We start from the raw sequence: 120,899 nt of genomic DNA, 5'->3' as shown, positions 1-120,899 counted from the left end.
ATCCCTAAAATAAAATGAGTTAGTCTATATTTATCCCTACCAGTCAGGTTTAGTTTAAAGGGGAAAAAAAGCACATCACAGACATTTTTTTTTTTCACAAAAGTAATTTTATTATTTAAATACACAAGCTATTTAGACCCACCAAAATAAAGCTGGTGTCATGAATAAATAGATGATTTACAAGAAATCACAATCAGAGAGCCTAGAAAGTCTTTCTCATCCTGACATAACTCAGCTGTTCCAATCAACAGAAGAAGAAATAATTCATCATGACAGTATTTCCCAGCTCCCCTCGCTGGAGGGCAGGGGGAAACGGACACCTTTGACCAGGAGTTCAGCGCTGAAACGGACGTGTACTTTGGAAAGGATCGATGCAAATCAAACTCCACCGGTTTGACGTCAGATAATTTACATCATGCATCACCTAAGATTTTTAAAAAAATAAATAAATTACTTTGTCCACGATAATGGATGGAGCTGTATGAAATCATGATGTATGACAAATAAATCCAAAAGAATAACTTGACTTTTAAGTAAATGAACACAAAGATTTTGATTACTTAAGAGCAGAACCACAACTCTAAATTCTGAAGAAATGATGCTTATAAAATGTTCTGCTGCTGTCAGCACTCATTCTGTGTGCGGGCGGACATTTTGTTGGACCAGATCCGGATGCATCAGCACTACTTGAGTTTTTTTTTTTTTTCTTTTCCATTCTTTATGATGCATTTCTGCAGCTAAAAGATCTAAAATGTTAGATGTTAAAGTTAAAATAAGTGCAGTTTAGTGTTCAACCAGCAGTTCCTGTCCCACATCCACCTGTCATTAGCTAAAGATCGAACGTTGTGGGGGGCGAAAAAATTCAGCTCTGAATCATCCGAAGAAATCCTAACTAGAAAAAAAGAAAACATGCAAACTTTACAGGTCAGTTAAACGCTGATTTTTATCAATTAAAAATATATATTCTTCATCTCCCCCCCTCTTTTATTAGTCACCTACCGACACAAAACAGCAAATAGCCCAAGTCATGCACACACTAACCCGAAGCACGAAACTCCCCTGGCTCTATTTGCTGATGGTTAAACTACAACCTGCAGAGGGAGGGTCAAGGCTGCAGATTTAAAACATTCACGTTGAACTAGATTTGCTTTTTTTTTTTTTTTTTACCTCACATTAGCTCCAAACATCTTAAATATGCTGGACTTTTTTTTTTTAATCAGTTATACCAAAAATATCTCTGCAATATCAAAAAATGTATTTCTTTTTCTCCTTCTATACATATATAATTTCTGCACATTTTTTTTTATATATATGGATGAGAAGAAGTCAAACACTGATTTTTATCCTAAACTAGAAAAATAGATGAGCGCACATAGCTACTCTCTGCCATCAGGGTCTTACTGGATGCTTTCCTCTGATTGGTCAGCTTCAGTTGATCTGATTAGGCTCCACCTACTATTCCCTCTCAGCAGATATTGGAAAAAAAAACCTTTAAATTAGATGCATAGTTAATGAGTTATGACAGATCAGCTAAGGATGCATAGATGATTAGTTTCCATTTTGTCACCTGCTTAAAATAATGGCTGGAGTCGTTTTTCTGCCAAAAATGATTTTTTCCCCCTTGTAAATAATCTTGTGGCAAAAAAAATGGACTGCTACCATCATTATTTTAGGAAGGTGGCGATATGACTGGAGGCGAACAGAGACTTTGATGTTGGTCTGAAACGCTAAAGTCGGATCTTTTTCCAAACAGTGAATGCGCCTTACCAAAGCCTAAGTGCTACAGAGTAGCAGCAACACTCTTCAGTGTGGAAGTTGTTCCTGTGGTGCTGTGTCAAGGAGTACAGAGACGTCAAAAACGTTTAGAAATAACACAAAGAAACGCCTGCGGTTGGTACAGGCTGTGAGAAAGGGAATGCTTTGTTTTAGAAAGGTAACAGGAAGGCTGAGCATATGACAGCAAAGATTTATGGTTTTATCATATTCAAAACCATACCGTCTGTTATGAGGAATACTGGGTCTGGAAATGTTGTTAATCTTTTACGACTCTCTTAAAATAAAATCTATATTCTCTAAAGAATACACACAGACCTGCCAGAGCTGGTAATGAAGCCATTTTATCAATTGACTGAATTTTTTGTTTTGGAATCTGGATTTTTTTTTTTTCCACCAATGTTATTTTTTAGATATACTTTCTGTCAATCATGATTTATTAAAGAAAAAACAAAATCAATTAACATTGGAGATCAAATTTGGTATATAAAAAAAAATTATTTCATTTCTTGGACCAGCTGGTTGTTACTGCTAACCAAGCTACTTGCTGATCTAAGACGGAGCAGACCACTTAAAACGCATGCTTTGTCCTTTTTCTCAAATAGTTTTATTCACTCAGCGGTGCCACATCTTCTTGACTAAATCTTCCTTAGAGTCCTGAATGAGAAAGTGGAATCAGCTGAAGTCGACGAAAGCTTTCCAAATCCAAGGGATCTGAAACTGGCTACAAGATACTGATCGGTGCAGGTCTACATGTGATTGGTTGCTATGGGGATGACAGGAGGAGCATTAAACAGATACATTCAAGAGCCTCGGTGTCGACTCAAAGATAAAACATTCACACAGAGTGAAGATGTTGAGAAGACGGTTCCAACAATCTCAGCTACTTGTCGATTAATCAAGTGTTCTGTTTTACAAGATTTCATTTTTCTATATGAGAATATAAAAAAAAGCAATAAAATGGAGAGACGGCATAAACAGCTACAATCAGCTTTCTTCAAATATTCAAGCCAGTGGAAGCGGTTTATACGAGGAATGTTGCAGAGACTCGACACTCCTATTTTAGAAGAATAAAAAGAATAAAAGATGAATATATAAGTTTTACCTGACGTCTCAGGCTACCTGAATCCCATTATTCTCCCATAATATCCAGTCAGGTTGGACTTTTGGTTTGTAAAAAACCAAAAGTCTTAGGGGACATGGGGCCGGTTTTTTTTTATTATTGTTGTTGCGTTCCCTCAGAGTAAATTTGGTCATTTGGTGCAGAAAATTTGCTTCTTGTGTTTGTTTGTGTAATATGTCTCGGTGGAGACGGGACTGCAAACGAAAACAGACATTTATTCAGATTGCCGACATGAAAAAGACGACCAGACAAACTGTCAAATGGCTGATATGACTCTGTGAAAATAACTCAAAAATGCACAAAACCGTTTGGATGGATTTGATCATTTTGTTCTTACAGAAAGTTTTTGTTATATTTATATAAGTAGGGATGCACATAAGTTTGTGGTGCGTCTGTATTCACAAGAAAAAGGTATAAAACCTAAAAAGATGCCTGGAAAAAATTTATTTTGTACCAGAAAACCTTTCAGGATTTTAAATAGCGCATGAGATACATTATGGTGAGGGAACGCAAAGAAAAAATATTCCTCATGTCTCCCAGGGGGCGCTGTAATTTTCCTACCCAACATTCCATGTTTTTACTAAAAAAAAAAAAATACTGTGTTTCCAAACAAATGAATAAACTCCATGGACTAAAATAAAAAAGTCTCCATAAGCAGAACTGAATCTGAGCTGGTAAAATGAGACTTGAGTTAAATTGTAGCGTTTCTTCCCGGTTTTGTTTCTCTGAGTATGTTGCTGTGAAACATGCGGGGTTGTTTTTATTATTTTTTGTCTTGATTTTGGTACAATTTTAATCCAAACTATGTTAATGTATTATTCTCTTTTGCGCGGAGGGGAATAAACAGTGACCCTGAACAAGTGTGCACAGGGGAAATCTGAAATCTGAAAAATAAATACTTTAAAAGAAAAAAAAAAAATGACCCACAAGACAAAAAAAGTCCCAGTGTGGACAGAAAGAAGTTGTGTTTCTGTGTGTTAGCAGATTCTTCATCCTTCCAGAATGCCTTTACAAGAACATCAGCACCTGGTGGCTTCTCTGCTATCAGTTCATTCAGTTAGCCCGTTTTAAATGATGAATACATCCAGATGATTTTTTTTTTCCTTTTTTAAAAGAAGGTGTGTAGTGACATTCACAGAGGAGCTCCAGGAGAGCCAGGAAGGCAGAGCTGATCAGAGCGGTGTTTAGTGTTTGACGTAGCAGCTTTGGTGACGACAGAAATCCATTTTCTATAAAGTTTGCATCCCACTAAAAATACATCCATCCTCTTGAGGGGTCTACATTTTTTTTCTTTGTTTATTTTATTTTTTTTAATACTTTGAGTGGGGGGTGTTTAGTTTTTGTTCACTGGAAAGTGTGTGTGATGTAGAAGACCAACTCCATGTCCATGGCAGTCTGCGGTACGCTGGCACCCCCTCCGTGAATGACGGGAATCAGAGCGCTGTCCATCTCGTTCATGTAGCGCTGGGGGAGGAGCCGGCCTCCGGACCCCGCCTGGTACTCCACCTGGGTGGGCAAACGCACACAGCCACGCAAAAACATTACATCAATCTGAAAAGTGTGGCATGCAAAACAGCTAATGCATTAATCTTTAGTGTTAACTACAGACTAGGGCTTTAGGGAGGCATAGTTTTTATTTGTAAAGAAATTTAAAAGACCGTTTTTGGGGTTTGTTTCCACATCACAACTATGTAAATTTTGTGCTACTAGTGTGGGGGGTGCCTTCCCATAGGGGGCGCCAGAATTCTGCGACACGAGGAGAAAAAAAACTCAAACCAGAAAAAGAAACTGCAAACATTTATTTAATTTCACAAAGTTCCAAAATGGATGGAGTTTTATTACCTAAACCTAATCCAAACCAACAGTACTGGAGTTTGAACCCACAACGCAAAAAACACAAAATCTTAAATAGTATTTTTGGTCTATTTTCTAGTGCAAATATCTTAGAACACTTCAACTAAGACAAAACTAATTTATGAGAAAATTTTCAGAAAGATATAAGAGCTTCTGTTAAGTTAGTAATTTCTTCCTGATGGAAAAAGCATTATAATATATAAAAAGACATTTTCCCCATTTAATAAGTGAAATAGGACTAGTAATTTTTTCAATATTAAAAAATTATTTACTTAATACAAGCTCCTATTTCTGCCTGAAGAGTTACTTGTAAGTTAGTTTGATCTTATTTGAAGTGGACTAAGATATTTTCACTAGAAACTAGACCAAAAATTATTCTTGTTGCAAGGCAACAATGCTACCAACGACCTGTAGCCATTAAAATAACTCCAATGTAAATAAATGTTTTTGATCTTTAGACATTTTTCTCATGTCAAACATTTTAGCTAAGCCCTCCAAACGCTGCGTTTGAGTTTTTACCATGTCGGCCTGAGTGGAGATGCGAAGCCAGAGCGAGTTGATGCCGCCTGCGGTCAGAACTGAGAGGTGAGGAGCCAGAGCGCTGCAGGTCGCCATGGCGATCTCCTTCTGAAACATGCTGCAAGACGACAGCACGGACGCCAGGCTGCAGTCTGGAGCCTTCAGCTGGTAGATGACCTGCAGAGATCCGCTCATGTCAAACATCTTCAGAGTTTCAGCAGCAGAAGAAACATTCTGCTCAGCAAAATAAGTAAAAAAACAAAACAAAACAAAAAACAACCTCACCTCAGTGCATCTAATGGCGCGACTGTCGGACTCGAACTCTGCATCCTGTTGCATTCTGACGCTGGGGATGCCATCCAGAGGCCTCCCATCAACCCCACTGGTTTTACTGGTCAACACAAAATAAATAAAAGCCACTGGCTAAATTTATATCACAGTAATTAAGTCAGATACACAATTATATTTTTAAAATTACCGTATTTTCCGCACTATAAGGCGCACCTAAAAACCTTCAATTTTCTCAAAAGTCGACAGTGCGCCTTATATATGGACCAATATTGAGCCACAACAGGTCTCGCAACTAAGAGCTTCTGTTAAGTTAGTAATTTCTTCCTGATGGAAAAAGCATTATAATATATAAAAAGACATTTTCCCCATTTAATAAGTGAAATAAGACAAGTAATTTTTTCAATATTAAAAAATTATTTACTTAATACAAGCTCCTATTTCTGCCTGAAGAGTTACTTGTAACTCTTCAGGCCGCCGCCGACTTCACTTCCCCGTAGAAGAAGAAGCGCGCGGTGCATGCTGGGTTTTGTGTAAAGACCCCAAAATGGCTCCTATTAAGAGACACGCTTACGACGCAGAGTTTAAGCTCAAGGCGAGTAGAACACAGTAGAACACGGGAACAGAGCAGCAGCCAGAGAATTTAACATGAACGAATCAATGGTTATAGCGGAAGTGGATATATATTGTGATTGCACTAACGTTTGATTTACCGTAACATTATCAGACTGTTTTTTACGTGTTTATTGAATCGAGGAAAACTTCCCCTCCACTATATGTTACACCTTGCTGTTGTTAAAAGATAAACTGTGTCACGAAAATACCACGTCACTGACTTTACCTCAGGGAAAATAATAAAACAGCTGTTTATTCATTTTGGGAATGAATGAAGTTTTCAGAACGCTGGTTTGTAATTTATTAATAAAGTTTGACTGACCTATCTGACTGTTTTGTTGACATTTCCTTTATCGCAGCTTCATCTAATGGATGCATAACGTAACCCCAGCCTCTATTGTAGCTTCTATTCTATGCGCCTTATATATGAAAAAAGTTTTAAAATAGGCCATTCATTGAAGGTGCGCCTTATAATGTGGTGCACCTTATAGTGCGGAAAATACGGTAAGTCAGTTTTGTCAAATTTCATCTAAACCACATATTTAGAATGACATTAATGCATTTGTGGAAGCACAATGCTTCCACAAATCCTAACTTCTGAGGAACAAACCATCAGGTTTAGGGCTGCAACTAATGAATATTTTGAAGATTAATCGATTAATCAGATTTTAAAAAATTGTGCGGCCTACAGATTTTTTATTTGACCGCTTGAACCTTTTTCAAATTCAAAAATACTTAATTGATCCAAAAGGAAAATTAAATAAAACAACTTTTTAAATGTCTTATTAGAAATGCATTAAAAGATACAGACATATAATAAACATTTTATTGGGTAAAACCCAATAATGTAGCATTCCTTTAGCGAATTTGATCAGGAGAAGCTAAAACTGTCACTCTAGGAGCGTTGGAATTTGTTTGTCCGATACAAAGGAACATGTTCCTTTGTCTGGAACATATTTCCAGACAAAGGTGTTTTTATATTATATGCAAAATATATATTTTATACAGTTTTGGCTTAATTACAATTGTAAATATATTGCTTATTCAGCAAATGACCCAGTTAACAATTAATCAACTTAATTAACTCAGTTGATGATCATTTCAAAAATCGATTCATTACAATTAATTGCATTTCCTCCTTCTGGTATAGAGTCAAATAAATTGTCTGGATTGAGATGATTCTGTGGACAAAATTTCCCTTAAAAAAAAATTATCAGATTACAAATTATGGAGCTCATTTTAATTCATCGTGTTATTAATTGATTAATTGCCTGTTGGGACAGGCCTGGTAGTAAAGTTACCCAGAGTTGACGGGAGAGGTCCAGTCGACCCAGCGGACCGTGACGTTCTCTCGGACTTCTCCGCCGTCATTCTTCCCACAGGGGATGTGGAAGTCTGTCTGTTCCCTCAGGGCGGAGCGCAAAGACTCCATGGTCTCCGGTGGGATCTGAACCATCAACCCATCTGAAAAACAAATTTATGTCTTACCTGTTATTCACACGCTGGCATATATACTAGAACTAAAGTCTGACTGTGAGTTACTTTTACCTTCGACGATGCTGGACTTGGCAATAAAACCCGACGAGGCTTTCAGTGCTCCATTAAACACCACAAAGCTGGCTCCAGTCACTGTTGAAGTGAACAGAAACAACCATGGAGTCACCTCATCAGATAAACGTACGGACTTTACAAGCTGCTGCAGCACTGACGGTTTTCCAACAAAGAGTAATGAGTTTGCAGCAGCCGGACCTGTGCGAGTCTTCCCTGGCTTGCTGTTGGCTTGAGTCTGATAGTTTCCCTCTTCGTTCTGGAAACACACCAGGTGAGAGTCGGCCTCCTGGCTGAAGCTCGCTCCGATGCTGATGACGTGCTCATTGGAGGAATTCACCACCTTCTGCATCTGTAGAGCACAGAAAACCATTTCTGTCTGTGGTGAACTGCTGCACACTTTCAGATATGGTTTAGTTTAAGGGCGTTTTCACACATCATCAACATCTTCAAACGAGCCGAACCCTTTGAGAAACCTGTTCCACCCCTCGCCTGTGGTGGCGCTGTACCCAGAACCACTTAAGGAAACAACATGAAAACCACAGTTTTAAGAATACGCCGCAACTTCTTTCTTCACAAAATATAAACAAAAATGGAGTGGGATCAGATTTTAGTGCTGCCAGGATTTTTCGAGTCATTTCTCCCCTAGCGATAGAAATGCACATTTATTTTTGGTTGTGTTTATCTAGAATCCACCTTCGCTGTAGTCTGTTTCCTGATTTTGAAGCAGCCTCCGGTTCACATATGCATTCGAACTGCACCAGAGATCACTTCTAGAAAGACTTAGGTTCATTCACACCAGCCCTGTTTATTCTGCTTTGAACTAGTTTGTTTACCTGGAAAGTCTGGTTTGTTTGGAAAAGTGTGAATGCGCAATTGACCAAAAAAAAAAAAAGGCAAACTCTGGTTTATCTTAATTTTACTTTAAAAAGAAAGCTAAAGACCTTATCACAGTCATACTCATGCAATGAAATCATCCTGGAGTCAGTTGCATGAGTCAACCATTCTGCTAAATGTACTGTCCACAATGTGTACTCAAAGGTTTTGAGTACGCTAGGCTAAGAAAGACCTTAAAAAATTACAAAACAAATCCTGCACATGTGATCACTTAGAAAAGACAGGTAAGGAAAGAGCCTCGACTTTTACAGAACTGGAATTCAAAAGATATCAGACAACTTTGATACCATGCTGTAATCGGAAATGTAAAGCTTACCTCGCTAAAGCTAGCCTTGGGGATCTCAATGTAACTGTGTCCCATCTCCATGTGGATCCTCAGGCCTTCCACCACTGGCAGGCTGTACTGGTAGTTCCTCAGGTCCTGGACGAAGACCATTCGCACGTTATGACAATCTGTTCTTATATACACAGAGCCTGTCGTCATTTTTTGACATATTTTCTAAGTTCTAGATGGAAAACATGCCTGCTAACTGGATTTAATCATAGCAGGTGATGTGTATCTGTGTAATGAGGAATGTGTGGCCTAAGAATGTTAACACCCTATATCTAGGTGTGAATAATTAACAGGCAGCTTCTTTTCTACAGAAACATTTGCCAAAAAATGAGACTTAACAGAATCTAAAAAGTCAAAATTGACCTCTCAGAGGGATGCAGATTCAAAACTTTACATTTGGGTTTCAGAACATCTACAGTTACAAAGTGAAAACTGGTGCATTTTGACTACAGGAAACTTAACTCTCTTTAAAAAAACAAAACAAAAAAATCCTTATAGTTTCTGCTGTAGGAACGGCTCCAGAGCAGAACTCTACCCCAGAAAACAGCCTCATTATTGGTGGCGATTAGAGGGTGCAAAATATTTCAAATTGAATGAAAATTCACAGATTTTTGTATCAGTCATGTCCTAACTTAAACTCACAACACAGCAAAGGTTCAAAGCATATGCAAAATAACCTAAGGTAAAAAATTAAAAAAAATCTGAAAAATAAAGTTTTGTCTTTGTGGGGTAAAAAAACCCCAACAACGTCTGGTTCACAGTCAAAACACTTGAAATTATGCAGTCTGATCTGGGTAAAAAACTAATTATTACACTAAAATGTTAAAGGTTTTTAACTTCTCAGTTGGATTACAAACATCAGCTGGTTGATTTAATATTGACAGCTTTACATGGTGGGAACCACCTGCTGCTGTGGTACTTACAGCCAGTAAATTCATAATGGTGTGTCCTGTCTCTCGATACACAGAGTCCCGAAAACGAACACTTACGAGCATTGTTGGATAAACTGGAAAACACATCAATTTAGGGTTAATGATTATTAATTATCACACTTATTGAACAATAATAGGACAATTTCCCAAATGTAACGTTTGGAAGAAGATCTGAAATAGCACGTCAGTCAGCTGTGTGTGTGTGAACAGTAGAGATATAAACCGATCTGATATAAATATCTGGATTGGTCCAGATATTGAAATAAATTCCAGATTGGGTACTGGCGACAATGTGTCCAATCTAAAAGGGAAGATCTATTTAGCCAAATTCTATGCTTTGTGTTCTGAGAAACGTCATGTTTTATTTATTTGGCATTTTATTTAGAATTCATAAGTGCACTTTCTGAACTATCTGAAAAAACTTTTGTTGCAGAAGGTAAGTTTCTTAATTATTTTACATTGTTCTAACTGCACTGACTGAAAAAACAATGTGTTACTTTTACATGTTTGACCAAGCTTGTGAAGTTATTGGTGTAGTTAGATGTGATGTACTGGTGCAGAGTTACCAAATAAATGTGTAACTCAGTGCATTTACGTAAAATAAGAAATGTTTTAAGCCGATTCAGCACTGCTTTTATGTATCGGCTGATATTAAACATTAGTTATCTGTATGGAAAAAAAAAGGGAATCTGTGCTAGTGAACAGCTGACATGATCCCAGCTGTGTTGTACAAAACAAAAAACAGAAAGAAAGAAAAAAGCAGAAGCAAATCACACACCGTCATATTCGGCTCCAAGCCGTAGCAGCAGTCTGAGTGGGAACACTTTGGCCCAGGGAACCTCCAGCTTCTGGATGAGCAGGCCGAACAGGAACGGCTGTGGAGGCAGCGTGAGGCCGTCCAGAGACTGACAGCTGGGGGAGAAGAACAGCATTCCTGCATGATCTTTGCTGTCCAGGAAGCTGCTTGTGAACGTAATGTTATCCAGTTCCTCCACAAACTTCCCTGTAACAGATAATGAGGTTTGTAGCTTTTTGGAGATGCTGTTTGAACGTTCTAGTAAGGCCCCATGTGAACCGGTTACCTTTCTGGGCATCTTGGTAAACGCTGAGATAAAGTGAGAAGAGGTCTCTTGGAAGCGTTTTTTCTCCTGACAAACACTCCAACAGAAACACCAACTCTTTCTGTCCCAGAGCCTGCAGTCCATTAGAGCCGACGCACCAGCACTGCCTGCCGCCGTCTGTTTGGGAACAAAAGGAGTGAGAAGGCAGGAGGAAGGTGCTCTGTTTCATATTGAGAAACATTCAAGCCGGAAACAAACAATTCTACTCACAGGTAACCAGTTTGACGTTTACAAGGAGGTTGGCATTCAGAACGAAAGTCAGAGGACGCGGACCTCCTTCCTCCAACAGGTGTCGGATCTGACAGGGAGCTGGACTCTCCTCCACCAAAACATCTAAGCATCAAACACAGGGCGGTGTGAGCTAACGGTTCCTGAAGGTCCAGACAGACCTGCCCTGTTTAGACCGATTTAATCAAACTAGTTGTTTGCTTAGAAAATCAAGTTTGTTTGAGGAGGTGTGAATGCGCAATCAAACTGTGATGCAGCATGTGGCAGAGACTCTGCTCCAGCTGGTCATTAGACCTGCTAACTGCTAATCAAAGTTATCCCATAACACCGGGCTTTATACCTCCATGTTATAGAGTCGATACAGTAAACTTTCACAATAAAAGCCATAGCTATGTATAAAGCACTCTAACATCTAAAAGTATCCTGTTCCCTTATGAAAGCTAGCAGGTCAACATTCTAGTAATAGCCCTCATGCTAACATTAGCTTTATAGCAAATATTATATAATAGCTAAGAATAGCATACTGAATGGAGTGAGTCAATGTTAGTCAACATGACAGTGATAGCCCACATCCTAATGACAGAATTTAGCTAAACTTAGCTTGTACTCTGTATTCTGAATGGAGTAAGACAATGTTACTTACCATGCTAATGATGGCTCACATGCTACAACATTATTTTAGCTAATTTCACCACATGTTTGAATACAGTATGGAATATGTTACTGGAGTTCAACATGCTACTGTCAGCTCACATGCCAACAGCTTTTTAGCTAACATTAGCATTTTATCTAATTTTAGCTTTATACACTAATGTTTGCATACTGAATGGAGTAAGTCGATGTTAGTCAACATGTCAGTTATAACCTATATACTAGTAGTGGTTAAGTTGACATTAGCATTGTAGTTAATTTGATATAAAGGTAACCTTAACATGCTGAATGGACTCAGTGAATGTAAGTCAACATACTCATGATACAACAAATGCTACTGACTACATTTTAGCTAATCTTAGTATTGCTAATTTCAGCTTCTACAATAATGTCTGCATACTGAATGGAGTTAGTCAATATGGTAGTGATGGGCCACATGTTATTGACACCATTTTAGCAAAGCTTAGCATTTTAGCTGCTTCTAGCTTATACACTATTTGCAGCACACTGGCTTGCTTAACCTCTGTGATGGGTGATATTACAATAAACAGTCATTGAATTTTTGCTTTTCCATTAATTTAAGACATGTATAAGTCATGATTTTGATTGGATGTGGTCTCCATTAGTCAAACAGACAAGACTAATGTAATTAGCACACTACGTATTCCCAAAGCTGATCATCTCCTGCTGAGAATTCTGTTCTTCCTTTTGCCATTTGTTAGGGGTTAATTTATATTGCTCAGTGTAAATTTAATCTAACAGCAACTTTCACACACCTTCTCCGTCATCTTCTCCGGTGGTGATGAGCAGAGGAGGCAGCTCATCCTGACTGTCTGGCAGCAGACTGGGAACCCTTGTCACTGAAGAACCAATTCCAGAAAGCAATCCGTAATCCCAGGGTCCAGACACCGGAGCTCGTGCCACCGGCTCGACTATAGGGGCTTCAGGGACGGATGGGGCACCACCTCCAGGGTCCAACCCAGCTGAGCCAGACTGAAATAAGAGATGATCATCCCAGGCTACAACAATATGCTTTCTTTTTTTAAAAAAACAACATTTAAACAAGCCAAAGTTCAAAACATTTGGTTAAAAACCAAAATTAAATCAACACAAAAATGTACTATTTTGCCATAGTTTTAAAAACTTTTCTTCTTTTTGTCATCAAATGTTATATAAAGGATTGACCAACACAGATGCAAACAGACGATAGTATAAGTCAAGTGGATATATTTCCCCTAAAGAGAATAAAGTGTTTAATGTTGCTGCATTTTGGACCTTCATGTTTTGTCCTCACTAAATGAAGAGGAAAGCAACTTGACTGCTCAGCTTCCAGAATATTCTAGTTGCCTTAAGCAGCTTGGATTCATAAAAAAAAAAAAAAAACTAAATCATGATTTCAGCAGACAAAAATTTGCAATATTATAATTTTTCCATATCTCCTGCCCTTAGTTAACACTGTTTTGAGTGAATGGGTGGGAAGCTTTGTGGATGTTTGTCTTACGGTTTCGGGGTCTGGACTGAACTCCTGGGAGCTCCTGTGGCTCGTCACCGACAGCCTGGCCGTGTCTGCCACCTCCCCGTTGGGCAAGATACCGTCAGCAAACCAAACGCGCTTCTGCTCACGTGGACAAGCTGATATGACAGACAGAGAAACGGGAATTTCTTCAATGTGAACATTTCAGAGAAACAAGGCAAAAATCAAACTACGGGCTATAAACAGAATCAAAGATTAGCCATCAAGCACGCGTCATCATGCGTACCGTCATTGTTGGGGTGTTTGAGAACAGAGACGGGGACCATGACGGTGGGCGGGGGGGAGTTCAGCGTTCCGGCCGCGCGAGCCTGCTGCAGAGGTGGAATGGTGCTGCAGTACTCAGACGGGACGTTGGGGTTCGGGCTCGGGCCCGTGGGACTCATCATCCGCTCCAGGGCCTGGGCTGAAACACAAATAGAAAAGCATGCATTTTATTAGGGGCGCACCGATAGCAGTTTTCAGGTCGATCGACGATTACAGACTTTTAAAAAGCCTAACCTGCCAATTCCAAATTTGGCCAATACTGATTTTTGTTTTGACTGAAATGTTGCGAAATATAACGAGAAAATGCTGAATTGATAACAGTGGAGTGACTGTTGTTAACTGCAAATGTGCAAACATGACCTGGTGGGCAGGGCTAACAGTCAAACCTCTCTCACGGCAGAACAGAAGAGGACAGTGGCTGATTTTTAGACCTTTGGTGAGGTAGAAAAGATCAGTGGATGAGATTGGTCTCACATGCAAGTATCGGCCGATCACCAATCTCACAAAATTAAGGAAATTATGAGCGCGTCTCTAATAAAGACCTATGTCAAGTTGGGTTTAGAGGAGGTGCTGACAGCCTGCAAACATGTTACAAATATAAAAACAATAAATAAGATTTCAAGAAAAGGAAAAAAAACAAACTATTTTTGTAAGGTGATGACAGACTTCAGGTAAACAAATACTTCCTGCATTTTTTAAGACTAAAACATAATTCATAAAAATGTGTTCATTCTGAGTGGCTAACAATCAAGAGAAAATGTCTGTCTCCTGAAAGTGAAATAAAATCTTGCTGTATTACAGCGGCAGGTAAAGTGAAGGTTAAGGTAAAACCTCAGAGTAGTAATGAATATCTAGGCTGCAGCCATTAACCTTAAACACCATGTAGAACAGGAGCGTTTTCTAGGAAAAACTGACCTCAGAAAGCTTCAACTTCACCTTCTGAGGAAACACTGAATGTGTAACATAAATACTTAAACCTTCCACTCCAGACAATCCTGCGAATTTATCAAACTCACTTCAGATTTAGTCTGCCGCTATGGCTACAAAAGGAAAACATTTGTGATACAATTGCTGGCCATTGATTTGACCACAGGCATTACAACAAACCCCTCTTTTCCTGACTTATCTTTTTCCACATCGTCATAGTTTCTCAGGTTAATCACCATCAGATCAATTAGCGGACAAGCAGGACAGAGAAGAGTCTGCATGATGGATGTGTGATGAATTTAAAGATTTTTTAGTTTGGAAGATCCCGAAACATTAAGCCGTTAGTTTGCAAAATTGGAATTACAAAAACAAACATGGTTAAAAAAAACACGGAAATTTCAAAAAAAGTTCAATAAAACGTTTTGGCGCTAGAAAGAGGTGCTTATTGAAATTTGTGTAATTTGCAAAACTGCAATGGAAGCCATGTTTTTGAATTACACGAGACGCATGATAAACAACAGCATGTTGCTACTGGCGGAAACCATGAAGAATAAGATGACAGGAAGTGGAAGGGCATGTTTTTTAAAGACTTATCGCATTTAACCAAAGCACCACAATAGCAAAATTTTAATTCGTTTTCCGACATTAGAGGATCGTCGTCAAAGTTTTGCGCACATTTGAAATGGAAAATGGCTTTTGAAGCATGCGTTTTACAACTGCTACGACTATTTTACATATAAAATAAATGAAAACACACAAGAAAGAAATACTTCTACTTTGACATGCAGGATAATTAGAACACTAGTTAATAGTCATCAGTGATACAGGGTCCATCCTCACACACACTCCAAAAAGGCTTCTGCATGCACCTAAAGCAAAAAAGCAGACCAAAGTTCTGAGTGATCCACATCTTGCCTCCTCATTGTGTCGTCTGTTACAAATCAATCAGTCCAAATCATCCCGTCTATTCCTCAGGCTGACCTCAGGCACAACCAGCACAGCTTTTCACAAACGTCGATTTCCAGGAGTGTGCTGTTAGCATTAATAGGCTGTTAGCCGCAGGCTGCTGTGATTGTGTGTGTGCGCGCAGCAAGCTTTTACAAGTTGACATAAGAACGGAGGAGAGGAGACCACAACCCACTGCACCACAACAGCAAATACAAAGTCATTCCCTAAATTTAAAACCGAACTTAAAACACACCTTTTTAGATCTGCCTTTTCAATATGATACAATTGGTTTGCTTGATTTTTATATAGATTTTTTACATAGATTTATATATAGATTCCATATAGATACATTGTTGTGTATTTATTCTATCTATTTTTAATTGCTACATTTTATTGTTTCTGTTACTTTTGCTCTTTGTACGGTGTCCTTGAGTGCCAGAAAGGCGCCTTTGAAATAAAATGTATTATTATTATTATTAACAGCAAATACAAGCTGTGAAAGTGGATCAACCTTGTTGTTTTTAAAAAAATTATTATTCTTTTTATTCAGGCAGCGTGTGAGCATCACATGTCTGCTGCGTTAAGCTGGTCCTGGACCAGTCACAAGAACACACACACACACCCATAAAAATGAAGGACAAAAACAGTCGTGCTCTAATTCTCCTCTCTCTTCTCTTCTCCCTCCATCCATCACCTCCCTCCTGTCCCAGCTGCAGACATAAAATATAAAAAGATTCCTTTATACTTCAGCCAAGCATTGACTTCGTTATAGTTTTACACATACAAACAATTCTTTATAGAATTGCTTCAATATTTAGAAGAAAACCTTTGAATCACTTTGTATTATAGATGAAATATTTAATACCTAGAGGTGTACTGACCCCTAGGTATTAAGGGCAGTTTTCTGGCAGATCACAAATCTTTAAAATGCCTGACAAATTTTGGCCGATAACTTTTTGTTTGTTTGAAAAGCCGCTAAATGTAGTGACAATGTCGCAGTAGTGCACATGTTCAAAGGTGACCTGGTGGGAGGGTCTGTCGGTCAGTCCAGGGGACAGTGGCTGGTTTTCAGACCTTTGCAAATAGATAATGTCAGTTTTCTGTTCAGCAGGATTTGTCTGTACTGTGTAAACAGTTCATGTTAATTTGGGTGGCCAATACCATGCTTCTTTTGCACTTTGTCTACTTCTCAGGACGTGATTTGATTTGCCATTTCAAGAAGGCACTATATTTTCTGGACTATAAAAGTCACACTTTTTTTTATATAGTCTGGATGGTTCTGTGTCTTAGATGAATGTCTGGTATGTTTTATTTTCTCTTCCTGACATACTTTGATTTAATGTGTCTTATACTCCAGAGCGACTTATAGTTCGCAAAATACGGTTATTGGAAATGTTATTTGCACTTTAAATATTAACTTTGTTAAAATCCAGTGTTTTTGAGAAGGTTATGTAAAGAAATTTCTGCTTTTTTGCAAGACCATGTTATGCCAAAAATAAAACTAAGAAAAAATCCCTTACTTTAAGAAAAAGGTCATTTTAGGGCATAGAAATCCCCCCAAAATAACCATCGCAACAACCGGAAGGGTTTAGATTGGGTAACAAACTAAGATTAAAATACAAATGTTATATATGATAAAGATCAAGATGCAGACATCACACATACACAGAGAGAAATATGTGGGGCTACATTAAAGTCCTTTAAAACAGTGATGTGTTTGACAATACAAAGTTTGTATCTTGTTCCTGCTGATGTGTGGAAGAGTTTGTGAAGAACTAATGCTAATTTGTTTTCTCTCCATTATTATGCAAGTGACATTTTCTCAGATTTTGCATGGTCAATGCATTTAAGAAAAATGATGGTCAGTATAATTTTCAAGTCATGAACTATTACAGTATAAATCAAATTTTTTATTTTTTTTTATCGCCCCGCAAGGGGTCTTTTTTTTGTGGGCTCTAGTGTCCCTTTTTCAAAGTAGGGTGACAGGAAAGAGGGAAGGAGAGGGGGGAAGACATGCGGTAAACGTTGTCAGGTCCGGGAGTCGAACCCGCGACAGCCGCGTCAAGGCCACGTTGCCTCTGAATGTGGGTCGCGCTAACCCCTCCGCCACCACGGCACGCCCCCCAGTATAAATCAAATTTTACTGAACAAAGCTCCCCATGAGAACAGGATTTCTTTTCCAAAATAAAAAACTCAAAATGAACTGTTCCAAATTATTATGCTCAGCAGATTTTCTAAACATTTTATGGATTATAAAGAACTGCAAACGGTCATTCTGTGAATGTGCAGCATTAAGTGTTCACATGTACTAAAACCAAAAGCTGTTTCAATCAAAAACATCATAACAGACAGAGTTACATGTTAACATAGAACCTTCTTTGATATCACAGCACAATTCTTGATCCATTGAACTTGTGAGTTTGTGGAAAGTTTCTGCTTGAATTTCTCTGCAGGATGTCAGAAAATCTTCCCAGAGCTGCTGGTTTGATATGAACTGCATTCCACCCTCAGATCTTCTGCTTGAGGAAACTCCAAAGGTTCTCAGTAGGGTTGAGGTCAGAGGTCACACCATGAGTTTCTCCCATTTTATGCCCATAGCAGCCAATGACACAGTGATATTCCTTGCAGCCTTCATTGTCATGATGAAGATGATTTTGCTACTGAAGGTTCGGCTCTTTCTTTTGAACCATGAAAGAAAGTGATCAGTCAGAAAGTCCAGATACTTTCCTGCTGTCATTTTCACACCTTCAGGGCTCTGAAGGGTCAACCAATGATTCTCTCCTCATGAATTCAGCCCAAAGCATGACTCCACCACCTCCTTGCTGACGTCTCAGCCGTGTTGGGATGTGGTGGCCGTCCACCACCGATCCACTACTGCATCCATCTGGACCATCCAGGGTTGCACAGCAGTCATCAGTGAACAAGTCTGAAAATGAATCTTCTGGGCCCACTGGACCGTTTCTGGTTGTGAGCTCTGGTTAGGGACCCAATAGTAGGTTGATGCACCACAAGCCTCTGGAGGATCCTCCACCTTGAGGTTCCAGAGGCACCAGCAGCTTCAAATAACTATTTGCTGCTTTGTAAAGGCATTTTAACAGCTGCTCTCTTAATCTGATGAATTTGCCTAACAGAAACCTTCCTCATTCTGCCTTTATCTGTACAAACCCATCTTTGTTCTCAATCAGCCACAAATCTCTTCACAGTACCATAACTCTTCAGATTTTGTTAAATATCTAATGTTTTCATATCTTGTCATACGGCACCAAACTATCTGATGATTTTCGTCAGAAGAGAGATTCTTTCTCTTTTCCATATTGCTTGAAACTTGTGGCCTGCTTAATAATGTGGAACATCCTTCTTAAGTAGATTTCCTTTAATTGAGCTCACCAGACAAACTAATCAACCTACTCTCTGAAATTAATTAGAGTGATTCAAAGAGCCCTGACACACAAAACCATCTAGAAATTTAATAGCACAACAAAAAATTCAATCTCTATGACACTTAAATCCAATTTGCATAATAATTTGGAAGACTGTGTAGGGGACAATACAGGAATTGATTAGATCAATAAATAAAGTGCATTTCCAAAAATAAAGTTGTACCACTCACATTAAAGCAGACAGAGGTTTGGAAATACGTAGAAAAGCTGACTCATCGGAAGCTAGCTAACATTGTCGACTGCCATCACAGATAAAATTTAACCATGTGCATCAACATCACAAAGCTACAAGACAAGGAAAAGAGCAAAGTGACGGAGCGAGGCCGGGATTCTAGGAATATTACATGACTACTTCAGTTTCTGTCTGTTATATGGCGTGTGTTTATGAGCATAAAGGACAAAGCAGAAACCTTTCTGAGAACCGTACACAGATATTTAGCATTGCTGCTCTGGCGTGTAAACTACCCAGAAGACAGTTTTGACAAGTTCTGACTCTCAGAAAATATGTTCACTTACTGCTTACAATAATGTTTTAAATATTGCATTATCTTTGTTCCATGTATTTTTCTGTTTGCTTGAAACCACCAGTACCCCAGCCAAGCAGAACCAGCAAAATGGCCGATTCCTTTTCCACCTGACCAGGCCATACAACTCAAAGGAGAAAGGGTGCCAATATGTCCAAAACACCCAACACGTCTAGTATCACACATAATCTTATCAAAATGAGAATGAGAACCAACTAATCCACTGATTTACTTCACAATATTAAGAAATTATTTTAATACTGTTATTTCTATTACTACTATAATTATCACTATAAATGTTACGATTACAATTATTGTTGTTGCTCCAGTAATTATAATAATGCTGTTAGTATTATATAACTGTTAATAGAATTATATATATTTTTTTACTTTATATGTAATATTTTACTGCTGTTATAATAATAAGAGTGTTATATTATTATAATAACATAATAATTGTTATTATATCATCATACAACAACAACATTATCACACTTAATAATATTACTATTAATTGTACTATAATAACTATAACAAATGCTTAGCATAGAGAGATTAAGACAGATATTATAATTACTAAAATTATAATAACACTTTTATTTTTTACTATAATGTTAATATAATTGTTAATAAAATAATAAATAATATTGTTATTTTCACTATGATAATACTAATAGGACATTGTGATGATAATTATTACCATTATTATTACTGTATTATTGTGATTATTGTTAAAATATTGTTACAAATATGTATAATACTATGAAAATAACAGTTATGATGCTATTAATATTATGGTTATTATAATTACTATCATTACTATGTTAAGATTTTTATAATAATAATAATGTTATTCCTACTACTACTACTTTGAATTGTTTATGGCCGATTATGCACCCAGATCCACTTGCAACTAAAATGTAAACATTTCTCACTAAAAACAAATCCTGAGAATTTAATTTTTGTGCCGCTAGAGTCGATGAAGACCTGACGATCTGTGTGCTAAAGGCTAATCTCGGTGGGGGAAGGGGAGGGTGTTAACAACTGAACAATGAATCATCTATCCTTTGATTTTGTCACTGCAATAACGCCCATGGGCAGAAGAAAAGCGTTCCTCTTACCTTTGTGTATGGTATCAAAGCAGAGGACGCACACTCGAGCCTCCTTGTCGAGGTACTTCAGCTTACACTTTCTGTTGCAGCACCCAGCGCAGTACACCTGCCACAGAAAGAGAACCACAATGAAGGCAACACCGATTCACTCTAGCGGACACAGAGAGAGAAAGGCGGAATGAAAACTATTCAGAGAGCATCCTGACATGTTCGTGCGGCCCCGCGCAGCAGCAACAGCAGCAGCAGCAATAGCAGCAGGAGTAGCAGCGGCAAATCATGTCGTCTGAGCTGTAAACAATGGCATCCTGAGCGCCGGCTTCCAGTCCTGCTTTAATCGCCGCTCCTTGGAGGACTTAGCCGCTGGCTCCAGGATGCAAGGCTCAGCGGAGGTCTAAAGAGGAGCTGGAAAAAGAACCGCTGACTCATGCTCTTTGCCATAGGGCTATTTTTAGCTCCGAGATGTAATCTATCGTTTTAACTATTTCTGGGGCACAGACACCGGAGAACAACAAAAACAAAACAAACGATTCAGCTCACAGAAAATTAGGTTGGTTGAGAGAGCAGGAATATAAAAACAAATGGACAGAAACAAATTGATTCATTAATAAGGTTATTGATCATAATTAAGGAAGATTTAGACACAATTCATACTTTTCATATTTTGTCACTTTACCAGAAGCTTAGGAGTATTTTATTTATTTTCTGTGACAGACCAGTTCAGAGAAGAACGTCGTTGATCTTTTATTGCTTTTTTACTAAATGAAAATCTGAAAAGTGTAGTTCAGATCATATAAGTCAAAACGTCATAGAACAACCTCTTGTTGCCATGACAGCTGCAAGTCTTTTGAGACACCATATATCTTCCAACATGATTATCAGCCTTTCCATCTACATGTTTAAGGCTGGAAGAAGAACCTCTGTGCCAGTCTAAAGCCTTTTGCAACCTCTAACAAGATTTCTTTCCAGGGTTGCCAGGTATTTAGCTCCATCCTCCCATCTGATTAATTTATAATTTGTTGTTGAAAAATGACAAACCTCTGTGTTTACTTAAATGAACCAGCTGATCAATGTTATTTAATGATCATCAATGGGAAATCATAATGTCTGGTAGAACGCGACATGACATAATGTTTATAAACTTTTAGGAGGCAGATGGCAAGCTGCAGTTCAGGGCAATATTAAGGGTGTTTTCACACTTGTTAGTCTGGTAGACTTATTCCTATTTGGGACCAACACTGCAACATTTGCTGTATTTTCAGCTGCTGTGGTTCAATTTCACTGTTTTTCAAACCAAACTGTTTGAAAAACATGTTCACCTCCTTGGCTGTGGGGGCGCTGCATCAAGAACAAGTGAAGGAAACCACACAAAAACATCTAAAGAAGACATGGGCGCAACTTCCTTCTTCACAAAATATAAACAAAAACAGAGTGGGATCAGATTTTAGTGGCTGAATAATTTTTCTTTTGATATAAGACCGTGAGCCAGTTACCCTGCTACAACTAGACTCCCATGTTTGTTTTGATTGTATTTACCGAGAATGCCCTGAATGCATTTGAACCGTATCACAGTTCACTTCAACCGAACCCAGACCGAGGTTTGCAGACGGACAAGAGTTCAATTACACATTCACATCTCCCAAAACGAATTGGACTTTCTGTTCAACCTTATTTGGTTAAATAAGGTGTGAATGAAACCTAAAATGCACCTCCTCTGCACTATGGAGGTTTGGAAATGGGATTAGGAGCCAGCCTCTGGGGACACTATCTTGGTCACATGAACAAAAACCACATAACCAACGGCCTCTAAAGAAGCGCAAACATAAAGAGCAACAAGATGGAAATAAACATCAGTTCATAATCTCAGACGAGTTTTACTTATCAGACTGATAAGTAAAAATGACAGATAAAAGCAGATTCTGATGTTGATGCCAATATATCATGCATCCATATGAAAGACAACTAATAAATCTGTTTCTTTGTGAGAAAAAGAAGACTGTATGAAGGATGATTAACACATCCCACTATGTCACAGGCTTACCTTCCCACAGGCTCGACAGTGATGCCGCCTCTTGGTGAAAGTGAACCTCTGCTTGCACTTCATACAGTTAGGCGCTTCAACGTCTGGCACCCACTCCGGCTGTCTGCTCCCCAGCTCCTCAATGCTGTCCTTCTTCCAGCTTGTTGATCTGGCAACGGCCGCTGGTTCCTCCCCAGGGTAAGGAGGCGGCTCTGAGAGTTCATCAAACCCCACGGAGAAGTCCTGATGGTTCTGAAAGGCATTGCTGGAGTTGGAATCCCTGAATCTGGAGTGCTCCTCTATAGGACTTGGGCTCTCCTCGTCTTCTGATGTTGGAGAGGCATTAAGCTCCACCCCTTCTTCTCCGGCAGGTGGAGGTCTGGTAGTTTGGCTGTGTGGCTGTTTTGGTCTCGCACCTCCATAGGAGTGTTGTTGATCGGAGCTACTTCTGTGCTGGGACAGGGAAGTGTTGCTGGTTAAAGAATAGCTGACTCCAGAGGAGTCTTCCTGGCAAGGTCTATAAGAGTCTTGTAATACTGGTGTAGCAGCAGTTGTTCTGCAACTTTCTGGAGAGGCCAGTTCCTCCAGGTCTTCCCGTCCATCCTGACCGCAGCTTTGTTGACCTTTCTCGATCTGCTGTTCTTCCAGACCTTGGCCCGGCTCTGAGAGACACTTCGGTTCGGTGCAATCTCCGCCACTGCTGCAGAAAGAAACCCCCGCACCCTGCTCCGCTTCGGCATGCGCCTGAAGGAAAGCGTCCAACTCTTCATCCGTGACCAGCAGCTCAGCCTGGTCGCTCTCAGGTAAATACTCAAAACCGAACTCAGGGGGATCGACCGGACTGGACTCCAAACAGTCAGAGGTAGGGAGTTCTGCAGGAACGGTAGATTCTAGGGAGCCATGTTGGCCCTCCGGAGATGGCCTGCGCTCTGGAATCTGCTCTGAATCAGAGGGGTCATCATCCCTAGTGGAGTCTCTGGTGCCATCCTTCAGTTCCAGAGCCAACAGTGACTCCGTCTCTGCGTCCTCAGACGCCGCCGCCTCATCACAAAGCTCTGCCGCTGCCTCCAAATTGTCTTCCGAGGTATTTGACTTCACCAGAGCGCCACACATTGACATGGCTATTGGCAGGCATGATAAGCTGACTGGTTCGCCATTTGATTCATGCATCAACCCTTCGGTAGACTCAGCTACACCTTCATCCAACATCTTATCCAATGAATGCTCTTTGTTTGATAAAGTCGCTTGTTTATTGGATTCTGTAGGATCTGTTTCATGGAGGTTCAAGGAATTCTCCACCGGTTGCTCTGAGGAGAAGCAAGGTTGCTCTTTGCTCTCTTTCTCGTCTTCATCAGCAGACTCTGCGGTTCTCGACTGTGACTCGCCGATGGGTTCTGAGCTTTTCTCTACTGCTGCGGGGAAAATAATGTCCAACAAACTGAGTGAAGCAGAGTAACCGCTGCTCTGCTGATGCAACTCACCGGTCCCTGCAGAAGCTTGCTCCTCCATAATGCTGTTCAAGTTGAGCTCTGACCCCACCTTTGCGACCACGGGAGTGTCGAAGTCCACAAGCAGCGCCTCCTTCTCCTCCTCCATCTGCTGTTCAGCCGCATCCAGCTCCCTGAATGCATCGTGGCTGTTGGTCCGTACCAAGATGGCCGAGCTTGCGTCGTTTACGAGGTCGCACACTGGCTTCAGAGTTCTGTCCGGGCAAGGGGGCGCCGAGCTTTTCGTAGGCCTGCGGTCCACAGAAGACAGAAGGTCAACACCGGTCAGGGGCTGACCTCTGACATCGCTACCGTCGGCGCCCTGGAGGTGGCTGCTGGGGCTGTCGGAACAGCTTCTTGCAGAGCCATAGTGAAGAGAATTGAGGTCTGGGAGGCTTGTTGAGGCACTAGAGACCTCTGAGGAGGAATCCTGAGGGTCCAGTGAGGAGAACGGGTGGACAGGGGGCTTCAGGAAAACAGGCTTGTATTCAAGTTCCTCTACAATCCAAAAAGAATAAACGTTATGAAGGTAATTGTTTCTATACTAAACAGTCTAATACTTTACTGAAAAATAAATGGCAAATCTATTTATAAGACTGTCCCAATACGACTTTGTTCGCTTCTGATACAATATTGATTTCGCAGCTTTGAGTATTGGCCGATACCAATATTGAGCCAGTACAATATAAGCAGGAATCATACACACTTTTATTACTTATTTTGCAGTTTTGAATGTTAGAAAAGGCTTGATTAAGTGATATTACTAAAACAGAGAACAATAGTCAACCACAGTGGGTATGAGAAGAACTGACCAATTTATTATTAACCAATGGGACTGCATGCAAATAGAAGCGCTGCTGGATAAAAATCCTGGGGTGGACTAAATGCTGGAGTGGAGTGCTTCAATCAGCATTCTCATATTGGATTTTTAGATGAAAGCCGTTATAATCTGATACTTGTGTTTTGGCTGATATCTGACCAATTTCTGATATCAACAACAGATCAGTTTATCCAATCATAAAATTACATATTACATGTAAACACAACAAATAAGCTAAATATTTACAGATATTTAGAAATAAAATTGATAAAAAGAAAGATATATAACCAATAAGTAAGTCTAATACATAAGATTATATGTGCCATTCAGAAGCAGCCAATTGATATATTATGATTTTTAATGATGATATATCATTAAAATTATATATTTTTGTTCAGCCCTTAGTTGAATAAAGCTATTATAAACAAGAGCATTTTAAACTAGGTGGTGGCTTTAAAGAAAACCATTCTCTTTGTCTGATTTTAGAAACTTGTTCCATCACTTGAAATATTAACATTTTGCAAAAAAACAAAACAAAAAGTTTCTGGGCCAAAACCATTCAAAGAACTGTACATAAATACAAGTTCTACACTGAAAACTATTTATTACAATCGGCATTATTACAGAAAAATGTTTATTTCAAAATTCCATTCTACTTTATTTCTTTAGGAAGTACAATTTATAGATTTTTCTGGGAAGTCTTTTGTAAAACTGACTACAAAATAACCAATTGAATTGTACTACCTGCAGGTTTCAAGAAATCCTGACACAACACAATGCTGATTCTGGCTTGCGATTTGACAGTGTGAACCAGGACTTTTTAAATTGTTACATTTAAGATTGTATTTACGGCTCATTAAAGAGATCTATTGAACCAACCTGTAAACTTGATCCAACCTTATAGTCTATTAACAGTTCACCTGACAAAAATCTAACAAATATTTCTAAAAACACCATGCTGCTGCTCCTATGAATGATTATAGGAGAAGTTTTAATTTAGACTTTTTAAATCTTGTTATATCATATCATGTTAAAACAAGGGAGAGAGATTCAATTCAGTCAATTAAAGTCAATCTAAATTTGAGTTTGTGTCGTTCTGCCTGCAGCCCAGTCAAACAGGAAAGGCTAGAATGATGTTTACAAGCCTCTTTATGATGTTGGGAAACCTCGTAACACTCCAACATTTAGTTTTATACTTACTAATAGAATCAAATATGGAGAACCAATATTTAGTTTTATCAGAACAAGAGTCCAGAGAAACCCCTACTAGTTTCTAAATTATGAAATACTTATCCTTATTAAACATCTGGAGTTTTATGTAGTTCTATACTTTTACTTTTTTGTCTTTCCTTTGATTTGATGTTTTGTTTGTATTTCCTTCTAATTCACGTAAAGCACTTTGAACTCCCCTGTTGCTGAAAATGTGCTCTATAAATAAAATTACCTTACCTTCTAGCTTTTTTTAAATTCAGATGTTTGCTGACATATCTACATTTTTCTTATTGCACGTAAGCAGGTCATATTGTAACTGATTATGTTCTTACTTTTATTTTTCCTACCGTGCCAGGAATGGTATTGATTTTGAAAAGTCGTATTATGACAGCAGCAGTTAGTGGAGGTGTGGTCTGACCTGAATTGAGCTCGAAGTCATCAAGAACTTTGTCCAGATCACAAACAGCTGCCTTGAAGAAGCTGTCCATTCTGGCCTACAACAGAGGGCCCTGGATCGCTCCAGTTCCTGTTAAAAGAGAGCCAGACTATCATTGTGCAGGAAAAAAAAAAATCTATATATTTAGCTAACCTTCAGAAATTTCTGCAAACATAAAAATTCCTAATATTAAAGACAACGAATCCAACATTTTGTTGCATTGTAAACCTGCAATGCAGCACATTGGTTTGTGTCTTGAGTACTGATTCTAGCTAGCTTTACTCACACAAAATTATGAACAAAAAGCTGTAGATTTAAGCCTGCGTGGACTGACTAATTTTATTTACTTCACCATCACATCCTAATTCAAAAGCACTGAATCTCTGTGTTTAGTTCAGGAGTCCATCCAAATTAAATCCTACTTCCTTAGCAGAACCATTTTCAGGGGACGTTTTGTGCCTGCTTTTGTCTGATTTGTCTCTGGTTCCTGCCATGGAAACGAAGGAAAACTTCCCCAGATACGGTGGCTGGTTCCCGAACAGGTTCCTGTATCTTTAGAGTAAAAGTTTCCAGTCAAAACCGTGAGCTACGTCTTCGCATGGCTGTTGTGATTGGTTGGAAAGGGCTTGTGTTGTTGAAGCAAAGGCCTAATAGCAATGTGACCAGATCTAAATGATTTTTTTCCTTCTCCACATATTTCACAGATGCAGCCATAAATACTCGTGTTCAGCCTGTTGCCAAATCAAAGTAGGCTTCCATGTCTAACATGGAGTTAAAACTGTGTAATAAATTTTTAATTAAAAAGAGAATAAAGCCAAACCAGAAACAAGTAGAGCAGACTTGCTTACCCGTCTTCCCATCCTAACTGTCAATCTCTCCTAAAATGTTTTAGGTTTTTTTTCCCCCTATATATATATATATTATTTAACTTTTACACAAACAACATTTCAGATTTCTTTGTTCATGTTCCAGTTTTTACACATGTTGGCACCTAAACAGCAAAATCACATATTATTTTACATATGAATGTAAAATAAATGAACAATGCAAAAAATGAATGAGCACAATATCAGGAAAGACTCAAACCGGTTCAATTCTGAGGATATATTTTTGGTGTAGCTAAAAATAATGAGTCAGAAAAACAAAAATACCTAAAATATGTTCTAAAAATAGCAAAGCTTGGCAGCTGCAATCTGACAAATCACAACCTGAGGAAGTTAATACAAAACAAAACATTCAAAAACAGTGTTCAAGTAGTTTTTTTAAAAATGTTATATGCTTTCATTGGAAATAAGGTTAGAATTTAGATTTCAAATTAAACACTTTTTTTTTTTAGATTTGTTATGACAGCTACAAAATATATCACCAATAAAAACCACAGCAACACCTAATTATTCCACCTAAGTTTCTGTTCCCTGCTGAGTCACACAGTCACTAGTTACTAGGGCAGGTTAATATTTACCAGAAAAAGTAAGTCATTTTTATTATTAATCGGGTCTTTATGTAGGGGTAAACAGTCATCACATTTTACTCAACAATGTAAAAACAAACAATTATTTTAATCTTTAAAAACAAAAAGACTACAAATTTGAATCAGCTAACAGAAAACAAGGTTTGAAAATACATTTCTCAGATTTCTTGCTATATTTATGGTTTTGTATTTTGTAAAATGACAGTTTTTTTTTCTAAAAATGTAATTTATGTTATTTCATGTTTATTAAAATGCATTTGGGTTTTCTGAGCTTCTGGGTTGCTGATTCTCTGTCAGCAGGCCTGTATGTGCAGCTGAATGGCACCCTGTGTGATGTGGTGAACAACAGACTGTCCTGTCTCTGCTTCTGCTCACTCTGTATACGTCTCTGACTTTGTTTGGACCTCCAAGTCACGCTACATGCTTTAGTTCTTGGAAAACTCAGCAGCTGCGTGGTGCTACAGAGATGGACACAAGTCAGATGATGGGCATCTATTCTAATAGTGATCAAGCCCTGGAAGATGGTTGACTTGACTTAAGGGGCACTTATGTTTGCATACCAGTATAAAATATAAGGTTCATTTTGTCTACACACTTTATTGTTAGTCAAATCACATTTTTAAAGGTCTATTTTTGGTGATATGTATTTAGAATACTATGTGTACTTCAAAAAGATTGTCTGACTTATATTTCTCTATTCTTGTAAGCTTTATTTTTAGATTGAAATAACTCTATAACTGTGTTTTTGTTATATCAATCTGTTTTTTAAATCTGTTTGGAAGGAAGACGGTGTTAAAAAGGAAAGTCGAACAAGGCGAGTCTATTTAAAAAATTAAAGTTAAATAAAGTAAAAGTTCAAAATTGATCATATAAATGTTGCCCTCATAAAATGAAACACATAAACTGTCTAAGACGCGTTTCTTGTTGTGTTTTCCAAAATGTTATCCTGTGGCATTTCTCCGGTTTTCGTTTTGTCGTTTGTGGTTGCTGATGTATGAAGTTGCCACAGAATACAGAATACGTTACAGGTTTAAAAGGCGAGCCACGGCGCAGAATATCACGGGTCACCAAACTCGTCTCAACATCCATGACGGCCAAATTTAACCGGTGTTGCAGTTTCTCGGTTTTTAAGGCTGATAAAAGCTAACAAGTCCGCTTGTTGGTTAGCTTCTATCCAAACTTCGGGGTTCCCTTTAAAAAAAAACACCAGGCATGCTAACAAAACTGTCAAATGTAGAAGCAGTAGACAACTTTAGCATCTACCTGACACACTTCACAGCACTATTAAACGCCTATTTTTACGCAGTCTTCTACTAACTACTTGCTCTAAACAAAGCCAGCAACAACCTACCTACTGTTATCGAAATTACCGTACTTTATGCAGGTGTAGCTAAAGTTAGCTCGTTTATGGTGAAAGGAATTGCTAGCATGCTAATGCTGCTAACTCCCAGTGGGTTAACCTGGTTTGTTGGTGATTTCTCTTACCTGGACGGGTTTACTCCATGACCTCAGCAGTTCCGGTTTAAAACGGGAGCAAGCAAGGACACTGTCGACGTGCCATTTTCTAAACACGGAACTGAACTTGCCAAGACAGCTAACTGTTGGATTAGTTTCAGAGGAGAGGTGTAAATTCTTCACTCAAGACGGCCATCTTGAACAGAGTGTCGACTCTGAGGTCACGAGATCCACTGGGCTTCAGGGAGAGAGCAGCGCAGTCAGCTGGAGAAGTTCACCTGAGAACGAACTGCGAATAAACACTCGGGGTTGATACAGACTGCGTTTGACCGGTTTAATGACGTTGATAATATGTCAAAAGTAAAAGAAAAAACGTGGAGAAAATCCCCCCCACCACCTCCAAATTGAGAAACAGAAAAGCAGCTGCTCCAAAAGCAGGTTGGGATTCCGGGAATGAGTTTCCATGGTGATATAAAGCAAAAACTATCCCTCGGGCTGAATCTTAGTAATTCAGCCATGACCCATTAATTCTTTCCCTCGTATATTAATAAGAGCATCACAACATAGATAAGCTGGCATGTCAATATACATATATATAATTCTCTGGATTTAGGGAACATCAAATGTTAAACCTTTTGATGTCCGTGATTTTTATTTTCTAATGAAATAACAGTTTAGGACCATCGGGTGGCGATCTTGTTCGAAGAATGATGCACTTGGTCCAATATAGATGAAAGTTTGAAACTCAATATTTGAACCTTTTTGCACCTGAAGGTGTTTTTGTTTGTTTTTTTTTTTTGTTGTTGTTGTTTTATTTTTTTTGTTATTCAGGGTCATGAGTTGTTGGGGAACAACGACGACATTTGTATCTGTATACATTATTTTTTTGTGATTTGTGCAGCTTGCGTAATTTGTGAGCAACAAATCACAAACACAAAAAGACGGGGACCAATAGAGAGCTACAACTTCAAATTTTGACACAGTTAATGTTTCAATGTAAGACAAATCAGAAAATAAATGTTCTTAATTAGGCTTTGATGTTTTCGCATTTAATTAAAGAGAAGTTGAAGTTTTTTTTGTCTTTTTTAAAGAATACCAACGTTCTATTCTAGACAGTGTCAGTCCAATTAAAAAGAGATCAGTACCTGATTCAAATTCCACGTCATGGGCAACTGAAAGTATTGTGGAACAACTGTTGAGAAAAATCCATTTAAAGATGCATGTCGTACTTTTGAAAGATCTCTAAGTCTCTTATTACTCAAAGAGGCCAGACTGAGAGCAAAGGGGAAGTTGATATTTAACATTCTTGAGCGACATAATTACTGCTGCTCCATTGAATACATTGTTAATAAAGGCAAATCCTATTCAAATGAACTGTCAACATTTTATTTCTCTTCGTCAGAAATTTTAGTAATCTATCTATCTATCTATCTATCTATCTATCTATCTATCTATCTATCTATCTATCTATCTATCTATCTATCTATCTATCTATCTATCTATCTATCTATCTATGAGTCAATACTTATTATTTATATATTTTTGATTTATTTTCTGTGTTTTATTAAGTTTCTATTTCCACAGCACTATTTTCATGTTTCGTTCTTTCCATGTTTTGCGTCCAGCGTCCTTTCTGGGTCCTCCGCGCCGCCAGGGGGCGGTGCAACACTGATACTCCGCCTTCTCTGCCGCTTCAAACTAAAGTCAAAAGAAGTCGAGGACGGAGTCACGGAAAGAAACAGGAAGAAGACGAACTCGGCAACACAATGACTTCAACCAGGAGACTAGGCAAGGTAAAGCAAAGAAAGGCCTAACCAATCTGTTTTATTTCACTTCTAGAGAGTTTAACACACTCGTTGTGGCTTCGTGCGGGGAGCTAAAGAGTCGGGGGAGATAAGAAAGCGGCCGAGTGTTTGTCTTCGACAAAATGAAAGGAGAATGACGTCCGACGGACAGGGATTGAACGGAGAGAAGAGCGAAAAAGGCTGACGGGTGTGATTCAGCACTCTCGGGCAGCTGTCGGAGAACATGTCGATGCTCTTAGCGTCAGCTGAGTCAAGCTAGCGGGCTGTTGGAGCCGCTGTCACCGTGTAACGACGCTCACAGCCGGGGAGAAAACATGGAGACCGTGGGGCTGGGGCGTGACGTCAGATCTCATCAGAACCTCCAAGCGACTGATAATCAATAGCAGCTATGATCTGGCAATAATCCATACACAGGAAAGGATCTTTCTAGTTGGACCGCGTTGAGGGGGGAAAAAAAAGCTACATCGTTAGCTTTGTAATCCATCCATCAGTAGAAAAACGATAAGTAATTGGTGATTTGATTATACGTTTAAGAAAAATTTCGATCATATATTAAACTAACGTATATATATACTAAAATATATATATATATTATGAATAAAAACCGTCTATTAGCATTACTGCATGAAAAATTGGAAATCTAAATGTAGAGAAATCTAGTGGATTCGTAAGGAATTGGGTGATGGAGCATTGATTTGATATGCTTTTTTATTTTATTTTATTTTTTTACAAAATGTAAGATTGTTGTTAAAACTGTACATAAGAGAGAAGCTGAAAATGCTTTGTTCACACATTGCCACGCTCAATTCAAAAGTGAAACTGAGTCACCAGGCAGGAGGTGATCAAAGAGCAAAACCTATTGAGCAAAAGTGATTCAAAACCAATAATATTTCATTAAACACATTGAAAAATGCCACACGGAACTGCAAAAAAAAAAAAAAAAAAAAAATTATTTGTGGATAGTAAACTGTAAAGTTAGTGACCCACCAGATCAATTAAATGATCCTGAATTTTTTATCTATTTTTTTTCAAACAGCATACACTGATGTGTATGGAAATTGTTCCCATAAGGGTTTTTTAGTCTTCGATTGTTGATTTGTTCATTTAGAATAAACCTGGGTATCTGTTTTCATGAACCTGTCTGACGGGAGGCCTGCCTCTCATACTTTCAGTTTCTTTGGGACTCATTTGGTTTTGGTTTAGAGTACAGAAAGAGTCGGTCTGGCTTTCAGGAATTCCCCCCGACGTCCAAACATCCTCTTCGTCATCTCTACTCCGTAAACTCCCCAAACAATCCGGTTCTCTTGTTCTGATAGAAAAAAAAAAAGAGCAAAGTGGGACAGGCTCAATAAGTAGGTATGTAACACAATCATGAAGTGAGCACAGGATTTATAGAAAGTATAAAAAAAATAAAATGAGAAAGTACAGTGTAACTAAAGCTCATTTTTAAACTTTTATATATTTTTTATATATGTAGATAACTTTACCTTGAATACATCAAAAAATAAAACTTGTTTTACAATGTTTATTTATCCAAAATATGTATTCATGTCTATATTTTCTGCTTCAATACTTGTTTCCAAATGGGGAAAAAAGTTGTTTTTTAGTTTGTTTATTTACTTCTGTTCTGTGAAGCAAATATATTCCTATTTAGTAGTAATATTTAATACTTTTATGACCTTCATATATAGATGATCTGTACTTCAGGCTGCTCTATAGAGGGTTGATGATTTAATAGTAATGTTCTGCCAGGAGCTGATTAGAAGGTTCAGATGAAGACAAACCAAAACTCAGTACTTTTCTGCCATCTGTCTGTGAGACATTTCATACCAACAATTCATCTTTTATTCTCTGGATCCTTTGGGATCAGATTTAAATATCAAAGATTTAAATTAGAGGCCTCTAAGTATATGAGTTGGGAAAGAGGCTAAGAGGAAGGTAGTGGCTGATTTTTCAAATAGTTTTCTTTACTCCCAATAAATGTCATTTACCAGCTGGAAGTTGATTGGAATTATTTTTGAATGTAATATAAAATCCCCAAACTAATATCCAAATCAGTTATTAGCAAAAGTGGAGCACCTTTCTCAATACGTCCCTTCATATTTGGCGACAAATAATTACGAAGAGATTTACAATGTTTATTGTCTGATCAGTATTAAACAGTCCAAGGTCATAATTACACATAATTCCCCCTATTTGGATCCTATGTATTTTGTATAAACATCTGTGCCAAACCTCTGCTCTGTGTGAGATGTGTGTGTTTTGCTGCAGGAGCTGGACGACATCCGCAAATCTGGAATGAAGCATTTCCGGAACATTTCGGTGGATGATGCGAATATTTTGTGCTGGCAGGGACTCATTGTGCCTGTGAGTGTTGACTGTACACTCGCACACACACACACACTCACACTCACACACACTCCCCGCCCCCCACAACAACAAGTAGTGACATATACTGTAGGTCTACTAACAATTATTTTGGTTATTAATTATCTTATTTTTGTAACGATCAGACAAAAACAAATTGGCACTTTTTGCAGACTTCTCACTTAGGTGTTATTATTTTATATTATGTGTTTATAATATATAATAATGCAATATTATAAATGCATTAAAGGATGCAAATAATATATATATACATTTTAACATAAGAAAATAAACGATTTTCTAAAGTGTAATAACGTCATTCGTTTAGGAACGCCTGATGATTTGTGATAGGATGAATCTGCAGCTAAAACAGTTTAACATCAACATGTGCAAAGTGAAAAACCTTTTCCACTTGACTCAGCATCAACACAGCATCTGACTGATCTGCTGATTAAATATTGGATAAATAAACAGATCTACTAAAAATACAAATTTGATGAATTGATGAAAAGAGAAAGCAAACAAGATGTAGAAAGGATTTGTGCAAATCAGTTATTAGTAAATAAATAAATTGATACTAAAGTTGCTTAATAGGAGATTTCTTTTACATTTTTTACAGAATTGGAATCATGTGAAGCTGAAACGTTGCCACTTGAAAAGTTTCTCAGTAGAAGACATTTATTAAGTTAGCTGTTTTTATCATAAGTGCAAACCGTATTTATTTTTTCTACATTTTTTTCTTACTCTGAATATGTTCTTTCAGCAGGTGGCCTTTTCTTTGAGTCTATATATTCTACTTAACGATTAATCCAAGTGAATATTTCAGTAATCGATTAGTTGCGATGAATCATTTTTACCATTGGCTTACGTCCTGAAGATCATCGTTATTAATTAGCTCTTTCTTTTTTCCTTAACAAATCCAGTCCTGTGTGTACTCTCTCTCTAACTTGTCCACTCTGCCTGGTTCCTCCACCTTGTCGCTCTGCGCCGCCCCCCCCCCCCCCCCCCCCTCCCCACCCCCATGCTGCTGTTCTCCGCTCTCCGGGTTCCTTCAACGATAATAATACAGCCAGTATATTTGCATTAGACAGAGAAACCATTTGCGTTCCCAGTCTGGTTTGTTCTTCCTGTAATTCCCGGCAGCTTGTTACACGTCACATGACTGTAACACGGAGACACTCGGCTTGTCTTCCTCACTCTTCCTCCAGAGGAATGCTGCAGCTGCTGCTGCTGCTGCTGCTGCTGCTCATGAGCTCAAGTTACACATTAGTGCAACAGTCGCCGCACCTGTTGCTTCTGAGTTATTCCAGTTGATTCCGTGTCGCGTATTATTTATTTCTTTAAGAGTTGTTTAAGCCATTCAGATCAAGAATCTGATGGTCAAGAGCAGCCGCATCAAACAAAGCAGTTACAAAATATTGCATATAAATAACACACAAAGACTATTTAATAAGCCTTCACATTTACGCTGTCCTTGTTTAACTCTTTTCTTTTTTTTATCTAACTCACCATCATGGCCTTTAAAGGAAATGAGAAAGCAGATGAGTTAGCTGATGAAACTGTGAAATATCAAATACACATTCTTAGAAGTTGAAACCTTTCTTTTAGTTCAGAGTTTAGTTCAGAGAAATAAAAAGGCAATTATTGTTTTCCTTTTTTTATTATTTTTGTGGCATATATTGTGACAATAGTCTCTAAATAGCTGATTTTTGCTGGTGGTATTGTTGGGATTATGATATTTGCTGTTTGAACATTCCCTCCACCCCCCAACGTTTAGGTCTCAAAGTCTCAATATATTAGAAAACTTTCTTTAATTCAGTTATTGTTAGTTGTTTAGTGGTACAGTTACACCGAGGTCACATCTTTATTCATAATTATTTAAATTCCTTTTGCCCCGTCCAGAGCAGAAAACATTCACAGCTTGGTTAGGACCTGAAGGCAAAGTGAAACTAACTGCAGGCTCCCATAGCGTGACAAGTGGTCCGGCAGTTTTGTTTGTTTTGCTTCATAAAAATCATATCGGCTATAAAATGTGTCGCCGCCACTTCCTGCTGAGTGTCAAAGCTCACATAATGAAGCATCAACACTAATCCTGCATTCTGAGTTTTCTGAGTCACTGCGATGTTTTTTGGTTTACTCTGAGTCGGGCCTTTATGTTCTTTCTGGTCAGCGGTGGTTTCATCGATATTCAGTCTCTTTCTTGTCGCAGAATCATAAACTGTGACCTTAACTGAGGCAAGTGGCACCTGCAGTGCTCAGGATATAGTTCTGGTATTTCTGGTACATCGGTCACTCCCAGGAAAATCCACCACTGTTCCAAGTTTTTCATTAGTTTTTTTTCTGAAATGCCAAAGCCTTATAGAATGGCTTTGTAACCTTTTCCATACTGATGGCTGCCAGTGAATTTGTTCTTGTATTTCTGTGCATTGTTCAGATCAATAAGCATGAGCTGTTGGATTTGGAGATCAACTTTATGTTTTCAAAATGGTTAACAAATGAGGTCTTTATTATAATTATGTGAAGTCAAGCAGAAAGGGTGGAGCTTTTCACATGTTGATGTTAGAAGTCATTTTTTTTTAGATGCAAAAATGGCTTGGAAGAAAAATCTGATTGTCAGACTAATCGAACAATCTAATCAATAGCTAAAGTATTTGTTAGTTGCCTGGTGAAATTGAACCTGGTTTTCCAAAAAATGTGATTTGTTTATGATTTAACGCTGTGCCACAAGTTCATGTGTTGACCTTTATTTTTTAGAAACAACCAATTTTACTGATGTGGAAATTAAAATGAGTGAAAAACATTTTTCCTATTAAGCCCCTGGATGAAAACCGTTACAAATGTTTGTCCTTTTTCAATTAGTGGGGAAAAAAAAAATGTTTGGTTTTAGGAAAGTTCTCGTTAAAATCTGCAAACCCTTTTTTCTTTTTCTCCCCAATCCAGGACTGTCCTCCGTATGACAAAGGAGCCTTTCGGATTGAGATCATCTTCCCTGCAGAGTATCCCTTCAAGCCCCCCAAGATCACCTTCAAGACGAAGATCTACCATCCCAACATCGATGAGAAGGGCCAGGTGTGTCTGCCCATCATCAGCGTGGAGAACTGGAAGCCGGCCACGAAAACATGCCAAGGTGAGAAGAGGAGGCGGGACTTTCATACGGAGGCCCTTAAGGGACACAGAGGGAATGTTTTGTTTTTTTTTTCTTTTGAGTTTCTTCGCAATAATTTACTAGTCAGTTCTTGACTACTGGAACTCTTTGTGTTGTAATGTAAGGTTTTTCCAGTGTCTCTTTAGTGAGATGTGTGAAGTTTTATATCTTTGTTTTGTTTTTTCACAAATGCGCCACAAACTTATGTGCAAAAGCAAAACAGGTGAAACCTGCTTTCTGTCGCTCTCCATTCCCTCCGAGACAGAAACAGAAACTTTCTGTTCACGGGTTAAAGTCATCTGACAGTTTTGGTCGTGTCTTTTTCATATCGGTAGTCTGACTTGAGTCCCATCTCAACCTTACATGAACACGCAGTGTATAGATACATTTTCATTCATTTAAGAATGTATAAACACGTTTTCAGTGAGTCTCTTTCAAATTGACATCTATCACTGTTCACAAAGTAAACCAGGTTGTATTTACCATCATCATCATTACTATTAACATTTTCGTTTTGTTGTCGCTGCCTTCCAGTGATTCAGTGTCTGATCGCTCTGGTGAACGCCCCCCAGCCGGAGCACCCGCTGAGGGCCGACCTGGCAGAGGAGTACACTAAGGACCGCGCAAAATTCATGAAGAACGCCGAGGAGTTCACAAAGAAACACAGTGAAAAGCGACCTGTGGACTGATGACACGACGACGACCTGCACCTGTTAGCCTCCTTTCTGTTTTCTGATCGAAGACCCCAGCCTGACTCTCTGTTCTTATCCCCCCTCTGCCCCCCCCCCCCCCCCCCCCGCGTTTCACAAAGATACCCCCCCCCATTCTTGTGTACCTGCAATGTTTAGCACTCTCCAACCAATCTTTAATAGAGGCTTGTGTTTCTGTTTTACTTTGCCAAAAACAAAAAAGAAAAAAAAAACAAAGCAGGACTTTTTGGTGAGTAGGCAGCTTCTGGCCTCTAGGTGTCATCTTTTGGTTGTTTTTGACTTCTTTCTATCAATTTCTTTTTAGAAAAAAACACAATAAATTGTCTGAGGTGGCATCCTGAAGGTTAAATTAATAATAAAAAAGTGCTTTTTCCTAGTGCTTACTGAAATGTTGAATGTTATCTCCGATGACACAGTTCTTATTCCCATCTTTTTAGGCTTCCTTTCCGAATTTAACAGCATCTAAAGCCGTGTTGGTTTTTTTTGTTTATTTTTTTTTCCTTTTTCTTTCTCATCATCCTCCACACAGTTGGAATTAAATCAGAATTTGTTACTGATAAAGCCCAGATGTAAAACGGAGATAATGACCATGCAGCGTTCAGGTGTCATTTAAAATCATTATTTTGTATTTTAAGGAAAATGATTCCTTCGAAATAAAATATTTCCACCTCTTTTGGCCGCCTCAGGAGAAGTGGTAAAACTACAGCATGGAGTTGTCTTGGATTCATGTCTGCTGAAGAGATGGAGAGTTATTGATTTATCATCACCTTCCTAAAATAATAGAATAAGTTTGTTTTTTTTTTTTCTTTGCCTAAATCATCTATTGGCAATAAAGTGTTTTTTTTCCTTTTTTGTCAAAATTGCTTTTGGCATAAAACGAAATAGGCCCTTTTTTTTGTTGTTTGTTTTAGGAAAGTGATGACATCAAAGCTAAAAGGATCCAAACATCTGATGTAATAGAAAGTGAAACTAGTCAACTCGTTTTAAATAGTTTTTTTTATTAAAGTCAGGGTAATCCTTAACTTGAGGTAGACTTTTCTGCAGGTCATGTCGAAGATCTTTTTTTTTTTCTTTTCTTTTTTTACCCTGAAGATGTACAATCTTTGAGACACCAGCCTCTAGTTGTAGTGCCAACGCTCTCACTTCTTGAACATAACCAGCGGAGCGGGCACCTGGATGTCCTGGCCCTTTTCCAGCTTCTTCTCGCACTCGATCAGGTAGTTGACCCCGTCGACCACCAGCTGAACCAGCTCCACCTAAATTGCAAGCGACCCGAAATGTCATTTGACCGGCAGCAACGCATGTAGACCACAGGGAGCCGGGAGGAAGGCTCACCTCGGATTTGCCCAGACGGTCCAGGTTGGAAATGTCGAAGGTGTCTCCGGTGGCCGCCGTGTCCACTCCGCCCGTGCCTCGCTTCTGCAGCCGCAGGTTGTCCAGGATTTTGGAGAAACGCGGGTCCTGCAGAGCAAATGGAGACACAAGTCACGACTTGTTTAAAAATAAATGAACGTAGTTGGTATGTTTTGCTTTCTTAACATAGAGACATTTTAGGCTGTTTAAAAAAAAACTGCAAAGTTAAACATTCTATAATGTTTGAGGCTAAATGACTAAAAGTATAACACACTGGTTTGTTTTGTGTCTACTTTGTTTTGTGAAGGAGATGAAAATTGCGTCTCCTTTTTAATTAGGAATGAATAAATCGATGTTAAATACAGAACATTTCAACTAGAAACATTTTTTTCCCCTACCGTTTTGGCGCCCCCTCTGGCGCAGCGCCCCTATGCGTCCTATTTAATGCATAGCCGCTTCTTGTCCGCTGTTCCTGAACAGTTTATCCCAATATTTCTCAGACATGTGCAGAGAGAAAACTGTTGCACATCATCACTCTGAACACTCTACCTCATGTAGTTTGTAGCATCATGGTAGCTGAGAAAGAACGACGATAGAGATGAATAGAGAGAAAACCTGCTGGAAGCTGCAAAACACTTTAAACAGTCCCTTCATTAAATTGCGATTGTTTTTGTGATTATTTTTCTTTCTTTTTTTATTTTATTTGTGATGCCACTTTAGAAATATTTGTAAAGAATTGTGCGACATTTGCGCTTATGACGGAAAATGTGACTTTTTATCGATCACAGACATGTAAGTTAACAGGTAAGACTGAGGCAAGCAGTGTAGTAGAAGTAAAATGCTGCCACCTGCAGGTGGTTAGCTGTCACATCAGCTTGTTTTAATATTTTTTGCTTGTGGAAAATTAGCAACCAACTGGCAACTATGCATGAAAAATGCGAGGAATTGCAAAAACAAACAAACAAACAAAGGAAATACTGCTTTAGACTTTCCAAAGAAAGCAAGGGAATCATTTAGGCCAAATAATATCCATGTGTTACAATGGCCGAATTCTATCAAGACCTGAAGTTCACTGTATCCAGTCATTCTGAGCGATTTTCAGCTGTTTTGTAGAGAGGAACAGTCAAACATGGTAGAGACCTTGCTGAGGTTTGGCAGGCGGACATGAACCCCGGCCCGGAGGCCCGTGCCCAGGTTGGACGGGCATGTGAGGACGTATCCCAGACGCTCGTTCCACATGAATTCCCAGCCTCTCTCCTGGATCAGATGCTCAACCTGACCCATAAAAAGAAAACATATGAATGGGTTACTTAAAAATAATAATAATAATACAATTAATATGAAAAAAGTTCCAACAAAGAGCAAAACTACCAACTTAAAATGATTTACTCTCACGCACTGAAACTTCACAAAATCTTACCAAATCATTTTGGTCTATTTTATAGTGCAAACATGTAAGTATACTTGAAATAGGACAAAACAAGTAACTTTTCAGAAACATTTAATAACTTGTATTAAGTCAACAATTCCTTAATATTGATATCGATACCTATATCAAGACACTTTTCCCAAAGTTATAAGTGAAAAAATTCTGCCAATGGAGCTAGTATTATTTTTTTCATCAATGTTAAGGAATTATTGACTTCAAACAAAATCATATATTTTTCTGAAGTTACTTTTAAGTTAGTTGTGTCTTATTTCAAGTGTACTAAGGCATTGGCAGTAGAAACTAGACAAAAAAAATACTTGATGAGGTTTATTGTTTTTGCATTGCGGCTCCAGCATGCCTGTTTGAGGCCGCTGCAGAATCTCTCAAACACTCTCTTCATGTTGCCGCCCTTCTCCATGGAGATGACTCTGGTGTGGTCTTCCTCATTGACCCAGATCAGGAAGGTCTTCTCATTGTTGTGCCTGGAGACAAGAAACCGCAGACCCCTTCGTGAAGTACGGCGCTCACCAGGTGCGAACAGGAAAACGATTAGCACAAGAACTGGCGACAGACAGCGAACACAAGCGTCCAGCTGCGTGGACCGTACCAGATCCCCCTGGCGTCTGGCCAGTCTCTGGCCATGAAGGCGCACGTCAGCAGAGGGGAGACGGGCTTGTCAAACAGGAAGTGGTCCTACAGATAAAAAGGTAGAGAGAGGCAGCAGGATGTTTAAAGAACAACTAATATGTATTCATTTAGCTGGCAGAGGGAGGAATGAGCAGGTACAGTCCTGTGAAACGGTCAGATTTCTTCTATTTTGACTTTTTTTGAATGTTGAAAGAAATTTTAATATGTGACAAAGATGACCTGAGTTAAATACAAAAAATATTTTTTCTAATAATTATTGTATAAGGGAAAAGACGCATTCCAAGCCAACCTGGCCCTGTTGGGCATAAGTGATAAAATAATTGCAATAAAACTGCAAAGTTCAGAGATAAACCTCACGAACCATTAGTAACAAACAATGACTTTGTTTTCTACTATTTTTTATTTTTTACACAATGTGTTGCTTTTTGAGATCAGAGAGGTTCTTTTTCTATGATCTATTATATTTGCAGGTCAGGTAATAATAAGGGAAATGTTAGACTTATGAATTAACAAATAGAACATTAAATGAAAACACTTCTGTAAAGTTCCAGATTCTATATCAACGTATCAAACTTCAAGTAACACGGGATATTTACGGGAAAATACTAATACAGGAGCATGATGGGAAGGAGGGTTAAGTCCCAGCCAAAACGGGAGACGTGACAGGTATGGCATACAGTTCTGCAACTTAAATTACCAGTATGAGGTTAGCTTAGCTGCTGGCTCTGTCTTAAATAAGAAAATACCAAAGAATTATTCAAAATATGTACAGTCGGTGAGATTGCCTTCTGCGGTGACTGAGTGGGCGCGCAATTCGACATGCGGTGTACTTGCAAAAGAGCGGCAAAAACGCATTTTAAAATCGACTTTTGAATCGATTCAGAATTCCAAGGGCTTGGAATTTAATTTCTTTATACAATCAATTTTCTATTTCTTAGGAGTTCACTAAACATAGGACTGCCCAGATCCTCTGCAGTCAGGCCAGGGTCAGAACCTGAACTACTTAAGCCGTTTAACGTAGAGACAGGTTGGTCAAACGCTGATGGCTGTGGGCCGGAAGGATCGCCTGTAGCAGTCTGTATTACAGCAAATTTGAAGAGACCTCTGACTGAAGACACTCTGTTTTCCAGTGACAGTTTCATGAAGAGCGTTTCCCTTCAACGTGTTGTTGCCGGACCACCCGGTCTAGATCCAACAAAGTTTTCTCTTGCATTGTATGAATAATCTTATTTTGCTAATTTAACTTTGTCAAAAAAACAACAACAAAAAAACAGATAAGTCCCAACTTGTTATTCCTGACTGTTGATCAGCATCAACTGAATCCTCTTTTCCTCCTCCATATCTAAGGATTCATAGCGTCGATGACTCACATCAATAAGCTGCTGCTGCTCTTTCTCCGTCATGTCGCCCAGGCCATAGTAGCGGCCGGCGAGGTCTCCCTTCAGGCCGGCCAGAGCGGTCACCACCACCCGCTCCACCTCACGCCGCTCGGCCCTGGAACAGGCCGGGGGGAGGCTCAGCCCACGAATGCTGCGGCCCGTCCGGACGCGCGACGACAGAACGTAGTTCTCGTTGAACATCCCGTGTTTTAGCTGGAGGCAGAAGAAGAGACGGCGAAGACGCCAGTGAGTGGTTTTATTAGCGTCGGGCCGGTAAGACAGAACGGGTCAGCTGCGGTTCCACCTTAGAGGCGTCCAGGTCTGTGGGGTGTCTCATGGTTCTGGGGTCGTAGCCGTTGTGTCTGTCTTTGATTATCGGATCAAAGAGTTCAGCAAACACCTGGAGGAAACAGCAAAAGACTTGAGAGGCACTACATTTACCAAATCTCAAACACTAATATATGTAGAGCCTTGTTGTGACTGGAAGAAACACAAACGAAAGACATTCCAGACACAACCTTTAACAACCAATCAGACCTTTCCTGTTTTAGGTTCTTTATAATTACCTAAATTGGGTCGAAGCTGCAGTAACTTTTAATATAGAATAGAATAGAATAGAATAGAATAGAATAGAATAGAATAGAATTACTTTATTCATCCCAGCAGGGAAATTATTTCGCAGTTACAGCAGCATAGAGACATGACACACAACAACCGACAATTATATATATATATATTTTTTTTTTTTTACATATTTGTTACAACTATCACCATGTCATGACAATATAATATTAGATAGATGACCTGTGAAAATATCAAGCTCTTCCACCTCCTCTCAGTGCTACTATGCTACTAAGAAATGAACCACTCCTCGTCAGAAACAACCAATCAGAGCAAAGAGGAGGGCCTTAGTGCTGCCAATCACAGTCCTGGATGCCCTGCTTAATATGCTAATGACGGAGAAGCAACTTACCGTTCCAGGGAAACTTTATATACGCCATCATTGGTGGTCATGCTAACTAGCCTTAGCATTCCTGCCAGGTTCCACTATGTACCAGCATGATTGAAAGCGCTAAGACCCTCCTCCTGGCTCTGATTGGTTGTTTCTAGTTAGCATTGGAAGAAGGCACACATTATCTCTCTAATATCTACTGGTGTGTCAGGGTCATTGTAGATATATAAAAATGGAGGAGTAATTTTCCACAACAAAACATGGACATTTTCAAGTATTTTTTTTTTCTAGAAAATTTCAGAAATTAAAAGTCTAAAAAGTTTTTCTTGGAGAAATGCTTATTCTTCAACCTAGATACAGTATATATATATACAGTATATATTATATATATATTTTTTATTAAAAGGTCACATTTATGGAAGAATCCTTTTTTTGTGTTGATGACGCTGTTGTCAGCTGCGTCTGGGTCAAAGACGTACGGCTGTACCACCGTCCGTCTGCTTGCAGCCGTTTCTACGCGTCTGAGGCGCTAACGTAAACACTGAGTTGGGAGGGCGTGGCCAGCAGCAGCTCATTAGCATAATTGTAATCAAAACAGGTAGAACTACTCAAAAAACATATTTAGAATTGAGAATGGTTTTGAGTAGTAAATGTAATGAACATATTTATCGTCGTCTCCAGCTTGTAGCAGTAGAGGACCTTTAAGTCACGAAACTGGAACGTTCCAGTTTTCCCTGCTCATGTGTGGGACTCTCGCGTTACCTCGTAGCTTTCCTCGTCGCCAGCGACACAGCCCACCGTCTTGATGAAGGGGTGACCCGGGTTGTCCACCCCGGTCTGGATGCACTGGTCGAGGGTCCAGTTGTTGGGAGTCACCTTGTCCCTCAGTTTGGCGTAAACGGCCGGAGTCAGAGCGGTGGCCATGCAGTTGTTGTGTTTCCTCAGGTCAGGGAAGTCTGAGCTGTCAGGAAGTAAGAGGAGGAAAAAGAAATGAACAAGAGAAGAAAAACAGTTTAGAAACAAAGGAAGTTTTTTTCCTTATATTTTAAACGTAAAATATTTATATTATTTATGTTCAGTTTTGGTTTAATTACTGAGTGTGTTTAGGAGATTGGATGTTTAAGTCTGTATACTTTAGTTAACAATTACTTGATTACTAAATTAGTCGACAATTATTTTTAATAATCGATTAATCACTATTAATCTAACTGCTTCTGCCACAATGTGATTCGTTAATGAATCAAACTCTCTTTGGCTTCCTTATGTCATGTCAGTGAAGCGATCCAGGAAGTGACCTGAAGGTCACGATAAACTCGCTTAAAAAACAAAGTCAAATAAATCTGTTCATTCTCAGGGTTTACAGGTTGAAGCTTTCCTTGAATTTGCTTCCCATCCACAGGGCGACTATGAAAGGCAGACATGAGCGGCATCTGAAACCTTAAGAGAAAGTGAGTCAAAGGTAGCATAGATGAAACATGAGAGCGTCCCTGGTCACGAAGGCATTTGCCGCTGCGTCAGTCACGACCCCCAACCAACGCTCACCGTCCGCTGATGGAATCCATCTCTCTGAGCCTCAGAAAGAGGTCATCACACCTGAAATCATGCTTCTGGGAAACGGAAAGGTTTCTGATACTTCTGTACCTGGCCCCTCATCCAGGTCGTCCATCTTACCTGGGAGGGTAGAGCTTCTTCCTGGCCTCGGCAGCCAGGGAGCTGTTCTCGTTCAGCAGGACGCCGGTGGCCACGGTGCCCGCGCCCAGGCTGGCCAGCAGCACGGCCGTGCCGCGGCCCGAGATCAGACGCCTGAAGGAGCCCGACATTTTTCCTCCAGAGAAGTACCTCAAGTAGGAATCAGTAGAAGAAGAGCTAGAAATGCCAAGAAAGACAGAAACTGAAGGAGGAAATGGCAAAACGGCACAAAAGCAATTAGTAAGGTCTGGAAATTATGCAAATTGGCGGAAATAAATAACTGAATAGTTTTGCGAGCGCATGCAGATCACACTGTGACATTATTTAATATGATAAAGTCGTTAATGGAGTGGTGTCCGAACTTTTGTCACAAGAACCGAAACCATCAGTAATTGAGGGCCACAAAATGTAGATCTGCTACCTGCTAACCACATTTGTTTAATTTTCCACTTAAAAAATATATTAATTGAAATCTTTTCTGAGTCCTCCGCTCTTTATTAGAACGACAGTTTGCATATTGTCAGCTTCTTAACATGATGACCTAAATCATTTATCGCCAAGTGTTTTCTTTTTTCTTACGTAATTCGACAAGGTTTTTGACAAGAAAAACAAAAAACAGGTGGTGCTTTTTTTTTTTTTTTCAAAATTACTTTTAACCAAAAATGACTCGTTATTCCCTGTGCATGCATGAGTTTTCTCGGGGTACTCCAGTTTCCTCTCAGTTCAAAAACTGATGTTTTTCTTGGCTAAATGGTGAAAATGACATTTTGATCATTTATTTGCACATTGACCTGTGGATGTTTGCATCACATGTCTGCTTGTTGGCCTCATAAGCTGAAGATTTCTCAAATTTATGGTAATTAGACCATTTAGAACCAGTCGCTGTTGTTCAAACCACATTGATCTCCACAAAGCGTCAGCCCTGATCCCGTTCTGAAATCCTAATTCCAAACTCAGACCAAATGTTCACCACTATGAACTTGCAATAAAAGGTTCACGTTGCCCACATGATGTTTTTTTTTGTTGTTGTTGTGGGTTTTATTGTAATGAACACGACACAGGAAACCAGATAAATTCCAGTTATCTGTTCCCAGATTCACACTTATTTCCAATCAGATTCAGTATATGGAAGGTCAGAGCGCAGCTTGACTTTGACTCGGCGTCTAGGAGACTGTTTCTAAAAATAGAGGCGCGGCGTGAGGACCGGACTGCTTCTGTTAATTCAGGTCAGAGGGGGAGAAAGAAAAAATCTCTAATCGATCCAATATTTTTCAAATGAGCCGATCATGTCAGACCCGACTTTCACCCACAGTGTTTATTTTATCTTGACGTTTGGAGTGCAGACTGGAGGACACATACTGTTTGGGTCAGTGGTGATATTATTATTATTAATAGATCAGTGGAGGGACGTTTGGTGCCAAGACCAAAGCCCCTCCTGGCTGATGGATACAGAGTCATTCTGGACAGAAGTTCATAAGGTCAACACAATGTTAAAGAGAGACGGAAAATGGACACGGAGAGAATCGTGTGACCTGAGAACTTGGCAGGAGATCAAAAGTTTAAGACTCAGCTGTTTAGAGGTGGTTTGTAAAAGTGCAAAAGTTTTTCTTTTTTTTTTTTAAACTAACTAAGCATTCTCTTGTTTGGTAAGAAAAGCGTATTGTGATCACAACCAGCTTCTAATAGATTCTCTCAATTCAAACACAAATATGACACATGCTTAACAATCATGTCCACAGAAAGTCTAGATTTAAAATGTTCTTAAATATATCCGCTAATGGAGGTTCTCTGTCAGAGAAACGAAAGAAGGAAGGTACAGTACCTGGATGAAAGCTGCTGCCTTCTGACTGAAGGTTGCTGGAAACCAGCTTTTGAGTCTCCTCTGCCGTTGGCTCCGCCCCCTCCGCTCCCTCCAAACTCTACTCCACTTGTGGGAATAGAAATTGAGGGCCAATCATAGGTTAAGGCACAGTTATAAACCAATGAAGGTAGAGATCACTTGTAAACAGAGCCATGATTAACTTTGACGGCTCTAATATCACCGTCTGGTTTGACCTTCACATTTACACATGATCTCTTCCTCTCTCCTTCAGTTATCTCAAACTCTGCAGCAGCTTCGGAAATAAAACACGACTTTCACACGACCAGAACTCTGGTACTGAAGGAGATTTGGTGCATTTTTCTAACAACTCAAAACACTTTTATTGCATGATTTAATGATTTAAAAATGACATTCTGTATGGAATTATTGAAGTAGTTTCCATGTTTTTTTTTGTTTTTTTACCTCAAGATGATGTTTGCTGATCTTCTGTGTACGGAAAGCCAACAGTGCAAATACTAAATATTTCCCTTTGGTCATTTATTTTTCTCATTTTGTCATATTGCAACATCAACTTGTATTTAATGAAACTTTATGGTTAAGAAGTAGAAAATAAATGACGGATGTGTTATTTTCTTTAATTATTCTTTACAAAAAAATCCAGGAAGTGTCAGACTTTAGACAGAGCTTACAGGGGACGTTGCCCAGGGCAACAGGTTTTGGGAGGCCCCCCCCAAAGATATTTGGATTTATTTTTGTAAGGAATGCATGTTTTGCTTTATATAAAACTCAAAGGCCCAATTTTCCTTTTTAGAGACCGTGGCCGTCTTTAGGTTTTCACAGAATGTGACGCTTTTTTTTTTTTTTCTTCTTCTTCTTCTTCATCAATGGATCTGCAACAACATTCGTTTGCCTGAAAGTTTTATTTTCAAGCCTTTAGAATGGAAATGTCTGTACAATACACAAATAAATAACAATAAAAAAACAATACACGTTGAATAAAAGTATGCAACAGTGAATGAAAACAAGCTGACTCTAATGCAAACAAATTACAGAAGATTTCAGAAAGGAAAGAGGCAAAAATGAATCTAAATAAACAAGTCAGTTGCATCTACAAAAATAAACAGATAGTAATATATGCTACATTTATGCTACTAATAACGCTAGAACCTTGCAACATTCTTCTTAAAATTAATAGTGCAAACATGTCACTACAGAGGTTCTCTTACAAGTTAAAGGTTTTAAAGATACAATAACATTAACAGGAATTATTATTTACAGTGATGATATCAGACATATATGTGATTACAGTTTTTATGTTTTTCTTTTGGTGGTTGTTAGGAGATGATTCTTAAAAAATATTGATAAAAAAAATGTGTACAAAATTCTTAGCAATTATAAACTAAAAGGAGACGTGTTGTTTGTCAAGTTGGATAAAAGAGCTAAATTTGCTAAAAGCCGCTTCAAAAAAAGAGAAACATGAAAACCCCCCACCCCTCAAAAAAAAAAAAAAAAGCTCAGAACAGTTTGATCAGATAGAGCAAATTTACAAGATTAAAAATGAAATTACAGCTGATGTTTCATGTGACCATGAACTCAACGCCAGGAGTCAGAGATCACAAGGTTCACTGTGTGACAAGCTGTCATATTTAAAGTCCTAGACAGGATTAAGCTCATTCCAGCTCACATTATTATAAGGTTATTGAAACATTCATTAAGGAAATTCATTATTTTTGGGTGAGACCATCACAGAATACTCTTCTAAAAAATTTCTAACCTTTCCATCATGTTATATCGTTATGGAAAACATACCTGGAGTGTTGCTTTGATTCTCTGATGCATATTTGAGAAATCCTTTAATCTCCATGGCAACCATTCAGCTCTGAAAAACGTCTGGGTGGACCTAGCCCCGCCTTTAAAGATGAAGCTCCTCCTCTGAGCTGCAGTTTTCAAGCTTCTAAGCTTCCCCCTCACAGAGCCGCCTCCCCTCCCCCACTCAGCTCCTTCAGACTAGCCAGCAGCAATTAGCAACCACCTGGTGGAACTGCTAATCAGCTGAGTTCATTGTAGGAGCTACTTCTCAGTCCGAAGTTGGTAAAAACATTGCTAAAGGATTACTAGAGAAGCCATGTCGTGATGACTTCCTGAAGGCGGAGTTTCAGAAAGAGCAGGAGTTTTTAAAGAGACAGAGGCCCAATTTCAAACCTTTGTATATTGAATTAAACATTTTTAAAAGTCATATATATCATATACAGCATTTTTATATGAACTGAAGGTAACAGTTCACTTGATTGTGCTATAAAAAGATTTGTGGTTAAAAAATACATAATACTGCCCCTTTAAAATTTCTGAATCCTCGAATCCCACAGAGAAACAATGTTAAAAGGTGCTTAATTAATGCAAAAATGGTTGTTTGATATAATAGAAACAAATAACTGAACTTTGTGTTAAAGACAACAAAGCCGAATCACAGAGTGACAGCAGCAACATTCTAGTGCTGATGGTGTTTCTACACTCAAAGGTTTGAGAATATGGCAAGGAGTTGTTTCTGCGATACAGTACAATAACTAGACAAATATCTCAGATCTCCATAAAACAAGGCACATTTTCCCCTGACTTTCCCCTACTACACCTGCTGACCACCTGTGTGTGATATAAAAGCACCAGCTTTATTTAAAAGGTGGTGCTGTGAGCTGAGAGATGTGAATCTGTGCAGGTTTCTGGTGTAAAATTAACCTGGAGGGACTCGAGGTTCGATCTTCAGTGAGAGCTCATACAGAGTATCTTCATCCATTACTACGGTCTTATCCAGCAGGAACTGAGTTACCTGGATACAAAGTAAAAAAACAACAACAACAAAAACAAAACAAAAACAACGCTGGAGGAAGGAATTATTTTTCTATTTTTTAAATAAACAAATGATTATAAAAAAGGGAAACCTTAGACTGGTGCTCTATTCTGTAAGGAGCCTGCTGGAACTGACGAATTTCCCGGATGATATGAGAGATCTGTAGGGCAGAGAGAGCAACGTAAAGAGAGCTTTTTATACCAATACATTTTCATTCATAAAAAGCCATGTGCCATGATACATTTTTCTAAAAAAATCACACAAAATAAAATTTTCTTAAACAAAAAAATATTAATTGTTAAGAATAGATGCTTATTTATTAACAAGGGGTTTGCATTGGTCTTAATTTTGCAGTAACTAGAACCTCCAGAGCAAATCTTGCATCCATAAATGCCAGATTTGCATTTTTTAAATGTTAAAATATATCATTTACTGATCCATTTTAGCTCATTTAGCAGTTTTTTGTTTATTAGTGAGGAGATAAAATAAAAAAAGGCACAAAAAGTTTGTTTAAAAAAAGTGTTACAATAAGAATATAATGTTTTTGTTGCCCCATGCCAAGTGTTTTCAATTTCATGATTTTGGCCCACATGGCAAAAATGTTCTCAGTAAGTCTAAGACATCATTTGTGTTGATTCGGCAATTTTCATTGTTCTACCATTTTCAGCCACTCGGTGTCTCTGTTGTCCTGCACACCTGCAGTAATTTCCCTGTAATGTAATCTTTGGACGTTGCCTCACTTGTTAAGTTCAGATCAGATTGCTGTGTTTTGAACTTTTTGAAGCAAAAATATCCCCCCAAAAAAACATTCATAGACATCCTACTTTTAATTTTAGAGAATATAAACCTCAGAGATGGTTAATAATATATATTTTTTATCTTCAGAAAATAAGCTGACCCTGCTTGAAATGTATTGATAATAAAAGCCAAACACCAGAGAGTTGTGTGCATTTTGGGCTGTAGAACAGAAAGTGTCACCATTCTCATCTTGGAGAAGTTGACCAGTCCCTCCTCAGTGAAGTTGGGCGTTCCCTCCTCGATGAAGGCCAGGTCAGTCAGGTACATGCCCAGGTATGGCACACACGGAGGGTTGCAGCTGCACACAAGGAGGTAAAAATGGTCTCATAGTGTCAGCATCATGCTGTAGGGCAGAGCGTGATTGTCTGTGACTGTAGCTACTTTTTCAGCGTCTCTCTGAGATTTTTGAACCTCCCCTCTGACGATACAATCTTCTGAAGCCGGTCCATCAGCGCCTTGGTCTGGAAAAAAAACAACAACAAAAAACAAAAGATAAATTGTAACGTTGGAGGTTTTCTGTGTATGTAAGGTAATGTTAGTACTGCGAGCTGATTCTGCTAAACCTGTTTGCAAACTTTAGCCCAGGTTTTCTTCAGCCTGTAGATGGCGCTGCGGTTGAGAGCAGAGGTGATCTCCAGCACGCCGTTGTAGTTGTTGAGGCAGCGACAGATGTCGGCCACGGCCAGCCACTTCTCTATGGAGCTGGCCCGAGAGCCCACGTCGCTGTGGGCCATTATCTGAGACGCCACCAGGTTGCTCATCTGAAGAGATTTCACAAGGATCACAAGACAGAACAATTTTGCTGACAGCAACTAAAACATTGGCTAAAGATAGTTTAGCCAATAGGTAAGGCTCTGATCCGCTAAAAGTGTTATCCACTAACATTTTGATCAATTTTTACCATCACGTTGGTCTGATTCACAAAGCAAGAATCAGTCATGATGTGTACTGATTGTATAATATAAATCCTCCCAGGGTTTTTTATTTCAAATAAATCAAAGCCACATGTGTCAAACTCAAGGCCCGTGGGCTAAATTCTGGACGCTGTAGGTATTTCTTTGGTCCTCTAGTTTTGGAACTTTTCCATGTCATGGTTCCCCCAAAAAGCATTAACCTTTGACCTGGAATCCCTTTTCAAACCTGTAGACAATGTGGCAAAATATATAAAACTCCAACTTGAAGAATGTTTTTTCTCACTCTTATTCACAATTCTATGTGTCGCAAAATGAAATCAATAAAAAAATCATGTGATAAATTAAAACAAGCTCAATAACCATTTGCATGATTTGTCGTTTTGTGTCTTTTCTCTTTTTATCAAAAAGTCTCCAGTTTGGTGTTTTGGTCTCAACCAGAACTTTTCCTGAAGGACAATTTTATTTACAGAGACTTCATAATTCATTTTATTTGTTATTTCTGGTGTTTTGTTTATTGGTTTTGGATATTTCAAATGTCTTAAAGTTCCAGTGTTAAATGTTCATTATAGTTTAAAGTTTGACATGGTAGATTATGGCGAGTTTTCTACGAGGGTTTCTTACATCATTAAAGTGCTGGCTGGTCTTCATGATGTATGGAGTTCTTTCAGTCTTGTCCACCTTCATCCAGCCCTGACCCAAAAACTCCCTGAGTGGACACACAAAGTAAGATGGTCAGTCAATCTGAAAGGTGATCCTTTAATATGGTAGACAGCTGTGTATAAATGTAACACTGAATGAAAGGGATCCATGGTTTAATTTATTTTAAATTTTTTGCAGAACTGCTTCTCATTATAGTCACTGCTGCACATCTTACATGATTTGTCTCTAGCAGCTTTGAACATCAACAAACTGAAATGTTTACATATTTTTCTTCAAAAAATAGCTTCAACTTAGTCAGATTTTAAGGAGAACATCTCTGAATATTTCTTTTTTGCTACAAAATGTATAAAGAAACAACAACTTTCCAAATGTTTCTCCTCACTTTTATTCACTATTTGATAATTGTTGCGTTCAGTTAGCATTTAATGTTGCCTCGTATGTTCTGAATTTAGTTGGCTGTGAGTTCTGTGGTGGAAGATTTTTTTATCAGGTAATATGCTAGGTAATTATGACTTTATTAATTTGATGTTTATGTCATAATATTACATCAACATATTTATGTTATGTGATAAAAAAAATTCCACCACAATCCCATATTTCAATTATTATAAAAATATGTAATAATTATATTTATCAGACATCAAATTTTATTTAATCTCCACAGTTCCTTCAGTCTTTTCTTGACTGAAACTTCCCCTCTTCATGGTTCCTAGCGATGCTAGCTTGCATAGCAAACATTGACAAATTTGACCAGCAGCCAATCAGAAAGATGAGCCTGGCAAATAACATTTCAATAAATTATTTTAACTTATGTTTCATAATAATGATTTTAAAACAGACAATATTTTATTTTCAAAACATTTAATTAAAAATTAATAGCTTATTTTTTTATATTTTTGCATTCCCCCACAGCATCTTCCCTCTAACTTTCTGTAGCCTCTCTAGCTCCCCCTGCTGGCCTCTACAACACACTGCTCTAAAAAAATCTGCCTCAGCAGATTGATATAAGCTAAAATGAAATTAAAGACAGGGAAACTAAACTATTTGCCTAATATAACAGAAAATATTTTAATTATCACAATTATAATCTGTATTGTAGTGATCTGCCATGTAATACTGTATAAAATGCATTGAAGTCTGTTTAGTAATGCCACAAAATGTAAATAAAGGTGATTTGCTGCTATTTTTAGGCAATCTCATAAGATTATCATCACTTACTGTTTTATATGAGTTATTTTACCCATTCCAGCTGCTGTTACTTCTGTAAGGTTTTCCAACATGGAGCTTGGATAGAGTGGGCAGATTTTATCCAAACAAAAACCTCCCGGGACGGATTGACGGTACAGTAGGGGTTTGCCGTGTACTCACTCATAGGGAATGCTCCTGAAAACGATGTGATCCAGCAGCGTGATCTGCTCCGCCATCTCCATGGCCGAGAGGGACTCGAAACACTCGGCTTTAGGACTCTCCGCCTTGTTCACACACAGACACATCAGCTTATTGTGTGGGAAGCGTAGCATAAAGATTGCTAACACTACAGCAAGGACCACTTCCTGGTGGATGTTTAACAGGGAAAGAGAGAGAATTATCCTTACCGCAATGAAATGCAGAAGAGGACAGCTTTTCTGTTTCATTATAAGAAGAGAAGTCATTTCAAACTTTTCTTTTGTTTCATTGAACTCATTCAGTGAAGTGTTTGATATGAACTCACACTGACCATCTGTAGTATGTCTTCTATCCTCAGCTGAGTGTCGTCTGGTTCATCCTGAGAAATGGCACTGCGAAGCAAAGCGCAGCGTCATTTTGAAGATACATCATGGAAAATTATAAATATCTAACTTTTGACCACAAAAGAATTAAAACAATCATGGACAGACTTCCAGAAGATTGTTAAAGAAACCTCTGACATTATGAAGAGGAGGTTTCATAATGTCTGCACCTTAAAATGTTGGTTGCTGCTTTTCTCTCTTGGGGCAGAAGATCTGGGTCTCGCAGCACCTCCTCCAGCAGACTGATCACTCCTGTCTTCAACTCACCGTTCAGGTCAAAGTCCTGACAGAGACACAGAGACACACTGCATCGGAAAGCTTCAGCTAAGATGACGTGAAGAGCAGAAGAGCATCAGAGCAATCGGTGACATAACGACAGCCAGTGTAAGATCCATCAAGAAAAAGGAAACATGTTGAGCAAATCTGTCAGAGAAACTAATGAAAAAGTAGGGAAAAAAAAGAAATTATGATATGTGAGTTGCAACAGAGGCATTTATAACTCACACACACAAACCACTTATTGGAATTACACAAAGTTTTACTTTAATCTTGTTGCAATGACCTGATACTAATGGTACTCAGACTCATGCTGTGCTATGCAGATGCTCTGTCTGTTCTCATGAAGGTTGACTCTCCCCAGAAATGAAATATTTTTGATAAGTTCAGATAATAATTTCACCTTTTGGGGTTGCTCAGGGATGGTGCATGGAGCATCAAACATTTAGTCAAGGACAGTAAGAATAAATTTAGCTAGATCATGGACAAACTTTCAGAAAGTTGCAATACAGCCAAAACACTGAGTTCCTTTAAAAAGCCACAAGTTTAGAGTTGATTTTGAATCAGAATAAATGGAGAATTGACCAATATATTTGTATTGATGATTTTTAACAATCAAAATGACATTACCTTTTACAAAATGTAATGTCTGTTATTGTTTTTCACAACTGTTGTGTTTATGATGTTTTTTTAGGTTTTCACAATGTAAAGCACTTTGAACTGCCCTGTTGCCGAAATGCACTAGATGATTGATTGATATCATGGCAATTGTTGCTTTGTCCTGATTCAGTTGCACACCAAGAGGTGAAAGTACACCTTTCATCTCACTTACACCCTTAGTGCTCAAAATGGTGGGCATCAAAAGTGACACATTGTAAATGTAACAACACTTGATGTTAGTATAACTTTGTTAGTTGCGATTAACCAATTTGGACACCTAAACACTAGAAGAGCTTCACATTTAACTCCATCAATATAGTGTTAGAAACCAAACCGAATTCATATATTTTTCCATTCACTTTAATAATTCGTGACCGTGGAAGGTCAAAAACACCTCGCCTTCCTAAACCAAGAGCTGTTTTTCTCAGCCGACCCAAACAAGTTTACTTTTCCAGGCAACATCCAGCTACAAAAATAGCTCCTTATATAATCTTACACAAAAATGATAGTTCTCTGAAGGTCCCTGAGGATGAGGCTGACCTTTCTGCGTGCGTCCATGGTGGGAAGGACACGCAGTGCAAAGAGCACCTCTGTCACGGAGAGCAATGACGGAACAAGAGACGCAGCGAGAGCAAAAACAACCAGCAGCTTTTTTTAGGCCTGCTCCTCAAAGGGAGGCTGTCTCTTTCGGCTGTGTGTCAAAAGCACTGAGGGACGTGAGGAATAATTGCAGCCATGGTAACCTTACAGGCCCCAACTTTGTTTTGCTACATTAGCAAAGAAAGTGGAATTAAGATGTTTGCAGTTTAATCAAAAGTTTTATCTAACATTTTTAATTCAGCCCATTTTACTTTTTAAATCTTTCCACAACATAATTTGATGAATGAGATGGAAGTGCAAAGTTAATAGCATTTTATTATGGATGTGCCAGCTCTCCTTTAGCCGCTAACAGAGTAGCTAACCGCCTTTCCCCACAAACACTGCAAATACTCCCTTTTACTCAGCCGCTGGTTTTCTTACTGAGGTCACACCACAGCTATGCTTGTTCTGTGGAAACCTTCATAAGACAAGAGTAAGAGGTTGGGTCTGGCAGCTTAGATAAAAAAAATTCAATACTGTTTGATTGTTTGTTTCACTGTGCTAATCCTTCAAACTGCTGCAGTACAAACCAGGTTGTAGGCCTGTGGCATAAACAATGTTTTCTAAGGTTATAAAGAGTCATTTTAATCACACAATGTGATTTTACTGTGTTTTACTGGAATTTTCTTTTACTCTCTTTTCATCAAGCTACACAGAATCATCCCTAAAAACATGCTAAATATTAATTTTCTCAAAAGATAAATGCTAGTTCAGCCAAAGGTAGCCATTATTGATTCACCTGTTTGTAAGCTATAGCTTACAAAATCCCTTCTCCTCATTAACAATTAATGTTGGTATTTATGGTGCTCAAGTTAAAGTACGGCTGCACAGTGGCGCAGTTGGTAGCACTGTTGCCTTGCAGCAAGAAGGTCCTGGGTTCGATTCCCGGCCGGGGTTTTTCTGCATGGAGTTTGCATGTTCTCCCTGTGCATGCGTGGGTTCTCTCCGGGTACTCCGGCTTCCTCCCACAGTCCAAAAACATGACTGTCAGGTCAATTGGTTTCTCTAAATTCTCCCTAGGTGTGAGTGTGTGTGTGCATGGTTGTTTGTCCTGTATGTCTCTGTGTTGCCCTGCGACAGACTGGCGACCTGTCCAGGGTGTACCCCGCCTCTCGCCCGGAACGTAGCTGGAGATGGGCACCAGCAACCCTCCCGACCCCATTAGGGACAAGGGTGAACAGAAAATGGATGGATGGATGGATGAAGTTAAAGTACATGTTGGAATTAAAATGGATTGATTGAAACAGCAAAACACTTGATTCTGTATGTCTGTATAAGTCGCCATCTAAACCCACTCTAAAGCCACCTTGTTGGTATCCCAAAATACTAACTTAGATCCATTATTGTGATAGCTGATAAATAGATTAAGAATCAATTGTCCAAAGGACAATATTGTTTGTATTTGTTTTATTATGTCTGGTGGGCTGGGCACCTGTAAAAGTGTGTGTGACACATAAAAATAAAAACTACTACTACTACTTTATCAAAATAATGTTTTATCTTCACTTCTGCTTTGTACTGTGAACTGGTTGTTCTCCAGTTGGTCTTAAGCTAATCTTAAGACCAAAAGGACCAGATTAGAGCTAATTTGGTGTCCTCTCCTAAACAAGCCTTAGTGTTCAAGCATAGCCTACATATTAATACTGGAGTGTAATATTACTATAGAGCATTCTTTGAGTTATTTCATGTTGCATTACATATTTTAGTGTTACAATATTATGGTTCAAACTAATGTAAATGAGTTGAAAACCAGTGTTTGTGACAGAAAAGACAAATTTTAGTTTCATCCAACTGGGATGAAACTAAAATCATCCTAGTCTCCTAGTACTAACTCAGACAAGTGCAGGCTGGACTAACTCTAATACAAGGAAAATCCCCCAAAACAAACCAGAGGTTATCTTGTTAAGCATTTCTTTTTGCTAGGATGCATACATTACTAAAGTCTGACTGAAAACAGACTGTGAATATGGACAGTGTTTCCTCTTTGACTCACCTGGGAGTGTTTAGAGACCCAGTGCCGCAGCACATTGAGGACTCTGTTGGTAGCAGCTCTGCGGATGATGAATTCCTTATCACATGATTTCTCAGAGTTACTAAAACCTAGAAGAGCATTAAGTAAAACAAATAAATCAATCCAGATTTGGTTAGCAAACACCTTCTTTGCGAATACTGTTCTTTAGTTTTGTGAAAATGACTTTAATCCAGACACACATATTGAAGAAAACTAAAAACAGATTACTACATTTTTCTAAATTTGAGATTTTTGAATTACTATAATAAGGGAAGTAAATTATGTTCCGTTTGTATTTCTTTTTCCATTGGTTCAGGCTTTTAAGCCATCGATTTTAAAAGCAAATGTGCTTTTAAAACAATAAAAGCTCATTAGCTCATTAGAAAACTCCTACACAGACGGCCATTTCCTTCCTGTTATCTTTAAATTACGTTCTGTCGTCCTTTTAGCTGCTCCCCGACACATAATCTAATGGACACCACAAGCGGAGCTCCCTCCCTCTGCTACATCCGCTGTGACCTTAAAGACTGGACGTGCTCACCCTGTGAGCTGCTGTGCCCTGCGGCCGCCGTGGCGATGGCGAACGCCGACGCTGGCGACATGGTGCAGCGAGAGTTCTCCCCGGCTGCCACTACAAGTGACCAGAAACAGTAAAACCTTAATGTTAGATCTGCTCCAACATCTTTTAAAAGTGCAAACACAACTGTTCAGAAGGACAGCAGATCTCATTGTATTGAGCGGTACAAAACTCAATCAACATTATATGTTGTTCTAAACTGCAATGGAAACACTTTTCTTCCACCTCACTAATCACGAGAGCAACAGGCGGATGTTACTACTGGCGGAAATGACGAAGAACATGACAGGAAGTGGTAGGAGGATGATGGCGCAGCATGTCTTTAATTGACTTATTGTGTGAACAAACTTATTCACATGTGATTTTAGTTTTGTTTCCTATTTAATGGAAACACCACAATTGTGAAATTGTGATTTTTTGGCATTAGTGGATTATCAATAAAGTTTTGCGCACATTTGTAATGAAATCATAGCTATAGAATCAGAGCAAATGTCCAACTAAAAAAAGGAGCTTTTGCAAAGTAGAGAAGGCAAAAATGATCATCCCCATTTATGAAACTGTTAGCATCCAGCTAAAAAAGATGAATAGACATAAAATGGTTCTTAGGCAAATTGCAAGTTTTTGCTTCCTTTTTGCAAATTTTGTTGTTTTTCACTCGACTTGTGCAGGACAATGTCACATGTGAAAATGGTTTCACAGTTCTTTATCACAGTCAAACTTCTAGATCTTTGTTAACCGCTGTAAATGTAATACGGCAGTGTGGTGTGCTTGTGTAGTTTTACAACCTCCAGACTGTCTGTAGCGGAGATGTCTGGGTGTGGACGGGGAGCGGCAGGGGGACAGGTCCCCCGGCTCACTGCTGGACGGGGACTCAGGGATGAACTTGTCCAGGGATACTGACTCCAGAACAGCTGTGAGGGAGAAAAGGTCAAACATCCAACATGAGTCCAGGTGACTTCTGACTGATATATGAGTTTGCAAGGATGATTATTTTAACAATGATCTGAAATGTTTATGTGAACTTTCAGGTAATAAGTTGCTATTTGAAATATCAGCCTTTACATGTCATTGCTCTCTTCTCTTACTCTACCAGGTTCCTGTCTTTTCATGTTCTCTCTCTCCTCTCTTTTTTTGATCTGGTACTCTGCTCCTGTTTTACTAGAGATCACAGACACACGTTCATCTACAGGCCCGATTATTCCTCTGAAAGAGAAATGCTGACCCCTTCATGTCTTTGCTAGAACACAATAAAAGACAACGTTAAAGTCTGAATTAATATTGGCTGCAAATGAATTATGCAAAAAGAGAACAAAAAAAAAGGGAGATAGAAACCAGGAGAATCAAATGAGCAAAAAAGGACAAATGGACAAAAAAGAAACCAAATGAAGGAATGAATGAAAGGAGTGAAAAATAATCTGATGAAGGGAAATATTGGAAAACAGAGGGATGGATGGAGTGATTGATGGACATAAATATTAAACCATGGGATATGGAATGAAGGAGAAAACACTCGACTTCTAGGAGATCGGAAGTCTGGACATAAAAAAACTTTTCCCTTCTTTCATTTTCTATTTCTTACACCTTTTTCCACAGGCCTGGTAAAAACTTAGATTGTATTCCAGACTGTTTATAGGAACACACTCTGCCAGCAGCTTAAAGCAGCATCTACAGCAGCAGTCACAAATATTAGATGTGTTTATTGCATGTAAAGCCGCCTTGTTGAAGAGCTGGAGGAGTGTGAGCGCTAACTGTTAGCGTCTTCCTACCTCTGCGGATGCTGCGCCTCAGCTTCCCACAGAAGGCGTCGATGCGCGGCAGCTCTCCGCTGATGTCGTCCCCCGCGGACGGGCTCAGCTCCGGGGAGCTGGGGCCCCTGCTGAGGTCCAGCGGGGCCCTGGTGGAGGCGGGAGGCGGTGAGGACACCCCGGAGGCCTGCGGGAGGCTGGGGGAGCGCGTGGCGGTGGGCGGGGGCGATGAGAAGCCAAACGGCAGCCGGTAGGAGCCGGGTGGAGGAGAGGAGATGGAGGGACTGTGGCTGGAGGTGGGGGAGTTGGCCGCGGACAGCGGCGGGGTGGTGGACAGGTCCAACGCCCCGACCTTCACGCCCACCGGCGAGCTCAGGGACAGCTTGCGGCAGTGCACCGGGGAGGAGGTGCGGGACGGGATGGAGATGGGAGGCGGAGAGGAGAACTTGCGACAGAGTCTGGGGGATTTGTTGTTCAGCGAGTCGGATCCCCAGGCACCCTGGTTGGTGGCGAAGAAAAGCTCCAGAGACCTGAAAGAAACCAGTGTGGTCAGTCCACAGCTCTGACCAGGAGAACCACGAATCATGGTAACACTTCATCTGAAGGAGTGTGCTTTAGACTGACATGATGACTCTGTCATAAACATGACACAACATGACCCGTACTGAACATGAAGGTGTTTGCATAAATGTTTAACACTGTTGTCATGAAATGGATTTCAATAAATAATGACACTTTTAATGCAACGTTGCATTAAAATGTGAATTAAAAGTATCATTATTGACTGAATAATGCAAAGTTGACACTTTTAGTTCAAAGTGGCGTTAAAAGCATTAACTTTGTATTTAAGGTGTCATTATTTACCGTATGCCACTTCATGACAACACTCATAAATACTGATGAAGACTCCTTCATGTTTATGACGGCGTCATCATGCCAGTCTTATGCACACCTCTTCAAATAAACTGTTCTCCCCCAAAGCCTACTGATGGTATTTACTTGGACTGGTCCAAAGCCAGCTGTGTGATCTTGAGACTGTAGTCGGGACAGAGGGACATGATGGACAGACGGTCGTATGAGTGCTGCTCGATCCTGAAGCGGTGGCAGCAGTGTGAGGAAGATGAAGGAGGGGGAAGTGAAGAAGAAAAGATGGAGTGAATGACAGGATGAAGTGTTAGACGTGAGGAGGACAGAGACACAGTGAGGACCGATGAACGGGATGGAGTCTGGGGTCAGTGGGAGGAGCATCCTCTGTGTTTTTAAGTCTTGTATACCTCACAGGAATGGAGGTGAAGGGTTTCTTATAGATGTCGGCCAGTTTGTCGATGACCACGGCGGCCGTGGTGAAGATCCGGTACGTGTGGAGGAAGGTGTTGAGGAAGTCGATGGAGAGGAAGCGCAGGTCGGTGAGGCGCTCCAGCAGCCGCTCCACGCTGGCGTATCTGATCTGAGGGACCTTGCAGGAGTTGAGCGTCTTGCTGAAGCAAATGTCGACGTCGTCTTTATGCAGTCTGGCGTCGGACCTTGGAGGAAAAACAACAAAATTTGACTTAAATCCTTGTGTCTTTTATAGAGGACAAAGTTAGGACAGATTATTTCTTACTGTCCAGTTTGGACGATTCGTCTGTTTTATTATCAGGCACTGATTTAGAATAAGCAGCTCAGAAATCCTAAATTTGTCTTAAAGAGAGAAACTCGTTAAAACTTATGAGAGCCATATATTATTTACTTTAACTTCATGAATATTCAACACTTTATTTTGGTCTATCAAATAAAATCCTAATAAACCAAAATGACAAAATGTGAAAAAGTTGAAGGAATATGTAAAAATGGTCATTTATCAAATCCTTTATCATGATAAATTTTTATCATGACTCTTATCATGATATGAATTTTGATTTTTCATTGACAAATTCCAATTCATAATGTTAAAAAAAACTGTCCATATTGTTAGTTTTCTTCAATATTTGTTCAACAAGAATATCAATAAATATCAATAAACTTGAAAATATGATTAAATGCAGTTACTCTCTGCAGTATAGTGAAACAAATCACATTTTGCATGTGACTGGTGTCCTAAAGAAAAAGTGGGAATGTTTTTCTAGAGCAGGATTTGTGTTTGTGGGGCTATAATTGCTGTGAGACACAGTCAGAAATAATTCTAATAGTCACTTTTATTGTTTTCACAACAGTACCACAAAATATCACGATAAAACTTTAAGTTTATACTGCATCGCCCAGCCCTACGGATATGAATACTTTTCCAAGGCATTATCTGTCCATTGCAAGACGGAAAATCATCCAACTTTCCCACAGTTATGCAACTAAAACATAACAAAACTTTATTGTTTAAAATGTTCTTCTCATTGACTTAATGAATCCACCATGATGTGTTGCTGTGAGCTCTGTAAATCTGTAAATGTAAGACTTTAAGCACAGTTAGAATGAGATAATTTCCTCACTTGATCATGTGGGGCACAGACACTTTAGAGTTCTCCTCAAACACGCTGGTCATCAGGCCGTTACAGCGGATGTTATCGATGCACTGAAGTGGAAAGAAAGCACACACACACACAGAAAAAAACAAGGATAAAAGCTTCTTTTAGAAGAGCAGCTAACGCCTGCCATAGCAGCTCTGAGTTCCTCTGAGTCGGTCTGTACCTGGCTGATGTCGCTGGTCCAGGCAGCCTTCTCCTGGCGGGAAGGAGCTAGGAGAACAACGGAGAAGCTCTGACCATCGGGGGGCTCCACCACAATTTTAAACTCCAGGTGACTGAAGCCTTGACCTGCAGCGTTGTCTGAAAACGCAACAGGAAACCAAAACACTTTCATTCTGCTCAGCTGACCTGAAATTGACCTTGTATTGACCTGTAAGCTGCCTAAATGGCTTTGTTGCATTTAATCAAAACTGTAAAAAAACATATTTTCTATCGTACCTATGAACTTTCTCATTGATATTTGTCGTATTTTCTAGCTGGTGTTTCTTACAGTGCTTCTTCCACCAAACGTTTTTCACTGTTGAATTATGCAAAAGTTTTTTTGTAGAAATCTGACATTCAGTGGTTAGGCAACCACTGAACTTGAGAATTACCTTCGAATGAATTTTAATAATTAGTAAAGATTGCAACAGGATACTCACAATCTTCATCACTGGCATCTAGTTCCTCAATCAGAGTGCACTCAATCAGAGACAGTGTTCCTCCCTGCTGTTAGGAAGAAAAATAACAAATTAAAGCCTTACCAGTGAAAGATATTAGACACAAATCTAAACTCAGCGGAAATACTTTATTTTTAGTCTTATTATGCCAGAACAAATATTTTCTGTCATAATTATGAGGGAATTTTGTAGATATAGTTGTACCTTCAAGGTCAAATACAAATATATTATATATATGACTTATCCCCTAGTGTACAGGGATATATCCTGAACTGTGATGTCAGTAACGCGTTACTAAGTAATGTTGGACCACTTTTTTCAGTAACGAGTAATCTAACGCGTTGCTATTTCAAATCCAGTAGTCAGACTGCAGTTACTTATCGAAATCGCTGTGCGTTACTTTTTTTTGGTAATTTAATTTAATTTTATTTCCTTTCCTTTATTTCCTGTTGTAACCATTAAACTCCCCTTCAGTTCAACCATATAAATGGAGACACACTGTTGATGTTATCATTATAAAATAACTTGCAATTAAGCATTGGCAAAGATCATTGTAATTTTCACAGGTGGCAGAGCGTTGTTTGTTAGCAGCTGCTTAAAGTAACTAAAAAGGTTACTTTTAATGTAACTTAGTTATTTTCCTAATCAAATAATCAGTAATCTAACTAAGTTACTTTTTCAAAGTAACTTTAATCGGATCCTGCCATCACTGATCCTGAACAGATTTAAGCTGACCAAAACTGTATTAAGACAATTTCAGATTAGCAGATTTAATGTCTTAATTTTCAGATTTGTAAAATGCAGAGCAGGATTTGTCCCATTTCCATTACACAGATTTTTGTCTATATTCCGCTAATGTCAAAAAAACACAATTTTTGCAATTGTTTCCATTCAAGTCATTAAAGTCATGGCAGCAGTAAACAGTTACATTAGATATATTCACAATTCAGCCATGACGCTACTGTTCATCATCTATCAGCCAATCAGAGGCAACATCAGTATCTTATTCAGGAGTTTGAGCGACAAGCAACTGCTGAACTTGAACACACTCAGATTGTAGATAGTGAGACATTTTACCTTCAGCAGGTGCAGCTTCCCTCCAGAGGTCCGTGTACAGATGAGGAAGTGCTTGGTGAACAGGAAGCACTGCCTCTCTCCTTCCTTCCTCAGTGAGAGCGAACCCAGACGCACCTTACTGAGCATGCCCCGTTCGCTGCTGGATGGCAGCTGGATGAGAGAACCTGATCATGGAGGAGAGAAGTCGTGAAAGAGTGCAGGAAGGTGGGATGGCTGAAAGAAAGCCGAGAAAGCAGGAAGGCTGCCTTGTCTGACGAAGGTCTGGCTCGTGTCTAACAAAATGTCGCAGCCTTCAACGATCATCCTTTCAATGGCCAGATTTTTCCTGATGTTCTCCGTGTCGCTCACCTCGTCGTGCATCATTCTGAAAACACAAGGAGCAGAGGTCAGTGTGTGCGTGTGTGTGTGTGTGTGTCGCTGTGTACCGGGCTAGTTCAGAGGTCTGGGACCTGTACGACCCAAACGGACGGTTTTACCCTCAGTTCAGTGGAATGAAATTTGTTGGGAGCCACAAATGTTACAGGACCTTCTGAAGAAAAAAAAACTTATCATTTGTACAAAGGTACTCATACCTTAAGTATCATTCTTTTGTGAAAATTCTATGTAATTATTCCATAAGAACGAGTGAAAAAAAATAGAAAAAAAGCCTGCATCTATAAGAGACATAGATTTATTGTATTTCTAAAAAAAAAACATGTAATTCCTCATAACGGTGTAAATTCCTATAAATGATGTTTAAAAAACTTCTAAAAATAACTTTTTATATTTTCTCTGCAGTTTATTACAGCATCAATAAATACGAAAATATGACGATTAAATATTTGTGCAGCTTTCACTGCAGTGCATTCATTGAGTTTCTCACTAAGAACCAACATGCAACTAAATGAATCTGTTCTTGTGCATTTAGTATGTACATACAGAAAAATGATATTCAGTGTCACTGACTTGTCATTTTCATTATTGTTTTTCTTCACAGTCTCATTCTTACTTTGACAACTCTTCCAGTTTGGACTTGGCGAACTCCAGGCTCTTGCGCTCCACATGCTCATGGGGCGTGTGCGCCAGCAGCTCATGGAGGGTGATGATGTATCGAGGAATCTAGCATTTCAAAAAATACATGTCATAAAGAAGACATTGACATATTGAATACTAAAACATGAACGTGTGATTAGAATGTGTGGTGAAAACTGAGACTTTAAACCTGAGTTTTTTAAGGTTTAATATTTAACAATCCGAAATTTGATCAGTTTAAAATCAACAATTGTCTTGAAAGGACATTTTTAAATATGTTAAGAGCAAATTCTTTTGTAATTTGTGACACAATTACTTTAATTTTATCAACACATTCTACCAAGAGCTCATCTGTCTATAAATGATTTATTGGGCTGTAAAGTTCTCCAAGTGTTTTGAAACACAAATCTAAATAACATGTAATGATTTTTTTCAGTCATAGAATATGTAGACGTCTAGATATTCAGACTTCTAGATAAATGGCTGCAGCAGCCCAGCTGCGTTAGTTTGCACAGTCTGAAGCCGAAAGCTGACGCATCATTTGAATCAATTGAAGTTTTTCAAACGTACTCAAAATAAAAGCCTTCTGATTTCCCATTCACCTTCATTACAATCTACATTTGAAGCTGATGAAACGGTACATCGTGATCGCAGTTTCCATATGGCAACTGAAACTAAACCTGGACCTTGAAAACAAAGCAATTTATAGCATAATTAGCACATAAAGTGTTTGGCACCTGGAACATGGGGTAAGTGAGGAAGGTTTCCAGCATGCGGCCCTCACAGCCGGCGTTGGATTCGTACTGTTTGAGCAGCTTGTCAAAGTCTCGGTTCTGCTTGCAGTTGGCCAGCACCTGCAGGCTGTACTGGTGGTTCCGCACGAACTCCTGGTAAATGTTGAGCATGGGCAGCAGGATGTCGAACAGGTCAGCTGGGAGGAAAACGCACAACGACTCACATTAACGTATCCAAAAAGACAGACTGAAACAACAGCTTCTACTTCAGACATTTACAGGTAATAAATGTATGTTTTTGATGTGGTTATGCTACAGTGACTACGTAATAATAATAATAATAATAATAATACATTTTATTTATCACATAGCCTATTTACATTTAGAGAAATTTCAAAGTGCTACAATCAATAAAACAATTAACATAGAACAGCAGCAAAAATCCCAAAATATAGATTTAAACATTAAAAGATTAGAAAAAGACTTGTTAATTAAGAGAAATTTGTAAGAGATTTTTAGAATATTAAGTTTTTTAGGCCTGTTTTGAATGTATGTAACTGTAAATAACTCGTTTGAAATTCAATTATTTGTTTTTAAATTACTTTCCTGGAATGAATTCTTATCTGTTCAGCGACTGAAAGGTGAAACTGCACTGTAAAGACAATAACTTTCATCAAACCCAAAATCCACTCATAAACTGCATCATCATACAGAAGCATGATGATGCAGAAGCATTATTTATACAGATGTAGATTACATTTTTGTTGATGTTTTTCATGTTAGGAGCTGTGATCTGAGAGTTGGTACAGTCTAGAGGTTTAAATGTGACCACTGAATGAATCGGTACCCACCCAGGACCAACGTTGGCCAGTTGGCGATGCGAGCCTTCAGGCCCTGGTGGAAGATCTCGTGCAGAAACATGATGGTCTCACTGCACACAGAGAACCAAGGATGCTTCATTCAGGAGAAAATACAGACACTGTGAGCTGTGACGCATTTTAAGACACGCACTCTACAGAAAACCAGGGCTGCAGATAATTATTTTAGCAATGCCGATTATTCTAACGATTATTTGATCAGTCAGGTAAAAGAATTGGCACATTTTGCAGATTTGTTGCTCTGCCACTTAAACTTATTTTATACAAGATTAGGAATACATAAAACATGCCGATAAACAAATAATTCAATTCTGTTTTTTAAATAGAAAACCAGACACTTTATTGCTTAAATTTCAGTAAAATTCTATGTGAGCTTGATCACTTGTAGGAAAGGATGCATCTGCAGATAATAAGTACATTGTGTGAAAGGTTCAGCCCTTTCTGGTGGACTTAACATCACTACAATGTAGGACTGATCTGTTGACTTTAGTTTGATTAACTGATTAATAATGGGATACCTAAAGATGCTTCATAGATTTTTTTCTTTCTTCTAAATTTGTACCTGGTGAAGGTAAAACTCTGACACGAGCTATGGGGAGAACGTTACAGACTTATAAGATTTATTTTATCTTTAATGCTAAATGAATATATTTTTGGTCAGTTTTGTCTCAATTACAGCTCTGACTGTGTTGTTCTTTCAGTAAATTGACTTTTTAAAAGTCTAAATACTCCAGTTAAGAATTAATCAGTAATTAAACTAATTATTAATCCGATTAATTGGTTCAGCCATGCAAAAGACAATCCGTGTTTTAACATGCATAAATATTCTTATAATCCACAAGTATGACTATTTACATATTTCATTTCTTACAAACCAAATAAAAAGGGGAGAGAAATAGTATTTATGCCTTTACATTGATTTAGAACATTTAATTGAATAATTAGCTGTCTGGAAGAGTATACAAAGGAGTCTAGAAATGCACAGAGAAATCAGATATAGACTACAATCAGCTCACTTTTGGTCCAGTCCACTCATAAACGGTAACAGAAAATGAAAAATGGGATCTTCATTATCAGGAGGCTGTTTGTCCAGGTTTCTATAACAGAGTAACAGAATTTGGCACCTCATTTTGCCGAAACTAAAACTGGCATGTCAAAGCACAGACGTCTTCAAAAGTCTCAGGTACTTTGGAGCAGCTATGAATCATCTGATCACCTCTGTGGGATGAAACAGCAACAATCAAAGCTCTCACACCGCGAGTCAGAAATGATCTGTGGGAAAATTCACTGGGAATTAGAACGAGAAAAGAAGAGGCAGAAACATTTCCTCCCACTTCAGTGTCTGTTACTGACACACCGGCTCAACAGTGAAACACCATCTGATCAGATTCAACTGAAAAAAACGTGAACGCACAGCTTACTGTTGGCAACATGCTAACACATATGTTAGCATGTGTGTTCAGTAGAAGAAGAAATAGACTTTATTGTCCCACAGTGGGAGAGTTCAGGATGGATACTCAGTTTGAAGAACATCCATCAGATGTGAAGCCTATTGGAAATTTTTGATGAGACAAAATCCAAAGTGGGATTAATTTGACTAATTATTTTATCAGTTATCAGTATGTAATTGTTAAATATTACTTTGCATCAAATGTCTTCTTGTCTTTCGTCTCAGGCTTAAAACTGTTAAAAGATTAGCAAGTCGACTTCATCTCTCCTAGAGGCCTAAATGCACTGAGTTTCCAAAATATAACTGCCTGACCGATATTTATGTTAACAATCATTGAACATGTGTACCTATTATAGTGGCCAGTCAGTGTAGGTTTCTGTTTAATCACATGACCACATGGAGCTTAGGTCACCGTATAATATCACTGAATAGACGGGTCAGAATATCATCAAACTGTATTATGTGTTTTCCAGCCTCTCAGAATCATTTTATAGCACAATCAAGTAACTATCTTACCTCAAGTTGCTATAAAGATGAATATATAAAATATGACTTAGAAGACATTTGACGTTGTAGTTTATTGCCTTGAAATTGGGCCTCTGTCTCTTTAAAAACTCCTGCTTTTTCTGAAGCTCCACCTTCAGGAAGTCATCACAACGTGGCTCCTCTATTAACCTTTTAACAACGTTTTTACCAGCGTTGCTCTGAGAAGTAACTCCACTAATGAGCTCAGCAGATGTGCAGTTCCACCAGGTGTTTGCTAATTACTGCTGGCTAGTCTGAAGGAGCTGAATGGGGGATGGGAGAAAGGGGTGTCGTCGAAGGCGGAACTTGATCCCATCAGGCACTTTTGCAGCTAAGTGGTTACCATAGGACATTAAAGATTTTATCAAGCAACCATGAAAGAATCAAAGCAACACTGCAGGAATGCTTTTGGTGATGGGATGACATTATAACATGACTTAAAGGTTAAAAAAATGTCTATTTTACTTAAGACTGTCCCTTTAAGGATACTACATAGCCAAGGAGAGGATGCTGCCGTTTCAGGGCAACCAAGAAGAGGAGGACCCAGACTGCTTTGGATACCGACTGCTTTGGATTTTATTTATAGGTATCACAGTAACTTGTAAAATTTTTAATTTGGAAAAAAAAAAGAGAATGCCTTCCTTTTCTTTAGATTTTTACATTATTTTGTGTTAATGTATCACATAAAATCCCAATAAGTTGGTTGTAGTTGCAATGGGACAAAACATGGAAAAGTTCAGTTGGGGGAGAATACTTTTGTAAGCTTGTATGATGGTCTGTTTGAACACCTAGCATTGCGAGCTTAAATGTTTTGCGTACATTTCCCTCTCACACAGAGCAAGAGGAGGATTTATTACCTGTTGAGGAAGATGCTGCTGACGTCGTCGTGGTTTATGGGAGGCTTCTTGGAGCTGGCGGCCATGCGCAGCGGCCTGAGGAAGCAGTTGACCAGAATGGAGAGCTGGTGAACGTACTCCGTCTCTGCTTCCACCATGTTGAACACGATCTGGTTCCTCTTCCTCATGCTCTCTGCGTGAGGCGAGCAGATGTAGTCCTGGACGATGATTTTCCACTTCCTCCGGCACAACCAGCCACGCATGAAACTTTGCACCTGCAGTGGTCACACAACAACCCCGTCATGGGCTCCCATGCTCTCCGTCCATTGTCGCCGCTTTCACAATGCTTTTACCTTTTTAATCTTTTTGATGTCTGGGTCCTCCTCTTCTTGGTTGCCCTGAAACGGCAGCATCCTCTCCTTGGCTTTGTTCAACACCACAATCTACCACGACAACAGCATCTATGTGAGCGCGCTGGTGCAAAGCATCAAATATTCATGAAACTTTGGACAAAAATAAACATCTAGATAGGTAAGTAATGAGCTCTGGAATCCTTGGAGCCCTGCTGTGCTTTAATTCAACAGAAGTGTCTTCGTCATCATGCCTGGGGGCGCTTGCACGCGTTGATCTAAATGTGCTCCATCTGAGGGTGGCGTCCGAGTGTTCATTTAAGTATGCATGCGCACGCAGATGTGGAGGCGCTCATGCGTACCTCGGCTTTGAGCCGCTCGATCTCCGTGTCCTGGTCCTCCAGCTGAGTGCGCAGCTGATTGGCTGCGATCTTCTCCGTCTCCAGGATCTGGACCAGGTGGATGTACTTCTGCATCAGGATCTCGCGCTCGATCATAATGTCAGAGTAGCTGGAAGGCAGAACGTGGAAAGGGTTGGGCTTTGGATATGTGCTTGTGAACAAACATGGGCGCGCTAACAGGTAAACGGGGGGCGGGGAGATGTTTGAGGTGTTCGCTGCCGTCGTTAAAAAAATAAGAGAGGCATCCGCGGAAAGGAGAGCGCTGAGAGGAAATAGAGGTCGAGTGTGTGATGTAACCAACGAGGTAAAACAGCGCTAGTGTGACCTAAATGTGAACCGCTGCGAGCACTGAGCACCCAGACACGCTCGCTCGCTTGGATGTGGTAGCTGTGTCCAGTGTGTTTCACCAGCACAAAGAAAAGGGAAGCAAAGACGAGTTTGATTTAACGAGAATCTTTAAACTGAACGCTCAATAGTTGGAGACTTTAAATGGTGAGGAAAAGATGCTTGACAAGTTTACTAGTCTGCTCATCTATTTCTCAGCAGATTTGTTAAAATCATAATCTGAAAAGCCTGACCTTTTATCTTTTGCTCCAGTTTAGTGCATGTCTCTTCCAGCTTTGCACACCTGAGCTGAAATTGTTGCCTACTTTTCTCTGCAAAACAGCTCAATATCAAAGCCATTTCACTTCGTTCTGACTGCTTTTGGTTGTATTTGCAGGTAAGGCCAAAATTATACAGGCAGATTTACATATACAAATATTTTTATTCACCCCGGAAGCTAGTTTTCTGATAGGAAATAAAGCAGATATTTTCCAAAAGATAACAAAAAAAGTGAAGCGAGTATCAATTGTTCTGAGTGAAGTTTTATTAATTAGTTTTTTTAAACTATTCTTCCTCTTTTTCAATAATCAGTGGAAACATTATTGAGGACATTAAAGCAAGCAAAATTTATTCTAGTTGCTGACCAACTTACTGCACGTTTCCACTTTTGATCATTTGTTTGATAATTCATCTTTGAGAGCTGATGAAATGTTTAATCATCTCCTTGCCATCACGCCGTGGAGACTGCTGACAGTGGATAAACAGTTTTCGTGGAACATTAAGTTATTTCTCCACCACTAGGGTTTTAGGAGCTGGACACGAGCCTGACTGACAGCGCTAAGACCCTCCTCCTGGCTCTGATTGGTTGTTCTTGACTGGGAGTGCTGCATTTTGTCAGACGGCAATAATAGCTCTGGCAGGAGGTGGGGGAGCTGGATATTTTCAAAGATTATCTGTCTCCTATTGAATTGTCACAACATGGTGACAGTTTTAAAAACATATGTAAAGAACATATTTTTTGTAAAAGTTGCATACAGTAGCTTTAAGAAAGTTATGGATTAATGATGTACGATTGAGTGGCCAGTCGGCAACAGGATTTCCAAGAGTAAATAAGAATCAGAAATCATTTGATAGAGGAAGTCTCAGTAGTTATAAAATGTATTACTAAAACCTGCTGCCTTTCCTCAGTAAACAATAGGATGGGTCCACTGGTATTATTTTAAAAAGAAAGGTACTTGGAGTCTCCTGACAGATTTCATGTGTAGTGCTGACGTCGATGCTGCGCTGCTTCTTTTTTTTTTGGGTCAAAACTAACAGCTGTGAGGGATTGCTGAAGCGAGGCAACGGCGGACAGTTTTCCCCCCGGATCAGGGTCAGAAAATACCGCGTTGTAAGGCAAAACTGACCGCTGATCACTCTGCATTAAAAAGCTCTGCTCAGTCTAGAAAAGGCCCGTCTCTTCTGTGCAACTGTGCACGACAGATCAACTGTGCCGCCGGTTTAAATCTCCTTAAATGCTGGTCATGATCTTGTGGTATTTGATGTTCTGTGTGAGCGCTCAGTCATTAATCTCACAACACACACAGTTCAGATTCAGACGGTGACACGGTTTACAGCAGCACAGCGGCCATTTTTCTGAGAAGTCCTGAGCTCAGTCATTACGAGGTGAAAACATTTTTTCTGATTTAGAAGCAGAACGACTCTATATCCCACCACGAACATATTCCTGTACGTTTTGTGATAATCATTCTGTGTTGACTAATTATTTTCTTAAGACCACAATGTGAACTTAAAGTTGCTGCTTGCTTTGACTATAGTCTACAAAGACATCTACATTTATTAGAAATTTAGCATGAAACTGACCTTATAATAATTTCCCTATCTTAGACTCTGAAAACGGTAAAATTAATAATGAGGGAAATAAGTCCAGTACCGAAATGAATCACAAAAAAAAAAACTTATGTTTTTTTTCCTCTATCCTGAACAACAACAACAAAAAAACCCGTGCCTGAAACGTGTCTGTTTGTACCTGGCCTGCTGGATACACTCCACCCACTCGTTGCAGTCCGACTCATCCTCTGACCGCAGCTCCAGAGGTTTCTGACCTTCGTGACCAAAAATGACCAGGAAGTAGTGCTGCGTTTAACAGAAACAAACAACCAATCAAAACCACTAATTAAATCTTCATCTGCCTGATAATAAATGGCAGACGCTAACAAAAAACAGTCCATTTAAATTATAAAAATGATTACAGTGAACACCAAAGCACAAGTAACAAGGCAATAGAAAAAAAGAAAAGTCTGAAAGTTAATTTAAAACCAGCAGAGGATTGATTACAGTTTCCTGGCCGATCATCGACCTTTAAAAAAACTGATCTTCTGATTTTGGCAGATGCTGATTTTTTTTTTGTCTGAAAAGTTGTTAAATTTATTGACAAAGTTGCAAAGTTGCCAACATGGCGGAGACTACAGATAACCACAGAGGTGTGGCATAACCGCAGCGCTAAAGGGGCAGTGGATGGTTTTTAGACCTTTTCTGAGGAGTATAAGATCTGTTTCTCGTTGAAGGCCAATCGGTGATCCTCCAAAATTAAGGAAATTGCCTCCAATTTATTGGTACATGACAACAAAAATATACAGAAACACAAGGACTAAAAATAAGAAGTCACAGTAAAAACCAAATGACACATTTGGATTCCAGATCTTTTTCAGGCTCAAAATCAACAGGACTTTTTTGTAAAGTAAAAATCTTGATGTGATCACAGTCTGACCAAAGGATTTATGAAGTGAAACACTTAAAACATTATTTTAAAGTCAGTAAAGTTTTAAATCTCTAAAGTCTCTGTATGAGCTGGAATGTTTTAGTTAAAACATCTAAGACGTTTTTATACCAAACTACTTCACTGCAAGTTTGAAGCCAGCTTGTTTTAGAAACAATGCGTCAGAACAGCAACAATTTGAAATAAAATCTAAGTAAGCACAATTCATCTTTTTTTTTGTTTGTTTTGATTCTGGCTCTAGGACTTTAAAACAATAATATTAATGGGACACATTTTGGTCTAAAAGCAAAATTGTATAGATAGGCCTGTTGCAATAAGCAATAAATCAATAAACCAAAAAAACAAGTTCAACAATTTCCACTTGAATGATTTATCGTTTCTCTCTTTTCTCTCTTTCAACCAAAAACTGGATGATAAAAGTCTTCAGTCTGGCAATTTGGTCTCAACCAGGCCTTTTTGAAGGACAATTTTGTTTACAGATACTTCATCATTTTATTTGTTGTTTCTGTTTGGTTATTTATTTTGGATATTTAAAATGTCTTCTAGTTCCAGTGTTAAATATTCAGTAGAATTTAAAGTTCATTGGTCTTTGAGAACGTGTTCTTGCTTTATTTTGCGATTACCATTATATTACTTGAAAATTGTCTCACACCAACATAATTATCTTTTACTGCAATAACTTCTGGGACAATTTATCATCTATCAAAATTTGTCATAGTGGCAGGCCCAGGTATAGGAAATATACCAGTGCTTTCAGTTAATTATTCATTTATTTTATCATTTGCAATGAAATACAATAACATAAAATGCAACACCCACAATGTAGCTTATTTTGCTACACTGTGCCTCAGAGACAAACAGACGGCCAGTGTAGTAATGATGTAACGATAAGAGGGTGAAAGATATTTGCTGGCTACAAACTAGAGAGGCTTAAGAGCTTGTTTGTGTGTTGGGGGATGGGAGGAGAGGGAGTGAGGGTTTACATAACCACCAAGGCTTGTATAGCTCCTTGTATTGCTAATGCGGCTTCCCCAGCCACAAACCTGCTTTAAGCTGCAGGATAACAATGAGTGAGACGGACAGACATAGAAAGGGAACTGTAAGCTGACTTGCCCTGCATTCAGAGGGCGAAAAAAAAAACAAACAAAAGCAGTTCATCAGTCTGACCTGGACAGAGCACGTCAATTCAGCCAGTGTTTGGTTTGCAAGATCTGGTATTATCAATGCACACTCATCAGATCTCCACACCATCTTGAGCTGCTCAACCGCTTTCACAAACCAATCAGTTATGCAGCATAAATGAAAAACATAAGGTTGTCCTTAATGCGTTACTAACTTTAACTTGTGGTGCTTTCTGTGATGTGGAAAGGTGAACGTATTTGTATTGAAAATGTTTAGTATGAGCCTTTTAGTTCAGCCTTTACTTTCACCAGACCAACACAACACATGCTGAGTTACAAATTTAGGTTCCTCAAATTGAGAATTTGAGGATGGAGAACGACGGGTGGATCAATCAAATCCACAGGTCACATAGGGTCTCAGCAGTAGCCTTCCAAATGTTGCCTTCTTTAGTCTACCATCCACTCCCATTAACAGACCTAGGGTAAACAAAATACATATACATATACTTACAAACTTCTATAAAATAGCTGAAACATCAAAAATACGTCACTAAAAGGGAATCTTCTAGCCTGAGCAGCCTGTAAAAGAAAAAACATCTTTCACCCTGTTTTAAAGATTAGTCACAATAATACTTATATTTTATCCATTAGTTTGTTTCATTAAGAGGGCAGGTCATCATCAGTACCGGCTGAGAAGCTTCCTAACACTCATAAACTAACTATAAAATACTTCACTCTGCTTCTCCTTGTAACCCTTTCATTTAAATTATTCAAACATCAGCATTTTAGGTGTACCAGAATAACCAACAAAGACCTTCATTACACTGGTCATACTTGTACTCTCACCTCTTAGTGTGCTAAATCTTGCAACCTCACACACAAAACAAAATAACAACAAAAAAACCTGGTTTGTTTACTTCAAGCAAAGGAGACATGTTGAGCACTCAGGACGACGTTAAGACTCCCAGGGTGAGCCACGCACTGATGCATAAACAAACAAAAAGGCCAAGTGCAATGTCTGCAGGATTTCAAATTTGCACTCAAACTTTTCTGCACTGTAGCTAAAACGTCAGCGCTGATGTACAGCACAGATGAAGACAGAGGAGGACAGTCAGGGGTTTCATTTGATTCAACATGAACTGCAGAGAAACACAGGCTGATCCACACACTGCACAGTCAAAGGGAAGCTCCAACTAGGACAGGTAGCCATGGTGGTGGGAGTTTCTCTGTGAGATGTGGTTGTGCTGGCTTGCTATTCAGAAAGTGTCTGCAGGCAAAAGGGCCAGCAAGGATGCTATTCTCAGTGAAGCAGAGCCGCATCCCAGAACAGAACAGAGCAGCTCCACATGCCAAGTCACAAAAACACAAACGGTCTGCACCTTCAAAGCAGCTCATGTGTGATTTATCGCATAATAATACGCCAACTCCACGATTCAGCTCAATATTGGTGTTGGGCTTCCACATCAAACTTACTGCATTCAATCATTTTCACAAGTTCAAATCAAGTTTTTTGAGAAGCAGCGCAAAAGTCTCAAGTAATTCAACTCAAGCTAAAGTCAAATCTCAAGTCTATAATAGGTGAAAAAGAGAAAACTAATAAAGTGTAATTTTTAACATCTGTTAATCATTGTCTTTGCTGTACATTTTACATATTTTAAATCTGACTGAAAGATAATTTTGAATGTGTCAATAATAAGAAAAGATGGTAAAAATAGTCTTAATAGAATCACCTTTTTTTTTTAGATATTGAATGTATAACAATGAATTTGTATCCAGTGCATTCCTGTGTATGAGGAGCGAAGTTTGATTGGCTAAAAGCTGCTCGACTTGACCTAGTGCTGATTGCATTTGGCTCCGGTCACCAGAAGGTCACCGCATTTACATTTGAATATTTTCCAGGTGAAATTTTGAAGGCTAATTTCTGCAATTCAGTTTTTTAGGCAAATATTTTGCTGACTAAAGTCAAGTAAAAAAAAAAACTTAAATCATGTACCTGGATAGATGCAAACTACATCTCGTTGCTTGTACTTGTGACAGTGCAATGACAATAAAGTTGAATTCTATTCTATTCTAATTGCACAAGATAAAAATTAAGTATTATAAATCCAATGTAAAAAAATAAGTGATTCTGAAGAGACTATTTTTCTAGGAAAGGCTTTTATTTTGAAAATCAGGAATTGTCTCTTTAATTACACAGCTAGATTTAGCAGAGAGAGAATAAGGTGGCAGAGGAAGGTTAAGTTTATTTTGTTCTGAAACAACCAGAATTTGTTCAACACAGAATTCAGTTAGAGTGAAATAAATAACAAAATGAAGATTTAATTTAGCGTAGCAACAAACCCCTGTGAAGCTGTAAATGGCTCATATCTGCTCCCACAGTGTTGTACTCCAGTAACATGAGGCCTTTTGATGTGAGTTAATACACAACCTTCATCCACCAGTCAGTCGGCTTTCCTGGTGACTTCTTCAACTTTTAATAACTCACTGAGACGTCTTTCTTCTTCAGGTAAGAAAGCCTGCTGGTCATGTTGTCACACAACTTCACTTCATCAGCATCTGAATTTGAGAACTTGGTCTGCAATCAGCTAAGTGTGTCAAAACGTTCTCAATAGTCTCTATGCATTAAAATGTACCATATTTATATTGTACAAAAAGTGGATATTAGGGATGTCCAAATAAACAATATTTCAGTGTATTCAATATAAACAGAATTAAATATTGAAAGATACATTGAATAAAAATGGATACAAACTGACTGACTCACATTTGCCCAAATAGTCGTTATGATAATAACACTCAGGCCTCTGCAGTCACTTAAAATTAATAAATGGGTTGCCACAACTTTCTTCAGCTGAATAGAAACAAAATGACAGTTTTATTTTTGGACCTAAAGAGGAACCATCTAGAGTCAGCACAGCTTCAGTTACTACAGCTGGAGACTGGCGGAAAGGTCCAAATTCTGGGTACAGTGATGGACACTGACCTGAACCTTCAGAGTCACATAAAGACAGTTACAAAGTCGGCCTTCTATCACCTGAAGAACATTTCCAGAATTAAAGGACTAATGTCTCAGCCAGATCTAGAGAAACTGATCCATACGTTTATCTTTCATTGATTACTGCAATGGTGTCTTTACAGGTCTGACTAAAAAAAATCAATCCTCCAGCTGCAGCTGCTCCAGAACGCTGCTGCTGGCGTTCTCACTAAAACCAGGAATCTAGAGACCATCACCCAATTCTAAAGTCCTTCCACTGAGAGAAGAGACTTTAAAATACTGTTTATAAATCACAACACATTAAAGATCTGCTGTTGTTGTATCAACCTTCTGGACCTTCTGGTTCTGGTCTGATCTGCAGAACCAGAACCAGAACCAAACATGGAGCAGCAGCATTTAACTTCTATGCTCCACAAATCTATAACAGACATCCACAAAACTGCAAAACAGCTGAAACACTGAGTTCCTCTAAATCAATGGTAAAACCCCGTTTGTTAAGAGTTGCCTTTTAATTAATAAGAAGTGGAACATAAATTAATGTTCTAATCTGGATTGCAACTTCTTTTTATTTTGCCACTACATTGTAATATTTTCTGTTTGTTTTTTAGGTTATGTTTTTAGCACGCAAAGCACATTGAATTGCTTGATTTGCTTAAATTAGCTATATGAATGAACTTGACTTGACTAAACCGTCATTGTGCTCGTTTCAAGTACAAAGGTGAGGTGGAATAAGAGATCCTGTCCTGATGCTTTGACTTGAAACGTGCTGCAGCAGGATCCAGGGCTGCCAAGACTGATCCCACTAAAGGGATTGCAAATTTATTTTAAGAACAATAAAAAACACCCTGAGAAATGCGTTCCCAGTTTATTCGTTACCCCGTTTGTTTACAGTGCTGTAAGGTGTTTGCTCCCATATACATTTCTTCAGTTTTTTATGTAATTGTTTGGGGATGACATTACAGAGCTGCTGTATTTTCAACAGGTCCGGTTTGGCTATGAATAACTGTTGAAGGCAATTAATAAGAAAATTTGTCATTTAGATCAAAATTACAGAGTCGGAGCTTCACCTGATTATCAGAAGAATAATAGTCAAATAGTTCAGGCTCAGTTATTGATTATAAATACATTCCTGCTAAGGTTTAGATGAAGGGTTTTAGTCCAGTTTTTGGAACAGCAAGGTGCTACACATCTTTGAACTAAAAACCGACAACTTACTTTATGTCACACAAGCAGTGACGCTTCTCCTCTTTCTACTAAAACTGAAAGTGGGTTAATGTGGTGCATTGTGGGATTGATCGTTCAGTCTTATATCAGTCTCTTTGTTCCCTGTAGTTCAGTTCTTCATGGCTCTAGGCACAACAGATCAAACCAATTTTAATGTAGGACGAAGACAACTTGAGTACACAGACAATGTAGTTTTCAAGTGATGCATCCAGTGATGTAGCCGCTTATCGTTGCAGGATCATGGGTGGGGATCCCCAGCAACCACGGAGTGAGACAAGGTACAATCTGTAAAGTCCATCACAAGGCAGCATAAGCTAATTTGTTAATTACTGCAACACTGGAATGTCGGAAATAAATTTGCTTAACGGAAACACACCAATTTATAAAAAAATAAAATTTTTTTGATAAAACGTAAAAAAAATAAATAAATAAAACTAAGATGAGATGGTTTTTCGGCCATACTGAAATAATAAGTGTTTTGCGTAAAACTTTTTTCGCGTCATATGATCAACACACTGGATGTTGCCATGGGCGTAAAAGACGAAGAACACGACAGAATGATGGTGCAGCGTGTTTCTTAAGGACTTATTGCGTAAACAAGCTCAATCATGTGGAATTTCTTATTATATTGAAACACCGCAATTGTGAAATTTGATTATTTTTTTCAACACAGTGGAGAAATTTTGGCTTACTCTTCTTTGCAGAACTGTTTCTCCTCAACCACAATGGAGAGGTTTCAGTCTTGGACAACATGTTTGGGTCTCCAGCAAAGCATATTCATCCGATTTAGGTCCAGACTTTGACTATGCCCAAGATCGTCCATATGTCTACATGTCAACTTCAATATAGTGATAGCAACCTTGAAAATCAACATTATAAGTAAAACTCCATAGCTGCAGGACACAGTATAAATAAAGATACAAGCAGAGATTTGGACATCAAAAGAGCTGAGTTATCAACTGAGCACAGAGGCTTTGATGTTCTTAGATCTTTTGTCTGACTTTAATATTGCTTCATCAAAAACATTCGTCTTAAACTGAGCCTGCTGACAAGGTGCCTCATTAGGCGGAGATCAAACAAAGCTCCGTCAGTAAGCTTGTCACCATTGGTCTGGATGTGCTTCACGTCAGGAGAACATCACTATAACGCCGACCGCTGCAGAATCCTAAAGCAAAGGTTTAAAGTCTGCGTTCTAACAGAACATGGTTTGAAAAGTGGCGTCAACTCTATATGGGCTGCTGAAACTAAAAATATAAACTATCTACAACAGAAGCCAAGTTTGTCCTCATTGTAGACTTAGCAGAAGCACTAAAGTAAAGTTAAAAAAAAATAAAACCTGTGAATTTGCAAAAGGGAAATTACGGATCTAATCAGCCATCTCTGCCGCCGCCTGCATGCTGCTGTAGAGCTTAGTCAGTTAGCAAGTTTACCTTTTAGACTGATATACAGTGTTGAAATTATGTGCTTTGTCAAACAAATTCGTGAACAAAAACTCTTCTACAATAATCCTAATGCCGCATCATTCTTCTGCACGGCCGTCAGAAACTTCCCAGTCGTGCATCTAAGATAATAAACAGCTGCTGTGCAGAAAATCAATGTCAACTCCCACAAACTTTCTTTTGTAATCACACTTTATACACCAGAAAAATAATCACTGATTCAGCTTCTTAGCAGTTCTTAACCATCTGCTTTTACAGAACATCTAAAATATTTTAATTTACACGGTACATTTGACGTAATGTCGCTTCATATCTGCAGTGATTAACAAATAATATAAACTTGGAGAGATATAACTTAAGTCATTCATAGGACATGCTGTGTTGCAGTAAATGTAAGCAATGCTTTCCCTGTTTTCCCCAGTTTTAGGTCGTACAATGGGTTAAATAAGTATTTGATATGTTGCCGATTTTCTATTTTTATTTTTGAGCTTGCTAAGATTGGAGAGGTCTGTAATTTGAATTGAAATTAAATCTCAACTGGGAGAGAGAATCTAAAACAATCTAGAAAATGGCATTGTATGATATTTTTTTTAAATAAATAATTTGTGTTTTATTGCATGAAGTACAGTGGTGTGAAAAAGTATTTCATTTTAAAACTTTTTTTGTCAAAAAAAAAAGCCTTTCTCACAGTTTGGATTGTTTTTTCTCCCCAAATGCCTTAATTTAAAAACTGAATTTTGTGTTTACTTGTGTTGTTTTTTGACTGATATTTAGATTGGTATGATGTTCAATATCACACTAATGATGTTGAACATCATAGATATGATGTTCAATCATACCAGTAATGGTAAGGTTGAATTTCTGTGCAAACAAAAACAGAAATCAGGAAGGAGACAGTCTTTCACACCGCTGTAAGTGCTTGATAAAATACGACAATAGAACTTAATATTTGGTACAGAAACCTTTGTTTATAATTCCAGAAGTCAGATATTTCCCAGCGTGTGCAGGAGGATTTTAATCCCTGTGTCTCAACTACTTATATTCCCCACTGTATTGGTTTGCAGCACATTATAACCTAAAATGTAAAACGCTTTGACTTGTTTTCAAAATATCAGCTGCAGTCCACACTAACATTCAATCTTTTGTATTTATGACCCAATTTACAACCTCTGTAAATCTCCATCAGCTTAAAACGTACTTAGTTTGTAATAATAATGTAATAAAGAACGTTGTAGGGTGGTGCAGTTGTTGGCACCGCTGCCTTGCAGCAGGAAGCCTCTCTGCATGGAGTTTGCATATTTCCCCTTTGTACGTGAGGTTTATTTCTACAGCAAATTCAAAAATAACCACATTAGGTAGCTGCTCTAAGTCGCCCTTAGGCGTGTGTGCGTGGTTGCTTGTCGTGTGCGAGACCTGACCAGGATGCTGCGTGCCTCTCGCCCCATTGGGGGTTCAGGAGAAGCGTGTAATATCAAAACAGATGTTTTTCAATCTTTCATTTGTTTGAATTAATTATCGGCAGCTCTTGTTAAAGATTAAGTTAACAATGAAATCAGGTGAAAATATCTTCATACATCCAGAGGTTAATAACCTCTAAAATGCAAAGAGTCTCCTCCTCCTTTTCAATTTGTCATAGTAAATAAGAGGTTTATCTATCATTATTGCATGTGTTTAATATTAAGACTCCATCTTATGGGGTTTGGATACTTCCAATTAAGGCAAAGAAGCCAAAAACAGTTGTATTTAATCATTAAATATTGCGTTATTTATGGAACCTTTCATATAAAATATTCATTTATCTTTCACCTTATGATGCGAACTGATTATTTTTGGCGCTGCTTTGATTGTGGTGTAAAACCCTAATCACAGTTAACTGGAGGCTGAAGGCTCCTAATTACTCCCCGCATGCTTGTCACGCACCTGCTGTTTCTCCGTGGGCTCCTTGCTGATGGCGGACACCTTGGGCGCAGGTGCCCGCTCGCACGTGCATCCTTCCAGCAGGTAAATGCCGGAGGGCCTCGCGCTCTGGTCGTTCTCAAAGTAGAAGAGCACGTTCTGGTACAGGGCGAAGTACTTCTCGGTCCAGCGGCTGTTCTCCGTGGTCTTCTTGCTCAGGTAGCCCCGCTTCGAGCCCTCTTTTCGCGCCACCACCGAGAGATAGAGCGCGTGGCCCTCGTTGTACCGCACGCTCTTCTGCATTTTATAAGGGCTCTTTATTTAAACTTCAGGGAGAGGCCATCACATCGCGGCGCATCTTCAGATATGCTGCTGCTGCGGTTATTTTTAGCGGACTGATGCCAGAGGGAAGGCGGTTAATGTCTCAGTCTGTTGGAGAAGGTAATCCGGGCTTACCATGATATAAAAAGTTGGAACGTCCGCCGCTCGGCGGCTTTAATGCGGGCTCTCGGAGTCAGCTCAGACAGTAACTACAGCAGCACTCACTCTGCGTTTGCATCCCACGAAACTTTAGAGAGGAGTTGCGCCTGTTAGCGCGCGAAAGTAATGTAATAAATATATATTTATGGAAAAGAATCCACAAAAAAAGGACAAAGAGTGACACTCACCGGCAGCAATATGAAAACAGAGTCAGAGGAACAGACGGTGAAAACAGAATCACAACGGAGATCAGCGGTAATCGGCTTTGACACGCACTTAAAGAGACAGGTCGGTCGGTACCGCCCCGCTCCGCGCGCCGCTGACCGTTTCGCATCACTTTGTAGTGAGTGCGGCGCGGCGCGCGAGCCCCACTGTCGATCCGAGAGCGCAGGAGCACTGGAGCGCGTGAGCGGTGAAAGCGAAGCAGAGACGTTTGAAGTGGGGAGGCTCAGGTGTTTCAGTGAAGGCTGCGTCCCGCTTGGATGCTGCTGATGTATCTGTCAGGGAAGGTTAAAGGAACCTGGATTTATATTTCATTTCTGTTTTTATTAGTATTATTATAATATTCTATAGTCGTTGTAGACGACTTAGTTTAGTAAAATATTACAAACTAACACTCTCAGATATTTCCTAGAAATTGTCACCTCTGTATAGGTTTATATATGTTTTAAGCCTTCAAGCCTAGCTAGCAAATTAGCTGCGGCTACAAAATTTGTAGGTATAAAGAGCAACACTCACTACCTTTGTCCCTTTGGCAGTAATAATAAAACACATTTTAAAAATGCAAACATTATTTACATCGACACAACTTTGTTCGTTTGCCAGTAAAAATAGACACGACGGGGATGTTTATGAACAATTTACAAAAATCCTTGTTTGCGGGTCAGTTGGCAGAACTGTTTTCCAAAAACGAGTTTTTCCAGTTGTTGGGAATGTTTCCACGCAGAATGCAAATCCTGTGAGCAGATATACAAATATACTTTCATAAATTAAGAGGATTAGATTTAACATCAGAAAGGTCAAAAACCATCTGGCAGCCAGTTTACACTTTCACCGTAATTGAAGCATGTTAAAAAAACAACAAATCAAGATACTGCGTATTTCCTGCAATTTTCATTTATTTCTGTATATATCAGGACTACACATCTCTCCATAAGGAAAACATCCTGATTGGTGGACTGCAAACACAACAATTATTTAAGTTGCTGACCCTATTTTTTTTTCAGCCACAGTAAATCTCTATGTATCAGATGCCAGCCTTTTACTTTATTTTCCACTTGCTACAGGGTATAAAACTCAAAATAAAATACTCTAATAAAGACGTTCCTCCTTTGTCTGCAGCAGAACTTGGACTTTCCTGATTGGACTGAAGTGGAGGCTTGTTCTTGTTTGCATAGTTCTATGAAAGGAGCCTCATCATTTTTCTACAAACAAATTTCTACAAACAAAGGAGAAGAGTTTAAGAGAAACTGTGTGACAATTGAATTGAAAGCTTACTGATCACTCCTAGCAGGGCAGCTATTCATAAAGCCATCTTTTCTTTATATTTAGGTTGATTTAAAATGAGGTGATGCTTTTATTGTGTTGTTCTTGAAACGCTCACACATGCTTACACACACACACACACACACACACACACACATATAAGTGAATAGGGTAAAAGCAGAAGTTTCTATTTTTGCAAAGAGGTGATATGCATCAGAAGATGGGCGTTCGTTTTGAAACTCCCATTCAGCCTGAAAGCACAAACAGATGTTGTAGTGCATCAGTGAGAGCCTTTGTGTGTGTGCATGCGTGCGTGTGTGTGTGTGGCCTTGTTTTTGATACAATGTAAGGACCATTTTCCAGACAAAAACTACGTTGTGGGGACCGACTGCTCCTTATGGGTCCCAAAGTTAGTATCCCATCAGAAGAGGTGTTGTTTGGAGGTCAGGGGTTATGTTTAGGACTTAAGTATTAAGAATTGAGTTGATGTAAGGTTTGGAGTTAGGGATGTACTTGTGACTAGGTTTAGAGTAAGGGTGAGGATTGGGCAATAGAAATGAATGAAAAATGAATGGACATCAATGCAAAGTCCCTGCAAATATAGAAACACTGTCTGTGTGTTTGTGTAAAGACACAGAATGGCATCATTCATGTCTCTTTTATACAAGTGTGTTTCTGAGCTAAGCTAATACCTTGCGTTCCTCTTGTGTACCGAGGTAATCATATAGAAGATGTACTTTTATATGTGTGTTACTTTCGCCATAAAATAAAATTACATGCTAAAATCAAATTACAAAAGTGACAGTAAAGCACACGCAACTGAAATCCTTCAGATCTTCCAGTAGAAAACTTTTTTTTTAAACGGTTGATTTTGATACTGATATAGCAGAAATTGCTACATTGGTGTTTTAGAACCAGCTTGATCAATTGTGTTGTTTGAATTTTGTTGTTAGAATAAAACAAGGAGAGTATATTAGAGTTAATAACACCAGGAGTCATATTGAACTGGTTGTTTTTATCTGCTGGTGATGTAATCACCAGTATGGGCAACGACATAGTAATGGAGAAACTCCTGCATTTCAGGGATGTTTATAACAGATCGTCATAACAACGTCACAAAGACCAATAAACTCAGCACATAGGTCAAGAAGGAAATTGTAAGTTTAAAGTGGGTTTGGGTTCTAAATCTTTCAATATCTGAATATAATAATAGTTCTGCAAAGCTGCAGACCTACTAAAACATGGCTGCCCTGCTAAAACTGACTGGTCACAAAGGAGAGAGAATCAGCCAAGAAGCTGATGGTAACGCTAAAGGAGCATCAGAGATCTACAGGTCAGATGGAGGAATTGGTGGACAGGATGTGCACTCCAAACATCTGGAGTGACAAGAAGAAAGTCATTTTTGGAAGCAATAACAAGTCCTGCATGTAGTTTGCTACTAAACCAATTAGGCACAGTAAACATAAGGAACAACGTGCAGAAGACCTGAGAGTGTTTCTGAGTTTCATCTTCCAGCAGGACAACAACCTGCAACATACAGTCAGAGCGACAAAATAGGGTTTTTAGACCAAAACAATGTATGTGTTACATTGGCCCACTCAAAGTTCACACCTAAAATCGAGAGTCTTTGGCAGGTCCTGAAAATTGGTGTTCACAGACACACTCTGTCCAATATCACAACATGGCTCCTCTATTAACCCTTTAACAACATTTTTACCAGCGTTTCACTCAGAAGCAGCTCCTGTAATGAGCTCAGCAGGTGTTTGCTAATTGCTGGTGGCTAGTCTGAAGGAGCTGAGTGTGCAAGTCGCGGTGGAGGGCTGCTTTGTGAGGTGGAAGCATGGATGCTTGGAAACTACAGCTCAAAGGAGGAGCTGTGTCTCTAAGGCGGGGCTATGTCCACCCAGGCGTTTTGCACAGCTGAATGGTTACCATGAAGATTAAAGGATTTCTCAAACATGTATAAAAGATTCAAAGCAACACTCCAGCTATGTTTCTGATGAGGGATTAACATTACAACATGATGTAAAGCACAAAAAAAAGTCGATTTTACAGAAAAGTGCCTCTTAAGATTATTATAATATTTTTTGAAAACCATGGATTTTTTCCCCCTGAACTTCACAGTTCTGCAAAGCCTGGTGTACTTTTGTCTCATCTGACCAGATTGCCGTCTTTCACAGTTTGTTTGCAGGAGTTTAATCAAGACTTTTTATGGCATGAATTTAATAGATTTTATGTAAGAATATCATTTCCCTCCACTTCACTGCTATATGTTGCTTGGTGTTGGTCTTGGTAAATCCCAATAAAACACACTGATTTTTACTAGGTCAGATTGTAAAAATAAAATGGGAAAGTTCAAAGACTATGGAAGCATTCTTGATGTGCTGCCTAGAACTGACACAAAGAAACATTTTTGCCAGATGGCCAGTAGATGGGGCAATAGTCCTTTTCTTTCTGCTACTTTGTGCCATGTTGCCTGCGTTTTAATTAACTCAGCCACACTCATGATGAAGAAGGTCAAAGTAGTAGTAAATTAGTGAGTGATAAGTAAATGTAATATGAACAATATGTGTGATACAATAAAAAAAATGTTTTTTAGACAAGTTTTTAGTGTCTGTTCTGCTAATGTATGTTGATGTTTAATGGTGCTAACTGGGAAGAGATTTTTTTAAAAGGCCTCCTCAGCTAAATACTTGTAAGTAAAACAAAAAACACAACAAAAGATGCAGTCATAGTCACGACATAATTTTTTAAAATAATTATTTTTGAATAATTTTGCTCTTGCAACATGCAATTGGATGAAGAAACCTTGAACACACTCATTCACAATATTGTGACCAAAGATTTTGAAACACTTTCAGGTTACAGTTAGCAAAATCATCTTTTAATTCCACAGTGTCTGCGTCTGAGATAGTCCGAAGTGCAATAATCTTCCAATAAAGTGTTTAACAATAATTGGTAAAATTTAGATGTATGTGAACACCGAAAGTGAACAGTGTCTGAGCCAAATGGAGCAACTGCCTGTTCTTTCCACCAGACCTCTAATCAATCGCACTAAACCTTCCCTCAAACACCAATCAGGTATTCAGAAATCCAAATTATGGATAAACTCAGTTAGTTAACAATGAGTTCATCTTTATGTAGATCTTCTGTCAGCAGTTTAGGAATTTTGCCTCCATATAGTTACAAGAATATTAAAAAACGTGATAATTTCTTCAGTGACACTATCAGGGGCGCCACTGTAACAGATGTGGAAAGGATCACACAGGAATCGTACTCTGCGTTGGTTTTTATTCCTATAAAACAGTGGGACACACTCAGCACCAGGTATGATACACACGCATCACCGTCACGGTCCTGCAAACACATTTTGGAGGGAAACCTTCTACAAACTTAATAACGTAACAAATTAACTTTAACCAACACCAAAGTTTGTTTTAAAAACACTTGCACAGTTAACCTTATATTTTTGCAGAACAAAAGCTGTGAAAACTATTTTTAACAACATAAACATTATTAAAAGTGAGAGGTAGCTTTAGCACGCGTCTTACCAGCAGCTCCGTTAGGCAGCTTCTGCCTGGCTGCTGCAGCTACGTCACTGAACATTGCTTTGTGCAACACTAATAACGTTTCCCCCAAAACAATATTTACATTAGGAACCAAAAATAAAAGCAGTTAAAACAGAAATAGCCATGTCAGCAGACATGTTAATTTGACAAAATAGAAATAAAAATGTTTTGAGAAGGTTCATAAAATAAATAAATAAAAAAAATTAACTCAGCTACACCACCAGGAAACTTGGGCCCCCTGACAAAATATTAAATTGGGCCCTCCCTGCACAGCTGCTGTTACAATTTTTTGAGTCTGACTGTGAGGGACCAGACTCAAACGAGGACAATAAAATGTTCAAAGTAGAAAAAGTTCAATTTAATTCTTCCAAAATTAACAAGCAAAACATGAAGAATTAATGCAAAAAACAAGTCAAAGAATAAATAACAATTTTAACAACCAATTTAACTGAGGTCAACTGAACACAAACAAAACTGACCTTTAAACAAAGAACAAAAGGCTGCTTAAATAGGGGTGGAGTAATCCAAATCTACCACATGAGGGAGGAACCACATAACAAAAGAACAAATAAATACAAAATTAACTAAAACATTCTATGAAACAAATAAAGCAAAACTAACTCTTACTTAGCAGAAACAATAATAAGTGAATATTTAAGTGACAAAATTAACTAATTAAAATCAACTTGAAACAAGTCTCCCCCTTCATTGTTTCAAAAAACAAATGGTATGCTCCAGGTTTCCTCCTCCAGCTATTTTGCATTAGCAGCACCTCAAACAAAAAACAAGTGTAAATGAACCATTCAGACAGACATGAACTAAAGCGTGCACCCATTAGAAAATATATATCTAAATGAAATAAACTTAAACATATAAACTGTAACTAATATAAAGAAAAATACTAACACGATGTGCTGGTGGGAGGAGCATCCACCACACTGACCCATCAAAAGTGTCACAATTTTAAAGGCTAGCAACTGCCCTGCTTTCTTTGGTCCAACATTGATTACTAGCACAATATTTACTGCTCATAAATTTTACATGCAACAGTTCACATACAGTATGCAAATAAGTTGCTTAAATGTTTTCTATTACTGAAATGCCTCTTTCCACAAGCAACATTCATAGGCAACATGCAAAATATAGATGAAGCAATCTAGACTTCTCAAAAAATACTATGTAGTTGCATTTTATTCAAGCTGCAGTATATAACTTTAATAATAAAATGTTTTCTCCATATTTGTTAAAGCTGTCATCATGTCGTGACAGTTTGTTATGAGACAGATAATCTGTGAAAAGATCAATCTAATCCTCCTGAACTACTATTACTGGTTAAAGTAATGCAACGTTCTGGCCAAAAACAACCAATCAGAACCAGGAGGAGGGGCTTAGTGCTGTCAATCAACTTTATTCTCTCAGTACTAAATGTGCTAATGGTGGAGAAACAACTTATAATTACTGGAAAAAATGTTTATCTGCTGTCACTGGTAGCTTTGCTAACTAGACTAAGCATTCAGTACAGGCTATGTTAGAGATCGTGATTGACAGCACTAAAACTCTTCTCCCACTGACTGGTTGTTTCTAGATAGTACTGGGAGAGGAAATAGATTTTCACAGATTATCTCCCATACCATACTGTCACAACATAATGACAGTTTTAACAAATATGTGAAATATACGTATATGTATTTTTTTTTATAAAAGTTACTTACTGCAGCTTTAATTTGACTCAGGAGAGGACGGGTCAGGAGGGACTAGAGCTGCTGCTGACTGACTCATCTGTTGTTAAGTGGTAAAAGGTACAAGTTAAATATATGAATATCTTGGTAATTTTTTTCTTTGTTCATAGAATGCTAGTTAAAAGGAGGCAAACAGTCTGTAGCTAAGCTAATTATGCTAAATGGTTGATAATCTCACACAGTCTACCCACCTCTCTTGGAGAAAAACTGGGTTATAAATTGACACTTGTTTTTTTCTCCCTCTCTCTATTTTTTTCACAGTCGTTCTTGTCTTCCACTGATTGCTGCTGAACACCGTCACCATCAAATGCTCCAAGCAGGAATGAACCATTTCATGCAGATCCAGGGAAGTTCAGGGCAATTATGGATGTGCTTTTCAGTCTGGGAGTGGTAACATTTAATTTTAACTGCTAAAAACAAAAAATAAATAAATAAATTGTGGAGGCCCCCCTGTTGGTCAGGAGCCCTTAGAATTATCATAACCTTTCTCCTCTGGTGACTAGTGTTTATTAATGCTATGTTGCATAAAAAGATTTGTTTTTTTCTCTTCTAAAAGTTCACAATTTTATGTTATTTAGTAGTTAGGTTATTTGCACGCTAGAGGGCAGTATAGTGCCTCACTCGTCCTGCTTTTCCGGTGGAGAAAGGTTTGATTGGTGTCAGCCAGACATATTTTGATTGATTTGGTTTACTTCATTTGGCTGCTCAGTGTTTGGCAACCACATGGATACTTTTGGTATGGATGTTTAACTTTTTTTTTTGTAAATTCCAAAGAGAAATGAGAATTTATTTTTTTTGATTGTATCTCCCCCTCGTTCCAGAGGACTGAGTGGATACATATTTTACATGAAGTTGAATTTAAAAGTATGCAGTTGGAATCTTAAGTTAATGTAAATATTTAATAATTTATTAAGACTATTGAGCAACCAGAGAAAATGAAGACAAACAATACAGTATAACTGAAAAGTTCATTTATTTCAGTAACTTAATTCACTAATCATATCATAGATCACACACACACACACACACACACTGATGTTTTCAAGATAGATACCTTGACTTTGTTGTATGTCCCAAACATGATAGAAATTCTCATTAGATAGGTATTCACTTATAAACAGATATTTCAAGATAAAACAAAAATAAAACTACATGGAGTAAAATATAACCCATCCAATGAAACCACACTGAAGAGAAGCAAATGAAGACAAAGTAACTATGGAGACTTGTTTACATACATTATTGTAGAAGGTAAAATATAATGTTTTAGCATTTAAGTCATAATTTTTCTGTTAATCGTGCTGATTTCCTGCTTACATCTAATAAAAACTTAAGGATATAATATTACAACAGATCAGAAAACTTTAATGTAGAAATGTGGGATTCATCAAAAGTTGTTTTATGTTTAATACCTGCTTAAAGGTTGTTGTTTTCAAAAGGTACTTTTTAATGTGACAAATGAAATTCTTGATTGTATTTATATGAACTACATTTGAAAATATATTGTAAACAAACATCACTAAATACACTGCAAATAATTTTTTTAGTGGAATAAAAACAAGACTTTTTTTTAAGTCATATTTGCAATATGAGGTCATCATAGAACAGAAAACATGCTATCTCTTCAGTATACGTTTTCTCGCCACGCTCCATCAGACATGCAAACCAGCCATCTTCAATGTAGGCCAGATCAGAGTAACCACTGGGTCCCTTGTTAATGACCCAGGGTTTGCTCCAAGCTCCACTACAGTTTTCATTTGAATTTAGTGGGGAGTTGTTCCGATAAACTCCCAAATCAAGTCTTTCCTTTGGATTTGTTGGATGACAAAAAAGTAGCCACTTGGTGTTTGGTTCTCCAGACTGAGCTGGGAAGGAAATCACACTCCCCTCACAGCCTCCACCTGTTTCCACAAGGGGTGTAACAGGCGTTATTGCGTGGAAACCTCTGTCATCAATCTCAGCTTGAACTCTATAGCCTCCCTGACTGCGAGCATTGCAGTAGATCAAGCTGTGTCCCTTGCTATCATAAATCTCAGCCACCTGACATTCTATTGATGCTTCAGACAGCATTTTACTGCAACGCCATGTTTTACCGTAATCATCACTATAAAAGCAGAATGCATGAGGAGCAGCTTTTTCATTTTCTGGGCCTGTGTAAGCATAAGCTGGAACAATCATTCTGCCACTCTCAGTTTGAATGCCGTGGCCCGGTCCAATAGCAAATGTGGACCAGTGTTTCATCTCAGGCAGCACGTCGGTCACCTCAGTAACTTCACTCCACTTGTTGTCACTCTTCTTTGTGACGTACCACAGACGGGCCTTGTTCCAGTGGTTGTCTATCTGAAAGCCTTCTGTTCCTATGACATAGATGAAGAAAAGGAACAGTGTCTGTGTGTGTTTTTCATACACTGCACACGGGTTCATGGGACGATATCCGCAGGAGCACTTCTTCACTACTTCTTCAGGCAGAGACCACTGAAAAAAAGCACATTAGATATAATTCATAAGATCTAAATTGAAACAACACATACACAATGTTATATATTTATCTAATATGTCTTAGCTAATATTGTGTTGAAATTGAGTAGTTGTTTCACATAATTACCTTCACCGTCTTCTTCTTAGTGGCTGTGTCAATGTCCACTGTTCCTTCACTCATGACCAGAGCCACTGAGGTAGCATCATCTGCGGTTGTCCGCTTCTCTGCAAAGGCAAAGAGCTTTTTCTCATTGTTGTTGTAGTAAAGAGCTGGAATCCTGAATATTTCTCCCTCCCGTGACTGAAAGACGGTGGTTTTTTCATTGCTGCCCATGGATGCTGTTGGAGAGAAAAATGGTTATACAACCAAAACAATTAAAAGCCAAAACAATCTGCGTTGAAGAAGCAACAGTTTGCTTGCTGCTCGTTTTTGGGCAATATTTATATTTGAAAGATTGGAGGGAGGAGCTAAGGCAAGAAGGAAAAGAAGAAATCAGATAAGTTCAGATCCTGCCAAAACAAATAATAGCAAAAGGCACAAATATTGAGGAAGTTGAAATTTGAGCCAACAACCTGACAATATGGCTAACTGGTCCTGCAGGTGTAGCTTTTTTTCTTCTTCTATCATTCGTATATCTATACTGTAAAGCTCGAATGGAAAGCTCAGTGTTTTAGCTTTCATTCTCAGCAATTCTTCACTAACTGGGTCAGGTTCGTCCCAATCATGATCCCACCACTAAAACTAGCATGCTTTATTAACCGCTGTGTGGAAGTTTAACGTCAGTCTTAGAGCAAAGTTTGCTGTGAATTTAGTTTACTGCAATGAAAAGAAAATGTTTGACTCTAATTTTCTCATTTATACCAACAAATAATCAAAGGAAGGAGAGAAGCTGAAAAAATGAATAGCCAAGCATTGTTAGCAAAACATGACTATCAGTTTTATATGTGAGAATGAAGAAGCCAAAAACTGTTTGCCTTAAATAACTAATAAAGCAAAAATAATGAATGAAACTAATGCCACTCTAGACTAACAATCACTAAATAACTGCACTAAATACATATTATTTGTAGATTTTATAGATTAATTGCACTTAGTGATAAAGTCCCTGAGATAAACAGAGTTTTCAGAAATATTCAGATTTACTGAACAGATCTGTAGAATCCAACAATGGAGGAAAGTAGAGTAGACCAATATCTGTCCAGTCTGATATAGTTTTGATTTTGATAGCATGGAAAGAAAGAACTCTTCATTTTAGTTGAGACTGTAGAATGAGGACGTTTAAGATTATACAAGCTGAACACCTGATGCAAGAAGAAGGCAAACTGCTAAAACCTGCTTGAGATGCAGAAGCAGGTTGTTGAGATTGAGCAAACAGATAGTTGAACACTTAATGGACAGAATGTGGACCTGGTGAGATGTCCTGACAAGAACTTGGCTTTAATCTAACGTCCTGGAACTTCTTCAAAAATGTGTTTTCTCTTCCTGCTTCCTTGAGTCAAGAATTTGATTTTTCACTCTAATCGGGCTGCCAGATCTTTTCTACACTCCTAAACAGCTTCATACTGTACAGCAACTATTTACTGATAAATACTGCATCAGTCAGAGGAGGTTATAACTTTTATTTTACTCTTCCTGACAGCACAAAGTTCTCTACAGAGGAAGATTTATAGAAGTCCTCCTGCCTGGTTCCGATAGAAAAGTCACCCATCAGTCATCGATGAATACAGACTTCTTGTCCTGACAGCCCACATCATGAAGGTTCTTCAGAAACTCCTGCTGGACCACATAAATAAGCAGAAAAACTCATGTCAAAACCCCCTGCAGTTTGCTTATCACCATGGAGATGGAGTTGATGTCATCATGCACCTGTTCATACATATCATATAGAAACTTGTCTTACCTGTAACTTCCTGGGACTCTACTGGTTGCCTTGTAACCCTTATTTTTTTAATAACTTTTATCTTTACTGTCCTGACAGCACAAAGTTCTCTACAGAGGAAGATTTGTGTCCCTCTCATTCCAGAGCTCCCAGCAGACGTTTGAAGGGTCTCTACCCAATATTCCAATGAAGTTCATCGTGTCTTCAGGTTCTTTTCTTATCAGACACATGGTCTTTGTCTGTGACGTAGACTACCTGACATGTTTCCACAACAGGCTGGTCTTTGTCAGAGGGTCTCTGGGGGATATGTGACGGAACAACAGCTGATTTTGACACATCATGACCCACCTAGTGACACCTGATGGAGAGTACCTTCAAACTTCAACTTTCAAGCGTTGCCATAAATTCTCTATTATTAATCTTTTTTTTTTGAAAACCATTTTAAAAAAATCAGAATTGATTTGAAAATGTAATAAAAAGGACTCACCCATCAGTCATGCTTGATGAAAAGGTTGTGGACCATGGAAGATGTACTGACAAGAACTCGGCTTACTTCTACTTTTTTCCCCCTTTTGCTTCCTTAAGTCAAGAGTGTTATTGTGGTTTGGACCAGACTCTACAGGTGGCCATGTACTGTAACTCTGAATGATTTATAGATTATAACTCAAGGCACTTAACAATAACATGAATAGAGCAACTCTGTGGGATTCTGCAACATTTCCTCGACCTTGACGTAACCAAAGACAAGGTTCTATTGTTGTAGAAATCCTCCTGCCTGGTTCCGGTACCAAAGAAAACTCACCCATCAGTCATCGATGAATACAGACTTCTTGTCCTGACAACCCACATCATGAAGGTTCTTCAGAAACTCCTGCTGGACCACATGAATAAGCAGAAAAACTCATGTCAAAACCCCCTGCAGTTTGCTTATCGCCATGGAGATGGAGTTGATGATGTCATCATGCACCTGTTTATACATATCATATAGAAACTTGTCTTACCTGTAACTTCCTGGGACTCTACTGGTGGAGAGTACCTTCAAATGTCAACTTTCAAGTGTTGCCATAAATTCTCTATTATTAATCTTTTTTTTGAAAACCATTTTTAAAAAATCAGAATTGATTTGAAATGTAATAAAAAGGACTCACCCATCAGTCATGTCAGTCATGCTTGATGAAAAGGTTGTGGACCATGGAAGATGTACTGACAAGAACTTGGCTTACTTCTAACTTCCTGGTGCTGCAGGAAATTTTTTCCCCCTTTTGCTTCCTTAAGTCAAGAGTGTTATTGTGGTTTGGACCAGACTCTACAGGTGGCCATGTACTGTAACTCTGAATGATTTATAGATTATAACTCAAGGCACTTAACAATAACATGAATAGAGCAACTCTGTGGGATTCTGCAACATTTCCTCGACCTTGACGTAACCAAAGACAAGGTTCTATTGTTGTAGAAATCCTCCTGCCTGGTTCCGGTACCAAAGAAAACTCACCCATCAGTCATCAATGACTACAGACTTGTTGTCCTGACATCCCACATCATGAAGGTTCTGGAGAGACTCCTGCTGGCTAATATGTATTAGCAGACGAGCTCATGTCAAAACCCCCTGCAGTTTGCTTATCGACATGGAGATGGAGTTGAAGACGCCATCATGCACCTTGTTCAACAAACCCACTGTCTGGACAAAGCATGCCGCACTGTGAGGATCATGTTCTTTGATTTCTCCAGAGCATTTAACACAATTCAGCCTGATTATCTTTGTCAGAAACTCCAGAAGACACAAGTGGAGGCCTCAACAATCGCCTGGATCTATGACTACCTCACAAACCGACCACAGTGTGTCTGACCTGGTGGTCAGCAACACTGGAGCACCACAGGGCACTGTACTCTCACCATTCCTTTTCACTATCTACACTTTAGACTTCCAGCACACATTCTGTCGTCTACAGAAATACTCAAGTGAATCTGCGGTTGTAGATATATATTTTTTTCAACGTCAAAAATGAGAAATGTTTAGAAGTAACTGATAAATTCACAGTCAGCAGACATGTACAAATACAACAACACATACGATTACAGTACAGTGAATTATAGGGTTTATCAAGCTGACTCAAAACCAGTGTTTGCATCCTGCAGTTTGACCATAAAGAAATGAAAACTGACCTTGAACACACTCATTGAAAATATTCTTACGGAGAATGATGAAAACACTTTCAGATGACATTGAACTAGATCATTTTTTAATTCCACAGATTCAATTAAAAATACTTCACATTCATTAAAGGAAACCAAACTGAAGAGAATCAAATAAAGGCAATGTGGCTATGAAGCCCTGCTAACTTAGAACAGATGTTGCAGAGGATACAAATGGTTTAGCTTCTGCTTTCTGCTCATAGCTAATGAGAACACAACAATTAAAATTAGAATATTACATCAGAACAATAAAATAAGCCATTTTAATACAGAAATATGCGATTCGTCAAAAGAATGTTTAATAGCTGCTCAAAGATTCAACCTGAGGTCTACATTGCACAGTTAGCAAACATCACTTAATACGCCAAACAACATATACTTTTATTGAATAATGATGATACAATTTTTCAAGTCTGGGAGTCTGGAATGCCCTTCAGGATCTCGTCATAGCTGAACACCTGACATGCTATCTCTTCAGTAGCAGTTTTCTCTCCACACTCCATCAGACATGCAAACCAGCCATCTTCAATGTAGGTCAGGTCAGAGTAACCACTGGGTCCCGTGTTAATGACCCAGGGTTGGCTCCATACCAGATTCAATTCTCCATTTGATCTCACTGGGGAAGTGCTCAGATACACTCCCAAATCAAGTCTTTCCCAATCTGACTTCTGTTTTGTTGGGTGTGAAAAAAGTAGCCACTTTTCCTGACTGGGGTTTTCATCTCCAGACTGAGCTGGGAAGGAAATCACACTCCCATGGCAACCTGCATTTAGTTCCTCAAGGGGTGTAACAGTTGTGAGTGTATGGAAACCAGTCTTATCTATCTTAGCTTGGACTCGATGGCCTCCAAAAGTGCGAGCATTGCAGTAGATCAAGCTGTCTTTGCTGCTGCTATCCAAAATCTCAGTCATCTGACATTCCATTGATGTTTCAGACAGCATTTCCTCACATTTCCATGTGCTACCATAATCATCACTATAAAAGCAGAACGCATGTGGACTGGGTTCTTTGTCTTTTGTGTAAGCATAAGCTGGAACAATCATTCTGCCGGTCTTGGTTTGAATGCCGTGGCCCGGTCCAATAGCAAACGTAGACCAGTTATTAAACACAGGCACCAGGTCGGTCAGCTCAGTGAATTCACTCCACTTCTCCTCATTCTTCTTCTTTGTGATGTAGCACAGACGGGCCTTGTTCTGGTGATGCTCTATCTGCCATAACTCTGTCTCAATGACATAGATGAAGAAAAGGAACAATGTCTGTGTGTGGTTTTCATACACAACGCAGGGGTTCATCGGACGATATCCAGAGGAGCACTTCCTGACTACTTCTGTAGGCCTTGACCACTGAAAAAGATCAATTACATATGATTTAGAACTTAAGGTGGCATATTTATTTAATGTCTTAGGTTGTGTTCTGTTGTAATAGTAGCTTCACATATGTAGGAGCCATTCGTGTTTTTTTTCATGTGTTTAGCTCCACTCCCATTTTGTGTACGGAGAATGTCGGAAGAGGGACGGGGTTATAATGACGCACTGTTGATTTAAGTTGCATTAGTTATATAATTGATAAGTCAAACTTGTAAGCAGTCTGATGATTTTTGGTAACTGAAGAAGTGAATGCTACAAATATCAATAATGAGTTAATACTGAACAATAATGGGAAGTAATGTGATGTACAAAGTAAGTCTTTGTCATTTAAATGATGTTTTGTTTGTATAAGATGTATTTATAAGGAACAGAAAGTGACTCGGAAGTGGCGTGAGAAAAGCGGAAGATGGTTTGGACAAAGAGTGTAGGCGGCTGTACTCTTTCGCCGTTAACGGGCGTGGCTATTGGTGGCTACGGGCTACTCAGCCTGATCAGTCTTGAGCTGAAATGGTGTTTGTTTGACGTTTTTATCCAGTTACAGGCTGACAAATTCTCCTAGACACCAACTTAATCAGACCCCTTGTTGACCCGCTTGGGTCAGGCCCATCGGTCTCAAGAGGTTCGAAACCTTTAAACAGAGAGCTGGTTCGGGCTACTTTACTGTGGCCACAAACACATTCATTGTTTCATTTATGAAGCCGAAGCAGCAAAACACCAACTCCTACAGTGGCCTACTCTGTCCTCTTCCTCTCTTTAGTCCTCATCTTCATCTTGTCATTTCTACAGTCCCTTCATTTCAATGGGCTTCAGTTCAATTTGAAAAGTTTTAATGACGTTACTCCTCGCTATTTTGGCTGGATGTAGCTAGCGCAGTCGGACTAAGCATACCCAGAATGCATTGCGGCACGAGCAACAAGGCGCTCGCGTGACATTTTATTACAGTTTATAAAACTAAACAGCCTACAGTATCATTACTGTATTATTTTCGCATCTAAAATAAATATTTCTCAAATAAAGTCTATTGTTTCAACTGAACATGGGTCCTTTAAAAATGAAATGTGATTCTGTTCAGGCGTTGCTAATGGGAGGACAAACGGTTTTCCACTGTGCTGGGTTTTGAGTTATTTATCACAGATCATGAAGCGAATCTTGATTGAGAGCATTGAGCGTAAAACCAACGCGTATCAGGAACAACAGCAGCCAGTAGCCTTTCATAATTACCTGCACTTCCGACGTACTGTTCACCTTTCCTGTACTCATGACCAGCGCCGCCGCGTCAGAATCGTTACTGGATGTCCGCTTCTCTGCAAAGGCAAATAACGTTTTTTCATTTTCGTTGTAGTAAATGGCAGGAATCCTGAACACATCTCCGTCCTTTGACTTAAAAATGATTTGTTTTCCTTTTGTCTGCCTGTCGGTCTTTGAACATGTTTTGCCCATGGTCTCTAATGGAGAGAAAAATGTTTAACTGAAGAATTAGAAAACGTTGAAGAAACAACGGTCTGCTTGCTGCTAGTTTTGGTTCAACGATTTTTGAAATGGGCGCTTACTTCTCGTTCGTTCCTTGTTGCCATGACAACCCAGAAGCATCATCACTTTGAGTGCCATCATCAAAATCATCAATATGTTGATTCCATTTATCAAATAAAAATAAATAATGACTCAAACGCGACTAAACTGGTGGCTTTTAGTCTTGATTTAACGGAACTTTCATTTCTGCCGTTTTCAGGACGTTTGTTTCAGATTTGTGGTGCACAGAAGACGACCAGTAGATGGGGCCACTGTCCACCTCTTTCTACTTCTTTGTGCCATGTTGCCATGGAAACTGTATTTTAATTCTTCCGTTTAACTCAGCCAAGTAATCATGGAGAAAGTCAAAGTACTAAAAATGTTTTAAGTTTAGTAAATCAGTGACAGAGTGGTAAACCCCCCCCCCAAAAAACCCAATATGAACAATGATACAGAAATACTGATTTTTTTTTTGTATGTATTTCAAACTAAAGTCAAACAAAACAAAACAGTAATTAATATTTCCCCCTATCTGAAATAAAGTGGAACAAGTAGGCCCAACAATAAAGATTTTATTAAGCTTTATTACACGGTCCAATGATTTAATAACAGAGTCATTAATTATTCCTCTTACATCAAGTGAAACAAATAACAGTTATGAAAATGTCACTAAGTGTCATTACAGTATCAAATGCTATATTAATAGTCACTAATGTTAAATACTACCTCAAGTAAAGTGAAACAAGTAGCAACAGCTATAAAGATGTCATTAAGTGTCATTACAGTGTCAATATATTAACATTGTCATTAATGTTAAGTCTTACCTCAGGTGAAGTGGAAAACACTGGACTACTTAGAACGACCAGCAAAGCTGTAGAGCAAACACTTTGTACACTGGAATAAAACAAAGGATTACTTGTTCTTAAAACAGAGGGTTTAACGTCTGGTGAGTGTATTGTAACTCTGAAATACTGACACAGAATTACTTATTCTGTAACTTAAGAAAATAGGTTCTTTCAACAGTCAGCCATCTCCTTCGTTGCGGCCTGCCTGTAACGCTCTGATAACAGGGAGATCTTCTTGTTTTCATTTCCTGGAAGCAGCTCTTTGACGTTTCCCAGAAATGCTCAGAAACTATGGCTGCTCTTGCAGCGGTTGTGGTCAGTGTCAATCATGGCGAAAGCCTTGTCATGAATTCAAACTTGGTGAATCTCTTCTGGACATTCTCACAGTGGGCGACGACTCAATCCACTGTGGTCACTTCAAATAAGGAACAAAAACGAATAAACAAAAAAATCTAACGTGATCTTAATTCTGCATTTAATTAAATACCATTTCCAAAAATGTCCCACGCTGCACACTGTCAGAATGGTGGACCGCCAGACAATTGTCTAGTTAACTTGACTGGTTGTTATAAAGTGCAATACAATTATTTCTTAATACAAGTAGCATAATGACTAGAGCTGAACAAAACATCTGGCAGAAATTCATACAGCCTCTTGCTATGCATCATTTAATGTATAGATTTAGGAACATGAGTGGATCTTTTCACTTAACTAGCATTCAAAATTATTTCCAACCAGATACTCTGGCTTATGACTTAAGAAGTGTATTAATAAATAAATAGATTAAACACTAGTTTTACATTTGACAACAATCAGTTGTCTAAAACGTAATTTATTAACTCAGCTGGTGGATGTTGATTCCTGCTCCCCGTTCCCTACTTACCGGTCCCCTCACATCCCACCTCACCTGCAGAAAATAGTAACACAAAAATGCCTTACCTAATTTTCTTGGGGAATATTTCATCTGCTTTTTCTCTTTGGTCAAACAGGGACTTCTTTCTCTGGTGGCTGGTCCTCATGATCATCCTCCACACCTTGTAGCGTGTCTTCATTAGCCACCTTTGTCCATCCCACCCTCCACCATGTGTCCTTAGGCTAAAATGGGTCTTCATGTGGCTACAGTTGCCAAAGCAAAGCACACAAGCACCATGTCACATCAGCCAAGTTGCTAAATAATGTACATAAAGGAAAACTTTGACTAACATATTAGCTTTTAATTTGTTAGATTAAAATTGGAGGGAAAAAACATTTTTGCCTGCCTTCAAAATATGTTTAAAATTAAGGGCAAACGTTACAGGAATGGAGTTAAATAACTTTAGCTAACATTAACTTACAGCAAGGTAGCATTGGCTTGAATTGCTCATGGCTGACATTATAAAGAAAGAGAACATAGTCAATGTAATGTTCTCAAAGAAAATGTAATGTTATTAAGACACATACCTCAATAGGTGACATACTTCGGCTTCTTTTTAAACATGAGGTCAGGCCGTTGTAACTTGTGTTGGGTTGCAAGTACACCTGGCTGCAGCAAACAGAAAGGGGCGGGGACAGACCACTCAGTCACATACATTATTTGGAAATGGGGCCATTGCACTCCAGAAGTGAAGGGGGCGCTATTTCTTATATTATCCACGGTCTCTCATTTTTATTTTCTTTTGAAATCTGTGATATATCTTCACCTTTAGGAAAGTGTTCCACTCTTAGCATGTATTACACACACACACACACACACAGAGATGTTTTCTAGATAGATATCTAGGCTTTATTGTGTCCCAAACATGACATGTTTTTGCTTAAAAACATTTAATTCAAAGATAAGTAAAAAAAATAAAAATGCAGCACATGTAGGTTAAGCATAAAGAAATGAAAACTGACCTTGAACACACTCATTGAAAATATTCTTACGGAGAATGATGAAAACACTTTCAGATGACATTGAACTAGATCATTTTTTAATTCCACAGATTCAATAAAAATACTTCACATTCATTAAAGGAAACCAAACTGAAGAGAATCAAATAAAGGCAATGTGGCTATGAAGCCCTGCTAACTTAGAACAGATGTTGCAGAGGATACAAATGGTTTAGTTTCTGCTTTCTGCTCATAGCTAATGAGAACACAACAATTAAAATTAGAATATTACATCAGAACAATAAAATAAGCCATTTTAATACAGAAATATGCGATTCGTCATAAGAATGTTTAATAGCTGCTCAAAGAATGAACATGAAGACTACATTGCATTGCTGGCAAACATCACTAATTACACCACACAAAATATTGTTTTATTGAATAATGATGATACAGTTTTTTCAAGTCTGGGAGTCTGGAATGCCGTTCAGGACCTCGTCATAGCTGAACACCTGACATGCTATCTTATCTGTAGGAGTTTTCTCTCCACACTCCATCAGACATGCAAACCAGCCATCTTCAATGTAGGCCAGGTCAGAGTAACCACTGGGTCCCGTGTTAATGACCCAGGGTTGGCTCCATACCAGATTCAATTCTCCATTTGATCTCACTGGGGAAGTGCTCAGATACACTCCCAAATCAAGTCTTTCCCAATCTGACTTCTGTTTTGTTGGGTGTGAAAAAAGTAGCCACTTGTCCTGACTGGGGTTTTCATCTCCAGACTGAGCTGGGAAGGAAATCACACTCCCATGGCAACCTGCATTTAGTTCCTCAAGGGGTGTAACAGTTGTGAGTGTATGGAAACCAGTCTTATCTATCTTAGCTTGGACTCGATGGCCTCCCGAACTGCGAGCACTGCAATAGATCAAGCGATCTACTTTGCCATCAAAAATCTCAGTCATCTCACATTCCATTGATGCTTCAGACAGCATTTCCTCACATTTCCATGTGCTACCATAATCATCACTATAAAAACAGAATGCATGTGGAATCGGTTCTTTGTCTTTTGTGAACGCATAAGCTGGAACAATCATTCTGCCACTCTCAGTTTGAATGCCGTGGCCCGGTCCAATAGCAAATGTAGACCAGTTTTTAAACACAGGCAGCATGTCGGTCAGCTCAGTGAATTTACTCCACTTCTTCTCATTCTTCTTCTTTGTGATGTAGCGCAGGCGGGCCTTGTTCTGGTGATGCTGTATCTGCCATAACTCTGTCTCAATGACATAGATGAAGAAAAGGAACAATGTCTGTGTGTGGTTTTCATACACAACACAGGGGTTCATCGGACGATATCCACAGGAGCACTTCTTCACGACTTCTTTAGTCTTTGACCACTGAAAAAGATCAATTAGATATGATTTAAAACTTAAGACATTATTTATTTAATGTCTTAGGTTGTGTTCTGTTGTAATAGTAGCTTCACATATGTAGGAGCCATTCGAGTTAATATTGAACAATGACCTCAATAATGGGAAGTAATGTGATGTACAAAGTAAGTCTTTGTCTAAATTTTTTGCAAATTTATACGATGTATTCATCGGTAAGATAAGGAGCAGACTCAGATGTGGTGTGGGAAAAGCAGAAGTTGTTTTGGACAGAGTATAGATGGTTATAGGGAGACTCTTTCACAACAGTGCCGATGCCAAAAAAGTAGATTTTTCCCATTAAGGAGGGATGATTTTATTGATTCATGCACGTAGGCATCGCCCCAAAACGTATAAAGCAGAAGCACTCGCTAACATTCAGGGTTGTGCCTCAGGGACAGAATTCGTGTTCACATCGGTAGAAGAGATCATGAAGACCAGCGGGTTTTGAGAGAAAAAATGAGCCTTAACTAGAGCGAAGAACCCTGATGAGGTCAAAGGTTGAGGTTTCAGAATTTGGATTTACTGTCAAGACTGCTGCTTCATGCTGAGTTTTTCCTCTTTGTTTAATCCAAGAACTTTCCCAATTTTTGCCAAGAACAAGTTCAAGATTTTGTTTTCAATTTAATTTTTGGAGCTACATCTGGCCATAGAGGAAAATTTGACTTGTTTTTACATAAAGAACTGATGGATCTACCCAGGAAGGGGCTTTTCATGTGGTATGAGTCTCTCTGTCTTGCAAATTTATTACATTCAAAAGGTTCATTCTGCCATAATTTTAGAGTAAGATAATTTGGTGATTTTTACAATTTATGTAATTTTTCCTGTTTTGCTGGATTTCTTACTGTGTCCGGTACCTGCTAAGCTCAAATTCTCCTAGACACCAACTTAATCAGACCCCTTGTTGACCCGCTTGGGTCAGGCCCATCGGTCTCAAGAGGTTCGAAACCTTTAAACAGAGAGCTGGTTCGGGCTACTTTACTGTGGCCACAAACACATTCATTGTTTCATTTATGAAGCCGAAGCAGCAAAACACCAACTCCTACAGTGGCCTACTCTGTCCTCTTCCTCTCTTTAGTCCTCATCTTCATCTTGTCATTTCTACAGTCCCTTCATTTCAATGGGCTTCAGTTCAATTTGAAAAGTTTTAATGACGTTACTCCTCGCTATTTTGGCTGGATGTAGCTAGCGCAGTCGGACTAAGCATACCCAGAATGCATTGCGGCACGAGCAACAAGGCGCTCGTGTGACATTTTATTACAGTTTATAAAACTAAACAGCCTACAGTATCATTACTGTATTATTTTCGCATCTAAAATAAATATTTCTCAAATAAAGTCTATTGTTTCAACTGAACATGGGTCCTTTAAAAATGAAATGTGATTCTGTTCAGGCGTTGCTAATGGGAGGACAAACGGTTTTCCACTGTGCTGGGTTTTGAGTTACGTCTCATTTATTTGGTTCAAAACGAAAATGGCAGTACAAAGGACACAGTAACGGAAATAAATGGCTTCAGGATTAAATCTTGTTTGAGCGCACGTAAAACCAAAGCCTACCAGGAACAACAGCAACCAGTAGCCTAAAATATAGGATTATAGTAGCCTAAAATCCCATATTTTTTTATAATTACCTTCACTTCCGAGTTAATGTTCACTTTCCCTTTTCTCATGACCAGCGCCACCGCGTCAGATTCCTCCTGGGATGTCCGCTTCTCTGCAAAGGCAAACAACCTTTTGTCATTTTCGTTGTAGTAAATGGCAGGAATCTTGTACACTTTTCCGCGCTTTGACTTAAAAACGATTTGTTTTTCGATTGTCTGTTCGTCGCTCTTTGAACTGGTTTTACCCATGGACGCTAATGGAGAGAAAAATGTTTAACTGAAGAATTAGAAAGCGTTGAAGAAACAACGGTCTGCTTGCTGCTAGTTTTGGTTCAACCGTGTTTGAAATGGGCGCTTACTTCTCGTTCGTTCCTTGTTGCCATGACAACACAGAAGCGTCATCACTTTGAGTGCCATCATCAAAATCATCAATATGTTGATTCCATTTATCAAATAAAAATAAATAATGACTCAAACGCGACTAAACTGGTGGCTTTTAGTCTTGATTTAACGGAACTTTCATTTCTGCCGTTTTCAGGACGTTTGTTTCAGATTTGTGGTGCACAGAAGACGACCAGTAGATGGGGCCACTGTCCACCTCTTTCTACTTCTTTGTGCCATGTTGCCATGGAAACTGTATTTTAATTCTTCCGTTTAACTCAGCCAAGTAATCATGGAGAAAGTCAAAGCACTAAAAATGTTTTAAGTTTAGTAAATCAGTGACAGAGTGGTAAAAAAAAACAATGCGAACAGTGATACAGACAGATACAGATTTTTTTCTTTGTTTTGTTTTTCAAACAAATGTTCTTTTTATTTTGTCTTATTTGTTCTGCTAAATTGTAAGTCAATGTGTCATGGAAGAGCTTCAAAACAAAGGGTCTCAGCTAAAGTGCTGTTGGTAAATGCAAAATATGCAATCATGGTCATGGATTCATTTTTTTTTTGCTTTTATCGCGATTAATATGTTCCAGAAACAATTCTATGTAGGGCATAACTCTTATTTTTAAAATTCCCAATTTTAATAATTCCGTTGTTTTATTGCCATTAACTCAATTAAAGGGATGGATGATTTCACTATATTTTTCAATCTGTTTTGTTCCCAAAAGGATTTCTTCTTAATAAAGCGAGATGGTGTTGTTTTTACACTTCTGAGGATGTCTGGATCTGGTCAAACTCTGGCAGTTCACTGTGAGAAAATAGTTTTCTTTAATTTCCATTATTTCTGCACCTCTATGACTCAAAACCAGTGTTTGCATCCTGCAGTTTGACCATAAAGAAATGAAAACTGACCTTGAACACACTCATTCACAATATTCTTACGGAGAATGATAAAAACACTTTCAGATTATATTGAACTAGATCATTTTTTAATTCCACAGATTCAATAAAAATACTTCACATTCATTAAAGGAAACCAAACTGAAGAGAATCAAATAAAGGCAATGTGGCTATGAAGCCCTGCTAACTTAGAACAGATGTTGCAGAGGATACAAATGGTTTAGCTTCTGCTTTCTGCTCATAGCTAATGAGAACACAACAATTAAAATTAGAATATTACATCAGAACAATAAAATAAGCCATTTTAATACAGAAATATGCGATTCGTCAAAAGAATGTTTAATAGCAATTCAACCTGAGGTCTACATTGCACAGTTAGCAAACATCACCAATTACACCACACAAAATATTCTTCTATTGAATAATGATGATACAATTTTTTCAAGTTCGGAAATCTGGAATGCCCTTCAGGATCTCGTCATAGCTGAACACCTGACATGCTATCTCTTCAGTAGCAGTTTTCTCTCCACACTCCATCAGACATGCAAACCAGCCATCTTCAATGTAGGCCAGGTCAGAGTAACCACTGGGTCCCTTGTTAATGACCCAGGGTTGGCTCCATACCAGATTCAAATTTTGAATTGATCTCACTGGGGAAGTGCTCAGATACACTCCCAAATGAAGACTTTCCCAATCTGACTTCTGTTTTGTTGGGTGTGAAAAAAGTAGCCACTTTTCCTGACTGGTGTTTTCATCTCCAGACTGAGCTGGGAAGGAAATCACACTCCCATGGCAACCTGCATTTAGTTCCTCAAGGGGTGTAACAGTTGTGAGTGTATGGAAACCAGTCTTATCTATCTTAGCTTGGACTCGATGGCCTCCAAAAGTGCGAGCATTGCAGTAGATCAAGCTGTCTTTGCTGCTGCTATCCAAAATCTCAGTCATCTGACATTCCATTGATGCTTTAGACAGCATTTCCTCACATTTCCATGTGCTACCATAATCATCACTATAAAAGCAGAACGCATGTGGAATCGGTTCTTTGTCTTCTGGGCCTGTGTAAGCATAAGCTGGAACAATCATTCTGCCACTCTCAGTTTGAATGCCGTGGCCCGGTCCAACACCAAACGTGGACCAGCTATTAATCTCAGGCAGCACGTCGGTCAGATCAGTGACTTCACTCCACTTGTTGCCACTCTTCTTCTTTGTGATGTAGCACAGACGGGCCATGTTGAGGTGATGCTCTATCTGCCATAACTCTGTCTCAATGACATAGATGAAGAAAAGGAACAATGTCTCTGTGTGGTTTTCATACACAACGCAGGGGTTCATCGGACGATATCCACAGGAGCACTTCCTCATTAGTACTTTAGGCTTTGACCACTGAAAAAGATCAATTAGATATGATTTAGAACTTAAGGTGAAACGATACATACAGCATGTGACATACAGTATTTATTTAATGTCTTAGGTTGTGTTCTGTTGAAATAATTAGCTGCTGCACATACTATATGTGCCATTCATCTTTTTTTTTTTTTTTTTTTTTTTTCATGCGATCATCTCCACTCGGGGGCCTATTGACAAGAAAACGAACAGCTCTGTTCCGCTTATCTGTGCTACCCTTAAATCCGTCCTACCTTGTGGTAATGCGCTTGCGCACATCGATGCTACGTCACATACTGCTTACTCGGCAGATTCCTTATAAATACGTCCTACCTGTGGAAGTTTTGTTTCATGTGCTTCATTTAATCGAAGATTACGGTCAGCTTTATTTAATGTATTTTATTAATAATAAATTATTTAGTGCTTCATAAATAAAGTTGGTATGGTATGGTATTTTATGCCTGGCTTTCATTGAGGCAGCTCATAAATGGCTTTAGTTTTGCCGTCTGCAAAGTCGTTACTGCTGTAAAGAAGTCATTGTTTGGCGGTTAATCAGGACAACATACGTCGTTTTGGGGCTATTTTGTCCCCATATTTTAAAATATTTTAGTTTAATTACACTCTTTTTTATTATTAAATTTAGCTAAATAGAAGATGTGTAATATTAGTGTATATTAATCATATCCTATCATTTCAGGAACACAATGACCTGCGCAGTTCGGAGGACAACACTGGAGGGGGAAACTGTTTCTACTGTTTTTGGTTTTCACTCAGATTTTTCTGGTTCTAAATGAAAATGGCGATATGATGGACATTGCGTAGGAAACAAATGGCTCCATGATTAAGTCCAAATGAATATCGGCAGCAACCAGTAGCTTAAAATATGGGGTTTTAGCCGCTACAACATAATTCCCTTCACTCCCGAGTTTCTCTTCACTTTTCAAATGTGATTCTGTTCAGGCGTTGCTAATGGGACGGCAAACGGTTTTCTACTCTGCTGGGTTTTGAGTTACGTCTCATTTATTTGGTTCTACATGAAAATGGCAATATAACGGACATTGTAAAGTCAATAAATGGGATTTTAGCCGCTACAACATAATTACCTTCACTTCCGAGTTAATGTTCACTTTCCCTTTTTTCATGACCAGCGCCACCGCGTCAGATTCGTCTCTGGATTTCCGCTTCTCTGCAAAGGCAAACAGCCTTTTCTCATTTTCGTTGTAGTAAATGGCAGGAATCCTGAACACATCTCCGCCCTTTGATTTAAAAATGATTTGTTTTTCAATTCTTGGTTCGCCGCGTTTTGAACTGGTTTTACCCATGGATGCTAATAGAGAGAAAAGTGATTAACTAGAGAATTATTTAAGTGTTAAAGAAACAACGGTCTGCTTACTGGTTGTTTTGGGCAACGATTTTTGTAATGGGCGCTTACTTCCCGTTCGTTTCTTGTTCCCATGACGACCCAGATGTTATCATTTGGCTGTTTCCTGTGGTCGAAACATTGTTGCTTCTTAGAGTAATATTCTGTTAATGTACGTTAGGTGTCTGCAACATGTTTCTTCGAATATTTGTGTATTTATTGATATAAAATTATTTATTTTCAACACATAGCAGAGAACCGGAAGCGGTATTAAACCTTTTTCACGACAACCGGAAGCACTGTTTCTGGGTGCTGGGAAACTTCCTTTTTTTTTTTTTACAAGTCTAAGTACACTAAAGAAGATGTTTCTCTTTTCAACACCTTTGATTAATTTTCCAACCTTTTCTTTCTCTATTGTGAAGAAAATTGCGGCGGCAAATTAGCATGCCAGTAAACTTGAGAAAGGATATGTGTGAAGAATATATCCACAGCTATCAAGGGAAGAAAAGACTTCTTGTAAGGGACTCCGTCCTGAACCTTTCAGATCTCTCCAGTCTTCTGGTTCTGGTTCTGGTTCTGGTTCCGGTTCTGGTCTGCTCTGAGTCCCCAGAGTCAGAACCAAACACGGAGAAGCAGCATTCAGCTTCCATGCACCACAAATCTGAAACAAAAAGAAAATTGCAAAACAGCTGAAACACTGTGTTCCTTTAAATCCACACTAATGACCAATCTGTTGCTTTTGTACTGTACAAACACTAACCAACATTTTGATGTGTAAATGACGGCACTTGGGAAGATGTAATGTTTCACTTGTTGATTTTTGTGTTTTTCTGATGTAAAGCACTTTGAACTCTCTTGTTGTTGAAATGTGCTATACAAATACACTTGATTGACCGATAACCCAATCAACTTTTGTGTTATCAATCCAATGCCGTCAAAACTGATTGTGATTATGTCACTGATGTGTTTGAAGAAGCTCTTCCAGGTACCGACATCCTGGCGTCGGGAGAAAAACTACACCAGCTGGAGTCCCAGCCACTTATTGCTCTTGACCTGGATGGTCTCTCAAATTTGCAGCTGGTATCATCCAAATTTGAGCCTGTGCCACAGGGCTCATTGATATCTTACTTGCGCCCACCTGAGAAGTTCTAAGGTAGCATCATCCTGCACCACATGGCTCCTGTCTTCCCCTCTCTTCCTTCGACGCTGTGCAGTCTTCCGAACATGTCTTAAGCCTAGTCTTAAAAGTAATCTATCTGCCACACGGACTAAAAGTAGAAGCTGGCTCCACAGGAGAGGACCATGTTCAAATTCTAACTTCAGGACCCATTTCCACCTTTTTATGTCTCTCATTTGTTTCTTGTGTAATAACTGTGGATAGGGTTATTACACAAATTCTTTTTTTTTTTTTTAAAAAAAGAAGGAAATATAGCTGAAAGCAATTATTGTGTGCTTTGCAGAGAGGCAACAACATTAGTGCAAATTGCTGCATTGATATACAGTACAGACCAAAAGTTTGGACACACCTTCTCATTGAATTCAATGAGAAGGTGTGTCCAAACTTTTGGTCTGAACTGAGTACATGTGGAGATAATGAAAGAAAAAATCTGTGTGAATTTTAGTCATCTGAGAAGTTGTAAAGAAGTTGTCTAAATCATTTTCCTAATCCACTGACAAATTAAAACTGTTTTGAAGATAAGAATAACATAGGAAGTTTCCTCCCACCTCAGACTCTGCTGTCGATGATTATAAAAGAGGCAATCCTTTATAATTGCCTCGACAGGAGGAGCCAGACTCACTTTCTTTGTAATACGTTGCACTTGAGACTTTAAGCCATGGGCTGCAGCAATTCAACTCCAATGAAAACCCAGAAAGAGAAAACAACTGTTTTTCTCTCCAAGGAAATGATCTTCAGGATCCCTGGTCTCATATTTGATCATGAGAGAAAAACTCTGTTGGCCTTTGCAGAGAAACGAAAATGTGAAAAAGATTCCAGCAGCGTGGCTCTTGTCATGAAAGCAGGAAACCTGACTAAAGCCAGCAACTCTTGGGCAGTTGAGGTAAATATCAGCATTTATTCTTCAATTCTTTTTAGCAATCTGTGTTTTTTTTTCCATCACTGTTGCAAAAAAAAACAAACAAACCAAAAAACCATCAGTTCAATCAAAATGTTAAATGTTGATGTTTACTTTAATTGTTCCTGTTTAAGTGGTCAGATTCTAAAGAAGTCGTGAAGAAGAAAGATCTGGGTGGACACCGCCCTATGAACCCGTGCCCGATCTACGCAAAGAAAAGAAACACCATTTACCTGTTTTTCATCGGGGTTAAAGGAACCACTTCAGAAAGCCATCAGATATGTTGGAGCATCAACGAGACTCGTCTGTACTACATCGCAACCAAGGATGGCGGCGAAACCTGGAGCGACCCCGTTGATCTGACTGAGACACTTCCTGAAATAAAGAATTGGGCAACATTTGGTGTCGGACCGGGCCATGGTATTCAGACCGAGACTGGTAAACTGATCGTCCCTGCTTATGCTTACCCTTCCTGTTCTAGCTGTTGTAAAAGCTGCCGTAGCTGCCTGGCTAGTTTGTTTTGTTGCTGTGATTCCTTGTGTTGTACAAAGTGTTGTCCTCCTCCCCATGCGCTCATTATTTGTGGTGACAATGTGGAGAACTTCAAATGTGGAAACATGCTGGAACAAACATCACTTGAATGTGAAATAGACATCAACTGACCAAGCCAAGATGTTGTACTGCAACGCTCGAAGCCAGGGAGGCTTTCGAGTCGAAGTGTTCCTTGATGATCGTGAGGATGTTCTAGCCCCGTCTAAGCTTGTGGAAACAAACTCAGGCTGTCAGGGGAGTGTGGTCTCCTTCCCAGCTCAACCTGAGGAAGACGGTTCAAATCGGGGAACTCCGTGGCTGCTTTACTCCCATCCGACAAGTAAATGCAAAAGAGTGGACTTAGGGGTGTATCTAAACAAATCCCCAACAAATCCAAGTGCATGGAGCAATCCTTGGATCATAAACGAGGGACCCAGTGGTTACTCCGACCTGACTTACATTGAAGATGGCTGGTTTGCATGTCTGATGGAGTGTGGAGAGAAAACTTATACTGAAGAAATAGCATGTTCACTGTTCTCCTATGATGACATCCAGAAAGGCATCACAGGGTAAATGTGACTTCAAAAAAAAAATGTGTATGAAGGGATGTTGTACCAAACAGACAGCCTGCTAATTTTTCACCCATGACGATGTCCAGCAGGCCATTCCAAAGTAAAGGTCCATCCTGTTAAAGTGACATACCGTCCTCTTCAAATTCCTTCTCATTCAGTCCATGTTAAGCTGCGGCACTGATGTGTTTTTGAGCATAAAACGAACACAATTAATCACTTTTGCAATCTTGCTTTACATTCGAATTATTACAAATATGAATGATGCGATGATTTGCAGTATTAACTCATAGTGTATTTAAGTTAAATTGCATTTCAGTGTATAGACTTCTGACTTAATAAAACCCTTGTATAAGGTTTTCCTTGTGTTTTTCTTGTTTGTACCTGTCTGCATCTCTGTGGCCCAGATTTAAAGCAACCTTCATTTCACCCTCATGAGCTTCTCGTTACACGCTCTTGTGTAAAACAAGAAAGAAGTATTTCAATGTTCAGGTTTCATGAGCGTGTCAGGAATGTCACTGCGAGCAGATACATGTAAAAACTGCTTGTCTCCCTGTTCGTTCGGCTTTTGGTCTTATGAAATTCCACGGTATGAAAAACTAAAGGCACATTGCTTGTTACTGATCTGTTCTTCTGTTTCCTTCACATCTGTGCACACCATGAACTCTTAAACGAGCTAGCCAGAGGGCTGCTGTGTGGCAACTGGAAAAGCGTGTGCACACCATGGACAGAGGTTGTAATCCTCAACACGGTTGACCTTGGTTTCAGTTCCCGGTTTCAAGCCATTTGTTGAAACCTTAAGACACTTATGTCTTAAGTGCTGTACAGTAAAGGCTGACAGAGTCTCAACAAAACGTTTTAAAAAACAAGATGACCAGACTAACACTGAATATCAATCAACATGTAGTTCATCTTCTCCAAAACAAAATGCCTGACAGTTTCTCAACTTGTTACATAACAATCCATCCATCCATTCTCAACAATGATTGTTTATATCACTTCCACCTCTTCTTCTTAATGGCAATAAAGAGTTCATTGAACTGCTGGTGTGAAGTCAGCTTAAATGCAAATCTTTAAAGTTGCTTTTGTTATAACTCCACGTTTGTTCCACTTGACACCAACACCACCGGCGAACTAAAATACACCATAAACTTAAGTGAGATGGTGTCATGAGTACAATAACGACATAAAAAATGATATAAATACATATAAACATACCTCGCCGGCTGACCCTTCTTTCGAGGTAGAAATGAGGTTATTAAATGAATTCTTTAAACTTAAATTACTTTACAGCCACTTGCTAACGTCATGCTTTCATACCACGTGCATCTTCCTTCTGGTGCCCCAGCGAACATGCTGGATTCAATCCACTTCCTACTTAAGCTTCTCAAAATAAGAGTCAAAATCACAAAAAATATGAATAATACAAAATAAAACATGTAAACTAAAATTGCGGCAGTAGAAGCTTAACTGGAGAAATTTGACTTTGTATGGTGACTTAACTTCTGCATCCAGGAGGACTTTACCTTGAGACAGAAGGTACAAATGAGTCACGTGACTTTGCATAACAGCCACAAGATTGACCTGTAGACAGACTGATGATGTTCACTTGAGCCAGTTAGTTTTACAACCTTGCATTCACTATTTTGTACCTTGCTCTTTTTATTGGTTATTCATTTTTTTTACGATTCCATACTTGTTGAAGGCCAAAGAGACTGGGATAGTTGGAGGAAAGGTTGAACAACCCTTCTCAAATTGACCCTCTTTCTGTTGAAGTGAGAATCTGATTTTCTCCCGTTTTAAGCAGGACATGATGTCAGTCGATGGATGTAAATGCGCAGAAAATTATTATTTTTTATTTATGAAGAAGTGGAACTCCTATGCATTGTAGAAGAAGAGGGCGGTGAGCCAAACATGTTGCATAATTGTCATGGAAGACTCTCTTTTCTCATAGTTTCAGCCTAAACATAAACTCAGCTAGTTCTGTGAATCTGTAGGCTTACGGCGCGTCAACATGGTCGCCTCTGCAGATGAAGGCATTTCTGTAGCATTTCCTGACACTGGTGATTCTCTCACAATATGTCTAGGAAGATTTGAAAACATGTTAAGCTGAAATCCACTGATGAGGTTCTGATAATAGTTAAGAGTATTCATATCTGTACCTGCTGTCCGCAACACACAAAGCTCTAAATATTGGTCATCTCGATGTCCATGTTTGTCACAATAGACACAGTAATTCTTCACATGCCTCTTTCTCTTCCTATTATGCAAAGATAATAGGCATTTGGTTCTCTCGTTCTGCTTTGGTTTAATAGCTCAAAGTTGAAGAGCATTGGATGGAAAACTAAATCATGAACTTTAAGCTTGACCTTTAAGGAGTGAACATTTTTTGTGCTGTGGATTCATTTGAAAACATTAACTTAATATTGTTCTAAGTCGTTTGAATTTTACAACCCATACAGGGTGCATCATGACTTCTCTCTGAATATGTTTCTGACATCCAGAGGAAGTGAAAGTGTGTCTACAAGAAGCTTGCTTGTACTCTTGTACAAATGAACCTCCACTTGGGGCAGGACACCCCCACCCCTGACCCAGAGAAGGCACTCTACCCTTTTAGAGTGCCAAATTAGACACCTTTTGGAATTTATACCATTGGGACAGTTTTGAAGACAAAAGCCAGTCCAGAATGGTTTTAAAAAAAAAGAGAGAGATGAATCTAATAAGGTGATCATTGACAGTAAAAATACAGGACAAACTACCATCAACATATCAAATGAATTTATGCTGCCAGACAGTGACATCTTGTGGTGAACTTGTAAATTGTAACTCATGCTGCTTTTCCATGAAGAAATTGCTCTTTGAGGCCCCCTGGTGGCTACGGAAGGTCACGCTGTATGAGCTGCCGAGCAATGTGAGGTGCGTATCGCATCCAAACACCGAAGGACTCACTCTTCCGGGGCAGAGAAAAGAAAGATTAAGAACAGGGGCGAATCTAGGATCTGACTTTTAGGGGTGCTTAGCCCCCAGTAAGGCTAAGACCCATGAAAAGATATTGGCTGATATTTATATATCTATATAATATTAATATGTAACTTAATATATATAAGGTGTGAGGCCTTTTAATTTAATTTTTATGTCATCATCATTATATATATATATATATATATATATATATATATATATATATATATATATGTATATTAATATATAGCTTAATTGTCATAATTAAAAGGCCTCACACTTTTAATGATGACATTAAAAGTGTCATAATAATGACATATATAACATATATATATATATATATATATATATATATATATATATATATACACATACATACATATATATATATATAAAATAATATATAACTTAATATATATAAGGTGTGAGGCCTTTTAATTCTAATTGTCATAATTTAAAGGCCTCACATTATTAATTATTGTCATGAGGTGCGGGTGGTGAGAGTGGTGAGGTAGACGCAGCGGACCCAGGTCAGATGAATATGGTGATTTTAATGATAAAGCACAGTCCAAACAACGAACAGCAGGCACAAGGAAACACTGACGACAGCTAGACTCGACATTGACGAGGACCCGACGAGGAACAAGGAACACAGGTGGAGTTAAATAATGTCATTATTATGACATTTTTAATGCAAAGTTGCTCTAAATGTTGCAGTGAAAGTCCATTAAAAGTGCCAATCTTGCATTAATGTCACTTTATTTTCAAAATAATACAAAGTTGGCACTTTTAATGCAGCTTTGCCTTAAAAGTGTAATTATTTACCGAATGACACTTCATGACAACAGTCATAAATATTCATAAAGACTCCTTCATATTCATGACAGATGTTATGTCATGTTTATGATGTCATGTCAGTCTTATGCACAGTCTGTCAAATAAAGTGTTACTGATAGATCTATGTTTCTACCTGCCTACCTATTGATAGACCTATCTATTTATAGCTAGCTAACCTATGTAGCATCATGTTTGTAGAGACAATATCTGTCTGTCTGTCTGTCTGTCATTTGTGTTTGTAGAGAAACCGGAGCACCCGGAGAAAACTTGTGTTTAAACAAGATTAGTTGATTTTCCTAAGAGAGCAAATTACAATGTCTGTCTGTCACTTGTGTTTTTAGAGAAACTGGAGCACCAAGAGAAAACGTATATTTGAAGTAGGATTAGTCTCTCTCTCTCTCTCTCTCTCTCATTTTTTTTTGGAAAACTGGAGCACCCAGAGAAAACCTTTTGTTAAAATGATTTGTGTTACCTTCAAAGCTAAGGCCTCATATGTCTGACGTAGCTAACAGACAATCTTACAAAGATGTTATGTAAACGAGAAGTGAAAGCTGCTGTTTTCACAGACAGGCAGAAGAGAAAAGGAAAGACTGGTTTGAAGAGCCATCCATCCATCCATCCATCCATCCATCCATCCATCCATCCATCCATCCATCCATCCATCATCTTCTGCTTGTCGGGTCGTGGGGGCGGCAGTCTAAGTATGGAGGCCCAGACTTCCCTCTCCTCAGCTCCTCCAGGGAATCCCATCTCATTCCTTGTCCAGCTAAGAAACAGTTCTTCATTTGACTATAAAATGGATGGGAGTTTTACATTTTTAGAACTCTGTTGGCAATTCTCAGAGAAGTGCACAGATTTGGAGTTCAGTGAGGGAAATCTGACATGCTTGGTATCGGTAACTTTCTGACAACCCAGTGAAGGTCTGCAAGCCTTGCTGGTTTTTCCGTCAACATGTTTGTCAGAAAACGTCGTTCTTCCCTCACGGGACTTGGAGCAACTTCTCCCTGGTCTTGCTGCTGGCAGAGTCTCCTTAACGTCGTCATAAACAGGCTGTTTGCGTTTCTCAATTTGGATTCTTTTAATACTTTCGCCTCCACACACTCTCTCCAACTCAATTAAGGACAGCATGTCTTTCCTCTCAGCCTCACGCAGTTCCTTCTTCTCCTGCTGTTTACGACGTATCTGGTAATCCCATGAGTCAGTCAGACATTTGGTAGCTGCAGCTTTTTTCTCTTTCGCCAGTTTTTTATGCTTTTGCTCTGCAGCTTCCCGATGTTTCATTTCTTTCGATATCTTATCCTCCATAAAAGTCCTTTTCATATCTTCTTTTTTCTTTATAAGGGACAGTTGGTCGTACACGATTTTTTTACGTATTTCACGACTTCTGTCCTTATCATCAATGTCACAGTCACTATCATTATCTAGAACGACTGATTCATAATGAACATCTCTTCCTTGTTCACTGACTTTGTTCTGTGTCTTCAGGTTCTGCTGAACCTCCTTCTTCTGTCTCCTGGCTCCAATTTCCTCAGCTCGATATCCAGGAAGAACTCCTTCCCTTTCAGTCCTGTCCGTTTCAATCTTCTTTGACTGTTTGTATTGCTGTCTGGCAGCCAATTCATCAGCCAGAGGTTGTTGCTTTGTAGTTTTCTGCTGCTGCTGTACTTCATGTGACATTTTGACAAACTCATCCTTGGCCATCTTGTTACAAGACTTTTCCTGTAAAAGAGAATCACAAGCAGCTTCTTTCTTCAATATATAATCTAAACTGTCATCAATAGATTTATTTTGCTCTTTTTTGTTAAGTTGAGTCTCATTATGTCTCAAAAATGTCCGGCTTGTCTCTTTCTTCTGTCTCCTCATTTCCATTTCTTCATTTTGATGCAGTCTATCTGACTGCATTATGGCAGCCATTTGTTGCCTTGCAATTTCAGCTCTGTCCTTCTTCTTCTGTTCTTTAATTTCAATTTGAGCATCCAATGTGTCGGTCAGAGACTTTTTCAAATTGGCTTTCTTCTCCCTCTCTTGTTCCTCTTCAAACTTCTGGCGTAGCTGCTGCTTGGCCCGCTCTTTGCAACGCTTTTCATCCAAAAGAACGAAGTTGGCAGCTTCTTTCTTCTTTATATAATCCAGATTTTCAAAAACAACCTTCTTACAATCCTCTAGACAATTCAACTTTTCAGGAAGCCTCATTTCACTCAATTGTTTTGGGCAGTCTGATTCAGATTGATCCGTCTCGTCCTGTTTGAAGAATTGTCTATCTTTCTCCTTCTTGTGTCTCCTCGTCTCAATCTCCTCAATTTGACACAACCTGTCTGCTTCCATTATGGCAGCGATTTGGAGACTTTCAATTTTAGCCTTTTCCTTCTCTTTCTGCTTTTTATATTTAATTTGAACATCCCATGCGTCCGTCAGAGACTGTTTCATTGCATCTTTCTTCTTCTTCTCTTGTTCCTCTTGTAACTTCTGGATAAACTGCTGCTTAGCCATCTCTGTACGACGCTTTTTCTCCAAAAGAATGTAATTGGCCGTCTCTTTCCGCTGTATTTCCTCTAGATTATTATAAACAATCTTCTTACAATCCTGTTCCATTTTACGTGACGAAGGCTTGTTAAACTGTTTGTCATTTCCAGAAACCTCGTTGTATTTAGCTGTGGACGCGTAGGGAGTTCTTTGTCTCAGCAGTCCTTCTGGCATTTTGCTTTCAGAGTCTACATCTTCTGTGTATTTAGTCCAGTTTGAAATAAAGGTGTCTAAAGATTCTTCCTGTTCTCGAAGTCGCAAAGGTCGGTTGAGTTCTTCATTTTGTTGGGTCTTCATTGTCCTCAGTAAAGGAATAATCCTCTTGGGTAATTGACGAGAATCCATCTTCCGTTTCTGTCTCACGATGCAAAGAGTAAAATTCACTATAAATCCACTGAAACTTTCCGCACGTCTGGTACTAGAACACAAGTAACAAACTATTTAAGAGGTTTCAGAGCTGATGTCATATGACACAAAGCATTTGATCCTAATGACATCATCAGTTAGGTAGAAGTGTGGTATTAGTTGCTATTGCTATGGTAACCAGGAAAAGCTCTGAAGCGATTCCCACCTTCTAGTAAAGCAGATATTTCGAACCATTAAAACATTTCCAAATAAATTCGTTCATATTAAGACAAATGAAACTTTTCCCAACCATTTAGACTAGTTTCTGCCAATGTGGCTGTAATTGATATGGGCTTAACAATGTGCAAAACACAATCACCTGGTTTCCCATTAAATCTGCTCAACAGTGTTTTCCTCATCTAAAGACGTTTTTGATGAGGAAAAGTGTTTGATGAACTCAGGTTTTGATTTGATGTTATTTTATTTTTATTTTGCTCTATATATGTTGTAGAATGGCAGCTTAACAACAGAAAGGAACAGAAAACAAGTTACAACAGCGTGTTAAAATGTGTCTAGTTATTAGCGAACCCCTTGATAGAGGCACAAGGTATGTTTGTTTTGTAAATAAGGATGGTTCTAATTTTGTAATCAATTGAAATTGTGAATTTGTTGTATATAAACACTAGGGCATAGTTTTGAATTAGAGTTGATATTTTTAGAGGTGAACATTATTTTTAGTTGAAACATTCTGGTTGTGTTTTTGTAGGTTACACTGTCCTTTGTGTGTGTGTGTGTGTTTGTGCATACAGCTATTACAGTGAAACTCAGGGTTTACTTCCAATAAACCTCACTGTTCATCAGTAAAGCCACAATCCTTCATTTGGGGCTGGGGGTGTTACACACTTTTTTATCTTTAATCCTATTAGGCGTGTGCTGCTGTTCATGCTTGTATATATGTGTGTGGCCCAGTGTAGACAAATGAGCCAAATACTGGAAAACATAAGTGGGATTTTATTCCCGACTGTCCTCAGATGGAACAGTATTAATTTTGGTTTGATTTGTATGGAAGCTCATTGCTATCACACAGGAAAAAAAATATTTTGAGTGCTATCACGTTATAGCGTGATACTTATCTTAGACGTGATACGTATCTTGTTTAAACGTAATAATTGTATGTCCAGGAAGTGGCAGTTTTATGCTAGGCTAGTACAGTGGCTAACTGTACTAGTTTTTTCTGGGTGTGTCTCCTCAGCAGGCAGGAGCAGCAAAGGAAGATAAGTGCTGCAGGTGCTGGTAAAAAGCTCCTGCAGCATGTCACTTTCAGTTAGGGGGGAATAATATGCTGAGGAGTTTTAAGTTACATTTATTCTTTGATTGATCTTAGTTAGTTCTAATGATTTGCAGGCATGTAAATATGTGTTGGTACCGTTTATTGTTTTCGTGTTAGGTTTGTGTAAGTAGTGTTTGTTGTTTGTTCTTTTTTTTTGGATCACCCCTTTACTTGGTATAAGTGGTGAACTTGCCTCAGGTATAAATGCTTCTCGCTCTCACTGTGAAGAGTAAAGAAATTGGAAAATGGCAAAAAAAAAAAAAAAAGGTGGAATGAAAATAAGAAAGGAAAGAGATTATATGAAGTACAAAAGTCAGTATTAATTAGAAATATTAATGAGAGAAACAGAAGGGAAGAAATAATAATGATCAGATTAATTTGGTTAGTTTATTTCTAAACTGTCATGTTATACCCTCTTAGCTTTATTTCAAAGAGAAACATTACTAATTTCTTTTAGAAAAACCTTTGCATATTTTTTGAAACAGATTGTATGTTTTGTTAGTGCTAGAGTTAGTCCATTTTGACATATACCTATTCAGTCTAGAGATAGGCCAAATGACCTGAAGGATTTTATCTAGCAGGTGCTTTTGTTCTGTAAATAGGGCTATTACCTTATCAGTACCCTGTTAATGGCCTCAACGCATCTCACAGTTGCACAATTGTTCCTTAGACTTCGACTTAGACTTCGACTGACTTTGTTGTCATTTTGCATGCACAGGGTGTATACAGAACGAAGTTTCGTTGCATACGGCTCAGGACAATGTTTGAGGTTCCAATGTTGTGAGTAAAATAAAATACAGTATAAAATATGAATATAAATCTAAATATAAAATATAAAGTGCAGGACTGACAGTAAAATAGAAGTTATTTAGCTCTGTACATGTACCAGTTTTTGAGTGCAGTCCAGTTAAGAGTTCAGCAGTCTGATGGCAAGTGGGAAAAAGCTGTTTCGGAACCTGGTGGACCTGCACCGGATGCTGCAGAACCTCTTTCCAGAGGGCAGCAGGGAGAACAGTCCATGGTGGGGGTGTGAGGGGTCACTGATGATGTTTCGGCCTCAGGACACGCATCCTGCATCGATGGTTGACCTGACACTTCGCCCTTTTGCCTGAGCTGGGTGTGGAAGGTTGTTGCCGAAGCAGTTTCTCCTTGTGTGCCTTCTTCTCACTCACATGAGAGTTACCGAACTCTTTTGCAAGCTCAACCAGGAAGTCCACCCGTCTCTCCTGCACCCCAATGCATGCCTGATAAATGTTTCCATGTTTGCCAGGTTTGCTGACCAGCTGTCACATAGTGATGGAACCTTGGTCACCCCCCCGCAAGATTATGACTGAAATAAATGCCATTAGTTCTTGTGAACTAAATAG

General features: G+C 38.8%; 8 protein-coding genes and 1 pseudogene across 14 annotated transcripts; 2 read left to right on the top strand and 7 right to left on the bottom strand.

Moving 5' to 3' along the window:
* Nucleotides 1-681: 681 nt before the first annotated feature.
* zfyve16 (zinc finger, FYVE domain containing 16) lies at nt 682-29,928 on the bottom strand. The gene is made up of 18 exons (XM_028025347.1): nt 29,561-29,928; nt 26,587-26,694; nt 22,671-24,634; nt 20,642-20,738; nt 13,644-13,820; nt 13,385-13,515; nt 12,660-12,876; nt 11,215-11,337; nt 10,966-11,121; nt 10,662-10,886; nt 9,875-9,957; nt 8,934-9,038; nt 7,922-8,072; nt 7,721-7,801; nt 7,474-7,636; nt 5,555-5,660; nt 5,270-5,446; nt 682-4,402 (listed from the first exon to the last, which is right to left on the bottom strand). Exons 2-18 carry the CDS (start codon nt 26,654-26,656, stop codon nt 4,241-4,243), a joined length of 4,188 nt encoding a protein of 1,395 aa, XP_027881148.1. The 5' UTR covers nt 26,657-26,694; nt 29,561-29,928; the 3' UTR covers nt 682-4,240.
* A 1,239-nt stretch (nt 29,929-31,167) lies between these two features.
* On the top strand, nt 31,168-38,262 carry LOC114149384 (ubiquitin-conjugating enzyme E2 L3-like). Of its 2 annotated transcripts, none has more exons than XM_028025201.1 (4): nt 31,168-31,323; nt 33,607-33,702; nt 36,643-36,829; nt 37,382-38,262. In XM_028025201.1, exons 1-4 carry the CDS (start codon nt 31,297-31,299, stop codon nt 37,534-37,536), a joined length of 465 nt encoding a protein of 154 aa, XP_027881002.1. In that variant the 5' UTR covers nt 31,168-31,296; the 3' UTR covers nt 37,537-38,262. The 2 variants fall into 2 exon arrangements, with proteins under 2 accessions (XP_027881002.1, XP_027881003.1); XM_028025202.1 differs by having other exon boundaries at nt 31,230-31,323; nt 33,587-33,702.
* A 273-nt stretch (nt 38,263-38,535) lies between these two features.
* Nucleotides 38,536-46,853, bottom strand: ckmt2a (creatine kinase, mitochondrial 2a (sarcomeric)). The gene is made up of 10 exons (XM_028025200.1): nt 46,830-46,853; nt 44,990-45,184; nt 44,081-44,279; nt 42,671-42,766; nt 42,358-42,579; nt 40,947-41,032; nt 40,698-40,821; nt 40,051-40,185; nt 38,893-39,018; nt 38,536-38,813 (listed from the first exon to the last, which is right to left on the bottom strand). The coding sequence occupies exons 2-10, from the start codon at nt 45,136-45,138 to the stop codon at nt 38,697-38,699; spliced, it is 1,254 nt and encodes a 417-aa protein (XP_027881001.1). The 5' UTR covers nt 45,139-45,184; nt 46,830-46,853; the 3' UTR covers nt 38,536-38,696.
* A 590-nt stretch (nt 46,854-47,443) lies between these two features.
* rasgrf2a (Ras protein-specific guanine nucleotide-releasing factor 2a) lies at nt 47,444-82,820 on the bottom strand. 5 transcript variants are annotated; one of them, XM_028025195.1, is made up of 30 exons: nt 82,589-82,819; nt 81,945-82,507; nt 72,496-72,602; nt 70,104-70,251; nt 69,745-69,834; nt 69,413-69,666; nt 66,554-66,633; nt 65,706-65,899; nt 64,946-65,055; nt 64,203-64,321; nt 63,958-64,121; nt 62,863-62,929; nt 62,385-62,521; nt 62,186-62,268; nt 60,998-61,246; nt 60,723-60,815; nt 59,745-60,253; nt 58,764-58,889; nt 57,943-58,032; nt 57,384-57,490; nt 53,986-54,098; nt 53,758-53,824; nt 53,642-53,671; nt 53,415-53,518; nt 52,008-52,092; nt 51,036-51,233; nt 50,854-50,933; nt 50,653-50,770; nt 49,766-49,834; nt 47,444-49,653 (listed from the first exon to the last, which is right to left on the bottom strand). In XM_028025195.1, exons 2-30 carry the CDS (start codon nt 82,221-82,223, stop codon nt 49,558-49,560), a joined length of 3,966 nt encoding a protein of 1,321 aa, XP_027880996.1. In that variant the 5' UTR covers nt 82,224-82,507; nt 82,589-82,819; the 3' UTR covers nt 47,444-49,557. The 5 variants fall into 5 exon arrangements, with proteins under 5 accessions (XP_027880996.1, XP_027880997.1, XP_027880998.1 ...); XM_028025196.1 differs by having other exon boundaries at nt 62,863-62,926; nt 81,945-82,820; XM_028025197.1 differs by having other exon boundaries at nt 53,764-53,824; nt 81,945-82,818.
* A 7,948-nt stretch (nt 82,821-90,768) lies between these two features.
* On the bottom strand, nt 90,769-94,508 carry LOC114149934 (sialidase-3-like). Its single transcript, XM_028026058.1, has 3 exons — nt 94,354-94,508; nt 91,799-92,010; nt 90,769-91,668 (listed from the first exon to the last, which is right to left on the bottom strand). Exons 1-3 carry the CDS (start codon nt 94,355-94,357, stop codon nt 90,769-90,771), a joined length of 1,116 nt encoding a protein of 371 aa, XP_027881859.1. The 5' UTR covers nt 94,358-94,508.
* A 1,261-nt stretch (nt 94,509-95,769) lies between these two features.
* On the bottom strand, nt 95,770-98,656 carry LOC114149213 (sialidase-4-like). The gene is made up of 2 exons (XM_028024859.1): nt 98,333-98,656; nt 95,770-97,087 (listed from the first exon to the last, which is right to left on the bottom strand). Exons 1-2 carry the CDS (start codon nt 98,549-98,551, stop codon nt 96,152-96,154), a joined length of 1,155 nt encoding a protein of 384 aa, XP_027880660.1. The 5' UTR covers nt 98,552-98,656; the 3' UTR covers nt 95,770-96,151.
* A 2,544-nt stretch (nt 98,657-101,200) lies between these two features.
* Nucleotides 101,201-108,528, bottom strand: LOC114149136 (sialidase-4-like). 2 transcript variants are annotated; one of them, XM_028024726.1, is made up of 4 exons: nt 108,395-108,528; nt 108,105-108,187; nt 105,679-107,001; nt 101,201-101,387 (listed from the first exon to the last, which is right to left on the bottom strand). In XM_028024726.1, exons 2-3 carry the CDS (start codon nt 108,141-108,143, stop codon nt 106,060-106,062), a joined length of 981 nt encoding a protein of 326 aa, XP_027880527.1. In that variant the 5' UTR covers nt 108,144-108,187; nt 108,395-108,528; the 3' UTR covers nt 101,201-101,387; nt 105,679-106,059. The 2 variants fall into 2 exon arrangements, with proteins under 2 accessions (XP_027880527.1, XP_027880526.1); XM_028024725.1 differs by lacking the exon at nt 108,395-108,528 and having other exon boundaries at nt 108,105-108,388.
* Nucleotides 101,205-104,703, bottom strand: LOC114149137 (sialidase-4-like). Its single transcript, XM_028024727.1, has 2 exons — nt 104,371-104,703; nt 101,205-102,710 (listed from the first exon to the last, which is right to left on the bottom strand). The coding sequence occupies exons 1-2, from the start codon at nt 104,587-104,589 to the stop codon at nt 101,778-101,780; spliced, it is 1,152 nt and encodes a 383-aa protein (XP_027880528.1). The 5' UTR covers nt 104,590-104,703; the 3' UTR covers nt 101,205-101,777.
* Nucleotides 108,529-109,920: 1,392 nt separating the features above from the next.
* On the top strand, nt 109,921-111,895 carry LOC114149222 (sialidase-3-like; annotated as a pseudogene).
* Nucleotides 111,896-120,899: the final 9,004 nt, after the last annotated feature.

The sequence above is a fragment of the Xiphophorus couchianus genome, chromosome 8 (assembly GCF_001444195.1).
Source record: "Xiphophorus couchianus chromosome 8, X_couchianus-1.0, whole genome shotgun sequence".
Classification (NCBI taxonomy): Eukaryota; Metazoa; Chordata; class Actinopteri; order Cyprinodontiformes; family Poeciliidae; genus Xiphophorus; species Xiphophorus couchianus.
The sequence above is the reverse complement of the archived record's forward strand: the minus strand, read 5'-3'. Positions and strand labels throughout refer to the sequence as shown.

Excerpts from the sequence above, each read along its gene's own strand:
- zfyve16 (XM_028025347.1), bottom strand. The coding sequence starts at position 26,656 with ATGGACAGCTTCTTCAAGGCAGCTGTTTGTGATCTGGACAAAGTTCTT. Across the intron at positions 13,516-13,643 it reads CAAACACCCCAACAATGACG|CTTGTCCACGTGAGCAGAAG; the intron begins GTACGCATGATG and ends CTGTCATATCAG. Across the intron at positions 11,122-11,214 it reads AAACGTCAAACTGGTTACCT|ACGGCGGCAGGCAGTGCTGG; the intron begins GTGAGTAGAATT and ends GTTCCCAAACAG.
- LOC114149384 (XM_028025201.1), top strand. The coding sequence starts at position 31,297 with ATGACTTCAACCAGGAGACTAGGCAAG. Across the intron at positions 33,703-36,642 it reads GGCAGGGACTCATTGTGCCT|GACTGTCCTCCGTATGACAA; the intron begins GTGAGTGTTGAC and ends TCCCCAATCCAG. Across the intron at positions 36,830-37,381 it reads GGCCACGAAAACATGCCAAG|TGATTCAGTGTCTGATCGCT; the intron begins GTGAGAAGAGGA and ends GCTGCCTTCCAG.
- ckmt2a (XM_028025200.1), bottom strand. The coding sequence starts at position 45,138 with ATGTCGGGCTCCTTCAGGCGTCTGATCTCGGGCCGCGGCACGGCCGTG. Across the intron at positions 41,033-42,357 it reads AGCAGCAGCAGCTTATTGAT|GACCACTTCCTGTTTGACAA; the intron begins GTGAGTCATCGA and ends TTTTATCTGTAG. Across the intron at positions 38,814-38,892 it reads ACCGTCTGGGCAAATCCGAG|GTGGAGCTGGTTCAGCTGGT; the intron begins GTGAGCCTTCCT and ends CTTGCAATTTAG.
- rasgrf2a (XM_028025195.1), bottom strand. The coding sequence starts at position 82,223 with ATGCAGAAGAGCGTGCGGTACAACGAGGGCCACGCGCTCTATCTCTCG. Across the intron at positions 64,322-64,945 it reads AAACTGGAAGAGTTGTCAAA|AATGATGCACGACGAGGTGA; the intron begins GTAAGAATGAGA and ends TTGTGTTTTCAG. Across the intron at positions 64,122-64,202 it reads CCAGACCTTCGTCAGACAAG|GTTCTCTCATCCAGCTGCCA; the intron begins GCAGCCTTCCTG and ends CTCCATGATCAG.
- LOC114149934 (XM_028026058.1), bottom strand. Across the intron at positions 91,669-91,798 it reads CTAAGAAGAAGACGGTGAAG|TGGTCTCTGCCTGAAGAAGT; the intron begins GTAATTATGTGA and ends GCTTTTTTTCAG.
- LOC114149213 (XM_028024859.1), bottom strand. The coding sequence starts at position 98,551 with ATGGGCAAAACATGTTCAAAGACCGACAGGCAGACAAAAGGAAAACAA. Across the intron at positions 97,088-98,332 it reads ACAGTACGTCGGAAGTGCAG|TGGTCAAGGCCTACAGAAGT; the intron begins GTAATTATGAAA and ends GATCTTTTTCAG.
- LOC114149137 (XM_028024727.1), bottom strand. The coding sequence starts at position 104,589 with ATGGGTAAAACCAGTTCAAAGAGCGACGAACAGACAATCGAAAAACAA. Across the intron at positions 102,711-104,370 it reads ACATTAACTCGGAAGTGAAG|TGGTCAAAGACTAAAGAAGT; the intron begins GTAATTATAAAA and ends GATCTTTTTCAG.
- LOC114149136 (XM_028024725.1), bottom strand. The coding sequence starts at position 108,323 with ATGGGTAAAACCAGTTCAAAACGCGGCGAACCAAGAATTGAAAAACAA. Across the intron at positions 107,002-108,104 it reads ACATTAACTCGGAAGTGAAG|TGGTCAAAGCCTAAAGTACT; the intron begins GTAATTATGTTG and ends GATCTTTTTCAG.